This window comes from Dipodomys spectabilis, unplaced genomic scaffold, assembly GCF_019054845.1.
Source record: "Dipodomys spectabilis isolate Male_0828 unplaced genomic scaffold, ASM1905484v1 ptg000019l, whole genome shotgun sequence".
Classification (NCBI taxonomy): domain Eukaryota; kingdom Metazoa; phylum Chordata; class Mammalia; order Rodentia; family Heteromyidae; genus Dipodomys; species Dipodomys spectabilis.
Window position 1 is genome coordinate 17,511,703 of NW_024870696.1, and position 144,179 is coordinate 17,655,881.

Sequence of the window (144,179 nt, forward strand, 5' to 3'; positions counted from 1 at the left end):
ACAGGTAGTTCTCAGGAAAAAAAGCTAGTAAATAAATACATATAGGACATACAAATACAACTAGAGTAAGATTTGTTCTTATCCAGTAAGAATGGAAATCATCAAGACAACAAACAAATGCTAATGAGAATGCTGGGAAAAGGAACCTTTATATATTGTTGGTTGAAATCAGCATGGAAATTTTACACACACACAAAAACTGACTTACCTATCATCCTGTCATATCACTCTTAAGACATGTATCCAAAGGAGAGTAGCCCCAAAACAGCCAAAATACCTGCATACCCATGTTTACTGCAGCACTGTTCACAATATCCTAACTGTGGAGGTACCCTGAATGTCTAAAGTGTGTGTGTGTGTGTGTGTGTGTGTGTGTGTGTGTGTGTGTGTGTGTGTGTGTGTGTCTGTCTGCCTGCCTGTCTGTATGATTTCCAAAGTAGATGGAACTGGAGATCATCATATTGAGTTAGATAACCCAATATTAAAAATCCAAATATTGCATGCTCATGGTCATTTGTAAAGCACAGACTGAAAGGGAATAACGAGGAGGAGGAGGAGGAGAAGGAGGAGGAGGAGGAGGAGGAAGAAGAGGAGGAGGAGGAGGAGGAGGAGAAGGAGGAGGAGGAGGAGGAGGAGGAGGAGGAGGAAGAAAAGATAGTAATGGTAATCAAGCATGAATAAATAAGATGGACTGTCCAAGAGGAAATTTGTGGGAAGGGCAAGAGGAAAGGAGGGAATAATAAGAGTTTAAGAGTATTGATGGATGTTACATCTTATATATGTATACATGTATGAAGACAACATAATGAAAATTATTTGAGAAAGTAGGGAGAAGAATAGAAATGTTAATAGAGGTTAATTTGTTCAAAGTATACTGTGTGACATTGTGGAAATACCACAGGGAAAACCCTGCATACTACGAGTCTGCTAGTTCAAAAATAAAATAACAAAATTTTAGTTAAAAACAATTATAAAAGAAAATACACAGTTAGGAAACAAAAATGGATTACACAACCAAGAGAGATAAAAGAAAATGGAGAATGTACAAACAATAAAAGAATATAGGAGTAAGAAGAGCAAATATAGTGTAAAAGGCAGAATCATCAGAGGTAAAAACCGTAACTTGATGATGACTAATAAAAAATTTTAAAATTTAGATACATTATTCTCTACATACATTTTAATAAAATTACCAAATTAGTAGAATAAAATAGCTATTCAAAAGTGTGTGTGCATGTGTGTGTATGTGTATAAATGTGTGCATGTATGTATGTGATGCCTTTCTTTCTTGAAATTTCTGTAGTAAAATGTACTCATTATCTTGCCCATGTATGTGTAATCCCTCTGTACAGTATCTTCACAATAAAAAAATTTCTGTGGTGAAGAGAGGAAGCAAAATTATTCAACTAATTTTATCATGTGAACATAATGTTTATATCCAAACCTGTCAGGAACAAGTATGGCCAATCTTTTTCGTTGATACAAAAATTTTAAAATGTAAAAAGTGAAATAGTGCATATTAAAATTATGATCACAAAGCAGAATTTACTAATTTGCAGATTTAATTAAAACCAATAAACTATATGCAGAAAAAGCATTTGGTGCAAAGCTTTTGTAAAAAAAAAAACAAAAAACACCATTCAGCTTGAAAATAGAGGAACATCTTTAATTTATTCAGTTATGTCTATCTGGAAGCCATAACAAAATACTTTATAACATAAAGAAACTATAATTTTATTGTTAGGCTTAAGAAGCCCCATGTTCTGTGCATATTTTTGTGAAAAAACAAACATTTACACTAATACAAAAATATGGATCATTTACAGTTCTTATAAAGGTGTCTATCTTCATGGCCAGGCTATTTGTAATAGGAGTCAAACATTTAAAACATACCCTTGCTGAGTAGTTTAAAAAACATAAATTTATTCTCAGTTCAGGTCTTTCCCCTGAACTTGAGGATGTCAGTTTTCTTTGATGTCTTTATGTGGTCATTTCTCTGTGATTATTCCAATCCTGATATTTGTGTCCAAATTTGTCCTTTGTATTCATTTTAATTAACATCCTTGTTTTGATTTGTTCATTTTAACTTGTTTATCTTTTTAAAGGCCCTATGCCCAAATACAGTCACATTGTGAAGTTCTGGTTGCTGGACTCCAATACAGGAAATAGCAGCATTTTTTTTTTTAATAGTATTTTCTTTCTCTGTCATTTTATTTCTCCAGCAAATTAGCTACCAAGATCAGATATTCCAAGAATACTGAGCCTTATACATGCTGTTATAACCTCTGCTTAGTTTTCCTTTAGTTCACTTCCTCTCTTCATTCTCTCAGTTCAAATCAGACTGATAGATAATTTTGACCAGCTTAATCAAAATAGCATTTCTATCATTTAGCTTTGTTTCACAGTATGCCCCTACTTGACTTAAAGGTTTATGTATTTTGTCTTCCTCATTAACACATATGGCCCAAGAGGAAGAAGACTGGTATAGCAAGTACAGAGCTTGGCATAGTGGCTGAAAAAGCTATAATTTGTTGAATTAGGTGTTCAACAATTACCCATGAATGGCTTAATACCTCTTGAAGGACAGAGACCAGATCACTAATCCTTCTTTAAATTAATATTTAGTAACTGAATAGCATCTACCAAACCTATTAGCCCAGGAATAAAAAAAGTATTAAAAAGAATGAGGTGATAATATTTGGAAGGGAAAAAATTAAATTTAATAGGATATTAACAGATGGATCCAGCCATAGAACAAATTCGTGAAAAAGGGTAGAGGAACCCTCCTAAGTAATTGAAGAAAATAAAAATTAAACATTAGAAAAGTTAAGAGGCAGAAGAATAGGAATGAAAAACGCAAAATTCAAATAACAGTTATACCACAGGGAAAGATGACATAAAATGAGGAGAGCAAAGGTTCGTTTCTGAGAATAAAAGATAAAATAACCCAAATAGAAGCTGGGCATTGGTATATATTCCTATAACTTAGATTACCTTTAATAAATTACAGGGGTTGATGAATGTAATATCTGTCCAAACCCATATAAAAATGTCGATAATTTTTCTTCTTTTCATTATTTATGTTTTCTTCATGATCACCTATTATGTTCCTCTTGGTTCTTTATGCAACATATTTTCTGCAATGTATTTATGTAGTCAGTTTATAAACAACAGTAGCCAAGTAGTCAAGGAGAACAAGCTAATTTGAGAACAGCCCTTAGCTATCAACCAAGTTCATGTGCTAAACCACACCAAACTCAAATCTATAATAACCGGAGTGAGTCTTGAGTCAGGTATCTCCAGACCTTCTACAGAATAATAAAGCCCATCAACATGTTGATTTCGGTTTGTAAAACTGGCAGTTAAACTAAAGGAGGAGAAATCCTGTCCTTTTAAGAGGGTACTTCATTGCAAATTGTATAGGAACAAGAGAAAAGCAATACATTGGAACTGACACTAAAGATGCTAATACTTAATTGATCTCAGCATATCATTTCTTCAGAGTTTTTACTAACATTTAAATCCAGTGATTGAGGGTGAGAAAATATACATCTGAAGAAAAACGAAGTGTGATATTTTGTCTGTTATTATAGTTTATCTGATTTAATACTAAGATATGGTCTTGTATATATTATATATACCAAGATATGGTCTTCTATATATTTTATATTCATCAAATCAAGATGACTAAGCAATTCTTAGTCTTTGAACATAGGGTGGAGTGCCAACAGTGTTATTGCTTTGACCTATTTTTTCCAAACTGAAAATGAGATAATATCAATTTTTGTTCACTACAAATTGGCTAGTGCAAATGCAGCTGGTGAACTGGTTTATCAACTGATAGATTTCCAGTGTTCTTTATGGGAGGACTCATGGAATGAGAAACGAAATATCGGCTGTATCTGAATAAAGAAAATTAAACACATGAGAATTACTGTACTGATTTAGAAAAGCCAACATATTGTCAGAAGCATGCTTTAGTTGATATCACCCTCAAGGATTAGAAACATGCTCCTTATTTTCCAAGCTGATATAAATCTAACAAAAAATTGTTATGTTCAAATACTATTGATTCCTCTTCCTAAATGGTTTATACAGTCTCATGATTTAGGGCTACAGTAGCAGTCCCAATGTTTTGCAAGAGCATGCCTTTTATTTCAGGCTTTGCTTCTGGGGACATAGGCATGAATCCAGTAGAACTGGTTGGAAGACATCTGAACCATAGTTATCATACTCAGACTCACCCATTCTAATGATCACAGTGTCCTTATACACATTTATACACCATCTCTCTGTCCTACCATGGAACTTACAGTTGCTCAGATGAACAAACTCAAGTCTTTTAGACATTATTGGACATGAACACACTCATAAATGATAAATAGTACTAGATATATGTTGGGAATTAAAGGTAGTTCATAACCTGTCTCCCCACAAGAAAACTGAACCCTTTCCTCTTTTTCCACATAGGTCTAGCCTATACCTTCTTATTTTATGTTGCTGTTTCTTTTTGACTATGTTTTGCATTACGTTAAGGTCCATAATAATAGTATGAAAATAACCTTTAGGTAGTAGTAGGTAGTAGTGTGCTATTACCAGGAATTACATCACAATAAACAGAAAAACCATGGTTTAAAAAGGAAGGTGTCGTAATGTAAGCTACAATGCACTGATTCAAACATTTCTTGATTCTGCATCTATATATCTGTCTACCTACCTTAGTCCCAGATAACATAGTTATGCCAGTATGGGTGGTCAATTCCATGGAGTAGGAAGACTTGAAATTATCTGCTTTAGTTTCAATGTGTGATGACTTTTTTCCGTTCTCACCTTAACCTAACCCATGACAGCACTACTTGTTCTCATAGAATTCAGGAGACCTCATTTTGATATGACTTACGATCTTCAGGTAAATCAAAGTAAATCCTTTATATATTTTGCAGAATGTAAACATTATCACTGTACTTAAAACAAGTTAATTTTTTCTAGTAATTGTTGCTTTTTTCCTTTTTTATTAAAGCTGAGAAATTGAATAACTTGTCTTCCTTTACAGCCATACAGTGCAACTTACTATCATCCTTCATTGTTACAGTACTTCCAATTGCCCAGACCATATTTTACAACTGTCTTGACAAAAAATTATTCACAACAGACTGTTAAAAAAAAAGGTGCTTTAATAAAGAAAATTGTTTTTGGCGGTACTCAGAACTGAACTCAGGGCCACATGCCTTGCAGGTTGGCACTGTACCAGAGCCACATGTCTAACCTTTTTTGGCCCCAATAGATTTGAGATGGGGTTTCACTAGTCTATTATCCTGCTACCTGTGCTTCATGTTCTTGAGGATGGCAGCTGTGCACCACACTCTCCGCTATTCATACAGATGAGAGGCTTTTGAAAAATTTTTCTTGCATGGGTTAGCCTGAAACTTCGATCTCCCCATCTCTACTTCTCAAGCAGCTAGGTGGTGGCTTGAGCCACCAAAATTAGCTGAAAATTAACTTTGAAAAATGTAACTGACTCATAAGGATATCAGTGCTATTAATTTGTCATTCCTAAAAATGATTGTAATTTTATAAAAAGTTAATGGTAAAATTTCATCCAATGAACAAGTTGGGTAGGCTTTTTTTTTTTTTCAGTCCCAGAGTTTGCATTCAGGGTCTGGGTGCTTGCTGTTTACATGCTGTACTGATGTTCTACCACTTGAGCCACACTTCTGGTCTGGTGTTTTGCTAATTATGTTAGAAATAAGACATTTTCTGCGCTGGCTTTGAACAATTATTCTCTGGATCTCAGTCTCCTGAATAGCTAAGATTACAGAAATCTCTCACCAATTGTGGGAGTTACATTCCAGAGATTCCTGAGATAAGTGAAAATCCACAAAGTAGCAGTGTTATATTCATTTCATTATTTATATATAAGGTTTTATAAATCCTTCCTGCTCTCCTATAAACCTTTCCTACTTTCTTATTAATCTTAACATTTTTTTATATTTTTATATTGTTTTAAAATTTTAAGCAAAAAATTAAAATCATAACTACATAAATACCTATATATTGCATAAATCCTGCAATATAGCAAAAACTCTGCGATACAGTATTGAAGTGATACAATGAAGCCACAGAAAGTGAACCGCGATATAGTGAGGGACAACTGTACAGTATATGATTAGAATACTTTTTTATTGTTAAGGTGATGTACAGAAGGATATTACAGTTACATAAGTATGGTAATAAGTGTATTTCTTGCCAAACTTGTTATCCCCTATTCCTCCCCTGCAAAGTTGTACGGATCATTTCCAACATACTGTCTTGTGAGTATTGCTCTTGCATTTTAAAAAAGGATTTCTCTTCAATATGTGTAGAAGAATCATCTATCTCCCTCTGGTTTTAACAAATACATGGGAGCTTTTCACTTCACAATTTTCACTTCACATATTATTTTCTGTTAGATGCATTTTACACTAGGTTCAGAAAACTTCTATTTTTCCTTCCATTCACAGACAGAAAATAAACATTTCTCCTTTTTGTTGTCAGTTTAGCTTTTTAATAGCATGTTGGTTACTTCAGTTAAAAGGGCAACCACGTTAACAGGAGATAACTGTTCATTTAAGAGAGACAGGTAACCATCATGCAGGACAGGCAGAAAACCAGGTATGTTAGATAGACAAAACTTTTTAGTGAAGATTTTTTGGGGGCCCTGGTTATCAAAGGACAGAGTCAACTTTGGATGGGAAGCCTTATCTCACTAGATGACACCTCAGATACTTCTGAGCAGTTCAGTCTTATTAATTCCACCCTATTTTTGATCGATTTGAATTTTTCATGTCATTTTTGTGATTCACATGGTTAACATATTTTGTGATTCACAATGGAATTCCTTTATTTGGGCTTAAGTTTTTAATTTTACATTTCCTCCCATTAAAAAAAATATTCTCTTCTATTTCTCCTGAGTCATCTTGCCTGCTTTTTTCTCCTTATTCTCTATATATGTATTTAGCTATGTTTCCTCTTTTTTCTTCTGATTTCATAACAGATCATGCCAGTAGATACTAGGACTATATGTGTTATGCCAAAGTCGCAGGACCCCCCGCAAGAAGACCACCGAGAGTCAGACTCTACAGTTGTTTTATTAAATGGGCTGCAGCTCGGGCCTTGTCCTACACTCTGACACAGCGGAGCCTAGGAGAGCCCCGAGCTAAGGATCTGCAGGTCTTATAAGGGCACACAACCAGGTGGTTTAGTACCACGTGTTGCTCTGCTCTAAAATAAGCAACAAATGGTCACTGCCTCAAATACTCTAACCTTTCATATGTATTTATGTACTGTTTACACCCTAATCTGGTATAAAGGGAAATTCTGTTGCATCACATTTCCTTCACTTCCTTCTGCAAATTTAGATTTTACTGGTTAGGTTCCAAAGAGTTCATTTGAAGCACTGATGGCTTGTACCTAGATGTCACTGTTGGTTCCTACCAGCTTCTACCCCATCAATAAAAACAGAAGAGACTATATTACAAATTTTACACTCCCTACATTATTAACCAGTTTTTTTCAAGTGTTCGCCTACCAACACTTAGACTCTCAAGTTTGCTGATAAAAATTCATACTCACAGCCCCCACTTTAGGTTATGAATTTAGAATATTTGAAGGTGAAGTTATTTTTAATCGGCTCTCTGAACCTCTGGACCAATGTTTGAGAATTACAGGTATAGCCAAATGTTTATGAGGTTTGTGTATTCCTCAAAAGTTCATGTGCTAAAAACTTGGTCGTGATGGTGCCTAGCGGAAGGCAATGCCTAGTGTGTAGTGGCTAGAAAGGGATTAATGCTACTTTTATTCTTTGGTGGGATCGGGAGTTTTGATTAAGGGACTTGTGCTTGCGAGGTAGAGGCTCTGTCACTTGAGTATGATCTCAGCCCTCTTTGCTCTAGTTACTTTTCAGATAGGGTCTTGAGCTTTGCTCTCAGGACTGTCTTCAGACTGCAATTCTCCTACTTATGCCTCCTGAATAGCTGGGATAAAAAAAAAAAATGTGAGTCACAATACTTGTCCTATTTAAGATGGGGGGAAGTTGCTTCACTAACTTTTTTGCCCTGGTTGAACATTGTACCTTTTGATCTCTGCTTTTGAGATAAAAGGTGTATGCCACTGCTACTGGCCAAATGCTTTAAATGAAGAATTAGGATAGCTATTCTCTCAAGACTAGATTACTACAGAGAAAGGCCACCCCAAATGCTAGCCCCTTCAGTACTGGTGTATTTTCCTTGCCATTTCTCTATGATGTTTGGATGCTAATGTTGCTCTTACAAGACACCAAATACTTGTAGCAGCCCAATCTTGGACTTTCAGCCTCCAAAACTGGAATTACAAAATAAACTTTTATGAACTTGGACATTTTATGATTGCAACTCATACTATACTAAGATAACTCACCAAACAACAGGTCCTATTATAATTAACTATTGGTGATTGACATACTATCCTTCTACTTTCCAACATTTTTTCTGATATGAACTTTCTCTTGCAATCTTTTGTTTTCAGTAAGACTGGATATGCTCATTAAAAGTAGTTTCATCCCACACCCACTCAGCACAACCAAAACTAAACCACTCCCTGGATGTCTCCAATTCTGTCGTCATACTATTGTTCTCTAGAACTATGTTGGGAGTCATTCCTTTTATGTAGTGCTTCATCGCTTTTGAATAACATATTTGCCATTATGTCAAGAACCGTGATGAAAAAGACAGACATGGGTCATGCTCTTTAGGTCCTTAGAATCTTTTACAGTACTAACAGTATTGCTTCTTTGGTGATTTGCACGTTTTCTGATAGTGAATGCTAAGCTTTCTAGTTCTGTGCTAGAACTGTGTCAGATTCACATTAACCTGGGTCCTGACTTAGCTATTTTCTGATTGATGCCTTTCACTGACTTCAAATTACATGTATTGCTCACAACGAGGTGGAGTCGCTTAGGCATCTGCACAGCTGGATGATGTGACTCAGTCGGATGACATTCAAAACTGCTTCTCCGAGCTTTTCCATTCTTCCCGCGTCTCTGGCTTCCGACTCCATCATTCTCCATTCGGAAGCATCCGTCGTAGACCAGTCATTGGACCACACTGCCAGGCCCCTTAAATTAAGAGACGCTGGCCACTTCCCAGCCCAGCTCAGGAATGTGCGGGTTGACACGCATGCGCGCTACGACAGTTCCGCGCAAGCACCTCCCACTTACCCAGGAGGCCCAGGCGCTGGGAAACCCGGCAGCTTATGCAGCCTGGCGCGCGTTCTCGCAGTTTCCTCTCGCGCCACCTTCGCAGTCCTTCAAACACACCCTCTCTTCCTTCTGGTCAATTCCAGGCTTGCTTTCCTTGGGCTCCACTAAAGCCGCGGGTCCCCCGCTCCACACGACACAGCACAAAAGAACACAGCCGCGCAGCAGACGTCTCCGACGCCGCACGACCGCGGCGGAAGTCGCGTCGCCGCGCTGGTCCCGCCCCTTCCGCTCCGCGTGCGCGCGCACGGCCGGCCACGGCGCGCCCGGGTTGGCTGCGGCGGGACCGCGGCGGCGCGGGCGGCCTGGGCAGCGGCGGTGGCTTCCCCTCGGCGTTCTCACTTCCCTCCGCCCCCTCCCGTCGGACGCGGCCGGGTGGTTTCCTTAAGAAAAAAAACAACAAAAAACAAAACCCCCCTCAACTTTATTGTTCCTCAGCCCCCCTCCCGGCGCGCGCCGTCACGATGCACGGCGGCTGAGAGCGGAGGGGCGGCGGCGGCGGCGGCGGGTCGCGGTCCGCGGACCCGCTCCTCCGGGCCGGCCCGGCGCTCGGAGGAGGAGGAAGAGGCGGAGAGGGCATCACGATGTCCGGTAGTCGACCGACCGGGTCGGGCTCCGCCGGGACGAGCCCCGGCTCCTCGGCGGCCTCCTCGGTGACTTCCGCCTCCTCGTCCTTATCCTCGTCCCCGTCGCCCCCTTCCGTGGCGGCCTCGGCGGCGGCGCTGGTGTCCGGCGGAGGCGCCCAGGCCGCGGGCTCGGGCGGCCTCGGGGGTCCGGGGCGGCCTGTGCTGGTGGCGGCCGCCGTGTCGGGCAGCGGCGGCGGCGGCGGCAGCGGCGGCGGGGCGGTGTCCGCGGGCCTGTCGCGGCTCAGCTGCGGGGCCAGGCCCGGCGCCGGCGTAGGAGGCAGCGGCTCCGGCCTCGGCGGCGGCAGCGGCCGGAAGCGACCTCCGCTCGCCCCGCTCTGCAATGGGCTCATCAACTCCTACGAGGACAAAAGCAACGACTTCGTCTGGTGGGTGTACGCGACAGCCCTTGGGTCCCCAGCCCCGGCGGACTTGAAGGGCCGCAGGGCCCCGGGAGGGGTGATGGGTCGGCGCCCTCGGGGTCCTGCTCCAGCGGGGAGGGCGTCCGGGTGCGGAGTTACTGGGGCTCGTGGTGGGGGGGCCGTGGGGCCCCGGGACGGTGCGGATCCCGACGCCGCGCGGGGCAGGGGCGGGGGGGGGGGGATGCGAAGGATAAAAGCCCGTGTTGGGTCGTTGTTGGGGTGCAAAGGTTTAGGGAGGGTTAAAAGTCAAGGTGCGAAAGGAAAAAACACGGGGCAGAGAGGTTGGGTGGGTGGTGAGTTATTTAAACCGTGTAGTGAAGGAGGCACCGGCCAGACAGGAGGCGTTGCTCAGCCTAACGAAATTTGTAAAGGACTTGGCGGAGGGATGGAGGTGCTGGCCTGGGGAGTGTGGGTGTTTTAAGATGCAGTGCCCTTTCCCCATCACGGCTCTGTAGGTAAATACTTTCTTTCTTTTTTTTTTTTTTAACACATTTATTTCTTCCTATCATTTCCTTTTTACTCGCCCCCCCCCCTCTTTCTTTTCTTTCTCTTTAGATTGTATATTGTACGAAAAAGTTTGGTGTGTGTAAGATAACTTGGGTTAAATTCATCTTTTCTACTTTGAAGGGCAGGCCACTTTTACATCTGTTGAAGACAGTGCAGTCACAAAAGCTGTTTGCAAAGAGTTCCGCTCTTCCACCGGATAACTTGAAAGAGGGGACTTAGATTATTCAGTACTGTCCGAGTGTCAATCTGTGTACAGCATTACCGTACTGGAACTTCTGAAAGGAAGTGTTCGATCATATTTGTTTCCACCTATTGAGTGAAAGATGGAAGGAATTGTCTTGAAGAGAGTGTTTTATAATTTTCATTGGGGTTGAGATATGACTTGTAGGATTATGATAGAGTAATTGCCATTAATTAAGAAATGGTACAGTTTTGTGCCCTTCCTTTACCCAAAAGGCTTGAATGTTGACAAAATGTCAGTGAAGTAGGACCTTAGCTTGCACTGTCATTACTATGGAAGTCAATTCATTTCAGGGTTAAAGACGGTTTTTGTTACTCAATATGGAAGGGCTAGGAGTTGGAATTATTGGAAAGTTAGCGTTTATTTACACTTACAGTGTTAGTTCCTGAAGGAAACTGGTGATGTTTTTATTTCCAGTTTTCCTTAAATTATTCTGGATTCAGAATTATATTTTAGAGAACCTGGATTGTAATTGTGATTTTATAAATAATTTAAACAGTGTCTGATAAGAGCATTTGTACTTTCCCCCAATTAGTAGGGTCACATGATTAAGATAGAAACTAGTCAAAATGAGAGTTTGTAGTTTTGTTTTTTTTTTAAGCTACCTTCTGCATTTCAATTTTCAATGCACTTGAATAGAAAATGTGTCAACATTCACATCGGTCATTGAAATACTATAAACGTTGTGAAAAGAGAATTATCCATTTAAAAAATACCAGACATTCACTTTTTATAGTAGTAGCATTTTTTCGTTCCAACTACTTTAAAAATGTTACCTAACCTTGATGTATACTTATGGAAATATCTAATGAATTATTTCTGAAATTTTTCTGAATATTTCTTTAAAAATTTTATTGGTTCCTATTTGTTTATCTGATGAGGTTTAATATTCAAGAGAATTCATCAGTAAGAGTATATCCTGCTTCTCATGCCTTGTTTGTTTTTGACTAAACTCTTAGGATATGATGATGTGCATTAGGCAAAGCCCTAGAACCTTTTTCATTTCTAGTTGACCTCTGTGTGGTTGGTCATAGATGCCTAAGATCAGATTATGAACCAATTCAAATTATTCTATACAGTACTTTATATCTAAATGAGGTCCCAAGTTCTAATAGTTAATGGCAATTCCTTATTCATTGATTTACACTTTTGTGTGTGTGTGTGGTACTGGGATTTAAAATCAGAGCCTTGCACTTACTAGGCTGGAACTCTACTGCTGAGCCAAGCCTCCAAGCTTTTTTTTCCTGAGGGATTGTGGTGGCTGCGGTTATTTTAGGATAGGGTCTTGTTTTCCTGGCCGTGATCACTTCTTGTTGCTGGAACAAATGTGTGCCACCATGCACACTACCTTCCCTTCATACGAGTTGATCCAAAATTTCAGTCTCCATGTAGCCCTTGAAAGGTGGATGCCATTGTGCCCAGCTGTAAGTTGAGAAGTGGTCTCAACCTTTTCTGCCCAGACTGGCCTTGAACCTGGATTGTCTCAATTTTAGCTGCCCAAGTAGCTAGGATTACAGGCATGAGCCACTGGTGGACATTGATAACACATTTTAAGATATATTTATCCTTTTTAATCTTATCCTTAGAGCAGTTCGCATTTTATCTTATCCATTTTATCCTTAGAAATTAATTTATGAGAAATTAAATGGAATTTATTAATTTAATACTGATAAAATGCTATTCCTGCTAAGGCACAGAGAGGTTTAAGTAACTTCATTTCAGACTGGACAGCTAAAGGAGAGAATGGGAGTTTAGATTTCCAGTTTTTCAATGAAGTGCTTTAGTTATGTGCAACTGGAAGTTTCAATTCAAGTTACAGAATATATGTTTAAGTATGTGGTGGATTGGAGGGAAGCAGCAGTTTCAGTCATGAAATAATATGTATCTCTAATAGACATAGTAGAGTTAGAGGCTAAGGTAAGCAGTTCACACACACACACACACACACACACACACACACACACACATTCCTTAAGGATAGTTATTTAAGTAAAGTCACATGTAATGTCAGGAGCACACATTGACCTCCATAATGAAAGTAAAGGCTTTTATATTTTGCATTTAATTGTTTCATATAAAAGATGATACATCGAGTCACATATTATTTTAGCAGTGTTTTATAGATGGAGCTTTTATAGATAGCTTATAAATGGATTTATGGATTTATAATAGATAGCTTGCTGTTGGATACATCTTCAGTGTGCTAATGAAGTTTACATTTTTCTACTTTATTTTATATATTCTACCTAAACTATAAGTCTAAACTGTTTGGAAGATTGTTTCTAGCTTCACTCTTGTTTTAGTCTATAACGTAACTACAGTCTCTGTATTAGCTTTTCTAACTATCTGCAATGCACTCATCTCTGCAGAAAAAGTTGTTTTCCAAGTTAAAGCAGACAAATAGTTGCTAGTAAATAGTATGCTTCTTGTGGGAAGATTATCTTTAACACCATGTTGTTTTTTGTTTTTTTGGTAATTGAGTTTTGAACTCAGGGCTTTGTATTTGCTAGGCAGATGCTCTACCTCTGAGCCATACCTCCTGCTTCCAGCCTTTTAATTATATTGATAGAAAGTAGAATCTCCACTTAGATCCACCATTTCACAAATGTGTGGCTTCCTATTTATGTCAAATTAATAATAGATATTCTTTATCCTTGAGAAACTTATTGTTTAATGAGAACACTTTTAACTATGTAATTATGAGCATCAGTTAGTATCAGGACAAAATTATTACTACCATATCCTTTTATTAATACTATTACCTATGTTAGTCTATTGTGAATTCAGCTGTTGTCTCATAGTCTTCAACATAACACTTGATGAAACCTATTAATTACATTTAGCATTAAAGATAAAACCTAATGACCCTTTTTGGTACTGTGACTCTGCTTTTTAAGCTATTACAAAATGAAGTAGATCAGGGGATAGCATAGACCATCAGACATAACAATAAAGGATAGCTGATGAAACTTTTGATGTATGTATAGGATATGTGATGCGTTTCTTGACAAGTGTCAAGGTAAAGAAATGGGTCACTGAATTATGAAATGTAATTTTCCCTGTGATAAGAAAATAAGTGGAAAATTTAAGGGACATTTTAGAAAATTGTGAGCTTATAGGACTAAATGTTAAGTGTTGTTAAAACATTTAGTTGTTGAAATAAACTCTAGTGTCCATTACATTATTACGTTAATGTCATTCAAGAGCTTCCTTGAGCCTGTCAAGCTGAAACTTGATTTTTTAAAATACATAAGCCATTTGGATGGCAATGGTGAAGAATGTTCCTAGACTATATCAGATGTTGAAGCATCAACATCAGTGTTCATAGAAGGCTTAGGTGAATTAATTGGTGCTAAAAATGAAAGATATTTATAAAACAAGGTGTGAGAATATAAAGAAAACATGTTACTCTCAAAATGGTACTTGTTCTTGGGGTTTAGTGGCTCATGCTTGTAGTTGTAGCTCCTTAGTAGGCTGAGATCTGATGATCACAGTTCCAAGATAGCCCAAGCAGGACAATAAGAGACTTATCTCCAATTAAGCGTGCGTGTGCGCCCATGCACACACACACACACACACACACACACACACACACGCGCGCACACATGCGCTCCAGGAAGATGCTGCCTATGTTAATAGAAGTCAGTGTGAGCATATACAAAGAAAGAAAAGAATAAAAGTAGAAGGCAAAGATCAAGAGGACACATTACATCTGAAAATAGGTAAATAATTTTAAGAGGATTTTGTGTAATACACGCATACACGCGTAAGACAAAAACCCTTTTGTTTGCAGTTCCTGTAGTTCATTTCAGTATTATTTTATATGATCAGAGGCGAATAGTTAGTTCCTCCCTTTGTTATACATATATGAACAGAAAAAGATTGGCTAACAACCAGTGTTAAAACCCTTCCTGTCAAGGTGTAGAGGTTTTCTGAGGAAAAGGGTTGTGGCTAAAATAGTTAATTTGCGAAATACAAATCAAGAACATGCACAGAAAGTTATGTAGATTGCCTAAGTAATGTTGGTTCACTATTGGGAAGGATACAGAACTTTGTAAAGGCAGAGATAACTACTAATCAACAATTCTTTCATAATACTAATTCACAAGTACTTGTCACTTTATAGCCTAGAACCCAAGTTAACAGTCTTTTTATAACAGAGTATGTTTTATACTCTTGTTTTATAACTATGAAAACCACCAATTAATTCACCTAAGTCTTTTATTAACATCAGATATGGTCAGATGGACCATACTGAATCAATATAATATGTATCTGCAGAGAACATTCATTATCATTGCCATCTAAGTGGTATATGTATTTTTATTAAAAAAATAAAGTTTCAACTTGACAGACTCAAGGAAATTCTTGACTGATAGTAAATAATGTAATGAACTCTAAAGTTTACTTCAATAAATACTTTAACACCTCCCTAACATTTAGTCCTATAAGTTCACAATGATGTAAAATGTCCTTTGATGTTTCATAACTGATTCTATTAATTTTGGCATAACTTGGGGAGTCTATTTTCTTTCTTCCTAGTTTGTTTTGTGATAGTTACTCTCCTTTCCCAAATTTGCTTAGAGCACACAATCAAGGCCCAAGTAATCTAGTGCACTGGAATCTTTTGTCAGTATTAGTTCAAGAATGGGCATTTGGGTTTGGTAGAGATAATGAGACAAACTGAGCTTTAAAAATTACAAGTAACAGTTACTTAGGAGCTGTTCAGATACTCAAAACTGAAAAGTTCGTAAGTGCCAAATCTACACACAGTGCAGGTAGCTCATAATTGTAATCCTAGCTACACATGAGCTAGGACTTGAAGGGAGCTTGGGAAGAAAAAGTTGGCTAGACTTATCTGCGTTAGCCAGCAGTATGCCGTACTAGAGGCATGGCCTAAGTGGTGGAGAACCAGCTGTGAGCAAGTAAGCCATAGTGGGAATCTCTGAGTCAGGGTACTGGTACTGAAAAAAATAAAAATAAGGGCTAAGTATTATTGTTTTACATTACTTGATCTTCACAACTGTTACAACTCATAGAGTTCTCATTTTGTAAGTGAGGAAATGAAGTCCAGAAAGGTTATATAACTTGTCTTAGTTCACATGAATATAATGGTGGTACTAGCATCTCAGACATTTTTTTTGCTTTGACTTGTCATGGCTCTTGGACTCTTTCACCTCTTCAATTTGAATTATTTCTCATGGCCTATTTTCACAAATTTACTGCTCCTTAATTTTTGTGAACACATCAGAATAATTCTTGGTCTTAGATCATGTGTTTTTTTTTTTTGGATCCGGTCATGGGGCCTGAACTCTGGGCCTGGGCATTGTCCCTCAGCTCTTCAGCTCAAGGCTAGCACTCTAACACTTGAGCCACAGCACCACTTCTGGCTTTTTTTTTTTTTTTTTCCTGCTTATGTGGTGCTGAGGAATCGAACCCAGGGCCTCATGCATGCAAGGCAAGCGCTCTACCACTGAGCTACCTTCCCAGCCCCAGATCATGTGTTTTTTAAAGTGTTATTAATCACATTTTATTTTCTGTGTTTTAGCTGAAATTCTGTATCTTTTCGTGCATACTGTTATTTTTTCTACTAGATCCACTAATATTAATCATAGTTACTTTAAAATTTTTGGTCTTATAGTCTTACCATTTGATTTTGTGTTGAGTCTTGATTGCTTTATTCTTGGTAAGGGTTTATTTATGTTTGCTTTTGTGTTTATCTCATAGGAGGATTGTATGTAGATCTGTGTAGAGTAGGTAAATAATGTTTTTCCTAAATATATCCTATTTCTTCTGTTAAAGTGTTTATGTTTGGATTGAGTCAGGAGTTGGGCTGAGTTTGAATTTTTTTTCCTGTACCTGTTTCTCATAGACCATAAATTTCAAATTTTACTTGTGTTGTCTTGAGTTTAGGGTGCCCGAAAGCTTTTCCTTTATTGATCATGTTCTGTCTTTAGTTTTCAGTTTCACACCTCTAGTGAAGAAGGGTTCTGTCTATAATCTTTTCGCCTTTCTTGGAAGGGGAAAGGGTTATAACAGTAGTTGTTACTTGCCGATCCTTAGGTTGGTTTTTACTCATTGCTCGATTTGTTTGTTGTGGCATATGCCTTTAGTTTATTAATTTTGAGGAAGTTGCTACAGTCCATTCCAGCATTGTGAGACTTTTCAGTGATTGTCTGACCCACCGACTTATTTTATATTTCGGGTGATTTAAAAAGAAAACAGAACAACAGCAAAATATAGACTAGGTGGCTTTAAACAAAAGAATGGTTTCTCACAAGCTGAAAAGCCTGAAATACAGGCATTGACAGACACAGTGTCTGATGAGAGGCTGCTTCCTGACTTGTAGACAAATACTTTTATGCTGTATCCTTGTATGGCCCAGTTAGTGCAAGCTCTAATCATTTATTATAAGGACATTTATCATGTTGATTCTATCCACTTGACCTCCTCAGGTATATGGTACTATAAACTTTTTTATACCAAAGGTTTACTATATTCACAAGGATGATATAAACCATGTGTAAAGAGTTCACTTAAGAGGTAAAAAATAAAATCTTTTTTGGCTGGAAGTGTATCTCAAGTGATAGAGTGGGTACTTAGTAATCTCACACTTTTTTAAAAAAAGATTTTTTGTTTGTTAATTTACACAGAAATTGTACATACCTAGATGCAGTGTGACCTTTCTGTACCTGGGTACAATGTATAATGATTAGATCTGGACAATTTGACATATCTATCATCTCAGGCATTTATTATTTCTTTGTGGTGGAGACATTTAAAAATACTCCCTACTAACTCTTGAGGTATGTAATTAATTACTGTCACCTGTAGTTAGTTTGTTGTGATATGAAATGTTAAAAGTTACTTCTCCTATAAAGCAACACCTCTGCAACCATTGACTATCCTTTTTCCATTTTTCCCTTCTGTCATACTTAAGGGATCTGGTAATCACTTTTTTTGTTCTCTATTTCTTTGAGATCACCTTTTACCTTAAATATATAAGTGCATATATCTTTGTCTTTCTGCCCTGACATATTTCACTTAATATCTCTGCTTTTTCGTTTTTGCTGGATTGACATTTTTGTTCTTTTTATAGATTTCACTGTATATCTGTACTACTTTCTCATAAAATTCTGATAAGACAATATAGTAGTTTCTTTTTAAATGGTATAAAATGGTTCATCTTACTGATGACATCTAAGACCTTATTAAGTAGATTCTATTTCCCCTACTTTTATTAATCCCTTATTCCTATTTCCTTAGTTCTTCTCTTAGCCTTCTAGTTTGTTGTGATGTAAATGTAGATCTTTTAGATGCAGTGTAATATATATATTCCTGTAAAAAATATATGTGTGTGTGTGTGTGTGTGTGTGTGTGTGCGTGTGTATTCTTTGTATAAATCTTAAACTTACTATGCCATATTTTATTTTTGTTTCTACTTTTACCTAACTGAACATCAAGCCACATTATTTCAATCTTTGGCTCATTCCCTCTGATTGTTGGATGATACACCCAACATAATTTACTGTCCCATTCTACTTACAATGTATATCTAGGGTGTCTCTGATACAATACTATCATACACTGCTGTTCTGAGTATATTCATACACATTTACTGAGTGACAGTGTAATGTTTTTCTTGAATTTGTGTATGTATACACACATATGTACATGTATACTATAGATACACAATCTTACAAGTACACGTTCACACACATATATACTTATTTACATATAATCTCAGGAGTGAAATTATTGGATCATAATTACATAAATGTCACATATGTAATTCCATATGTTTAATAGAATGTCTCTGTATGAAGATTCTTAATTTCTCCCATTTTTGTCCCAAGTGTACTTGGTAGTACAGTTTTTTTTATAATTTAATGGTAGTAAAATGTTACTGCTTTAATTACCAGTTAGCATTTTTGAATTACTAGTGAGTTAAAATACTTTATATATATTTAAAAAGACAGTATGTTTTCTATTCATTAGCAGTATATAGTCTTTTCCCTTTGGGTTTTCTCACATGTTCAATTATAGAAATTGTGTGTGGTTTACAGAAGGAATATAGAGCGCTAGCATAGGCTTTAATGCATTAGTTGAGTTTTTCCCTTTTTTGGATGTTACCACTATATCAGGGGTCCTTAAGCAGTTTAGATACACAGTTGTCAACAAGGATGCAGAGAAAGGGAATCTTTGTATGTGTTGATGGAAGTACAAACTGTAGTACAGTCTTTATAAAATAATAATGTTTCCAATATGTAACTTCTTCAAAAGAATTTAATGAAAACTACCATATTAGCTAACAGTCCCACTTTTGAGCATTCTGAACCATGTATAGAATGAAAATATTCAGAAAGATAACTCTTTACTAACCCTACATAGACTTTCATTTTTTTATCATTCCCTAAACAATATGCAATGCCTGTTTACATAGTATTACATTGTATTAGGCATTTATAAGTCATCTGGGGAAGATTATACATATGTAGGAGGATGTACGTAGTTTGTATAAAACTTCTACACTTTTATACAGGGCCTCCTACCTTTTGTTGTAATTATGTTTAGTTGTACAAAGGCGTTTTCATTCAGCATGTCAGTTTGTGAGTGCAGTGATCAGTGTTTTCTCTTTCATCATTCTCATCTCTCCCAACCTGCTATATTTTATACAAGGAACTTGAGCATTTGCTGATTTTTGTATCTATGAATACTGCTGGAACCAGACATATATGGATATTAAGGGACAACTGTGTGTCCAAAAGAAGTTTTGAAATCAATATGTTTAATACGTATTTATGCTCTCATGTTCATTGGATATTGTTTATACTAGCTTAGAAACAGAATGAGTCTTGAGTGTCCATTGATGACTAAATGGATAAAAAAATGTGTTGTACCTAATAGAGTGTTATTTTTACTCTGTTTGCCAGCTATAACTAAATACCTGATAGTAGATAATTTTACTTCTCATTGGCCAATATTCTTCTTGGAAGTTTGATATCTAGTGGTAGTTCCAGTCTCTGTGTCCGAGCTAATGCATTAGTGAAGTGCTTTTACCAGAAAGTGGAAGAGCAAAAATAGTATTCTTACATGGCAGAAGAGCCAAAGAGGACACACTTAATTTTTTCAAGCTCTTTAGTAAGGATCCTGGTCCTTTCCTTGAGGATGATGCCTTCATGCTTTAATCACCTCCTAAAGGGCCCTACCTCTTTATTCTGTCACGTAAGAATTTAGCATAAAAATTTTGGGGGGATGCATTCAAACCATAAGCATTCAGCTTTACAAAAGAACCAAATCCTACCATTTACCACAACACAGATGAATCTGAAGTAGTTATGATATATTAAATAAACCAGATAGAAAAAGACAAAACGTTCGTGATTTTTTATGTGTGAAACAAAAAACTTTTTAAATTTGAAGTTGAGGGTAGTTGGGAATCTGTGACTCAAGCCTGTAATCCTAGCCTCTCAGGAAGCAGAGATCCAGAGGATTATAGTTTGAAGTCAGCTAGTTCAGAAAAGCCCAGGAGATTTCATCTCAAATTAACCATCAAAGTGCTGGATTGGCAATATGGCTCAAGTGGTAGAGAACTCTAGCAGTGAAAAAGAAAGCTAAATAGGTACCCGAGGCTCTGAGTTCAAACCTGGTACCAAATTACACATAAAGGAAAGGAAAAAAAAAAAGAGTACAACTATAGATCTATGGTTGCCAGAGGCTAGGAGAACTGGAAAGTGAAGGGATTGCCCAGAAGGTGCCAAATTTCAGGTTTGCTGAATGAATAAGCTTTAGAGATCTAATGTACAGCATGTTGACTAGTTAATACTATATATAGTACACTTAGAGTTGTCAGAGTAGATTTGAAATATTCTCACTACAAAAAGAATAAAAGTAAGTGAGGTTAGACATATGTTACTTACCTTGGATGTGGTAATCATTTCAATTATACACCTGTATCAAGTTCTATACCTTACGTATATCTTAAGTACGTAGTAGTCTTTTTGTTGTTGTTTTTTTTTTTGTGGGGGGGGGGTGGGGTGGGGGGGGTGTCTGGTCGTGGAGCCTGAACTCTGGGCCTGGGTGCTGTCCCTCAGCTCTTCAGCTCAAGGCTAGCACTCTACCACTTGAGCCATAGCGCCACTTCCGGCTTTTTTCTTTTGCTTATGTGGTGCTGAGGAATTGAACCCAGGGCCTCATGCATGCAAGGCAAGCGCTCTACCACTGAGCCACCTTCCCAGACTATATGTAGCAGTCTTTATTTGTTGATTGAAGATTACAGTAGAAAAAGTTTGGTAAGCCCACAAGAAGTTTTGGGGATCTTTATAAAGATTCAGGTATTTGTATATTTGGTTGAGTTACTACTTCCAGTTTGAAAAATATTGTCAGTTGTATGTGTGTGTATTGTGGGAAGAGGTCCCTAAATGGATTGTTTTTCTAAATGGATTGTTTTGTATGTTACATATTTCCCTGAATCTGCTTTGTGCATATTCTTTTCTTACGATTTTTTTTGGTTCTCATTTTTGTATTTCCTATGATACTTAATTTCTTTTTGGTGATTTTGCCATTCTTATCTTTTTTTATTGTATGTTCTAATTCTAACAGGAATGCCTTACAATTTGTGGCTTGTGTTGATAGAACACTTCCAGAATGTCCTAGTCTATTTAAGTTGGTAAAACATTAATTTTTTATAGTCCTGGAGGATGGCAATTTAAAGATCAAGGTATAGGTATTGTATCTACTGAAGACAATTTCTCATCCTCATTTGGACCTCATGATGGAAGGGGCGATCATATTCTCTTAGGCCTTTTCTATATTATTCTATAAATACTAATCTTACCCATCTAGTGACTTGGTACCAACTCTGCGATTTCTGGATCTGAGCTATTACAATTCCTTTCTTTGAAATTTTTCAACATTTCAGAGATATTTATTTGATCACTGTTAACTCCTGTCACATCTTTGTTCTAAATTCTCCATGGAATTACTTTTTTCTCACTATAAAAGCCAAGGTCCTCAACATTACTTTAAGTTATTGAAGTGGCTCTTACTATCCAACTAATCTCTTCTGTTCTCCCTCTTGCTTAATCTACTGGCTTTCTTGCTAATTTGGGGACGTGTCAGGTGTATTTTTTACCCCAGAACATTTTCACTTACGCTTTCTGCTGGATTATTATTCTCCTAGATTTCCACATAGTTGATTTCCTCCTTTCCTTGAAATATATACCCAAATGTCAACTTCTCATTGAGGGTTCCCCGATTATTCTGAACAAATCTGTTATTTTCCCCTATGTGGCCCACTGCAGCCATTGTGTGTGTGTGTGTGTGTGTGTGTGTGTGTGTGTGTGTGTGCGATTATTCTGAACAAATCTGTTATTTTCCCCTATGTGGCCCACTGCAGCCATTGTGTGTGTGTGTGTGTGTGTGTGTGTGTGTGTACTTACTGCCATCACACTGTTAAACTTTATACCCATATTGTAGGATAGTGTTTATGCTTAGAAATTTTTTCTTAAACAAGTAAATAAATTTTTATTTGCAATTTTTAAGTGTCACTACATCATGAGTAAAGATAGAATTTATCAGTAGCACAAAAGTTGATACTAGTTTAAGAAAATGAAATTATAATTTTCTTATGTAATGGAAATTTCAGAGGTTTGGTAATATGTATCTTGGCTTCCTGGCCATTGTATTTGTCTTTATTATCACAAGATGGCTTTTGTATCTCTAGAAACTTACTAGAATTTGAGCCTTTTGAATAGCTAGGATTATGGACATGAGCTACCAGCACCTGGCAATAGAATTTTCTTAAGGGCTATGGTGACTACATTACACTATAGAAAATGTAGGTTGAGTTAAAACGTTTGAACCACTAAAATTTACTCGTTGAATTTATAAAGTTTCATGGCCCTTTAACCAACATTCTTACAACATGCAGCTCTATAGAAATTTACTATTGCTACAAGATGTGAAGACTTCACTCTTAACTTGATGCAGAATTTAATTTCACTGATGTTACTAATTTCTAATTACCCTACTGAAAAAGGTAACAATTAATTTTGTTTTCTTTTTAGCCCCATCTGCTTTGATATGATTGAGGAAGCATACATGACAAAATGTGGCCACAGCTTTTGGTAAGATAATTTTATTTAGTAAAAAATCTTCTGACATTTTTAAGATAAAGATATTAGTATAACCATGGAGAAATTATGCTCTTTAAACAGATTTCATATTGTTTCTCTGATGTCTATAGAGATTTGATAGTTGATACTCACATTCTTACATAATTTTGGGGAAATAATTATGTTTACTATAGGTATATAAGATGAATTAACTGGTAACAGAATCTTTGCTATTATAGGAAACCAAGGGTACTGAGTAATTAAGACCATGAAGCATGAGTACTTTCTTTGTAGGGATACCTAGGGATACTAGGGAGGCCTGGTAAAGTGAACTGACAAAATGGAAAAAGGATGTATAGTTAAGTTCTATGTTCTCTTCTTGAAAACTTTGCTTGCTGTTAACTGTACTGTTGTCATCTATACACATCTCACATTATAATGTGTATATTTAAATTTTTTAATTGTAAAATAATAGAATTTATAGGTTTATCTATTTTGATAAATCATTAACATCAAGTATGTTCATTTGTTACATACTTTATCTCCAGAACTTTTGCATCTAGTAAAACAAACTGTGTATCAATTGAAAACACTCCAGCTTTTCTGTCTATTTTGACTTTTGATTATATAAAAAAACTCCAGATACCTTGTAAAAGTAGAAATATACAATGTTATCTTTTTCTGACTGACTTCACTTAGCACAGTGTCTTTTATGGTTACTTGTGTTGTAGTGTGGGTCAGATTTTGTTAGAAGGCTGAAAAATACTTCATTGTATGTATAAATTACACCTGTTTAGAAGGGATGGGAAGGGGAAACAAAGGAGGAGGCTACAATGCTTGTACTCACTTTCTTGCCCATGTAATTGTAACCCCTCTGTACAGTATTTTCACAATAAAAAAATAAATAAATAAATTACACCTGTTTATGCAGCCCTCCACAGATACCAAGATATCTTCTACCTTTGTCTCTTGTGAATGCTACTCTGAATATGCATATAAAAATACTTCTATACCCTGCTTTTTTTTTTTTTTTGCGGGGGGGGGGGGGGTTGTTCGTGGGTCTTGAACTCTAGGCTTGGGCTGGTCTCTGTTCCTCAGCTTTTCAGGTCAAGGCTAGTGCTCTACCACTTAAACCACATTGCCACTTCTGATTTTCTGATGGTTAATTGGAGCTAAGAGTCTCACAGAGTTTCTTGCCCGGGCTGGCTTTGAACCTCGATCCTCAGAATTCAGCCTCCTGAGTAGCTAGGATTAAAGGTGTGAGCCACTGGCACCCAGCTTATACCCTACTTTTAACTACTCAGTATATATAACTCAAAAGTGAAGTTGCTGGATCATAAAGAAATTTTGGTTTTTAATTTTTTCAGGTCCCAGTATACAGTGTTCCTTAGCTGTTTTATATATTATCACTGAAATAATAATTTTTTATATTCTCATTAACAGTATATAATTTCTCCACATCCATACCAACACTTGTTTCTTTTCATAGTAGTCATCAGACATGTCACATGTAATCTATTTTGAATTTTTTTTGCTTTTTTTAAACTTGTTGACTTCTTATGAAGGATATCTTAAAGTATACATGATTATAAAGGATTATCTTAAGGGACATAATGATTAATCAGATTCAGAAATACATAGGGTAAGGTATGTGGGACAAGGCATAGAATTTTCATAGCATCTCTAGGCATACCTCCCTCCCAACTCTCTCCATGTTAATTAGCATTCTGTGCTGTTTTTTTGAGGTTGTATAGACAATTCACTGAATTGCCACAGTTGATTAGATAGATCATAGGCCATTGGTGTACACTTCAGCCGCTTTTCCATTCCTGGAGGGTAGACTGAAAGTTCCAATGTTCTATCTGTGTGTTGATGTTACCTGTCAATCAGCTGTACTGAGCATACCTAGGAGCTCCCAGGCCTCAGTCATCTCATTTAACTTGTGCATTGCTTTGATTGGAGGTGATACTTGGTACTTGTAACTAGTCACCTTCCTAACTTACTTATCTGTAGTGTTAGCAGTTAGTGTAGTCTTACCATTTCTGTTGTGGAGTAATAATCATTATATTCTAATTCCCTTTGAAGTTGAGCTCATAATTGTATGTTGAAGTTGGATATAGCATCTTAGATGTAGCTTTCGTTTAGTCATGAAGGGTTTTAGGTGCTAACACTAGTCTTTAAGTCCCTTAATTTACTGAATGGTGCTTCAGTGATTCAGTCTAATATTGATTTAAATTTTTTAGCATAAAAAAGTTTACTTAGCCTGCATTATATTCTTTATTAAGCAGAATTAAAGCAGTGTATATTCTTGACTTAGAAAAGGAACTTTATACAGAGAAATATAATATAAAATATAAATATCATTCTTCAGTTTTCTATCCTCAGAAGTTATTACTGCTCAAGAATAGATTACCTATTTCTTCAAAATTCTTTTGTGTACCCAACTTGGGACTGGAAGTGAGGGCCTGGGCACTGTCCCTTAGCTTTTACCACTCAAGGCTGACACTCTGGCAGTTGAACCATCTGGCCTTTAGGTGATTAATTGGAGATAATAATCTCAAGGACTTTCCTATCTGACTGGTTTTGAACCTAGATGCTTAGAGCTCAGTCTCCTTAGTAACTAGAATCTCAAGCATAAGCCGTGTACCCAGTCATTTTTGTTAAAGCATTTTGTTAAAGCTTCTGAGTTTTTAAAGAAAAATTCCGTTTTATTCACATTTCCGTAATTATTTTCGGGTCTGTTAGCTAAGAAATTCTGGTTATATGAGTCTCAGTTTTAGGCTGATACATACATGCTCTTGTTCTTTTCAGGCTGATTGTTGAGCAGCCATATTTTCTCTTGTCCAAAAATTGATCTGGAATATTAGCATTTTTTTGGAAACCATATTTTTTATTTTGATTATTCTGGAGCTTTTTTAGTGGTACTGTGGTTTAGACTTTTCAACCTGGGGTATTACTGATGTATTAGGATAGATAATACTTGATTGTGAGTTATTGTCTTGTGAATTATAGTGTGTTTAGCAATGTCAGTGTCTTCTATTCAATGGAAACTCACTACTCCCTGTTGGGATAACTAAAAATATCTCCACATATTACCAGATGTTCCCTAGGGGACAAAATTGGTTGTAGTTGGGAGCTGTTTATTTAGAGCCAGCTCTTGAAGTAGCCACTACTTACGGTTCTAAAATTTATCTAACATTTGTCAAATCATTCAACTTTTCTACCACTGCCCTCTTTCTCCTCTGCTTTCTAGTCTTACCTTCATCCTTCTCCTTCCTTCTTCACTTTCTGTCCTTTCATAGATGCACAATTGTCCAAATACTAAACAGATTTTAAAGTGGAGTTTTAAATTTGTTCCTTTAACTTCCTTCAACTGACATGTTCATTTTGCTATTTAGAGAAAAGTTTTGGTCAGTTCAATAATCATTCTTTTCTTTTTGAAAAAAATTTATTTTATTGTAAAGATGTCCTACAGAGGGGTTAGAGTTACATGAGTAAAGCAATGAGTGCATTACTTGTCCATCATTGTTGCCTCTTCCCTTTGGTGTTCTCCCACTATCCTTCCCTCCCCCACCTCCCACACACCTCACCACCCCTCCACCCCATCCCACCCCTGCCTGAGGTTGAAAAGTTCATTTCCAATATACTGTCTTGTGGGTATAATTGTTGTAATGGATCATCTTGTGTCCTTGTTTCAGCGTTTTGTTATTCCCTTTCCTCTCCCCAAATTAGACAAATGTATATACAAGATGCAGACTACCAAAATCAAGTACAGTGAAAACAGGGGATATATCATAGGAGGAAGAACATACAAAGGAGACCAAAAAAAAAATCACATAGTACATTTAAAACAACAACAACAAGGAAAGACCTCATGTCCATATCTTGGTGTTCATTTCGTTTAACATCATCTTATATGGTCATATGAACATAATTTTTGAGCTTTTTCTGCTCATCTAATAAAATTATCCTAGACCTATATTAATTATTGCAAATGAGGGAAACCATGGGACCTAAATTTCTGCGGGTCTGGCTTATGTCACTTAATATAGTTTTTTCCAAGTCTTTCTATTTCCTCATAAATGGGGCAGTGTCATTCTTTCTGATGGAAGCATAGAATTCAAACACACACACACACACACATACACACACCCTCTCCCCCCCCACAATTTCTTGATCCACTCATCTACTGAGGGGCATCTACATTGGTTCCATATCTTAGCTATGGTGAATAATGCTGCAATAAACATAGTTGTACTGGTAGCTTTAGTATGGCCTTGTTTGTGCTGAAGGTTAAAGCTAGGGTCTTGTGAATATGAGGCAAAATACTCTGCCACATAGCTATATTTCTTGTCTGGAACTTGCTATTTTTGTTTTGTTATTGGGTAACATTCTAACACTTTTAAACAGAAGATATTTCTGACACCACAAATGTCTTCCTGCTTAACTGTCAGCCTCTCATTTTTAATAACCTTTGAAAATTCTCTCTATCATGATTTGTTGATTTTTTTTTTGGGTCCGGTCGTGGGGCCTGAACTCTGGGCCTGGGCGCTGTCCCTCAGCTCTTCAGCTCAAGGCTAGTGCTCTACCACTTGGGCCACAGCGCCACTTCCAGCTTTTTTTCTTTTTTTGCTTATGTGGTGCTGAGGAATTGAACCCAGGGCCTCAGGCATGCAAGGCAAGCGCTCTACCACTGAGCCACCTTCCCAGCCCCTTGTTGATTTTATTAAAAGGTTAATTCTTGTCATGTGTGAGTATTCCCCAGTATTCTCCTTTTCCTCTGAAGCAGATTGTAGATTTCTCCATATTGGGATTCTTAGTCTGTTGTATTTGTATATCTACACTATTCTCCCTAGCAAAAACAATGAAAGCTAAAACATTTAGTTTTTAATTTACTTAATTTATTTTCCTAGGTAGGAAATTTCCAGTCAGGTTTGGAAAGCATATTGTGATACCACAATAATTACAGCTTAGGCACACTTGCAAGAGGGAATGAAGTTATTTCTGAAACACTATGAAAGTCCTTTGTTTAGTAGGTAATTGAATATTACCGTGCTCTTTAAACCTCTGTGCTGTGCCAAATACCAATATTACTTGGAGTCTTTGTACCTTTATCCTGTTCACTTACGTTGAAAACATCAAGATGAGAAAGTAATTGATAACTAGAATAGTGAAACCTAATTAACATCAGATAAGGTACTTCATTGCTCAGGTAGAGGAGGGTAGTTTCAGTTAATAAAGCTGAAGTAATTTAAAATAATTTTGATTCAGAATAAAATGCATGCTTTCATTTTAGGGATGATCTTAATAATTTCTAGAATTTTTTTTTCCGAACGTCAGAGTAATGCATATTTAACTGCAGAAAATTTTTTCTGCACTTTTTCACTCCTGAAGGAAAGTGTTAACATTGTAGTAGTTGTCCTTTTTAGTTTATATATATCTGCAAATTCTTTTTAATGGATGGGATTATATTGTATATATTGTGTTGTGCGTGCACATGTTGTCATTTTGGTTCAGCAGGTTGGTATATTAATGTTTGTATCCCATGCCAATTCACATTTGTCTGTGTTTTGAACAATACATAAAAACATTTTTTTAGGGCTGGGAAGGTGGCTCAGTGGTAGAGCGCTTGCCTTGCATGCCTGAGGCCCTGGATTCGATTCCTCAGCACCATATAAGTAAAAAGAAAAAAGCTGGAAGTGGCGCTGTGGCTCAAGTGGTAGAGCGCTAGCCTTGAGCTGAAGAGCTGAGGGACAGCTCCCAGGCCCAGAGTTCAGGCCCCACGACTGGACCCAAAAAAAAAAATATTTTTTTAATTTTAAGGTAATACATAACTGTTCAAGGTTCAGTATTATAGAATTATGACATGAGAAATTTTCCTATAACCACATTTTCCAGTTATAACTATTATGTTATTCATCACATCATATATATTACAATATCATTCTTAATTGGCACTATAGTATTACATTGTTGATGTTTACAGATTTATTTAGTCATTTTCTTAGTATTTAAGTTTCTTCTATTTTAATTTACTATTTATAGACAAATCCGCATTGGTTCCTCTTCTAAATGAAAAAAATATATATAGATATATATAAAAACTTAAGACAAATTCCTAGAAATAAAACTCATTATGCTAAAGGTGTTGCAAAACCACAAGGTTATTCCTGCATCTTCCACAAGGTTATTCCTGCATCTTTCTTTCTATAAAAGAGCTAATGCTAGTTATATTTCCTTCAGTAGTATGTAAGATGGTTTATACCTATTTGTACTTGTTAACTACAACAGTATTTTCTCTTTTTTTTTTTTTTTTTACATAATCTGATTAGTATAAACTAATGGCTACTTTTGAATCTTTTTTTTTTTTTTGGTTGTTTGTGGGGTCTGAATCTGGGCCTGGGCTCTGTTCTTCAGCTCTTCAGCTCAAGGCTAGTGTTCTACTGCTTGAGCCACAGGGGCACTTTTGGCTTTTTCTGCTTACGTGGTGCTGAGGAATCGAACCCAGGGCCTCATGCATGCAAGACAAGCACTCTACCACTGAAGCCACCTTCCCAGCCCTCCCTTTTTTTTTTGTTGCCACTGAAGGTGATAATTTTCTGATATTTATGAACAAACTTTTGTCTTCATTTGAGTATTCTATTTTTCTTTCATTTTTGTTTCAGTGAGCTCTTTATGTATTAGAGTATTAACGCTCAAAGAACATGAATGATTTGTTTGCTTAATGAAAACCATAGGCATTTGTTTTTATGTTATTGTTATGTACTATATAATTTGCATAAGCTTTGAATTTAGAGTTAGTAGGTATTTTAAATTTTTACATTTAATATGTTCATTGATTTTATTTTGAAACAGTTTATATACTATTCATCCAATTAATACCCCATAAGTCTTGTGATATAAAGTATAAGTAAAAGAGATTGTTCGATTATTTATATTAAAAAATGAGTACAACATTTAGATTATTTTTTACTGGTTTGCTAATTTTTTTCATTGATTTAATTAAACTTGTTTTATTCTTTCCCTGCTAATAGCTACAAGTGTATTCATCAAAGTTTGGAGGACAATAATAGATGTCCCAAGTGTAACTATGTTGTGGACAATATTGACCATCTCTATCCTAATTTCTTGGGTGAGTCTGGTATTATTTTAATTTTCAAAAATAATTTTCCCCAGATAAGTGCTAGCCATAATTTATTCATAAACCTAGCTCATAGGTAAACAAGTTTTGCAGGTACTCACCAAAGAGCTTTTTATCTTCTTGGCATATAAAATAGACTTCATTTTTTTTCTACTACATGTCTCCATACATTATTTCAAATTCTTCTGTCTGCTTATGAAACAGAAATGAGAAGTAACAGAGAAAAAGGTTAATGGGGTAGGGAGCACAAGGTGGGTGAATATTGACTGGAGAAGGTAGAAAAAGCATTGGCTAGCACAATTACCAGATGGAGGAAGAGAGTATGAACTGGCGAACTAGTTTCTAAGTAAGAATTAGAGAAAGAAAGCATAGATATAATACAATTTTTTATCTAAAAATAAAAGAATTGGAAAAGGCACATTTGAGACTTTAACTGTAAATGCTTGGAATTAGTTTGTAGTCAGGTCAGTTGTGAATATCAGGAAACCCATAGATATAGCAAGGTTTGGTATTCCTTTAAATCTATCACTTGGAGACTGGAGCAGGAAGATCAAGAATTTGAAGCAAGCCTGGGCTACATATTAATGCTCTATCTCCAAACAAACAACAACTTGTTCCTATTGAATTACCTAAGGTATTGTCAGATACCACTATTGTCAGATACCTGTAGTATGTAGTATCTGACAAGATAGAAATACATATACATACATATAGAGAGAGAGAGAGAGAGCGCTAGCGCGCGAAAGAGGGGGGAAGAGAGAGGGAGAGATATATAAATTTAACTCTTCATTTAAAAGAGTATAAGAGTATAATGTTCAGAGTTACCATGTGGTGACTACTTGCATATAGATTTGGGCCTACCAGAAATACATTTTCCATAGTATTTTCTCTCAGTGTTGTACCCTCTTTCCTCCAGTGTACACATTCTTTCTGTTTTCCATTTCCCTTGGTCTTGAGACTTCTCTTTCCTTCTCCTATCTTCAGATTTAGTTGAGATGTTAATCTTCATAACTAAAGGGTATCTTTTTCTAACAATTCATAGCCAACTTCGATATAAAATTATATGCTAAACTTCAGTGGGAATGAGAATCTAAGGACTAATTACTCCACAGCAGAAATAGTAAGGCTAAACTAATATGCCAACACTGCAGATAAATGATTTATGATGATGAATAGTTACAAGTAGAAAGTGTATCCTCCAATCAAAAAATGCTCACTATAGCTGGTTGTCAGAGGAATCAAGCACATAAGTATAGCATTCAAACTTTCAGTCTACTCTCTGTGCTTAGGAAGGGAAGAGAGGCTGAGTTGTACACCAGTGGCCAGTGATCTATCAAATGTAGCAACTCAGTGAATCATCTGTAGAACTCCCAAAAGGCAGCATAGAAAGCTACTTGTTGATTAACCTGTAGAGGTGCTAGGAGGGAGGCATGGCTAGAAATGGTATGAAAATTTCATGCCCTCTCCCCCATAACTTTATGTATGTCTGTCAGCTTCTGGTTCATCATTGTATCCATTAAGGCAAGCTTTATAATCATCAAAAGTTTAAAAAAAAAAACAAAAATGGGGCTGGGAAGGTGGCTCAGTGGTAGAGCGCTTGCCTTGCATGCCTGAGGCCCTGGGTTCGATTCCTCAGCACCACATAAACATAAAGAAAAAAGCCAGAAAGTGGTGCTGTGGCTCAAGTGGAAGAGCGCTAAGCCTTGAGCTGAAGAGCTGAGGGACAGAGCCCAGGCCCAGAGTTCAGGCCCCATGACCGGACCCCCCCCCCCCCAAAAAAAAAACACCAAAAAATAATTCAAAATATACAGATTACATGTCTGTGATGTCTCATGACCTCTGTGAAAAGAAAACAAAAAGCAAGTGTTTGTATCACTGTGGAGAAATTATGTAGTTAGTGAGAATACAATAAGTAATATTGTTTTAGTGATAATAAAAAAATAAGTAAGGAATACAGAATGGTGGTTCCTGAAAAATTTAAGAACCACAATTTCTATATGATCCAACAATTATACTTTTGAATTATATATCCTGTGTAGTTGAAAATAGGGTCCAGAAAAGGTATTTTTATGTGCATTATCATAACAGTAGCATTCACAAGAGCTAAGAGGTGGAAGCTACCTTAATGTCTGTGGAGGGCCTAATGAATAAACAAATGTGTGTGCTTACAATTCTGATTCTTGTAATGTTCTCAGATGCCTCAGTCTTCTTCATCTCCTAATTTCGTTGGTAGTCTCACCTACAGTCAAAGCTTAGTCTATAGCTCCTCCAACTCTACCATCTCCTACCTATGGGTGTGTGTGTATGTTTCTGTTTCTCTTCTTTTGTCTATCTCACAGTTCTTCTCTATATGTAAAATTTATAATTAACATTTCTGCAGAATTGAATGAACCTCCTAGGCATTAATAAAAGGCAATGTATTCAGAGTTTTAAATCTGTTTAGGCTTAGGTGTGGTGGCACATGCCTCCAATCCTAGTGTCTAGGCTACATAGAGAGAACTTGTTTCCAAGGAAAAAAAATCCCTAAAAACCCAAACCAAACACACACACACACACACACACACACACACACACACACACACACACACACCAAATACACACACACACACACACACACACACACACACACACACACACACACACACACCAAATACCCTCTCCACACGCACACAACCACACACACTATACACACTACCTTCTCCAAGCCAAGCAAGTGTGTTTTTTAAAAAAGTAAATAGAATATGAAGCCCTCACTAATGTCAGTCATTGTCTTAAGAGCTTTATGAACATGGATTATTTAATCCTGTGGTAGTCCTTCAAGATACTGCTATTATTGTCCTTAGATGCGCAGACCTGAGGCCCAGACAATGTTGTGTGTATGACTTACATAAAGTTATACAGTAACTAAGTAATAAAGTTGGTATGTGGTATTTAGTAATGGTGGTTTGTGTATATACTTTTACTATTATTGTCTTGCCTCTAAAAAGAATTGGTGGAGTAGAACCTTTATCAGTAAAATGTATTCTTGGTACTAAGAAATGTTGATGAAAAGGTTGTAAGACTTCACAGAACTGTAACCAAAGTATAAACTATCCTTCAGGTTTGGATCTCACTTCTAAGAAATCATTATGGTTTCAAGTAAATACCTTGATGAAAATGTAAAAATTGCATGACATTTTTGGAATTATAAAATTAAGGTTTAATTGATGCTTACTGTATCCTCGTGTCTATGGATTGGTAAGCAGGGCAATGATGGAATCTTTAAATGCTTCAGTTTATAGTATACTAAGGAATCTATAGCTGATGCCTTCTCCTAGCAGCAAACCATTATTTAAACATAAAATAGCCAAAGTACATTGTGAGTTATAGCACAATTTGAAGGGTTTTCTCTTAAATGTGGAATTTTGATAGCATTTGCATATTTTCATTTGAATGTTGAATTCATTAGGTATAACTTGGATTTTTTTTTTTTTTAATCAATCGTGGGCCTTAAACTTGGATTTTTAAAAAGACTTCTTTGTTAATATTTTTATGTACCGAAGTAAACAATGATTTTTTAATGAAGAAATTGAGCAAAGTATACTAAAAGTTAATGTTCATTCCTCAGGAATTCCTACTACATCTTATAGGAGGATATAGTTTTTAAAGAAAAAATATTGTTTTCAGATACATGAAAAATCTGATCCAGTGATAAAAACTTTTGGAGCAAATCTTTTTTTTTTTTTTTTTTTTTTTTTTTGTCGGTCGTGGGGCTTGAACTCTGGGCCTGGGCGCTGTCCCTCAGCTCTTCAGCTCAAGACGAGTGCTCTACCACTTGAGCCACAGAGCCACTTCCGATAAAAACTTTTGAGAAATGTGCAGTTTAATTTATATATGAAATGTCAGTTAATACATTTTTTTTTTTTGCCTTTACTTTCTATAACTGTTTTGTAGTTTGACATGTAGCCTTAATATGCTCAGTTCACAGTATATTTGGCAAAAACCAATATTGCACTTGTTTTAGTCACAATTCTTATTTTCATGTTTGTTTATTCTCATTGTATTATCTTCTGTGAACTCTATATTTCTTTTTGGCTCTGATATGCCTGCATTCTTAGCCCCAATTATTCATTTACAAAGTCACTAGGACCCTGTATCTAATTAATTAATTTGTTTGTTTATTGTGCTGGTCTTGGTTGCTGTCCCTGAGCTGCTTTTGTTCAAGGCAAGCCCTATACCACTTGCCACAGTGCCACTTCTAGGTTTTCGGAGTAGTTTATTGGAGATAAAAGTCTCAGGGACTTTTCTGCCCAAGCTAGTTTCCAATCATAATCCTCAAATCTCAGCCTCCTGAGTAGCTAGGATTACAAGCATGAGCTACCAGTGCCCAGCTATATATTTATTCTAAATCACCTCATTTCTAATTGCTTTGTGGCTTTTAATACAGAACAGACAGACAGACTACAGAACAGACAGACAGACACACACACTTATACACCCTTTTGTGAATTCTTTTTTACTCCTCTTCTTAGTCTCTCTGGTCCTATTTGGCCCAATTTTTAAGTCACATTTATGTGAAGCCTACTTGTTAACATTTTGATTGATCCACAGGCTGTGTGTATTTGTAACCCTATATTTCAATGATACCTGGCCTTTATACAGTGTAAATCTGTTTCTGGTATAGTGCTGATTTTCACACTGTGTAATAACTGCTGCATTATATTTATCTGTCTTGCTAGTTTGAGTTGCTTGAGATCTTGGCTCCCTGGTATGACCTGAATATTTGCTTGTTTGTTTTTTTTTTCAAAATATTTGCAATTGCATGGTGGACAATAATAGATGGATGGCCTTTTTCCTAATTCAGTCTTTTTCTTATCTACCCTGAGTAAGGTCTTGAAATTCTCTATCCTAATGTTCTTTCCTCTCTAAATGAACACGTTATCCTTAAAGTAATGTCTTTAAAGTGCCTAATGTTGTTGAGTACTGTTTTCTTTTCGGTATTTTTTTTTTATTCCAATGCCAGTTTGTATACATTGGCTATAAAAACAACCAGAAACAAAAATCATTTATGCAGTATAAAAATGTATTGGTTTATAATAAAACAATTTCTACAATGTATTAATCCACTGGTTCAGCGATACTGCTAAGTTCTTTCTATCTTTCTGTTCTTCCATTTCCAGCCTATGCTTTGGTCCTTTGGCTAGTTATCCACAAGATGAAAAAATGGTTCTAAGTAGGTTGAGATGCCCTTATGAAGGTAGGGAAAGAATTTGACCCTTGTTTTAAAAAGCAACACCTCTCATTGGTAAAACTGAGACATAGAGCTGGTCATAGTAGAATATGCTGATTAATCCTGGAACTTGAAGTCTAGGAAAGAGGGTCACAAATTTGAGGCCAGCCTAATCTATATAACAAAACTCTGTCTGGTACAGGTGGCTCAAACCTATAATCTTAGCAACTCAAGAGGCCAAGATCAGGATTGTAGTTGGAAGCTAGCCTGGGCAGTAATGCTCATGAGACTCTTATCTCCAGAAAACTACAAAAAGAAAAGAAAAGGGAAAAAAAACCGCAAGTGGAGCTGTGGTTCAAGTGGTTAGAGCACTAGCCTTGAGCATAAAAGCTCAGGTGCAGCATTCAGTCCCTGAGTTCAAGCCAGCACCAAAAAAACCCAAAAAACTCATCAATCACTATTAGACTATGAATGAATAAATTGACCTAAGTTAGTCAAGAATCATATTGTGGGTTGTAGATATTTGAAAAAAAATTACATTACTAAAAAAAGATGAGATGGTTTATACAGATAATTCATAGTGTTTTCCATAATAGAACAAGAACAAACCAAAAGTCTTTAGTGCTTATCTTACAATAAGACACTCAAGTTACTTACGCTTGATAGCATGAAACTGTGTCACATAGTGAAGAATCCTCTAAAGAATTTGTATGTGGTAATAGAATTTGAAGTAGTAATAGGTACAAGAAAAGTGTTATAATTTGAAATAAAGCAAAAGCTAACACATTCTGCTTATTATCTTATTTTTATATATTATAAAGTTAAAATAGAATCTTAAACAGAATTTACAAGATCTATTTAACAGATAAGTGAATTTTATATTTCTTTATGTTTGTTTGTAGTGAATGAGCTCATTCTCAAACAAAAGCAAAGATTTGAGGAAAAGAGGTTCAAATTGGACCACTCAGTGAGTAGCACCGTATGTTTCAACTCTCATTACTATTTTTAATAATTTTTTTTGTTTAATATTGAGCTGATGTTAAAACTTACTGTTGATTTTCTTAAAGGATATTTGTTTGAAGTTCTATTCAGATAAATGAATTAACTGCATTGTCTGTTACAGTTTAATAGAGTACTTACTGTTTTAAAAGTTGGATATTATCATGTTGAGATAGTTTTTAATAATGACATTTGAAAGATTATAATGGCCAGGCTGAACAAAATGGGCAGGTATTTAGAATAAACTATTCATACAGCTTAACAGGATTGTCTTCAACTTATCAAGACAATTGAGCCTTAATTACAACTTTTTGAAGAGAAAGTTTAAAATGTATGGGTTGTAGACATTTGGAAAAAAAATTATGTTACCAAAAAAAAAGATGAGATGGTTAATACAGATAATTCATAGTATTTTCCATAATAGAACAAGAACAAAGCAAAAATCTTTAGTGCTTATCTTACAATAAGACACTCAAGTTAATAGTGAAATAGTTACTTATTCTGCAGAGAAATTATACTTTTCAAAATTCTGACTTAATATTTGCATTTAATGTCCCTTTTATAACTGCTAAATTCATTTGAGGGAGATATAATGTTTAAACTATAACTAGAAGGTGGTGAGGAGCTACTGATCATGGAGGATCAGGGTGGAACACACAGTGTATTTTTACTGTAAGTAATGCATATTGGAAGTAGTTGTTAAATATTTGTTTAAGAGTCTATAAAACATTCTTTTAAAACAGTTCCTATATTTCTTTTCATTTTCAGAATGGCCACAGGTGGCAGATATTTCAAGATTTGTTAGGAACTGACCAAGATAACCTTGATTTGGCTAATGTCAACCTCATGTTGGAGTTACTTGTGCAAAAGAAGAAACAACTGGAAGCAGTAAGTGGTAGCTTAACTTTAAAAAAAAAAAGTTTTAAATAGAGCTATTTATTGTAGTTAAATGCTTAAAATCATAGTGTCAGTAATTCATCTTTTTTTATTTGGCTAAAAAAGATAGGAAAAACTCATGAGGACAAGAGTCCTCATTTTCAAGGCTGGAGGATCACAAGTTGGAGATCAGCATGTGCTACATAGATCCCCATCTCAAGGGAAAAAAGGGAGAAAGCAAATTCCATATATAACATTTCCAATGGTCATTTGTTATTAACGTAAGTGCTAAAGAGAAAATAAAATTCCATCAACATATAAAACAATTACTGATATTTTCTTCTAATGATTTGTCTGTTGTTTCATCCCCTTTCCATTTGAGATTTGGAGGTGAAATAGATTTTTTTTTTTGGTTATCTCCAGTAGGCAAAAATCTTGGCAGGTGTTTCTTCAAAGCAGCAGCAATTCTATGGCTTAACTAAGAGCATATAAAAACATGATTATAAGTAGGTGCAAAATTTTATTTCTTTTATGTGAATAAATGTAAAAAAGTATGTATTAATCTGCAATTGAATATTTTATTTTATTTTTATTTATTTATTTTTTGGACCAGTCGTGGGGCCTGAACTCTGGGCCTGGGCACTGTCCCTCAGCTCTTCAGCTCAAGGCTAGCGCTCTACCACTTGAGCCACAGTGCCACTTCTGGCTTTTTTCTTTTTGCTTATGTGGTGCTGAGGAATCGAACCCAGGGCCTCAGGCGTGCAAGGCAAATGCTCCAACACTGAGCCACCTTCCCAGTCCTGCAATTGAATATTTTAAAAGCAACACACACTTTAAGCAAATATACATCCTGACTAGTTACTGACTTTTTAGGTTAAAAAATGGCTATTTCTTGTGATAGTAAGTGACTGAGTAGCTCACAAAACAGAAGGGATGAACTGAACAACCAAATTTTGAGAAGATTAGATGTGTGGCTTTTCTGAAATACTGCAAGCAAATGAGATTAGAAATTTGAATGTTGTTGAGAGCCTTTTATGCCAGTTGTGCTTTGTTTTCTGATATATTTTTATTATGTGACACTTTGTTATATATTTGTGAATTTTGGAGGGAGGGGGGAGGGGTCAGTTACAGGGCTTGAACTTTGGGCCTGAATGCTGTCCCTCAGCTCTTCAGCTCAAGGCTAGCACTCTACCACTTGAGCCACAGTGCCACTTCTGGTTTTCTGAGTGGTTTACTGGAGATAAGAGTCTCACAGACTTTCCTGTCTGGGCTGGTTTTGAACTGTGATACTCAGATCTCAGCCTCCTGAGTAGCTAAGATTACAGGTGTGAGCTATCAGCGTTTGGCTTATATTTGTGATTTTTGATAAAAGAAAAATTTCTTTTTCCAACTTAAGTTAAAAAAAAAAAATCTGTAGATTCTGATTAGCTTAGTCCTGACCTGGGGTCTCTCTAAATAGCATGAGAATCTTCCTAGAGAAAGGAATTCCTGAGGTTGATGTAATCAAGCTGGAAATTTCTCCTACACTTTTTTTTAACTAAGCATGCACTTTTCATTTTCAAGAGGAATTGAACCCAGGACCTCATGCATGCTAGGTAAACACTGTACACTTCTAATTATAGTTTTTATTTTATTTTATTTTTTTTTAGTATCTGTTATTTCAGGTGTTGTGTTGAAGGCTATGGAGAAGAATGTGCTGTGTGTGTGTATGTGTGTAGATAAACAGAACAAAAATCTTTTGAAAAGATTTCTTTGTGATAAATTAACCATATACTATTACCTTGACTTTTGAACTATAAATATTACAACAAAGGGAAAATAAAGAAAAAGGCTGGGATTAGGGATTTAGCATAGTGGAAAGGTGCTTGCCTGGCAAGTGCAAGGCCCTGAGTTTGGTCCTCCACATTCCCCACAGGACAAAACAAAGAAAAAAAAAAGGAAATGGCAGTCAAGATAATAGGAATATTTTGTAAGCATATGAACACAAAAGGCAATAAATTCAGGTTTCTGAAGGGTGGGGAGTGTCCTGTACATTAAGCCAACAGAAAGCTAGGTAGACCAGAAATTCCAGGATTGGTGACATCCAGAATTTCACGTAGTACAGGCTGAAGACAGAATTTGTTGAGAGACTGTTGAAAAAGTAGATGAAATCCATGATCCTTTCCTGTTTGGTTTAGTTGTTTCTCCCTCTTCTATCTCCCACCCAGTGGTAAACTAGAAGCTCTCTGTACTGATGTACAGCTGCATCTTTAAAGATATTGTAGACAAGTACTTTTCTGAAACTACATTCTTACGTACTCAGTGTAATTACTTCACTTTTTGACATTCCATTGTCTTCCTTCTTTGTGGCTTAGAATTGAAGAAACACAGTTATCTTAGTTTTAGATTGTAGATTTTTACTATTATTTTTCTCAAGAAGGAGCCAACTTGGGATCCTGTCATGGACTTTTTAGCTACAACTGTGTATTGCTTCTGTGAATTATAAGTGCACATAGGTTTTCATACTGTAGATTTTATTTTGACATATACATAACCTCTGTTTTCTTTTGGAAGCTCATAATAATATTTAGTTTTAATTTAACTTATCCAGGGTGATCCATTATGGGAATATTTTTATTACTATTGGTCAGCATTTAGATTTTAGCTGTATCAGTACTGAATTTAACATTGTTACACATATTTCATTGTTCTTGTATGTATATGGTTATGTGTCTATCTTTATTCATAGATATACACATATATGTGTATAAAATTAAACAGGGAAAGATACTGCATTTAGAGGACAAAAGAATGACAAGATATCTAACATTTGAAACAGTACAAGCCAAAAGACTGTGAAGTAAATTTCTTATTATAAGACAATCTAGAATTGTATATTCACATGGAAGTACTATGCAATACAAAGGTGAAATACTTTGTCAATGACACAAAAGAATTAATTCAGCAGCAGCAGAAATGCTCTAAAGAAGAAATGCACTAAATGCCTTAATTTAGGGTTTCCACTTTCATGTTTCTTGTTATTGAGATTATTTGAACTTCTGGATCTGTTAGTTTATAGTTGGTATTAGATTTAGAATTTTTGTGCCATATGCATACACTAGGATTTTTTAAGGTAATTGCTAGTAATAAGGTATGCATGTACATGTTTTAATTTTGTTAAATGTCAGCTATTGAAGAACATTAGTTTTCTTGATAGAGATGGTCAACATTTCTTCTCTGGTTTGGATCTTTCTAATTTTTTCTTGTTTGATGCTAACAAGTACATCTCTTTTTATGTGCCTTTATCACATTTCTGTGATTAGTACTGAAGTTGAAAGTTTCTTCACTTGGTTTTATGTTTGGTGAATTAGTTATTTGTGTTCTATTTCTATTTTCCTCAATTCTTTTACCTATTGATTTATGAAGTGGTGAGAGAGAGTAAGAATGAGAAGAATAAAGAAAATGAGTTTCTACTTTATCTTGGTGCCTTAGCTTACTTGGAATCCACTTCCTTCCTTTGTGTGGATCAGGTTTCTATCTTTTATTATTTTCATCTTCCTAAAGGACATTTAATACATTTCTTCTTTAGAGCATTTCTGCTGCTGCTGAATTAATTCTTTTGTGTCATTGACAAACTATTTCACCTTTGTGTTCCTTAGTACTTCTATGTGAATATAGAATTCTAGATTGTCTTATAAAAAGAAATTTACTTCACAGTCTTTTGGCTTCCACTGTTTCAAATGTTAGATCTCCTGTCATTCTTTTGTCCTATAAATGAAGTGTCTTACCTGTTTAATTTTATTATTAAATACCCTAATTTAGGGTTTCCTACTTAATGTTTCTTGTTATTGAGATTCTTTGAATTTTTGGATCTGTGAGTTTAGAGTTGGTATTAGATTTAGAATTTTTTCTGCCATTATATATTAAAATTTGTCTCCTTTTCTACACTTTGGAAACTAGCTACACACTATTAGGAGGTTGGAGTTGTTCTGTAGTTCACTGTTGAACAGTTCTAATATGTGTAGCTTGGTAGATTTTTCTATATGGTTTATTTTTGATAATTTCTACAACTATTTTCAAGTTTACTCCTCTTTTCTAACTTCCATATTTCTTATGCTTTATGTTTCTTACCCAACTTCAAGAACACGCATACCTTTTTTGTAAATGTTTTTATTCTCTTATCTGAGTTGTTTCTATAATGTTTTCATTTTCGATTTTTGAAACAGGGTCTTGCTATGTGGGCCAAGCTGGCCTTGAATTTGTCATCTTCCTGCCTTATCCTCCCAAGTACTAGGAGTGTTAAGAATGTACCAGGATGACTGGCTTCTGCGTCATTGCTTTATCTGTGTTTATAGATCAACTTTTTCTCTTTATGAGATGTATTTTCCTGCCTCATTGCATGCACATTGTTTTTTTATTGAAGGCTAGAAATTATATTGTTTCATGTTGTTCATTATTGCATGTTTTTGTATTTTCACACTTCTGAGTTTTGCTCAGGCATGCATTTAAATTACCTGGAAATAGTTTGAATTGTCTTTAAACTTGCTTGAAAAAAACTGTGTTTTTTTGTTGTTGTTGTTTGTTTATACTAATTTTGCCTGACTACTAATGCAGCCTTTCAGAGTATGCTAAATGATGCTTTTGTATTTCAAAGTTTTTTCACTGTGCCTATTAGGATATTTTGATCCTTTAAAAACTCATTTCATATGGTTGAGTTGATATTTTGTTGTTTAAGGTAACAACTTGAATCTAGTCCCTTTTACATCATTTTAGCCAAGAGCAGAATTTCAGTTTATGTTTTCAATTTTTGGAAATTGGTTGTAATTTTTATTTTAGTTCAGCATATAGTTTGTTTTGCTGAGTATTTTACTTAGTTTGAAAATACTGTAGTACTTTTTAAATATGTATATTTGATTAACATTCAAATCCCTTTTCTTTTGTTCTACCAGTTCTTGGTAGAGGTGTTAAAAGTATAATTTTTATTTGTTTTGTAATTTTTGATTTGTAATTATTAGTTTTTAAAATTTTTATTTTAAAAATTAACATAAAACTTGTGTATTTTTATGGGGTACCACGTGATATTTTGTTATATGTATACACTGTACTACTTATGCCATGTTTCTTAAACATTTAAGGTTTCTATGCAGTGAAAACACTTCCACTTTTGTTGAAATATACAGTAGATACATTGTCATCTGTAATCATTCTACTTTGCAACAATAACATGACTAATACTCTATTTAAGAATAAAGTCTAGTGTAAATAGAAACAATTCTTCCTCCAAGCACTTGGTGTCTTGTTAAGCAAGTCATTGTGAAGTTAACTGCACTTGGGGCATATGAATTCATGCTAATTAAATAGATAAGGACCAGGTTGTTCATGTATAATGAAATATGAAAAGGTCAGCTGTATAATCTGTTTACATACTTTGATGAGGCCACTTTTTTATACCTGGAAAAGCTAGCATTCATCATATCAGAAATATACTAAAGCATGGAATTGGTACAAGGATTAAATATATGTTTTACATATTTAATTGTATTTCTTTGACCAGATCCTTGGCTAGCTTTCTGAAATAGTAATACTTTTTGTAGTTTAGGGAGTAAAAATATTTATTGTAGAGAAGGTTGAGAAAATTTTTTTTTTGGGTCCGGTCATGGGGCCTGAACTCTGGGCCTGGGCGCTGTCCCTCAGCTCTTCAGCTCAAGGCTAGCGCTCTACCACTTGAGCTACAGCGCCACTTCCGGCTTTTTTCTTTTTGCTTATGTGGTGCTGAGGAATCGAACCCAGGGCCTCATGCATGCAAGGCAAGCGCTCTACTACTGAGCCACCTTCCCAGCCTGAGAAAATATTTTTTAAAACATTGGTTTATAAAACTTTGAGGCTAGTTTAATTTCAGATGGCAGACATACTCTCAAGACAAATATAAGGGATACTGAAAGTGGAGACAAAAATTGTTAATGTGTTAATTAATATGTTAATAAAATGTTAATGTTAAAATGTTAAATGTTAATGTTAAATGTTATAATATTAACATGTTAATAAAAATTGTTAATGGATTAATACGTTTTTTTCCTTTACACTTCTTTTTCTTAAGAAATTTCTTAAGTGAGAGAATTGGGCTAAATGTCCATTTTTTTGGAAGTTTTAACAATTCTAGGCAATATTTAAGGAATTTTTGGAATTCTCGTTTTAGTCATTGGTTTAATGACCTCATGAAGTTATTTCAGCTGAGTTTGATGGTGCACACTTATTAATCTAAGCTACTTTGTAGGCATAGGTATTATAGTCTAAGGCTATACAGACAAAAACACAACACTGTCTGTTAGATGACTTTAGGTAACAAAAAGGCCTAAGTTATGGCTCAAAGGAGTAAGGACTTTGCCTAGCCAATCTGAGGCTCTAGATTCAAAAAGAAAAAGATCAGAAGTTAATTTCCTGTTCAATTTCTTTTTAATGCTACTGGCAAACCACTTCCCATTTGCAATCATCTTTGTACTTTCTATGTCTTTTATATAATTTTCTTCATATTTTCGTATGAAATTATAGTTTTGTAAATTTGATATTTACCTACTTTCTTGTAGGTAGGTAGTTTCTCAATTTAATGATGTGATTATGTATGATTTATTTTGTCTTAAGTTGAAAATATTTAAGCCAAAATGTGGTTTTTAACACTTAACCTTCCCAATGCTTAGAAATATATATATATATATGTATGTATACACACACGCACGCGCACACACACACGCACGCGCACACACACACACACACGCACAGAAAGTTTGTTACTTAACCTTCTGATGAAATGGTTGACTGGGCCCTATGCCTCAGGATAGTAGGAAAAAAAATTGACATATTATTTCCATTGAATATAGTTTTCATTCTTTTGTGAAGGCAAAAAATTATAGAACCATCACAATCAGACCCATCATGGCACTGTGATTAAACTGCAACAGAAGATTTTGTGTGACGAGCTCCTGATCTAAGTTGTGGTTCCTTTTGATCATAACATTTTGAGAGTCTTTTCTTTCTGAAGCTGCATTCTGTTTTTCCTTTTTCCCCCTTCCATACTGGGGTTTGAACTCAGAGCCTCATTTACTAGGCAAATGCTCTTCCATGTGTTTGGTAAAGTTTTCAACCTTTTGTGTGTGGGGAGGGTTATTTTTTTTAGTTGGGTCTTGCTTTATTCTTGGGCTGGTCTAGCCTATGATCCTCTTGTTTGCCCTTTGTTGACATTTTGAGGTAATAGACATGTACTACCATCTCAGCTGTTCATTGTGATACAGTCTCTTGATTTGCTTCTCTTCCCTGGCTTGACCCAAATTATGATCTCATGATCTTCACTTGCCAAGTAGCCTGTATTACAGGAAGCAGCCACTGTGCCCACATTTCACAGTTGTATTTTCATCCTATTTGCATGTTCTACTTAAAGTATTCACACTTTTTATTTTGAAGATCGTTCAGATACTATTGTAAATTGAACAATATTACTTTATTGGCAGTCGTTGCAGGGTATATTCTGTTTTGTATAAAGATGAGGGCTTTGCTATATATTCTGTAGTTTGAAGTAATCATTATAGAGAAGTTCCAGTGATGTATAGTATCTAGGATGCTTTATTATTATTATTGGGATATAAGGCTCTTGTGAGTTTGTTCTCGGTGACAGTTTAACTCCCTTGTCAAATATGAGTCCAAGGCCCTCGGCAAAACAATTTGTTAGGACAGGAGAAACCTCAGTCTTCAGATGGCTTTCTTTTACAGATTTATTCAGTGTATCAAATACCAGGTGTATTGTGTTTTTTAACTGGAATATAATTAAATTAATACTCTCAGTTTATATTTTCCTTGAGGTAAAATTGTCATATGTTTTCCCTTTTGCCATTTAAAATGCAAAGATTCATTCCCACTGCCCAAAGGAATAGAGAACCTGTGGAATGAGTATGAAGGAGCTATGGGGTTTTTTTTAGTGATATTTTTCAAATTTTGGTGGGCTTATTCTCTGTCATCAGGGCCATTGTTAAGTATACAATTCTGAGATCTATTCTAGAGCAAGAAAATAAGAATTTCTAAAAGTTGACATGGTATCTGTTTTAATAGATGCTTCAGTTCTGTTGCACAGTAAATGGAATTTTTATTAGTTATTTATTTGTATATTTGTATGTATTTGTTCTATATGTTAGTTTTTGGACTACTCTGCTTGACTTTTTCCCCCATTTCAATCATTTAAGGGAAACTTGTTACTATATTTGTTTATAAACTCTTATTGTTCTGATTTTACACCTTTTTTTTCCCCCTGCAAGTATGGGGATTGAATTCATAGCTTCAGATTCTCCCTTAGCTTCTTTGCTTGTGGTGTGCTTTTACTTCACTCATACAGCTTCTTTTTTTTTCTTTTTTTTTTTTTTGGTTAATTGGAGATAGTAGTCTTGAAAATTTGTCTCCATTGAATTCCCTTCTAAATATGTATGAACTTAGGATAAATTCCAAGAAATGAACATCATGCTAAAGGAGATTTTTCCAGCATCATCTTGCCTTTTAAGAGGGTTGTATTAGTTACATTTCCTGCAATACTATGTTAGATGTTTATATCAAGGTAAACTCCTTGACTACAACAGTATTCTTTTTTCTAATCTGATTAGTAAAACCTAGTATATAATTTTGTTACTACCAAAGTAATTGCTTTTGAGAATTTTGATATTGAGAGATAAATCTTGTTTTTATGTTTGGATACTCAGTAAGTTTCAAGCATTGGTGGCTTACACCTTTAATCCTGCTACTCAGGAGGCTGTGATCTGACAATTTTGTTCCAAACCAGAAGGGGCAGGAAAGTCTATGAGACACTTATTTTGAGTTAACTACCAAAAAACTGGAAGTAGAGTTAGCCTTGAGCAAAAAAAGCTCAAGGACAGTACCCAGGCCCTGAGTTAAAGCACCAGGACCAACAATTATAAAAAATCAGGTCTGCCAGGCGCTGGTGGCTCATGCCTGTAATCCTAGCCACTCAGGAGGCTGAGATTTGAGGATCACGGTTCAAAGCCAGCCCGGGCAGAAAAGTCCATGAGACTCTTATCTCCAGTAAACCACTAGAAAACCAGAAGTGGTGCTGTGGCTCAAGTGGTAGAGCACTCGCCTTGAGCTGCAGAGCACAGGGACAGCGCCCACGCCCAGAGTTCAAGCCCCACGACCAACAACAACAACTAAAAAGTCAGGTCTCATAATTTTAACTTAGTTTCATCTAGTTTTAATTACTGATTTGTGATACATACTATCTTCCTATTTATATTAAAATCTTTTTTTATTTTCAAAGATTTAATTTTGACTAAAATATGTAGAAATATATTCTCATATTTATATGACTGATAACCAGAAAGTGTAAATTTATACTTCTAAAAAGTATAAATATCTATTAGTGCTAATTGCTACAGATGAAGTTGTTATGGTAAAACTGATTTTCATGTCTAGAAACTTTGTCTTGACTATGCTGTAAGTTTGATTGGGGAAACAAAACCATTTCCTATAAGTAGGTTTTCAATATGTAGAAAACCTGTGTCCTCTGTTTCTTAAATGCCAAATAGCATATAATATATTAAGTGGAAAAATTAGTGTAACTTAAATGTGTGCATAAAGTTATCTTTTACTGATTGTGTTGTGGTATTAACGAAGTTTTTGAGCTGAGTTATATTTCTAAAGAAAACAATTGCAATCTTTTTTGTAGGAATCACATGCAGCCCAACTACAGATCCTTATGGAATTCCTCAAGGTTGCGAGAAGAAATAAGAGAGAGGTATATTATTTTGTATGTTTTACATGATGTTTCATTTGTTCTTGTTCCTACTTTGTAAAACATTTGAAGTACAAAGTATTAAAATATTTTTTAAAACATTTATCTTTTCAGAGAATTTTCTCACATTTTAAGTTTGTTTTGTTGTTTTAACTTTACACAAGTTTTGGAAATTATTTCTTGATAGACCTGTTTATACTTGGAAGTAAAGTCATGGGGACTAACTGAAAGACAGTTTTATATTCATGGCTTTATAACTAGAAAGTTTAATACTTATAAAATTACTCAGTCCATTCACACCTGTACAAAATACAGGAAAATCTAATAAAATTATGTGATCTGAACATGCTAAAATAGTTCTGAAATCGTTTTATTTTTGATGCCATTACTGTGGTTTGAACTCAGGCCCTTATTCCTGCCTCTTAGCTTTTCTGCTCAACTGTTTGAGCCAAAGCTCTACTGGTTAATTGGAGCTAAGAATCTCATGCACAGCCTTTTCTGCCTGGACTAGTTTTGAACCAGGATCCTTTAGTCTTCTCCTGCTAATAGTTAGGATTATAACTTTAGCCACCAGTGTACATCCTTTTTTTTTTTTTTCTCTTAAAGAACTATCTAATTAGGATACCTCCACTCCTTAAGAAGATACATACGCATCTACTATACTTTGAGTTAACCTGTCTGAAAATAAAATATGTTTTTATTTTGATGATATAATCTGTGTACATTGCCAGAATTTTACATTGGCTTAGTGGGATAATTCTTCTTTTGATTATCCATTGTGTTTAAATTTTTCTGACTTTGTTCAGATTAGATTTGGATTATACTGATGTTAATAGACAAATATTTCTTAGGTGATTTGTGATTGTATTTTTCTTTTTTTAATGGAAGACGTCATTGCTTTTTTTAATTTTTAAATTTTATTGTAAAGGTAATATACAGAAGGATTATACGTAAGTCAGGAAATGGGTACCTTTCCATTTGAACAGTGTTACCCTCTCATTCTCCCTCAGTTTTTTCCCTCCCAACACCCCCCCCCCCCCAAAGTTGTATAGTTTATTTCCAACATAGCTTCTAGTATCACTGCTCAATTGGTTCACCCTTTGTTGTATGGTTTCTGTGCTTCCTCTTCCCCTCCCCAAATCAGATAAACTTATATACAAGATAAAGGGTACAGAAATCCAAAACAGTGACAAAAAGGAATAAACCAAAGAAAAAAAGGAAAGAAAAAATCAACAAATAATACAATAAAAAACCTCTTGTTTCCATTTCTTGGATGATTGTATTTTTCTCATCCTTCACTTTTGCTAAGTTAACAATTGTGATCTTAGTATGTAGGTGTCTGTTAGTACGAACATTATCTTCATTGTATGTTTAAGATGTACTTGTGTTATTTGGATTTTTTTTCCTGTTGAGGGGCATTACCAGGGTTTGAACTCAGGTCTTTGTACTCAGTCTGCTTGCTTACTTGCTCCTCTGGTACTTTACCACTTAAGCCACACCCCCAGTCCTCTTCAGGCTGGCTTTCAACCACCATCCTTTGGATTTAAGATTATAGGCTAGGATTATAAATTTGAGCTGTTGGCACCCAGCTGTGTTTTTGGTTATGTAGTAATTCTATTTTTGTCTTGGCAGGGGTTGAGGGGTGGGACATGAAATGATATCCAAACATTGATTTGTTTAAATATCTTATGGCATAGTACTCTTATTAAACTATACATGAGAATCCCCTGAGAATTCTGTTAAATGCAAATTCTTATTATGGTCTTTGGAGACAGATAGTATGGATATTAGCCAGCTGCAAGTGATGCAAAAACATTTGGTCCTTCGAGCACACTTTTGAATAACAAGGCTGAAAATTTTATAATGTATAGAAATTATTAATCTGATGTACACACTCAGCATTTGTGCTGTAGAAATAAGGAAAATCATACTTTTTCAAATTTATGTGTATCTCCCTTTTGAGAAAAATGTATGAAATTTATTTGTAATTATTTACTTTTTATTTCCATATTAGATTTTGAACTCATTGAGGATGAGATTTAGTGCAAAATAACATTCCAGATAAAGCATTACTAAATATATCAATAAAGTGAACTGCTCAAGCATAAACATATTTGAGGATTAAATAAAACAGATTTTGATTTAAAGTTCTACTTAGCCCCTGAGTGTTTCCCAGAATTAATCACTATGTCTTTTGGGGGCTACTGATGTTTGCAGCCAATACTTTGGACATAGTTTCAAGTGATAAAGGTCTGAGATGAGATGTTTTACTGTTAGTTATCAGGCTACCTGGCCACTGTTTCATAGATGCTAGCAGAAGACCTGAGATTAATGAGTTGAAGATACAGACTTCCTAAGTCTTAAATTATTTGGCAATGTCAGCTTTAATTTTTTTCTAGTCTCCCAAATTCCACAGGGGCACTGTGGAGATGAACCAAGATAGATGTTGTAGACCCACTGGGTTTGTATACAGCTGAAGAATGCTGAGCTTAGCAAAGAAACCCAGTCTCTTCAAGAGGAATCTGTTCAGACTTCAGGGACTGTTTATTGGTCAGAAGACAGATCTCCCCCGGATGTATTTACTATTTCTTTTGTTCCAGGCTGCTCTTTGTACCTATAATCTTCGAAGAAATAATTTATAATAAAAACTGTCAGCTGATGTGTGTGCAGCAATTGGAGGAATCAATAGAGAACTTTTTTCTCAACAATAACTTCCTCATAATTTTAATATGCCCTTTCCCTGTTGTGGCTGATATTTTTCCATAACACCTTTTATGATACTAGGTTGGATCCCATAGCTCTCTTTACTGTTTCTATATTTCTACTGTTAAATTTTTGGGTGAAATGCTGGAGAAGCTTTTGGCTTGATTTATCTTGAATCATATTCCGTTGGGCTATATTTTCTTATATTAGGTAACCAAGGAACAAACATACTCGTTCCAAGTACTTCTAAATATTGGATCCTCTAGTGACCACTGACTACATTGTCATGAATACATTTTGTTTTTCTTGTTCCTAATTTATTCATGATTGAGTGACTTACATTTCAGTTTAAGAAACTGGATTAACTTTTTACCTGCTTTCTTGACTAAACAGTATAACTTCCTTCACAATTGGAGTCTAGTATTGTAGTGTCTTATAAAATCAAAATATGTTGAAATCTCAAAATACACTGGATGTTTTCCCTTTTAGTGTACACAGAATGAAATGAGATGAGGACATTGGCATATTTAATCTTCAAAACTATATTTGTTAATCCTGTCTCTTGGAGTATAGTTTATTGTTGAATTTTATTCCAGTAATATATAGATTGAATTAGAAACAAACTACTACTTGGAATTTTTCCTGTGATTGTCCCTGAAAATTAACTTTGTGATTTTGTTTGTGATTCTAATTATGTTACTGTTTTAGACATACATAACACATGAGTTAAACATGATGTTCAGACTTAACATAGTTATTACTTCACTGTTGCATCTAGCTGTTAGGTCCTTTTAGGTGCTGGCTATTTACTTTTCAGTTTCAGTTTATCCCTACTCATTCTTTTCAGACTACTTAGAGAACAGAAAGTGCCTACTAGGCGTTTGCATTGTATATAGAACCAATTACTGTCAAACTTGAAGGCTTTAAACATCAACCATTTATTATCTTTAGTCAGGGAATATAATACAGAACAGCCAGGTTGCTTGGCTCCGTACTGTTGAAAAAGCTGCAATCAGTGTTGGCCATGGCACAACTGTCTCAATTTTGACTGATACAGTAACCTTTCTAAGCCTTATTGGCTTCTTTACACACAGTCAGCTTTCCTCAGAGGCGTAAAGACTGAGAAAAATAGATACCATTTGCTTTTTGTATCTTAATCTTTGATGTTTTATCTTAACATTTTTGTTGTTTTCTCATTGTTAGGAACAAATTATTAGTATAGTCCAAACATGAGGGTTCCACAAAGTATGTGAATACTAAAAGGTGGAGATCTTGGAAGATCATTTTAGATCTGCCTACCAAACCATTTAATAACTAAACGTGTTAATCTCCTTCTATAGTTAGTTTGGACATAAGGTCTTTGGATCCTAGTTAGAAGCCAAATGTTCAAATCTGTACCAGCATTTGAGTAAATTGCTTTATCTTCCTTTTGATTTAATTTTAGATAGACTTTTGGATGATTTTAGTATCTCTTTTTGAATAATTTTGGCTTTCTTTAGAATTTAAATTGGATTTTAAACTTTTATTTGAAATAAAATAGAAAACTTTATTAATCAAATTTATGGTTTAAAGTGGAGTTACTGTGCATGTAAACTAATATCTTGATGGAGCCGCAAAATATTTCTACAGCTCCTGAGGACATTTGCTTTTTCAGAGTACAGCCTTTTCACTTGTCCACTAATTTATCAATATCCATTTATTTACAGCAGTCAGTACCTTGCCTTTCTTTTTTTTTTTTTAAATTTTGTAAATAGTTACACAAGGGCGGTGCCATATAACAAAGCAGCTTATGGATTTGATGCATCTTGATCAGTGTCACCCTTTCACATTCTTACATCTATTTGACCCACTCTTTCCCTTACTATTCTTAATTTTTTTGTGTATACAAAATGACTGCATTCTTCCTCTCTCCATTTAGAGATTTCCATTCTTAAGGCATTGTATTTCTCATAGTTAAAGAAGCCTTAACTTATGAGCATAATGAAGATGAACTTTTGTTAGTGTTTTGCTACTTAAGTCTATATATAGGTCTATTTTTGGAGCTATATGTAAATGTGCCTGTGCACTATGTAATCATTTGTTTCTGTCTTTAGTTCAATGTTATGATACATCTGTATGGTTGTATATAATTATAATTGAGTTCTGTTGTATAGTGTTTGCTTAAATATTTCTCTATTTTTTTGTAAAAATACTTGTAGATGGGTATTTGGGTGGTTTTCAGTTTGTAATATTCAAAGCAACAATAGTATCTCCTATATATATATATATGTACATATATAGCTGAGTATATATTAGCATAGATACATACATGTATGGGGTGTATTTAGATGTCATAGGGCATATATATTTATATTGAACTGACAGTGCCAACATGTTTCCCTAAATAATGTTCCTTGTATTAAGTACTCCTCCTATATACTCTCTTAGTGTTTGTATTATACTTGTAAAAGTTTGTATCAGTATGGATTTTCCAGTTTAACTAAATGTGAAGTACATATTACTATTTTGGGGGGGGTTAAATTTCATTTTCATGGTAATAGGTTTAGTACTTGATACTATGTTTATTGGCCATTGGAGAATTTTTTTTAATATATGTTTTAAGATTTTGCAGGGATTTTTTATTCAGTGGGTTTTCCTTAGTTTGTATATTCTAGATATGAATTCTTTGTAAAATTGATCTTTCACAAATGCCTTTTCTTCTAATTAGGCTGCTCCTAACTTAATGGTATCCTTTAATGTACATAGAATTTTAACTTTAATAGACTCTAATTAATTGTTCTTTTTATAATGTCTTCTGAGTCAGATAAGAAATCTTCACCTATGATCATGATGATATTTTCCTATTCATATTTTTGTTTGAAAGTATTTTCTTATCTTTCACATTAAGTCCTATACCTGGAGACACGTTTTTGTGTATACTATGTAGGGAGTGATCTTTGTATATGGATACGCAGCTGTCTAAGCATTTTTAAGTCCATCCTTTTCTCTTTTGCTTTGAAGTTTGAACCTATCACATATCATGTGTCCCTATAGGCTCTTCTCTTCCACCATTCTGTTTGTGTATCCATTGGACAATACTATACTACAATAAATACTAGAATCTTTGTTGTACATGAAACTCTTGGCTATTCATGGCTATTTGCATTTCTATGTATATTTTTTTAATCAGTACATTTCCATGGTAAATCTGGTGAGATTTTTTTATTGGGATTGCTTTGACTCTAGATAAATTTGGGAGAATGTATCTTTACAATGTATCCTCTAATTCATAACATGATATTCTGTATGTGTATTTATAGGTCTTTTAAAATATCCAAAAATTTTGATACTTTTCAGGGTATCTTAATACATCTTTATTTGAGATTTAATCATTTTATGTTATTATTAATGATGTCTGTGTCTTTAATTTTAGTTTTCTTACTGTTGCTGGCAAATGGATATTGATTTGATTTTTACAAGTTGTTTTTCAAATAACCAGCAACTTGTTACACTCATCAGTTCTAATTTATTTGTAGATTCTTTTATGTTTTCTGTGTACACATCATAATCTGCAAAAATAACAGTTTAGTGTCTTTCTTTATGATCCTTATATCTTTATTTATTTTTCTTGTCTTACTCTGCTGGCTAGGACACCGGTACAATGATGAATAGAAGTGGTGATAGCTGGGCATCCTAGTCTTGATGCTGATCTCAAAGTGAAAGCATTCGACGTGTCACCATTAGGTATGATGTTTTCTGTAGGTTTTTTTTTTTAGCTATTTTTTTTTTAATCATTCATGGAAATTTCTATTTTTATTCCCAGTTTACTAAGAGAACTTTCCTTCATTACTAGGGGGGTTGAGTATTCTCCAAATTTTTTTGTGTATCTAAGACAATCATGATTTTTTTTCATTCTGTTAATGTGAATAATTATAGTTACATTGGTTTAACATTAGAAAGTTAATTAATCACCTGTGTAGTTTAAATGACCAGACATCCTGATTGTCTCATATCCCTAATCTCATATCTCCTCTTTTAGGTATCCCTGCCAGGATACTTAGTTCCCCTATTTGTATTCCTTGTGTAAACCAAACATACATTATATATTCTCTTCAGTATGGTTTGGATTATTAACATTTTGTTAGGATTTTTGCGTTTATGTTCATGAGTAAGACTGTGAGATTATTTTTTTCTAACACTAGTCTTACGGCAATTTACCATAAAGATGGCTGTTTTTCTCAAGTTGGGAAATGTATATTCTTCTATTTTTGGAAGACTGTAGTTTAGAATTAGTGTGTCAAATCAGTAAAGATCTTGTTGGAGAAGACATCTGGACATTTTGCTTTGTTTGTAGAAAGTTTTAGATTACAGATTGAGTTGAATAGTTACATGAATAGTTATTCAAGGTTTTGTTTCACTATCACTTTTTATTTTTAAAGAAATTCTTTCATAATAATTTCAAAACATTGGCATACGATTCATCTGAATAGAATCTGAAATGTTTATGTTCACAGGATTTCTAGTGATGTCTTATATTTCCAATATTGCTTTGTGTGTTTTCTCTTGATCAGTTCTTGCCAGGGATGTTTCTGTTTTCTGGGTTTAATCTTTTAATCTTACTCTGTTTCGTGTTTGTTTTCCATTTTATTAATTTATGTTGTTTATTATTTTCATCTCTTTAATTGATTTAATTTGTTATTTCCCATTTATTTAAATTTTCATATAATTGTGCAGATTACTTTTGTCATATAGCATATAGGCATATAATGCCTCCTTCCTTCCTCCTCCTTTTATTACAGTTTTTTCTTAAGCTTGTGTATTGTTTTTACTTGAACATGAGGATTTTTTTGTTATGCTTTTTTATGTTTTTTAATGGAATTACAATCAGAAAATTCTCTGAGTTCTCTTTTGTCAGATGTAATATTTTCTGTACCACCTGGTAGTTGGTTAGGTTTCGAAGTATTTGTGCTTGAAAAGAATGTTTTCTGCAGTTGCATGATGCAGTATAAAGTAGTTAAATGTATAGTGAGAATTTTCTACATCTTTACTGAGTCTTTGTCTTCTTGAATCAAATTCTGAATCATTTGAGAAGAGTTTATCACTAACAGTATATAGAAAATATTTCAATATACTGTTAGTCTCAGCCTTTTAATTGTGTATTTAGGCTTTGTATTTGATGTAACGGTTGTAACTTAAGCCTGCCCTTTTATTGTTTTTTTTCCCCCCTTTATTGTAGTTGTTCTGGGTGTTTTTCTGTTTTCTCCACACCTTTTTCAGAATATCATTTTGGTTCAACTAGTTGTTTTGAGTACTTATCTTTGAATACATTTTTAGTTGTTCGACTAGGTATTATATGGTGTGTAATGCTAGGTTTTACTGGTGTGAACATATGTTTTCATTTACTTTTAAATAAGCTATTTTATTTTTCCATCTCTTCTATTTATTCATTTATTTATATTTGGCTTTGCTTGATATGCATTTAAAAATTTCTATGGCAAGTTCAGTGAAGTCTCAAAATCAAATCTGCCATTAAGTATTTAGTATGACTATGTCTTTAGGGTGATACGAAAAAAGAAATGTTTGGCTTGCTGTAGTAGTTGGTTCTTGTTGTAGTTTGGTTAAGTGCTTTACTTGATTTAGTAGTAGCTCTTTCAGAATTAATGTACATTTGAGTTTTGTCATTCTCTTTTCTTTACCGGCTGTCTTTCCTGAAAGTGTAACTGCATATCCTTTCCTTTGGTCTGCAGTAATTAAATAGTTTATTCTAAGTTATATTAGTTTATATAAAATTAAATCCTGAGAGTTTAATACTTAGGCATATTTTTATCAAACCCAGTAGTGAAGGCGAAGTAAATGAGTTCCAAATATATGTACTTATACCAGAGCTAATATTAACAGTATGAGTAGTTAGGAATGTTGAACTATTCCATTTTTAAATTTTTATTCTAAGATGTTCTGAGAATGTTCTTTACTTTTAAAATTTAAATGTTCTTACAAAGTTTTTTGACTAATCCACTGTGAGTTCTTGCTATGGTGTCTTAGGACTATTTTCTTTGCTATTTGTATGTGTATGTCTGACTTCAAACACTATGGTAAGGCAAAGTATAGGACTTTGTCATTCTCAATTTCTGATTTTTCACAAAACATAAGTTAATCTTCATAGGCTTTTCTCTATATATCTACCATTCTTGGTAGGTTAATGTTGTTTACAGAGTAAATTTAGTCTTGTTCTTTTTTTCTGCTACTTTCAGCTAGCTGTCCTATTTATTTGTTCAGTTTAACAGCACTAAGATGTGTTTCATTGCTTTCTTAATAATGTATAGTTTCCTTCAGAATCTTGAAATGGAAATGCTTCAAAATGGAAATGCCTAAAACATGTGGGATTGTGGTTTAGGCATGCATTCAAGCAGAAAATAAGACCCCGTCTCAAAAATAACCTGTGCAGTAAAGGGCTAGAGGTGTGAATCAAGTGTTGAGTACCTATCTATCAAGCATAAGACCCTGAGTTCAAACCTAGTTCTGCCTCCCCCCAAAAAGCACTGAAGAATCTTGTAATAAAATCATCCATATGTTCTTTCAATAGAAACATCCATATGTTCTAAGATTATTTATGATTGTTTACAAACAACTCTCTTATCAGAGATACTTAAATACATCTTTGTATGTTGTGAAAATAATACATTTCACTGACATGAAGTATGGTTGAGGTGCAATAGGAAAGATCAAAAAGACAAAATAGCTTAAGTATGTTATAAAAGTCCATGAAAGGGTTCTGTTAGGATGGTTATATGGGTTGCGGGTATTAAATAGACTTGTTTCTCATAAAGAAGGGATTTTACAGCTTTCATGACAAATTTTTAGATTTTTATTTTAAATAATTAAATGAGGTAATGTGTTCTTTGTATATCTTATATTTTAAGTCACTTACTGCTATTGTTCATTTTTATGTTTTTATTATGAAGTCAATTCCTATTAAAATAAAAGTATAAAGATAAATCTATATTTACATTTTAACATTGGAACTTAAAGCTAATATTTTTTATGTGTATTAGTTCTTATCCACCAAACTTAACATCAGTGCTCAATGTTTAAAAAGAATTAATTTCCCAATTATGGAGTTCTTTGTGAATATGGACATGCCAGTGGTTTGGTTGAGAACATTTTCTGTCTCTTTCTTTAATCCATAGCAACTGGAACAGATCCAGAAGGAACTAAGTGTTTTGGAAGAAGATATTAAAAGAGTGGAAGTAAGAAATCAAGAATTTCTCACATCTCTGATAACTTTTTATTGTCATGAAAAATGTCACCTTTTCTTTAAGTTACTGCATTAGATTTATGGGATTGGTCTTGGTTATAAAGGAAGTACCAAATGTTAATTATAATTGATAGTGCATTTTTTGAAAATAAAGATTTTGAACATTTTTTGTTGATAAAATGTAATTTTAGTTTGTTTTCATGCTATTCTATTACCATAATTCTTGATTAAAATCAAGAAAAATTACGTAATCTTCTTTATTATATCAATTTAAATTAACTCCGACAAAATCCTCTATCCTTAGATTGAAGTGATTTATTATTACATTTTCTAAGTAAAATATTTTACATGCCGAGTGCAATACTGAGGTTAACAAAGATTTATAAAAATATGTTTTCAACATTATAGCAATTTTTAACTTACTGTTAGGTGAAGCCACTGCTTGTGGATAAATTTAGTTCATTGTATATGTGTATATAATTATTCACATGTTAAAATCGATTTTATTTTACTTTGTTTTGCGTGGGACCTGAGGCTTGAATCAGATCCTGGGTGCTGTCCCTGAGCTTTTTTGCTGAAGGCTAGCTTTCTACCTACCACTTGAGCCCAGTAGCATGTTACTACTAGCATCTGACAGCGCATGTTACACTGTTTTTACTGACAGACATTACATGTTAAGGAATAATGGTACAATATTTTGTGGACTGCCATGGGTCTGCCATACTTATCTATTTATATTGTTACTTCTAGCTACTTAGCTAGAAATAATTTTGCCTAATTATACATTTTTACTGTTAAATCTGCTGTTAATATTATTAAGAGACTGGGATAACTAGCTAGCTCATAGCTCATGTATTATGCTGTTCACCTTTCTAAGAATATTCACTTTTTCTGTATTTGCAGGCTTTATTTGTGGTATATGGTATTTATTAGAATTTACAGTTCCTTAACGTTATATACTATCAAAGTCTTGCCTCCTAAAATTTCAGTTTCTCTTTGCTTTTGCACTTTATGGAAAGGAATCTTTGAGAAATTTGAGTATTAAGACCAAAAGGACTGATAAATACTTGTGATTAGAAAGGAGTATAATAGATCTTTTTTTATTAGTGGAACTATTCTTTGGAATATCTACTGTAATTCAAAAAATTTGTTATTTCAGGAAATGAGTGGCGTATACTCTCCTGTCAGTGAAGATAGCACAGTGCCTCAATGTGAAGCCCCTTCTCCATCACACAGGTAAAAAGCTATGCTCTGGTGAATCTTTAGGACTTCAGTCACAGAAAAGCGCACATATGACACTAGCCCTGCAGACCCTTTTTATTAGAGCATATGAAACCCTTGAGAAACTACTTTTGGTTATGATCTAAAAATTATATATATATGGCACGTGCATTTTCTTTCATTTTAGGAATAGTATTTTCAGTTTACTATTGGATTAAAAAATTGAGTAAATTTTTTATGTTATGAATTAGACAGATGACATTCAAAATCTGAATTTGGAAACATGATACAGTAAAATTAGAAATAACTTGGCGTTTTTAGCCAAGTGCTGGTGCCTCACACTATAATCCTAGCTATTTAGGAAACTGATATCTTAGGATCCTGGTTTGAAGCCAAAAACAGGAGAAAAGGCGATGAGCCCTTATCTTCAATTTGCCACCTAAAAAACTGGAAGTCCAGCTGTGGCTCAAAGTGGTAGAGCACTAGCCTTGAGTAAAATAGCTCAGGGACAGTGCCCAGGCCCTGAGTTGAAGCCCTATGACTAAAAACAACAACAACAAAAAAAAAAAAAAATGGAGGGTTTTTTGGTATTCAGCTTATTATGTAGCCCAAACTTGCTTTGAACTTGGTGAGCCTCCAGTGTCAGCTTCCCAGATTCTGGCCTGTACCACCACAGATGTTCCTTTTCTATACCTCTTCTCCTTTTGTTTTTTTGAGATGGAAATCTTAATAAGTTGTCTAGCTTGACCTCAGACTTGAAATCCTTCTGTCACTAATTTAAGTCTTTCCTTCTATATAAGATCCCTAGATTTTAGAATAATTCTTAGCTTCATTTAGTGTTTATACACTATAATGAGTTAATACTATCCCTGTGAGACTAAAATTCTATGTCATGAATTATGTGCTAATTTATTTTATTTTTTTAATTATTTAGTTTTGTTGTTGTTGTTAAGCTGGAATTAAGTGTTTCACATTTTCACTTGCTTTTTCTGATCACTGTGTCACTAGGACCACATCTCTTCTTGGCTTTTTTTGCTGGTAGAATTGGACATAGAATGTTGCATACTTCCACTGTTTTTACTAAAATCCACAGACTTTTGAGCAGTTAGGATTCTAGACATAATCTGCCAGAATCCAATGTATTATAGTTTTTTGAGTTTTGAGTGTTCATGCTTGAAAAGTTCCAAGTAAGAGCTATTTTACATGAACTCACTTTTTAAAAAATTTATTACATTTAAAACAATGGTTCAATATCTTTTTTAGACAAAATTACATTAGGATAATGTGGATTATCAGGAACTCCAATAGTAGTTAGTATACGGGATTGCATTAACTTTCAGAAAGTTATTATGGATCTACTTTGGTGCAGCATGTGGAAAAGCAGTAAAAGGGATTTTTTAGTAAAGAAACATTCCTGAAAAGTTTAATATTTTGCATATGAACTATAGTGTATAGAATTCTCTGTGGTTACCTTAGCTAGTTTTCCTGTGTGTTTTACTTTGCTTAAAACATTTCTAATGACCAGATGTGTGGGAAATAGATAACTTTAAACCTAGTTTTTCTTTTCTGACATGAACTCTTAGATAACTGGGTTCTTGAGTGAGTATATAAAGGGAAGTGAAAATTTTCACATCGCCAACATTTCAGTAATAAATGATCATTCATTCTCATTGTCATATGCCTCTCTGTTTAAGGATTTTTATTTGTTGTACCCTGACGTTTGTTACTTAGTCTTATACTATTATATTTTTCCTTCTTTATTTTTCAGTAGTATAATTGATTCTACAGAATACAGCCAACCTCCAGGTTTCAGTGGCAGTTCTCAGGTAAATAAAATATTTAACGGTTTTAGCTGTGCCATGAGTATAATTACTGAAGTTGTAAATTAGTAACTTTTCAATAACCCAGCATTTATCACTAAGCCTTGAAAGTATGTTTGTGTGTGTATATGTGTGTGTGTCATAAGGCTTGAACTCGGGGCCTAGATGCTATCCCTGACTGAGCTTTTGTGCTAAGGCTAGTGCTTTCCCTCTTGAGCCACAGCTTCACTTCTGGTGTTTCGGTAATTCATTGGAGATAAGATTCTTATACCCAGGCTGACTTTGGACCATCAGCCTCAGATCTCAGCCTCCTGAGAAGCTAGGAATACAAGAGTGAGCCACCAGTGACCAGCAGCTTGGAAGTTCTTTAATTATACTCTCACAACAGACTAATTAGGCAAGACCATCTATCATTGATGAAGTGAAACAAAGCCAACATTACTCCATGAACTTGTTTAAGCATATGAAAAAACCAAAGTGACTATGCAAACATTTCAAAATGTTAAATACATACAAGTCTTGACTAATATATTACTGCTTCTTTTCCTATTATAATTTCAGCCTCACTCTAGTTTCCTGTCCTATTATTATTACTATTTTTTACTATTGTTTTTAATTCTTAGCAGTGTTAGGGCCATCACCAGCCCTTTTCTACTTCTACAAAAGATTTAGTGTACTTAGTCATCGATTAATCTCATATAACTGATTAATCTCATGTAACTGTTTCCAGAGGAAAGCCTATCCTTCTTGTGACACCTCTGTGTGTGTGTGTGTATGTGTGCGTGTGCATGTGTGTGCATACTACAACTACGAGAGCTTGAATGGCCTTGGCACTGTCCATTAGCTTTTTCTCTCAAGGCTGGCATTCTACTACTTGAGCCAGCTCCACTTCTGGCTTTTTGGTGGTTAATTTGAGATAAGCATCACAGACTTGCTGTTCAGGCTGGCTTTGAACTGTAATCTTAGCTATTAAGGAGACTGAGATAAAGATTGTGGTTGAAAGCCAACCTGGCAAGGAATGTCTATTAGTGAGACTCTTACCTTCAAAAACCAGAAATAGTGGTGTGGCTCAGATAGTAGAGCACTAGCTTAGTGTATAAAAAGCTAAGGTCTGTGAGTTCAAGCCCTCAAACTGACTGGTACAAAAAGAAAAATGTGGATAGTTAAGTCATTTATGTAACTTACAATTATCTGCATACTCTTGTCTGCACACCTGGATTTCTAGGTCATTGTAAGTGGTATGTAAAAACTTATGGTGAAACAGCTAGGGAATAACAAAAAAGTTTATACATCCTCAGTACACAGGTTTTCTATCTATAGTTGCAGAATCTGCTTATGTGAGGACAAACTGTATCTTGTGTTATCACATAATTGTAATTTACATAAAGCAAAAAAACTGTTAGAAACCAAAGAAAACGGCCAAGTGCCAATTGCTTATGCCTGTAATCCTAGCTGTTTAGAAGGCTGAGATCAGAGGATCATGATTCAAAGACAGCTCCAGCAACAGAAAGGCTGGGAGACTCTATTACGAATAAATCAAAATGCTGGGTTGGAGGTGTGGCTCAAGTAGTCAGATGACCAAGTAAACACAAGGCCTTGACCTTGAGCACAAAACAAAGCTAAAGAAATATACATGCACATGCAAGAAAATAATTTTGTAAAATTTATTAATTAATGTAATTTTAAGAGAGAAACTGGTATAAAGTGAAGTTAAAGACCGAGGAAATATAGCTAGTAAGAAGAAGAAGGTGAGATTTTTAAGCCAGGTGTTATAGCTTCAGAGCCTGTGCTTTTAAGTGTTTATTCATTCAACCATTAGACTTTTTTTGAGTATCTGGTATTTATGAAGATCTAAGGTAGGCTTTGAGAGGATACATAGAACAAAAACAAACTACTAATCTAATTTGAAAGACAGAAATGTAAAAAAAGAAAAGAAAAGTTCCATGGCATTTGAATTAAAAAGTAAGGAAGTAAGCCATTTGAATATCTTTGAGTAGAAATTGAAGGAGAGTGAATGGGTTAATAAGCCCTGATGTAGGGTCATGCCTGATATAGTCCAGTTTAACTGAGCAGAGTAAATATTTAGAGAAAAGTAGATAGGGTAAAAAGCATAACAGGTGTAACATATACACAACTTTTTGGCCATTGTAAACAAATTGGATTTTTTTAAGTTGAAAAAAGTACATATCTGTCCTTACATTTTTTTTAAATCAAAGAACACAAATTATTTAGTCTTTGGAGCAATTAGAAAACTAAGCTAATTCTAAAATAGGATAAATTATACCATTTTCATTGTATCAATTAAAATAGTAAATAAATACATAAATAAATAGAAACAAACTGATTCAATTTGGAAGATAGTAAACTAGGGACTTCTCAACCATTTTATAAGTTCTGATACAGATATTTCAAAAAAATGTCTTATAAGTGGTTGTACAAAAGGGTTTCAAGTCAACATATCAGTTTATGAGTACAATGCATCTTGATCAATTTCACTCTCTCACCTATCCGTCCCCTCAAGTTCCATTTTCACATGTGTACATTGAATAGTATGACTGTATTTGCCCATCCTTCCTCTGTCCGTCATCTGCCCTCTTCTGTTGACTTCATCCCTCCAGCTACACATTTCAGCTTCCTGGTATTCATTTTCTTAAGGTATAAGTTATTCAAAATAAAAACTCAAATAATAGAATTTAGGCACTTAGCACATGCCTGTAGTCTTAGCACTTGATAGGCAGAGATAGGAGGATAAACCAGGATGAATCCATCCTAGGCTGAATAGTGAGATCCTGTCTCAATTTACATATATATGTATATATATACATGTGCATGTAAATATATATACATATATATGTAAATATATACATATAAATGGAATTCATTTGTTTTTTGTTAACGTTGTTTGTATTTTTTGTTATTTACATATTTTTGTTATTATTGTTGGTTTGTCAGTTGTGGGGCTTGAACTGAGGGCTGGGCACTGTCCCTGGACTGTTTTTCTCAAGGCTAGAAATGTACCACTTTAAGGCACAGCTCCACTTCTGGGTTTTTGAGTTAATTGAGTTTTTCGTTAATTGGAGATGTGTCTCATGGAGACTTTCTGCCAAGATCCTCAGATCTCAGCCTCCAGAGTAGCTAGGGTTACAGGCTTGAGCCACTGGCACCCACCTGTTTTTTTGGTGTGTTTTTGTTGTTTTGTTTTTTTAAGAGCTCTATGCTGGGTACCAGGAATGTGGAACAGACACTAAATATATTTCATATATATAAATTACATGTAAAAATTAATAAAGAATAGTCAGAATTATACTAAAATTTATAGCATTAAATACCTTCTGTTGTTGACAGTGATGAAAAATGAACTAAGCATTCATGTCACTAATCTATAGTAAGATGTTAAATGTAGTTTGATAAGAGCCCATAGACAACATAAAATTAACTTTTCCTGATGCAGAATTGATTAGACTAATTAATAATGAAGATCTATACTAATAAAATAGCTCAAAGAAATAGGTGATTTTTGTAAAATATTAAAATAGATTAAGGCAATTTCAGATCAGTGTACAGAGAATTGCGCAACTGACTTTATTCTTCTGAGGTTAATGTGATAAGTGTGCAACTGCCCATTCAACTATTAGAATGTATTGTTGTAATGAAAGGAGCAAAATAAAATATTAAAATCTAATCAAAGCATAGTTAATGGCTTAACTTGTGGTAGAGGTGATCATATAGTATTTCAGGTGGGAAATGGATGAAAATTTAGTTTCCTGTTTTATCACTTAATGAAAGAAATGGCAATAGAAGTACAGAAATTTTTTTTAAAAACCTACATTTAGTAAAGTACCCCAAAATGTAAATTGGGAAAGATTTCATAAATATGAAATGGAATAGACTCTTCAAAATGTAACAGTAACAAAAACACCTTTGATATCAATTTTTAATCAAAGTTCTAGTTATGGTAAGAAATGGTGAAGGAGACATGGTCAAAGAGATAAAAATGCTGGATTTGATCTGCTTGGGTTTTTTTGTTGTTGGATTTCTGTTTATAAAGGCTATTTTACTTTTTCAACATTCTGTGTTTAGTTTGGAATGAATTAGATACATTGTGTAAATACTTTAGGCAGTTAATTTAAGAAGAAAAAACCTTGCCTAAAATTTGAATAGGGACACATTATGTGTGGTCTGTGGTGGAGAATAAGCTAAGCTCATGCACAGGGAGACATTCATATTCCTAATAAGAAAGCAAGAGGGAGAAGGAAAAAGAATCCTCTGGCAAAAAATTTAGGGGTTACTAGTGAACTAACTCATGTCCCTAACCCACTAGTCCAATAACACCAATCAGAACCAAACCATTAGAGTCCCTAGTCTTGTATTCAAACTATCAATGGAAGTATGACAAAGATCAGGAAGTGTTTTTCCTCCTTTTGTTTCTCTAAAGAATTCATATGATATTAGCATTCTTTCTTCATTGAATATTTGGCAGAATTCCCAAGTAAAACTATTTGATAATGGAGTTTTGTTGGTAGGAAAGCCTTATAGAAACTTTCTTCATAAAGACAAAGAATATTCACACCTTCAGTTTTAGTTTGTGGCATATTTGGTAAATTTTATTTTTCAAAGATTTTACGTAGTTCTACAAATTAGCTCATAATTTTTTATTTTCTTTTAATGAGATTCTTTTGTACACAGTCACTTAATACTTCTGACACAAGTATATATGATATTGTCCACAGTAGGAAATTCTATAACCTTCGAGGTACAAGATGTAAGCACAAGTGTATGGAGGTAGTTGGCTTTCAGAGCTTCTGTGTACTCTCTAGGTGTCTGTACACTCCCAAGAACTCAGTGTCTTTACCAAACCAGAAGTTCATCCATTTGTTCAGGAGTGGTAGAGCTGACCTTCCAGACCTCACCTTCCTGAAGGTTGATGGTACAGTTCCTACTCTAATCAGTTGGTCTTTTGCTGACCAGTACCTACCTCACTATAAGTCCCTTTATTGGAATTAATTTAGCATTGGATTTAATATTATTAACAAAAACTAAGAGCTTCAAGTTTTCACTCATTTTTATTCATGGCTGAATCATGGAATATGGCTATATAGGCTGGCTTCAGACTTGTGTCTCCAAAGTCTCATTGTCCTATTTAGTAGAATTACAGTCATGAGTATACTCAGCAAAATATTAGTCTCCATTCAACTTTTTTTGGGGCAGTACTGGAGTTTGAACTTGAGGCTTAGCACTTATGTTTAAATATTTGATTTTTTACACAAATTTATTTTATCTTCAAACAGTTGTACAAAAGTTTCAATTCAGTGTGTCAGTTTTTCTAGCTGATTTTACTGACCAGAAGTTCCTAAATTCTGTGACATAGAATTCGTCACTTTTTTATATAATTACTGCCCCTGCTCAAGATCAAAAACTTCCCAATAATAGTTTATCGTCAGTTTTTTTAATATCACATGTATACTTAAGAGGAATATAGTTTTTAATTAGTTGTAGCATTTTGTATGTATTTATTAAATTATACTTTCTATTTGACTAAATGTGTATTATTGGTATTCTTACCAGACACAGCTCTGGTTGGTTACAGCACAATAAGCCAGTTAGGTTTAAGAGACAAGTTGTTGTAGCCAAAGACCTGGCTGACCAAGAAGATGTAGAACTCAAGTCCTAAGTACATTTGACTGATTTAGGGATGGTTTTTGTAGGAGATGGATGATGACAGACTAATTGGGTACCTTTTCAGAGTATAGGTTTGTGGCCAAATGCTGCCTATCTAATCTTACTCTCCTAGGCATGAGATGCTTTTCTGTTGTGCAGGTGTATAGAACAGATACCATTATTTCTTCAGGTTATTCTTGTCACTAAATTGTTCAATTTCTGACATATTGCATAGTATACAGGCTAGAGGGGCTTTCTCAAGGCTATACTGCAGATAACCAAACTTAGATTTCACCTGATGGTTGTGTGAGATGACTAGTGCAGACTCCGGCTTCAGTGTTCAGCTTCACTACTACCATATGTTTTTGTCAGTGAAAATCGGTGAAATTCATCTCTCACAATATTGGTATACTTTTCAGTCTGGGAATTTCTACTTTATATATTTCTGAGGCAGTTTTATTATGAACAGAGAAGCAATTGTTGAATTAAACTTATTTCTATTCTGCACTGCTGTCTCCATCCTTACAATGTATTTTCATGTTCTCTCTTTTCTTCCTTTCCCTCCTTCAGCCTCCCCCACCTTTTTTTTTTCTCCCTCATGGTTTTCTTATGTGGAGAGTCTTGCTAGTAAGCTACATTGAACTTACACTTTTAAGATCCTCCTGCCTCATTTTCCCAAGTGATGGCATTACAGGTATATGTCACCATGCCTAACTTTGTTTTCTCTCTCTCCATCTCCTTTTACTTAGTGGCACTGGGTTTTAACTCAGAGCCTTAATACTTCCTAGGCAGTCATTTTACCTGTGAAGCCAACCCTTCAGCCCTTTTAGATCTAGTTACTTTTCACTTTTTTGCCTGGCCAGTCTGCATAGTGATCCTCCTATTTATATTTCATGCCATAGCTGGGATGACAGCCCTGTTCTGTTCAGTTAAGCTCTCACAAACATTTTGCATTGGCTGGCCTGGGACTCCAGTCCTCCCAATCTCAGATTCCCTAGAAGTTAGCATTATAGGTATGATCTACCATGCCTACACCTGACTTTTGTTTCTTCTTTTAGCTTAGTTTTCCTGCTGTTTTTTACATTAATTTCTAATTTTTTAGTATTTATCATGTTTTAAGTTTTTTGTCACACAGCATATGGGTATATTTTTAGAAATCCATTTTTTTACTGTTTTGCGAGTATCCCATTTACATTTGTTATTATTAATACTGATATTTTAACTGCTTTTTACACCTCCATTGTTTTTCTCATGTTTTAACTTCTTTTTTATCTCTCTCAACTATCCTGCTACTGGTTTTAAATGTATGTTTCTCTCTTATTTTCCTTCTAGTATTTATAATTGAAATTTATCCTCACTTACTATCCAAACAGAATATATGTTATTTAGTCTGTGAAAAACTTGTTTTCTATTTCACTTTTAAAAAGTGGGAAAATATGACCTGAGATCTGTAGCTTTTCACCATTTGGGATCAGTTTATTTTGATAATTTTTGAAAATATATTGTAGTCATTTGGGTATTCTATTAAAAGAAGAGTATGATTTGCTGTGAGTTATAAGTATCTTTTCTTATTATCACCATAGACAAAGAAACAGCCTTGGTATAACAGCACATTAGCCTCAAGACGAAAACGGCTCACTGCTCATTTTGAAGACTTAGAGCAGTGTTATTTTTCTACAAGGATGTCTCGTATATCAGGTACATGTTCAGGATTTCTCTTAAAATTTTTATCTCACAGTAATACTTCAGATATATTTCTAGGTTTTAATACTAGATTTACTGGAAATTCCTAGTTGTAAAGCAAAGTATATTTTTTTGCCATTCTATTAGAATACTTATTAGAGATCTACAAGAATATTGTTTTTAAGTAGCAGATTTTGGTTCACTGAGAATTCTTTATCTTGGTATAGTGAACTATATAAAGTTTAAACTGTCTAAAGTTTAGTTAGACAAATTAAGTTCTATTCAGTTGCCTCAACTTTTCAACATTAATAAGTGTTTAGCACTTTCCCTGTGCTGAAAATAAAGTAAAAATGAGCCGAGAACTATAATGCACGTCTGCAGTTATAGCACTTGAGGAAGTAGAGGACTGAGAGTTTCAGACCTGAGGTACATGGTAGAATTCTATCTTTAAAAAAAGAATAAAATTAAATAAATAAAACAATGAATTCTTACTCTCGAGTGTCACAAACATAGGCAAAATACAGCAGGTATGTATTGCATAAGTATGCAGTACTTATGGAAATTAGAAGAATACTGGGCCAAGCTGAAAAGTAGATGTAATGAACGACCTGGGGACTTAAGAGGAATTGCTTTTGTGCCAGGTTAGAATGAATAAACTGAAATTGCTAATTAGAAACTGTCAAAATAGCAAAGTAGATGAAATAAGAAATGAGACAACATGCAATTGATAGTATAGGATATTCTTTTTCTGATAGAAAAGAAATTCAATATTTTAGTAGTAAAGAAACATTAGTGTTGTGTAGACTTTGTGTATGGCAAGATGGTAGATGGTCTGAGAGGACTTGAAAATTAAACATAGACCTGCCTTCTCTTGGTCCCAAATCTGCACATGTGAAGCCTGACGAAAATCTCTGTTGTCTGGTTCAGTTTTCAGTGTTTAGTTTAAATGTCACTTGACAATAGGCCTGCCTGATAAAATGTAGCATGTTTGTGATTACTTGATTACTTGCTTGTTTCTAAGAACAGTGGAAGTGTTCTGTTTATCTTGCCAGTTCTCAGTGTCTTAAGAATACTAGTATTCTGATTCTCTGCTCTATCACTCAGTCTTATGACTGAGGACAAATCACTCTACAAGCTTTGGTATTCCCACCTTGTTCTAGTTTCGTTCCAATCAGTTATGTAAAGTGTGAATCAGTGACTTTTTTCTAAACGATAATGGCCAAATCCAACTTTCTTCCATTTTGTAACACTGCCATTTTCAGTATGTGGCCTACTTCCAAAGGTTTCAGTCTGTTGTGGCAGGGAGAACTTGGGTGGTAGCAGGGCAGCCAACATCTTGGTGGCCAGGAAACAAAGAGAATGCCTGAGGTGAAAACGTTTTTAGTGCTTTAGAAAAATAATAAAGCTCCTGTTTTCCTTTATTTAGCTGTTCTAGCATCTTTATCATCAGACCTAAACCTAGGATTTTTTTGTGTTTTTTTTAAACGAGGAATTTAATTGTTTTGCTGACATGCGTGCAATAAAACAAAATTGACACCATACAAGATAACTTGTAAACAATGTATATATAATGCAGTGCTTGGCACACCTTGGATGTTGTAACAGTTCAAATCAGTTATTGAACATCTTTTTTTAAATAAGTTCACCAAGGAAAAGTTTCTGGTACTTTATTGATTGTAAAAAATCTGGGCCTTGGTTTTACTCTTTGTCTGAACATGCTTATTTAATAATATTAGTATAAACACATGTAGCAGTTGTTTACATGCTTTGGGCAACTTGCCATAGAACTGATGTAGGATAATTCACTTAGCATTGTTTCTAGGAGAAAAACATGGAGCCCAGAATTTGTTTGCTAAGCATGATTTAGATTAATAGTAAACAGTTTTTATGCATGGCAAGTTGGTATTTACTGGCTGAAAATTGAGTCCCTTAGTGACTATGATAGTCTAAATATAAACTACTAAAAAGTTGTTAAGCTTTTGGTAGTCCAAGTCTTGTACTCTGACAGTCTTTTTGACTCTGTGTGTATGTGTGTGTGGGGCGGGGGTTGGGGGGGGGGGTGAGAGAGGGGGAAAGAGAGAGAGAGAATATCCACATGCGCTTGCAAAGCCAATACTGAGGCTTAAAATAGGATCTGGTGCTGTTGTTATCTTTGTTGCTCAAGGCTGGTACTCTACTATTTGAGCCACAGCTCCACTAATGGCTTTTTGGTAGTTAATTAGATATGAGTCTCACAAGACTTTCCTGCCCTGTCTGGCTTTGAAATGCCATCTTCAGATCTCAGCCTCATAAGTAGCTAGGAATACAGGAGTGCGGCACTGGTGCCGGCAAATTTTGAACTTTTAGTTGCAGTAATGATGTTGAAATAAAACAGACCAAATATTGTTTTAAATATATGGGAAAGAGTTTAGGATATATTATTAATGTTAACATTATTGATCATCTTTGTCACTAGTACCATAGGCATGCTGTGGATTACTAAAGGTGTTCCCTAGACGATAATTTTGTTGTATAGGATGATTGAATTATAATTAAAGAGACACATTAGATAGCTATTTCTTTGTGTAATCATGGTTGTTTTTTTAGTTAATGCATATCTTTCCTAGGTTTTAGGAATTTTACATAACAATATTTCTGCATATCAAGCCTTTTTTAATTCCTTTGACAGTAAAGACATTTTTTTTTTGTAAAGACAAATTTTTAACTTGTATATATCTGAGAATATAAGATGGTGAATGCTCTTTGTATATTTCCAGTAAGAATCCATCCATCTATTCCTACCCTCAGTTATTTCCATTTATGACAATGAGAAATTTTAAAGAAATTACTGCCTTGGAATATTAATTATAATTGGAAGACATTGTAAATGATAACACATTAGAGAAAGAAAAGAAACATTGAAAATACTTATACAAATTAATCTAAATTAGGAGAGGTGATATGTCAGTGTTCCATTTGTGGATGTTAGTTATAAAAGCACTAAGCAAACCAAAATCCTATGTTTTTATAACCAGATAAATGAAGACCAGTTGTTAGGCTTCCAAGTACTGAAATCATCCTTTTCCTGATTTTTTAATAATAGTTTCCGTTGAATGAGCTTGAGTTTAACTAGAGGTCTGCTTATTCTACAAAAGAATTATTGAATACACATTCTTGAATGCTTATGATTGCATACTTAGGAACTGATTTCAAAATATAAAAGAATAGAGTAGCATTAAAACAGCTTTTAAAGCAGTGCTTTGGTGGTTCATGCTTATAATCCTAGCTACTCAGAGGGCTGGGATCTGAGGATCCTAGCTTAAAACCAGCTCAGTCAGACAATTTGTGAGACTCTTATCTCCAGTTAATGAGCAAAAAGCTGAAAGTGGAGGAGTGACTCAAGTAGTAGATAGCATCAGCATTGAGTCAAAAAGCCACATAAATGTGTAAGACCCTGAGTTCAAGCCCCACAAACCAACCAAACAAAATGAACAATTTTAAATGGATTAAAATACCTTTCGCAGCATTAATTACATTAAAATCTTACCTGTAATAGAATTGCATATTAGAAAAGCAATTTACAATTACATGCAATGACTCCATGATAGTTAGCATTTTTCAGCAAATTATGTTTTATTTATAAATTGTTGAGTTTGCTGAGAATAATTTTTATAGAGGAGGAGCTTTATTTCAATATCATTGGGATGATTTTATATGTTAGATACAATATTTGTTTTGCTGCTTTTAGGATGAAAGCAGTACTAAATCTGTTCTCTTTAATGTAGGTTGTTAGATGAGTTTACTGACTTAGTGTTTTCGTTTTTAAATTTGTAAAACACATGAGAAACAGTTACTGTTAAGTGATACTTCTTTCATTCTAAATGTTAGATCTCTTCTGGTGTCAGTAATTTTTTTGCGGGGGAGAGGGGTATCCGGTCGTGGGGGCCTTTACTCTGGGCCTGGACACGTCCCTCAGCTCTTCAGCTCAAGGCTAGCACTCTACCACTTGAGCCACAGTGCCACTTACCGCTTTTTTTTTTCTGCTTATGTGGTGCTGAGGAATTGAACGTAGGGCCTCAAGCATGCAAGGCAAGCGCTCTACCACTGAGCCACCTTCCCAGCCCTGGTGTCAGTGAATTTTCTTAAAGATAACCTAATCTTCCATATCAGTTCCTTAAGGAATTAAGGGCAATCATGAACGCTTACACTAAAATGTCTATATGTATGCACATGAGAGTAGAATAGTGAAGATGTTATGAAGGGCAGTACTGAACAGATCTGTTTCAGATTGTCTCTTAAGAGGACAGAATACACGTCTTTTTCATTCTTTGGAAATAATCTTTTTTGGGTTGTTTTTTTTTTTGGGGGGGGGGGGTCCAGTCGTGGGGCCTGAACTCTGGGCCTGGGCGCTGTCCCTCAGCTCTTCAGCTCAAGGCTAACACTCTACCACTTGAGCCACAGCGCCACTTCCAGTTTTTTCTTTTTGCTTATGCTGAGGAATGGAACTCAGGGCCTCAGGCATGCAAGGCAACCGCTCTACCACTGAGCCACCTTCCCAGCCCTGGAAATGAAATTTTTAAATCCAGATTTCAAGCAGTTTTGAAATACTTGAGTAGTTTTTAGTTTGTTTGCTTTCACTGTGAGCCTGTCTTTCCATAGGAGAATAGGTAAGTTGTCAGTTACAAGCTGATTTTATTATTTAAATCTTGTATGATTTAGCTTTATTGTACTTAGGTAGACTTTACTCACATATTTGTATGATATTCCATTGAATGGAATTTCTGCTTTTCATAAGACGTTTGAATGAAACTTTTTTTGTACTTTGGGATAAATGTATGCTACTCATACTTTCTGTTCTGGAGACTCAGTCATTTATGCGTTGCTGTTTTCTGTTTTTTTCCAGTAAAAGAATTTAAGATACCATGATGGCATAACCAAAATTTTTAACTTTTTTTTAATCTATAATGTGTTATAAACTTTATTTTGGTCATAAGTAACTGTGAGGAAAGTCCTTGTTAAAACAATCTTTATAGTAATATGTGTCCAAAATACCTTTTCAAGCCTCCCTGTTGATGTGAGATTTTTGTTTTAATAAATGATAAATGATGAAGCTTGACCTAACACCTTTACTTAATCATTTTGAGGGAAATTTTATTTTCCTCAAGAAATTTTTGCTGGAAAAAAATAAAGAGGCTTCACAGTTTTGTTGTTATTGATGTGGATAGAATAGTATCTTTCAAAAAATCACTGACTTTTTTTTCATTTTGAATTGAAAGATACCTAACTTGAACATATTGTATAAAATATTTTAAAATAACTTTTAAAATTTAGAACATATTTAGCCTGTGGAAAATGTTCTTTCTTTACATTGTAGTACTGTTCATTTTGTTTTTTAATACAGATGACAGCCGAACTGCAAGCCAGTTGGATGAATTTCAGGAATGCCTGTCTAAGTTTACAAGATATAATTCAGTACGACCTTTGGCCACATTGTCATATGCTAGTGATCTCTATAATGGTTCCAGCATAGTTTCTAGGTAAGGGTAAAGTACTCTTCAATTTTTATTTTGTGACATTTTCTAGAAATTATTTGAATTTGAGAAGTAATTATAGCATATTGTTAAAAATGTAGGTTCTATAGTTAGATTGCCTGAAATTATTAGTATTGTTACCTTAGGCAAGTTTATGATTATCTCAAAGAATGATTAATTGTACCTATCTGTAGAGGGTTATAATTTGTTTTCTTGTACTATTTGTGTCTAGTTTTGATGATAGAATATCTCCTAAGTGTCCCTTCTCTTCTGTTTTCTGAACATTCTTACAGGATTGGTATAGTTCTTCCTTAAATACTATGTATGATATTTTAGTGAAGCTTTCCAGGAGACCTTTTTTTTTTTGAGTCAGGTGTGGGGCTTGAACTCTGAACCTGAGCGCTGTCCCTCAACTTTTCAGCAATTATCTTTAAGGGAGAAGTGATATCAATCAAGAGGTATTGTACTTACAAACTGATTTGTTGAATAGTAATCTTTTAAGAAATTTGCTAAAGTTACCAATTTTTTTGGCATACATGTTCATAATCGTCTTATATCTTTAGATTCTATGATGATGTTTCTTCCCTCTCTTGTTACTGATACTTTTACTTTTTTATTGAACAGTCTTGATTAGTACTTTATCAGTTTTATTGAGCAGTTTCTTGCTTTTGATAGTCTTGTATTTCTGTACTTTATGTTTCATTGACTTTTGCCATTTGTTACTTTGATTCTTCAGCATTCTTTAGTTTTAATTTTCCTTCTTTCTATTCTTCTGTCCATCCTGAATTTTGAAGTCTGGGCTTCATGCTTGGCAAATGCCTTATGTTATAAATATGCTTTCCAAGAACCATCAGAGTCACAATGATAAGTACAAAAAAAAATAAAGAATTGTCTGAGCAAGGCAAAATTTACTTCTGCAGAAGAGTACACCATCAGCCAAAAGTCTGGCAAGCAAGCACACAGAGCGGGCAGGCTCTCCTCCCATTTATCCCTAAAGCAGCAGGCAGGCCCTGCCTTTTTGCTCACATTGACTGAATTCAGGGTTACAAGCTGCTCATGATTGGTTAGTTTGAATAATGTAAAATGTATTTGCATAAGGTGATTCTGAAATAACAGTAACAGTACACAAGTAATCTCAAATTTTACCTACACCCTCTGCTAGTTCTTGAACAATCTGAGATGTAGCTTTAGTCCATCTTGAAAAGAAACTAGTTTAAGACAAAAACCTTGTATTTCAAAAGATCCTTCTTTATACCAAAATAGTCCTCTTTTCCTTAACAAGAGCCAAGCCACCTGGCCAAAGCAGGAGCTTTTAAATAACACATTTTGATAGAAAATTATTTTTCTCACACCTACCACTTGAGTCCCATACTCATTTGGCTAATCTTTTAAGGTAGAACTGAGATCACTGAGATGTTTGTGTGATCTTTTTTTACTCAGTTTACAAAGTATTTTTTGGTAAATTTGAAATTTAATAGATGTATTTTTATGAACAGTATTTTGCAATATATATCAGATTACTTTTTTTTTTTGTATGTGTGCTGGTTCTGGGAATTGAGCTCAGGGCCTAGCTGTCCCTGAGCATTTGAACTTTGATCCTCAGATCTCAGCCTCCTGAGTAACTAGGATTACAGACATGAGTCACTGGTACCTGGTACCATTTTTGTTGTTTTTCACCAGTGAATTGCTAAAACGTACTGCTAGTTATCACATATTTGGATTCTCCAGTGAGCTTTCTGTTAACGATTTACTATTTTTGTTTTCATATTTTAAAATTTTTAATGAAGGGATGAAACAAGAAATTGGAAGGTAAATTATTAAAAAACATAAAGTACATATAGTAGCGTTTCATAATAAACCTGATTTGTACAATTAATAAGTGCCATTAAAAGTTAAATCTTCAATGAAAATTTCTTACATACTTAAAATACTGGAAATAAAATAATTATCCCTCATCTGACCATTACTCAGATAAGCATTTATTAAAATTGTTATACTTCATTTATTCTTTTCATTCTTACTATTTACTTAAGAATTTTAAGACATATTTGCCATACTATATCACTTTACCTGTAGGAACTTAAGTATCTCCATTTCTTTTCTTCTGATTAATTTTTTATTATCTTTAAATAGTTGTATCAAGGGGTTTCCTTTCAACAAGTCAGTTTATGAGTACAGTCTATGTGTCACCCAGAATCACTATTACTTAAAATAATGGATACTATAAAATCATAGGACCATATCCCATATAAAAAGCATTAATCCCTTGGTTACATTAAATGCCTAGTCCATGTTCTGTATTCCTCATGAATAAATGTTAGGAAGGTATTTTTAAAATGACCGATCATCAATTTGACAAGTCCCATTTTATTTTAATTTGTTTGGTGCTAGGCTAGCCACTGAACTATACCTTTAGTTCTGGCAATTTTTTATTTTGCAAGGGTTCCGATCATGGGGCCTGAACTCTGGGCCTGGGCGCTGTCCCTCAGCTTTTCAGCTCAAGGCTAGCACTCTACCACTTGAGCCACAGCTCCACTTCTGGCTTTTTTTTTTCTGCTTATTTGGTACTGAGGAATCGAACCCAGGGCCTCATGCATGCAAGGCAAGCGCTCTATCACTGAGCCACCTTCCCAGCCCAGTTCTGGCAATTTTTAACTTACACAGTACTCATAAAGCTTAGGGTATTTTATTTCCCTTTGGCAAGAAGTAAACTTTTACATATATAAGTAGAATTTCTAAGCCATCAGCTGAAGAGTCCGTTGTATGAAATATCTTAATGTATTCTAACTGGTTAACTCAGTATTCAGTAAGATTCAATAGGATACTTAGTATGCAGCAATGTGAATTTTTCTTCTACGTTAAGATAATGAAGTTCATCAGCAAAGAAATGCAGTAAGGAGAGCCTGTGGCATAAACTTGTCACAGGAAAGATAGCTGTTCAGGCTATGCCTGCCATCTTAGGTCATTTTCAGCCATATCTTTTGTAAATTTTTCAAAAGAACTAGATGAGTAAAATTTGAAAATGCATTGGATTGTGGGGTTCATGCCTTTATATAATTGACAAAAATTAATTGACTACTTAGTGTTAGCTAAGCTTAATGTTATGCATCAACAGTCTAGATGTGATACTTATATTCAGGAAATCTAACAATCTTATTTTCATGCCTCTATGAAATAGTTTATGAAACAACTTAGCTTGGAGCATCAAATTGGCATTATACTTAAATTCTTAACTACTGTGGAAAATACTTAGCATATGTTAATAATGGCTTCAGAAATTAGTTTGAATGCAAAAGAGGAAAAATTACTAGCAAATGTTGTGTATAATTTTTACCTGCTTTGGATAAAATTGTCTATAATTATATGACTATACTCAAATTACACCATGTTAGAGCTCTCTAAACAATATTGATTAATGTCCTTAACCATTGTGAATTTTTTATCAATTAAAATAAAAACTTCCTATTAAGCATCATATTACTGGACCAACAACTCTATTTAGAAAATATAGGATTAGTCATCATACTCTTTTAATAAATAGTTTAGTCTTTTTGTATCATTTGTGAAAGCATTTAGGCTTGGCAAGAAATTTATATCAACAAACTACAGATTCTCAAGCTGAAGTCTACTGTATTTAGGAGACCTTAATGAGACTTTAGACTGAGACTATCACATACACACGCGAAGGTTAAATATTCAATTGAAATTTTACAATTAGACGTATCCTTAATTGTTTCACCTTGCAAGCTAACCTCCATTCTTTTTTCTCAATTACATTCAATTAACATTTCTAAATTAAAATTTTACGTTTTTTTTGTTTGTTTGGCAGCACAGATGAAAATTTGTAGATAGCACAGATGATGACTAACCAAAGAAATGAATAGATACTAAAACTTTCTAAATTCATTTTAAAGTTTTTAATTCCTGATAAAATAGGAAATATAATGGATTTCTTTCAGGACAAGGATTTTTAAAAAGACTCTTTTTGAGTTGGTGTACTACATACTTTATAGCATCATAATTTAAATATTTTTATTATTGTAGCATTGCATAGTCTACATCTTGTATTGCTCACTTACTACAAAGAAAATGAGAAAAAGACTGAACAGAAACTCAGGTTTCCACTTTTTCTTTCTTTGCTTGTTCAGGAACTCATAACATATCCATTATTCCACAAGGTGGCAGCCTTTGTTTACAATATCAAGAGTTAGGTACCGAGGTATGCAAGATTGATGGTTTGTCGTCAGGTTCATTCACTTGCTAACCAGATTATCCTCAGATAATAAGAACATGTAATTGAAAGGAAAGAAGACTCTGCACTCTTATTTGTATTTTGTCTTCTATTAGGTTTTCAGTAGCCCAACAGGGAGAACTGGTTTGAATTTAAACTTACTGAATCCTTACTAGTGATGATTGCTTTTTTCATGTGAACTTACATTCCTAAAGTGAACTTTACATTCAAAGTTTTCTATGGCAAAATTGTTACACATTCTCCTCCAGGAGATCCTTCTAACATTTTTGCTTCTGTTTGCTCAAATTGTTGAAATTGAACTATTTCCAGCATTTAGTAAATTGATGAGGAAAAAATGGCTGTTTCTTATCATTCGTTAATGCTAATCTAGTCACTACATTGGTTAGTATATGATCTTTAGCCATTATTTTAAATATTTATGTGAATTTACTAATATATTTAATTCTTACATGAACCTTATAGATTTCTATAATCCTGTTTTTCAGGTGAGCAAACAGAAGTAGAAAAAAAAGTGTCTATCAGCCTAGAGATAGTAACATAAACTGAGACTTGACTTCCTACACATTCTAAAACATGGTGCATTTTACTTGATCTGCTTTAATCTTGGGGAGAGTTTTAGGCAACGTTTTACTTTTAGATAGCCATAAATAATAAGTAATTCTTCTGATATTCACCATCTAAGTAGGTCTTAATAAATCTCACTGTTTTTGTAGTTTGAAACTATGCAAATTTAAGTGTTTTTATGTACCTACTAACAATATGTTGCTAAACATCAATTTGTAGTCATAGCTAATGGTAATCCAGATTTAGGGAACATTCTAAAATGCTTGTGAGATGTAAATTTTTATTTAACCAAATCCTCAAGTATATATTAACTTCATTTGTAGAGAACAGGTGTAATTTTAAGGACTACTTGTTGGCTTTCACTCATTGTCAGAACACATTTCTATTGTCTTAGTATTTGGGAATGAAATCTATGAATAGGAATGCAGAACAAAGGATTTCCTTTCGGAAATTTTCCTAGGATCCTTCTTTACTCCTGCCCTTCTCTAACTGCAAAATGGGGTCCAAATTTAGGGAATTATTCTCGCTGGGCAGGTGCTGTACTACTTGATTCATACCCTTAGCCTCATACTGCTTTCCTACCCTTTCCTTTTGCTTTAGTTGTTCAGATTGGTTCTCACACATTGGCCCTCCTCCTGTTGAAAAGATCACATAGAAAATATTATATATTATTAAAGTGTTACTCCTCCTGAGTGTGGAATCACAAACATTGGTCACCACTGGTTGGCTTACTGATTTAGATGGAGTCTTGATTGCACTGGAATGATCTCTACCTGCTTAAGTGTCGGGGATTACAGGCATGAGCCACTGTCCCCAGTTGCATGAGACTGTTAGCCACTGTTCTTTATATTTTCTTTTAATAAATTAAGTTTTAGTGTATAGAGATATTAATCCACCACCGTGCTTGTTAGTACTTGTTTTATAATTGCCAAGAGATATGACAGACTGTGAGAACACAACATTCACTGTTTGGGCATATTGGCAGTTCTGTATTGCTGTGCCACATTGTACTGGAAGTATACATTAATCAACTGTTCTGCATGGTCTGTTACCTCGCTGCTTAATCACTTGACTTCTGGCTCTTTTGACAGGAAATATAGGCAGTTTCCTGTAGCTAAATTATGTTTTTCGAGTGTTAAAATCAATCACTTTCTTTTAAACAGTTGAAATATTTCAAAATGTGAAAGTGAAATTTTAATCCATGCTTGAAGTAAATCTTTAGTAATGTTTTTGAAAGAAAAATTGTGTTCGGAAATTTAGAATGAATCTAGTGATACTGAAATTGAATTTATTATTTCAGTAATAAGCTAGTGGTTTTAATAATTATTGGTAGTATATCACCAAGTTAACTTTGGTATTGCAATAGCAAGATTTTTAACAATTCTTTAAAATTAATTGTGTAAGTAGATACATTTGTTATTTTTTTATTTTATTTTTTTTGGTTGGTTGTGGGACTTGAACTCTGGGCCTGGGCGCTGTCCCTCAGGTCTTCAGCTCAAGGCAAGCACTCTACCACTTCAGCCACAGCACCACTTTGGTTTTCTGGTGGTTTATTGGAGATAAGAGTCTCACAGGCTTGCCGGGCGCTGGTGGCTCACGCCTGTAATCCTAGCTACTCAGGAGGCTGAGATCTGAGGATCGCGGTTCAAAGCCAGCCCGGGCAGGAGAGACCGTGAGACTCCTATCTCCAATAAACCACCAGAAAACCGGAAGTGGCGCTGTAGCTCAAGTGGTAGAGCGCTCGCCTTGAGCTGAAGAGCTGAGGGACAGCGCCCAGGCCCAGAGTTCAAGCCCCACGACCGACCAAAAAAAAAAAAAAAAAGAGTCTCACGGGCTTTCCTGCCCAGGCTGGCTTTGAACCTTTATCCTCAGATCTCAGCCTCCTGAGTAGCCAGGATTACAGGCGTGACCCACCAGCCCCCAGTTAATTTGTTATTTTTTTAACCTTTGTTTTCTTCCAGTCTAGTCATTGTTAAACTTCTGTACATTTTTTGCATTATCAGTCTTAAATACCCTGTGAAATAGGAGATTTTTAGTTTTTGTTTTAGAAAGTGCTCTGCATCTAAAAACTTCAGTGTTCATTGAGTTATTCTATGATCTGTTTCTAGAGTCTAGTTATGTTTATATTTGGGAGTAACTAGGATTAAATTTGTCAGAAATAGGGATCACATGGCTCAGTATTTGAAAGCACTGAAAGCCTGAGTTATATTGATACAAGTACTTGTATTTTTTTAAATAAAAGCAGCATTTACCTTCCTTTCCCTTTTAATAAAAACTCACTACATATAATAATCTTTCTATTTTTGTTAGCTTTTATATTAAAATCTTTTCCTTTAATTTTAAAAGATTTCAAAACCTCAAGTTACTAATATTGGTATGTTTGCCTATTTCTCTCCCCCATGCAATGCCATCCATAGTCATATATATATATATGTATATATATATATATATATATATATATATGTATCTATGTAGAAAAGGCACATGCATACATAATTTTATTTTAGCTTAGGTGTAAGTGCTTTGATTTGTGATATAGCATATTAATTATTAGCATCAAGTCTGAAACCATTCTCCTTGATTTTTTAAATACCAGTTTGAACACTTACCAAGGTGGCTAATGTTGAGATTACATCACTTTAATACTCTTAGTGAGTTAATACACAAGTAGTTGGTGAATGACTAATGAATACTAGCTGATTTTACTATACTTTCAGTTGTAGATTAGAGAGAATTTTATGTGCTCTAGCATTGTAGCTAGACTCTAGAAAAGGGTGTGTAAATCAAATGGAAAGGCAATGTATATGTGGTTATTCATTTCAACTTACTTGCTTGGATCAGTCAAATTCTATTTGGTTATGTAATACTAACTTTGCTGAGGCTTCAAGTTAAGTTCTGCAAAGAAAATTAGGCTTTGTAACTTGCTTGGAGATAGGTTACTTTTGAGCATGGAATAAAATTTTATAAAGGTCACCAAGAAATGAATGAATTCTTTGTATCTCAAAAAGATGGAATTTTTCCCCCTCTTATACACATACAACTTGTGGTTTGAAGAATGTGTATTCAGAGAGACCATATTTATTGGAGGAATAAGAAAATAATTTGGAGATAAGTAATAAATATAGCTAATAGTAAATAAATAAAATATTTCAATTTTAATGTGAATTCTGTCCACATGTCATCATCTAGTTCTTCAAGCAATTCTGTTTGTTTACTAATTTATTAAAATACCAGTACATTCTGTGAAATCTTTCTGCAAAATTCTATTAACTAGACTTCATGAAAAGAAACAAATTGATCATTTCCTTTTGACTTATTTGTCATATCCAGCCATTATATCTTTTTCACTAAATTGTAATGTGGTTTCTGGGACTGAACTAAAATATATATTGGTATCTAGGAACAAAAGTATGTCTTGACACAAATGTAGATGTATTTTGACATGTCTTGATGACGTACTCAGAACATAGGGCTTCACATAATTTGAAGATAGTTTTTAGATTAAATCATGTTAGAAATAGAAAATAACAATCCTGAATGTTGTATTGTAAATTTCATAAAGGCTTTGTGAAGGCTGTTACATATGAACTGTGTACATTTTCTTTAGTATTGAATTTGATCGGGATTGTGACTATTTTGCAATTGCTGGGGTTACAAAAAAGATTAAAGTCTATGAGTACGGCACAGTCATCCAGGATGCAGTGGATATTCATTATCCTGAGAATGAAATGACCTGCAATTCCAAAATCAGGTATGTGTGTATAAAAGTTGGTAAGCATACTAGGGGAGATGTTTTTTTTGTACTTTTTTTTTGGTCGGTTGTGGGGCTTGAACTCTAGGCCTGGGTGCTGTCCTTCACCTCTTCAGCTCAAGGCTAGCGCTAGCTCTCTGTCACTTAAGCCACTTCTGGCTTTTTCTGCTTATGTGGTGCTGAGGAATTGAACCCAGGGTCTCATGCACACAAGGCAAGCACTCTACCACTAGGCACCTTCCCAGCCCCACTAGGGGAGATTATTTTACTTTCACATGAGACTCCTTAATCATTCATGGTGAATGATGTAAATTATACTGTGTACATGGAAAATAACTTACTGACAGAATATTTTCCCTATGCATTTAGAAAATATCTTTCTTACAGTTGCTTTTCCCCTGTGGGTGTTAGAGTGTATTGTTTTTATAGTTGACAAATGAAAGTCTTTCTTTCACTTAATTAAAAGTCTTTATTGGAAATGGCCGTTAGTTCAATGTTCAGCAAAAATTATTATAGCTTGTTGGTTACTGTCTGTAAGTCAAAGTATCTCCCATAGCATGCTCAAGTCTCTAAGGAATATAATTGTTTACATTGTTTTCATTTTTACAGAAAATTCTGCCTTTCATTCATAGCTAGTACTTAAGTTTCACTTATTTGGAATTATAAAGAATGCTTATCTAACCCAAAAACTGTTAAAAAGTACAGAAATTAGGTACTATAGCTATCCTCTCAAATATCAGTAAATCCTTTCATTTTTTTACCCACCTCTTTCCTCTTACCTTTTTATTCTCCCTAAAACAAAAAAGCTTGAAGCTATTCATGAACACTGATCTAAGGAAGCCATTTTCCAATAACTTTATTTACAACATTGCACATCTTCAAATTAGTCTCTGTATCTTTCATATCTTAGTAAATGACATAAATACAGGTTGAGCATCCTTTATCTCGAATATTTGAGACCAAAAGTGTTTTTAATTTGATTACTTTTATGTATATACTGATACTTCTAGGGGGTGGGACCCAAATCTAAGCACAGAATTCATTTATGTTTTACATATACCTTTTATAAGTAGTTTGAAGGTAGTTTTCTACATTATGTTTTCATAATTTGAGCTTTAAACAAAGTTTAATTTTATTGAACTGTCACCTGTCTTGTCATGTGATACCAATGCTCTGAAAGTTACACATTTTGAAACATTTCATATTTTTGAAACAAGTATTCTCAGTCTGTGGTATATGTTTATATAAATGTATTTTTATAATGTTGATAATATAGTAAATGTTATAGTCTCTCCATAATTTGTTTTGGCTTCTTCTTTTTCCTAAATGATTCATAAAAGTGAGTCTGCCCATTTATCAGTAGCGCTCATCATTGATATTCTACTATTATACCTAAGTAGAGAGAATAAACAAGTCTTAAATGTTTTGTAGTGTTTTAAATGCTTTAAGAGAGCTGTAGAGATCTCTTATAGAGACCATAATGGTTATACCTCTTTTATAAACTATGCTTTTAAAATATCCCCATAATACACTCTTCAGAATAGCTAGTTCATAACAAAGTAAGTCATACTGTGATGGAAATGTAGAGGGTCTAAATGTGCTAACTACTATCATGATACATAAAATTATACAATGCTTTATATATGATAAGTAAATTGCTGAAATTGTTCAACCCTGAAAGCTATAGGCTTGGGAGTGAAACTGTTAATATCAAGCACACCTAAACAGAGTTAGCCAATTTGTTTATACCAGTGTAAGAAGTACACTAACTTAGTCAGAGCCATAATTTTTAAGTGCACACTTGGAATTTGAGCATAGTTCTATTTTCCATGTTTAACTCTTGAATAATTTTTTTTCAGAAAGTCTAGTAAGTATATTTAAAAATACAGATGACCTTTCCCAATTACTGAAATTTGCAAGCTTTTCACACATTTGTCATATAGGAAATTTGTAGTTTTAATTGCATCCTGTTGTGAGTGAAGCTATATATGTACATATATATATTTTTAAAGATTTTTTTATTTTAGACTTATTTTGTTCTTCTGGACTTGAAAAGATCTCTCAGTATTAATGAAATTGTCTCTTTTCTGTAAGTTGCAAGTCTCCTTTGTCCCTTTTAAAAACATTCTTTATACAGTCATTTTTATTTTATGTAAATTTTAACTTTCTTTCAGCTGTATCAGTTGGAGCAGTTATCATAAAAACCTGTTAGCCAGCAGTGATTATGAAGGTACTGTCATCCTATGGGATGGATTCACAGGACAGAGATCAAAAGTGTATCAGGTAAATAAAGAGGCTAGTTAGGTAAGAATTGCATCTTTACTATTTTCATAACTAATGTCCTTTGATTAATAATTACAGATTGGAAATTACTGAAAAGGTTTTTTTCTTTTTTTTTGTTATTTGTCATGAGGCTTGGACTCAGGGCCTGGGAGCTGAGCTTTTCTGCCTACTGCCTAGTACTCTCCCACTTTGAGTCATAGCCGCATTTCCAGTTTTCTGGTGGTTAGTTGGAAATTAGAGTCTCACAGACTTTCCTACCTGTCTTGCTTTGAACCATGAGCCACTAGCACCTGACTTTGTATAATAACTATGTAATACAAAATGGTCTTCTGAAGGACTCTTCAGACTTATGTTTTTAGAATGTATTAAATAATTTACAAAAGTAGTAATTTAAGATAATGTGAAAAGGTTTATGGTTGTTTTAAATCTTTCTTTTTTAAAATCCCAGTCCTGTGCCTTGAAATCAGGGCCTGGGCGCTGTCTCTGAGCCTCTTTGTACTCAAAGCTAGCACTCTGCTACTTAAGCCACAGTGCCACTTCTGGCTTTTTCTAAGTAGTTTATTGGAAATAAAAGTCTCTTGGACTCTACTGCTTGGGCTAGCTTCACACTGAAATCCTCAGATCACAGCCTCAGGAGTCTCTAGTGCCCAGCAGCTTAGTTTGTTTTTACAGACTTCCATTCCCCAAGGAATAAATTGGTATCTCTTTTTTTCTGGATTTGAAGATTTGTATTCTTTCTGAGTCTTTGTCTTTCTTGTGCACCCAGGAACATGAGAAGAGGTGTTGGAGTGTTGACTTTAATTTGATGGATCCTAAACTTTTGGCTTCAGGTTCTGATGATGCAAAAGGTTTGTTTGTTTTTTTGTTTGTTACTCTTTCTGAACACTTTCCTTTTTTCCCAATTTTTTTGGCAGAAATTAAAGCATTTATTGAAACTCATAACAGTCTTTTGTGATTACTAATTATTCCAAAAATAACCTAAACCCACACATCAACTTTTCTTTCTGAATGAAGGAAAAATGAATATTTCGCATCTTTATGTAATATTTTCTCAATTTGTGCCACATGGTAATATGTAGAGTTGGTGCCATCTAAAAGCTATGTTCTCTACATATCATCAAGTGAATGTTTTGTCTCTTGAAGTAAATATTTAGAAATCTATTCTAATTTTATGGAAGTTTTTAGTATAGAGCCCCATAATATGCTTTGTAAATATTTCATGACAAAACTTCCATGAATCTTTTTGTCAGTTTAATTGACTTTTCTATTCTCTTATTTATTTATCTTTTTAAAAATTCATTTATCTTTATTATTGTTTTCTGCTTTTCTTTCTACCCTTTTTTGGTATTACTTTAACCATTTTTATGACAAGGATAGCATTGGAAGCTGTGTTTAGCATCATATTCTGCTTTCATAAGTGTTACAAAAGTAACAACATGTATTATGTTTTCCTTTTGGTACACATAAAATTCACCCTTTTGACTGTTAAGAATTGCTATTCAGTACATGATCATAGAAATACAAATATGGAAATATTTCTTCATGTTTTTGTTTTCAGTCCTTTTAGGTAATACTCATGTGAAATTTTATCATATGTTACTTTTATGATTAGTTTTTTGTGGAATTTCTATGATGTTCTCTATAGTCACAGTACCATTTTATATTCCTAAAAGTAATTCTTGTAATGCCTATATGTTCTATTTAGTCTTTACCTTTGTCAACCCTTGTTATTTCATTCCTTCCTTTTCTTTATTACTTATCGTTTACCTTTCCTCATTTAATCAAATTTGCAACCAGGATGGCAACTTGTGTCCTCAAAAATCTGCATATTATGCAATACCTACCCAACTATAGTCTTGTTTAAAAGTATGTGTTTCTTCTGATACCAGTATAAAAATCGCAGCTCATCTTTCTAGTTCTGTTTTCAGATTAGATCTGCTCTAGTAGGTCAGATTTTATAACATTAATTATGATAAGTTTCAGTATATTTTGTTGCAATAGCATAGATATTAAATACAAAAGTACAACTTTGGGCTGTGTGCCAGTAGCTCATGCCTGTAATCATAGCTCCTCAGAACGCTGAGACTTGAGGCTCACCATTCAAAGTCAGGCCAGGCAGGAAAGTCTATGAGACTCTTCTCCAGTTGACCATTAAGAACTGGAAATAGAGCTCTGGCTCAAATGGTCGATTGCCAGCCTTGAGCAAAAAAGGCTCAGAGAGATAGCACCCAGGCTCTTGCCCCAAGACTAACACCAAAAAGGAAGGGAGAGAGGGAGGGAAACAAAGCAAGCTTTGATAGTTAACTAAGCATTTATTAAATATATTACTTCAGGTATATATAACACATACTGTTAAATTTTTAAATCTTTGAAAGATATGATTGCATGTTAAGAACACCTTTAAAAGTAATTTAGGGACTGGGAAGGTAGCTCAGTGGTAGAGTGCTTGCCTTGCATGCATGAGGCCTTGGGTTCGATTCCTCAGCACCACATAAGCAAAAAGAAAAAAGCCTGAAGTGGCGCTGTGGCTCAAGTGGTAGAGCACTAGCCTTGAGCTGAAGAGCTAAGGGACAGCGCCCAGGGCAGAGTTCAGACCCCATGACCGGACCCAAAAAAAAAAAAAAGTAATTTAGGCGATGTTTTTGTTCTGATTTTTATTATGCATGCGAGAATGTACGATTTTATCAAAATATATGCATTTAAAGCATTTAAATATGCATTTAGAACTCCATGTTTATTGTTGGATTCTGATCTTTATGTCCCATAGGTCCTTATTTCTTTGCAAAATTGCTTATCTGTGTTAATTTTTTTCACATTGAAATTAAGCTCTCCTGTTTTCAAATAAGGTATTTCATTAACTAAGCATTTTGCTTCAACACTTTTCAGTACTAGAAAACCAAAATATATTGTTACCAAAAAAAATATCTGTGCTAAGATACTTTATAAATAGAAATCTCTACTAATGTTTTACTTTTATTGTTTTTCCTTTAGTGAAGCTATGGTCTACCAACCTAGACAATTCAGTGGCAAGCATTGAAGCAAAGGCTAATGTGTGCTGTGTGAAATTCAGTCCCTCCTCCAGATATCATCTGGCTTTTGGTTGTGCAGGTAAGAAATGAAAGCAGATAGTTTTTGATTGTCATCAAAAAATCTTTTCCTACCTGAACATTTTAATAGGAACAATCATCCCTGTATTCTTAAATTTTTATTTCATTGTAGGCCTCTAAATTCAAAATATACCGTCATAACTCATATAGTGGTATACCTTAATTATTATTTTGTAACGCATCTTTAATAAGTAAACATATGTTGATTATTGTCTTGTTAATCACAATTTTGTTTAAATAGCCTAAATGCATAGTCATTCATTCAACTAGTATTTATTGAGTGCTTACAATGCACAAAGTACTCACCTGGGGGCCATGAATAGGCCAGTTTCATTATATAGTACAGGCTGATATAGTACATAACTAACAAAAATAAAATTGAGTATTCTAATCATATAATTGTAAGTTCCTCTTTTTAATCTTTAGGTAGTTGTACAAAGGAGTTGCCATTTGACAGAGCAGTTTATGAATACAGTATAACTTAATCAGTGTCACCACTTACAACCTTCTCAGCTATCCCTCCCCTACCCGCCTCTTCCCTCACTCTTCTTAATTTTGTAGGATGTACATTATATTCTTGTCTTCATTCTCTCCCCTCTTCTTTCATCTACTCCTTTCCCCTTGACCAACCCTACACTCTTTGAGTACCCACTTTCTGGTGTTTTATTTTGCTGTCTTTGATTTTGGCTTTGTAAAGAATTACATACTTCTTGAGAGCTCACTTGAATCTATCATATTTCAGTTTTACATTTGTATATACTTGCATACCACTCAACGTATTTTACTTACAAGTTTGTAACCTAAGTCTGGCTTCCACATACAAGGGGAAACGTGTCCTTTTGCTGTCTAGACCAAATGGTTTTTCTTTTGTTCTTGTTGGTATTTTTAATGTACTATGTGATTTCTTTTTTATTTTTATTTATTTATTTATTTTTTGGTTGGTCGTGGAGCTTGAACTCTGGGCTTGGGCGCTGTCCCTGCACTCTTCAGCTCAAGACGAGCGCTCTACTGCTTGAGCCACAGCTCCACTTTCGGTTTTCTAGTGGTTTATTGGAGATAAGAGACTCACAGACTTTTTGGCTGGGCTGGCTTTGAACTGGAATCCTCAGATCTCAGCCTCCTGAGTAGCTAGGATTACAGGCGTGAGCCACCGGCGCCTGGCGTGATTTCTTTTTAATGTACTATGTGATTTGTTTTTTTTCCCCTATGGTTTGTACCCTGTTGTCACTAAGCATAATTTTTTCCAAGTCTTTTCATTTCTTCATAAATGCTATAGTATCATTCTTTCTAATGGATAAGTATTCCAATGTGTATTATGTGCCACAACTCCACATCCAGGTTTTGGTGGTTAATTGGAGATAAGAATTTTATGAATTTTGCTGCCCAGGCTGCCCTCTTAGTCCTCTGTCTTCCGAGTAGCTAGGATTACAGATGTGAGCCACCAGCACCTGGACAGGAAATAATGTTTATATCTCTGTTTATTTTATATTTAAATACCTTAAATATGTATGTGAAGATGTTTGTATATATACACTTGTAAACATTTACAACATTTAGCTATATAAAATATATCTTTGTCTTTAATAGTTGTGGGCAGAGCTTAATTAGATTCAAAAAATGAAATAAAAGAACAAATTATACTGACAAGGCCATTGAGACATATAACTAAGTAATCACACTTAGCACCATATTATAAGAAAAAAATTGATGTGATACAGTAGAAAGAACCATTATCTCTATAGTGTTTTTGACTAGTATAACTTCAGCAAAATAATAAACCCATTCTGACAAATTCAGATGTATCTGGGTTTTTGGGGGGTTTTGTTGTTGTTTGTGAAGAACAATGATATTGTTGCCAAAACAATGATATTGTTGATGTGTCATTGATTCTATTTTTAGATCTTACATCCTAATGATTTTTTTCATTCATTTTTACTCCTAAAGATTTTACAGTTAAATAGTTTTTATGGTTGAAGCTTACAAATGTTTGGGTATTGGAATATGAGTATATAGGGTAGGGTAAAGCAGTAGTGACACATGTATAAATTAGTAAGTCTAGAATAGAAAGTTATTCATTGTATTATTTTGTTGTTTTTGAAATTTTCCTTTTCTGTAACTTTAAATATTTTCAAATTAAAAGTTAGCTTGAAGCCAGGTGCCAGTGGTCACACCTGTAATCCTAGCTACTCAGGAGGCTGATATCTGAGGATCACGGTTCAAAACCAGCTGGGGAAGGAACATCCATGAGACTCTTATTTCCAATTAACCACCAGAAAACCTGAAGTGGCGCCATGGCTCAAGTGGTAGAGCTCTACCCTTGATCTGAAGAGCTGAGAGACAGCGCCTAAGCCCAAACAAAGTTCAAGACCCATAACCGACAAAAGAAGAAATAGGACAATACCCAAATATTTCCAAAGAGTATTTTTGAATGTCACAGCAATTCTTCAGAAGTATTTGTGAACACACATCCCTTAATAAAGGAAATTATTATAGGATTCTCCATTTTTATCATAGTGTTTAAAGTACTCCTACAAGTTTGAAATTGTAGACCATCTTCATATGCTTCTGTTCCTTTTTTTTTTTTTTTACCAGTCCTGGGACTTAAACTCAGGATGTGAGTGCTCTCCCTGAATTTTTTTGCTCAAAGCTAGTGCTCTGCCACTTGAGCCACAGTTGTTCTGGCTTGTTACTGGTTAATTGGTTGAGTCTTATGAATTTACCTGGTTGGGATGGCTTTGTACTGCAAGCATCAGAACTCAGCCTCCTTAGTAGCTAGGATTACAGGCATGAGCTAACAGCACCAAACAAGTATAACCTCATTCTAAATACATGCATAAAATCTAAAAAAATATTCAGCACTATGATGATATAAATAGGACTGGAAATAACTCACCACTTAGCAAAGTAAGCTGGTTCTGAGTACTTGATTAAGGGGATTTTGTTTTGCTATGTTTGGAGTTCATCATGCCTATAAAATTGTCTGCCATTTCTTTTGGAAGTTAATTACTCTTCATTTTTCTCTTTCTGCTTGTTAGAAATTTGACATTGTAAAACATTTGACAAAAACCACCAAAACCAGTTAGTTTTTCTTTCCATTTCTTCATTTACTACATTTTTTTTCATTCTGTTTTGTGTTAGATCACTGTGTCCACTACTATGATCTTCGTAACACTAAACAGCCAATCATGGTATTCAAGGGACACCGAAAAGCAGTCTCTTATGCAAAGTTTGTGAGTGGCGAGGAAATTGTCTCTGCGTGAGTATTACTCTCCTCTGACATGAGCTTCATATACAGCTCTGATGTCATTTACCATTTTATGAAATCACCGTAAACATAGAAAAACATAAGATTACATGTCCTTTTTCTGAAATAGTAGATTTTTGCATATTGTTCGACTAAAATGCATGTATATTCTGATCTGTATTATTCACTTTTATGTTATTTGTGAATAAAATCTTGTAAGCAAAGAAGCTAATTTTTAATGTGTCCCACTTATCTAATATTAGGTTTAATTGTATTTGAACTTCAAATTGTATTTCAGTAACTGTTTTTCCATAAGACAAGCAACATAGACTAGAATAAGTGCATTATTTGTTAAAGTCAAACAGTATGTTACATATCTAGTTTCACTATTATTTGTTGACTTTTATGCTATAACTCTTCTCTGATTTTGCACTAGGTTTTAAGTATATTTCAAAGAAAACTTTCTAAGTATGACTATACCTGACAGATGTCCTTTGAAAAACGTTCTGAACTAAAAAATCTTAAGTTTTTAGTTGCTCTTTTTAATTTTTTTTTAAGTAATAAGATGTCAGTGAGGTAAAAGAAATTTCACTTGTGAAAATATTGACAAACCTCTCCTAACATAGCCAGTCCCAAGCTTTGGGTTTACATTACCTTGTAAATAACTACTCCTGATTTTTTTCTTTTTTATATCTACCATTTCTTTTCAAGCTAAATGACCCATTTCCTTTATTACTTAGTTTTTTACTAGTCTCTCAGACTATTATGCCAGCACACTGTATTTGGTATCTCTTATCTACCTTCACACACTGGTTGCTCTAAATAAAAACTTGGTCATTTGAATTGAGTTACAAAAGAGGACAAGAAATAAAGTTAGAACTCTAAGGCAAGGTTATTTAGAAATTTAAATGAAGTAGTAACCAGTCAAAAAGTATCCCATCTTTAGGAATGAATAAAATCAACAACAAATAATTTAAATATTCAGATTTACGTATAGACTATTTTCTATTTCCGATTCATAAATGTATAATCAATTACTTTTACTTCCATTAGTTAATATATAAATATGTGTGTTCTTAGTTGAATTGAATCAATTGGAAATCTTAACTGATCTTAAAGTAGACCTAGAACATTTTTTTATCCATCTATTTCTTCCTTAGTTTTTATAAATCAGTGATTTTTTAAAGGATTTAGACCTTTGAAATAACCACAATAATATGAGTCAGTACCAATATTTTGGTACTGTAAACAGAGGAGTATTTAGTACAACATTGTTAAGCAAAATAAACTAAAGCGGTATTGTAAAATATGTAAAGCTAGCTTCCATAATCAGGTAGCAGGATCTTTGCTGCAGTGTTTGCTAGCTAGGGTACCCTGAAAATGTCTCTGACCTTTAACCTCAGCTTGTTAATCTCCAAAGTGGGGGTGCTGATCACTTACTGTACACCCAGTACTATCGGGACCATTTTTTTTGGCGGGGGTGGGGGGGTCCAGTCGTGAGCCTGAACTCTGGGCCTGGGTTCTGTCCCTTAGCTCTTCAGCTCAAGGCTAGCGCTCTACCACTTGATCCACAGCCCCACTTCCAGCTTTTTTTTTCTGCTTATGTGGTGCTGAGGAATCGAACCTAGTGCCTCATGCATGCAAGGCAAGCTCTCTACCACTGAGCCACCTTCTCAGCCCTCTGTCGGGACCATTTTAAATTAAATATTGCATTGTGTAGTAATCAATATGTTTCACATTTAACTGATGCAAAACTAAGACCAATTAGGAAACAGACTTAGACAATCTGGCTCCATAGTCTGTATTTTTAACCACAAAATTAGATCGCCTCTAGTAGTGGTGATGAGTTTCACACCATGGAAATTAAAATACATTCTTATTCTTTGTGTTTATTTCAGCTCAACAGACAGCCAGCTAAAACTGTGGAATGTAGGGAAACCATACTGTCTACGTTCCTTCAAGGGACATATCAATGAAAAAAATTTTGTAGGCCTTGCTTCCAATGGAGATTATATAGCTTGTGGTAAGTGAAACAATCTTTTTAGGGAAATTTTTAATATATCTGTAGCTATAATTATACATGATGGATAAATGATGTATAAAATCAGAAAGAATCAATAGGCATGACTACACAACAAAGGTTTTCCTCAGGTTGTGCTGGAAGAGCACTGGTCTCCATTTTGTTGACCACAAACTGTGAATACATAATAATTGCATTAAAAATATAAACATGTTTGTAGTTCTCCATAATGACATAATTTTTGTAGATATTATAGCTATTACGCAAAAAACAAATTACTAATTTTTGCTAATATTCCAAGAAGACATTTGTTTTAAGTTTAATATTTATTTTCTTTCTCTAGAGTTCTTTTCATTTAGCAATCCCTTTGTATAGCAATTTCTTTATTCTTGGGCTTTTATTATAGATAATTTATGGAAATTTCTACCAGAAATAGAAAAATCAAGGTAATAAACTTCACTTGTTTTTTTTTTTTGTTATTGTTGTTTTTTTGGGGGGTCTGGTCGTGCGGCCTGAACTCTGGGCCTGGGTGCTGTCCCTCAGCTCTTCAGCTCAAGGCTAGCACTCTACCACTTGAACCACAGCGCCACTTCCTGCTTTTTTTCTTTTTGCTTATGTGGTGCTGAGGAATTGAACCCAGGGCCTCAGGCATGGAAGGCAAGCGCTCTACAACTAAGCCATCTTCCCAGCCCCCCTTTCACTTGTTTTTATATGATGGCTTTTCTTTGGTAAATTCAGTTCTCTTTACATATATGAACCTAAACATCACTAAAGGAAATATGAAGCACTGTTATCCTACCCTGATTGACTGCTCAGAAATACAGTTCTATAAACTAATAGAGTAATTCTTAATTGGAAAATAGGAAATAAATTATGTAGCCTATTCAGATTTGCCTTTGAAGGTGCTACAACTTTCATTTTTTTTCTGTGTAGTATTCTTTCCAAAGTAATTAACAAATTTTAGACTTCTGTTGAGAATGATTATTATATAATGATTTTAAACTTAGATATCTACATTGTTACATTATTTAACATTGTTTGTCTCTTTAGTAAGCCATAGCTTTTTTGAATTGAATTCTTTTCACACCTAACTTCCAAATGATCTTTCAAGTTTGCTTTTAAGAGATTACTAGAATGTGAGCTAAAACTCTTGAGTGATAATTCCTATTTAAATACTTTATTCTGGCTGTGTGTGGTAGTGTGTATGTATAATTCCATTACTCATAAGACAAAGTAGGAGAGTTTGCAGAGTGTGAAGTCATCCTTAGTTTAATAGTGGTACTACCTCAAAAAATTTTTTTGATAATCATTCCATATTCTCCCATTCTAAATAATATTTTCATCGTTTATTTTCAGGAAGTGAGAACAACTCTCTCTATCTGTACTATAAAGGACTTTCTAAGACTTTGCTAACTTTTAAGTTTGATACAGTTAAAAGTGTTCTGGATAAAGACAGAAAAGAAGATGATACAAATGAATTTGTTAGTGCTGTGTGCTGGAGGGCACTACCAGATGGGGTAAGTTTCCCATTAGTTTTTTTGGTTTTGTTTGTGTGTGTCTGTGCTTTGTGTATACATGGAGTATTTAAATTTCAAGATATAAGTGGATGTGATTTCTTTTTTGCTTGGCACTATAGCACCAGAGAAAGCAAGAATGTTAAATAACAATTGAAATGTCACTAGTGAAAAAATGTCACGCTGACTAGTGCCTCTCCCATGTACCAGAGAATCTTGGGTACACAAATGTACATCTTTTCTTGAAGACTGAAAATTCCCCAGGGTTCTCTGTCTCATCTCTAAAAATCACATGCAGTATTTGCTCAGTAAGCATTTAGCTGAGATGAGATTTGGAGGGCAGGATGGCATTTGATTGAGGTGGTAGACTTAGTTTTAGAAATACATATATGTAAGAATATTTAAAGAATTTTCTTACAAGGATGTTACCATACTAGTTTAAAAAAACACACAGTTTTATTGGGCTTCACCTTTTATACATTTTTAATAGTTAACTTTTCTGTTACTTACATGAAGTAGTTATCTTATTCTCGATTAATGTAAACATGAGTTAATTATTAGTGACATCTTACTAGGGGGTATGACTGAACTGATAGGGGCCCTTAGTTCAACCCCTGGTACCAAAAGAAAAAAAGAAAAAAAAATACCAATGTTTATTTAAAGCTAAGGTGTGGCTCAAGTAGTAGGTGTTTGGTTGTACATCAGCATTGGAGGGAATTGGTTTTGGTGCTGGGAATTGAATCCCAGGCCTCACAGATGCTGTGCATTGCATTCTCCCATTGAGCTATAGTCCAGCCCTTAATTTTATTTTCAACACAGAAAGTTCTGACTAAATGTATAATTTGAAATATTTTCTTACTTGTTTTTCTAATTGTCAAATACAGTAAGTATACTAAAAAATAAAAATAATACAGGATATATAAAAATAAGCTTAAAAACAGAATTGCAGCAGCTCTGGATTACAGTTATCAGATATAACTTAAAAGTAACAGTGCTTACAAAATGAAAGACAGGATTGCAAAATTTATATCTGGTAGATTTGTTAGGAAGAAATGTGCATAGAAGTAAGCATGGAAAGACAAAAATGAGAAAATACAAAATAAAGAGTATCAAGTAAGGACAGTTAATATTTTCAATAAGATATCTAAAAGGAAAAAGAAAGCAGCAGTAAAGAAAATTAGAAGGGATTATTTTTAGAGTTGATGGAGGCAAATGTTCTGTAAGTCTTTGAACTGTGAAGAATGAAAGATATGAAATAGCGTGAATAAATACTAATGTTGACCCTGTCCTTGAGTAGACATAAGCCTGTCATAGGTTGCCTTCTCATGGCTCTGTTTCCTTGGAAGTATATTAAGAATATACAGTGATACTTGCAGGTTATATAATAAGTGCTACTTGCAAGTTATCTTTTAAATTTATTATAAAACCCTGTGGATAGTATGGCATGTGGCCTTTTTTCTGTGCACACAGTATAAGAGGGATAGGAAACCAAGATGCATTGTTGTATGTACTCTGTGGGTGAGTCAAAGAATATATTCAGGTGAGTTAAAATATAACAGGCTGAATTTTCAATCCTATATTCTTTTATAACTAAATTAGTGCTAGATTAAAACCACTTGCCTCTGAATCCACCAAGCCCAGATCAATCCTTGTTGGTGGAGAGACGTTCACATTTTCATATAACATAGTAAAACTGCTGAAAATATATAAAATACAAAGGATTTCTCCTTTTGAGCCATTTTTTTATTATTGAAAAAATTGAATATATTGATGTGGTACAGTGTCATGTTTTGCAATACATATTCACAGACGCATAGGTAATTGAATGAAACCAATTAACATTTACTTTTCTTCTTGTGAAAACACCTAAAATATCTTCTGTTAATAATTTTGAAATATGTGACTACAGTTACCCTGCTGTGCAAGCTATCTCAAAAACATAATCTTCATGACTTTATGACTAACATCTTTCTTTTCCATTTCCAGCCTTCTATGAATAAGACATTTTTAGATCACATGTAAAACTAAGATCATAGTATTTTTCTTCTGTATATGAGTTATTTCTGTGCTAATGTCCACTAAATTATGCTTAGAATCTGTTGTTGGTGTATTGTGTGTGTTTGTTGTCAGTTGACAGATAAATAGGTTGATTTTGTATCTTGATTCTTGTGACTTCCATACAATAAGTATAGAAGTGCAGCTGTCTTTTTGATGTAGTAATTTTAGTTCCTTATGTATCCAGAAGTAAGATTACTGGATCATAATGGCATTTACTTAGATTTAAATTGTTGTAAAGCTTCTACTATATTGTTTTCCTTGATGGCTATTCTAATTTATGTTCTCATCAATAACATTACAAGATTGTTCTGTTTTGTTTGTTTTTTCTCAAATTCTGACCAGTGCTGACATTTCATCTTTTTTATTATATAAATTCTAATAGAGGGCTGGGAAGGTCACTCAGTGGTAGAGTGCTTGCCTTACAAGAGGCCCTGGGTTCGATTCCTCAGCACCACATAAACAGAAAAGGCCAAAAGTGGCGCTGTGGCCCAAGTGGTAGGGCACTAGCCTTGAGCTGAAGAGCTGAGGGACAGTGTCCAGGCCCAGAATTCAAGCCCCACAACCGGCAAAAAAAAAAAAATTCTAATAGATACAGTATTTCATTGTGGTGTTACTTTGCATCTCTCTGATGCTGAACATTCTTTTCATATACCTATTTATCTATTTTTATATTTCTGCGTTTTTTAAATTTGTATTTTATTTATTTATTTTTAGTTGGTCATGGGGCTTGAACTCTGGGCCTGGGTACTGTCCCTGAGCTCTTCAGCTCAAGGCTAGTGCTCTACCACTTGAGCCACAGCACCAGTTCCCTATTTTTATATTTCTAATTCAGATCCTTTGCCATTTTTTAAATTAGGTAATTTACTTGCTGTTGAGTTGTTTTATGAGTGTTTGCTATGAGCTCTTTAACTATGTTGCAAACATCTTCATAAAATTCACAGGTTTTATCAATTCTGTTTCCTGTCATGCAGAAGCTTTTTAATTTGGTGCGGTACCATTTGTCCAATTTTGCTTTTGTCACCTTTGCTTTTGAGACCATATCCAGAAAGTCATTGCTTAGATCAATGTTGTGAAACTTCCATCATGATTTCTTAGTATTATAGGTCGGCTTTATGTTTATGTCTTTATTCTGTTTTGAATTAATTTTTGTGTGCCATGTAATCATCTGTGTAGAAGAGTCTGTTTTCATTTTTGTCCCTATTGATATCTAGTACCATTCATCAAAAAGGCAGAGAAAATATTATCTATTACACTGATAGCCAGTGTTACAGTAACACAATAGAATTGAGAAGATAATAAAACCAGATATGCAAAGTGTGAAGTAAAATACCTACCCAGCTAAAATTCTGTATCTAGTTAGTCTCTCAAGATAAAAGTGAAATAAACAGTTTTAGCAAAATGTTTTGAAGAATTTGCCATCATTTGGCCTATACTAAAGGAAACCTCAAAGGATAGTCTTAATTACAGAAGAAAAAGATCCCAGGTTCAGATCAGATTGTTGTTGTTGTTTGGGAACAGATGAATCATGCTACCACTGGGAGAAGTTTGTGTTGAAAATAACTAAGAAATCCAAATTGTTCTCAAGCATCTGTTAGAAAGAAGAATTGCAATTATGAATACCTAATGTTTAATTTTGCTGTTTCCTATCCCATTTTGGTAAATTAAAAAGTCAGTAAGATGTGTTCTTCTTTTCTCCTTCAATTAAAAAAATGTACTTAAAATATATTGACTTCCTACACTTACAAGTCAGTTCTTTTCCAGAATTCCCCAGTGAACACAAAATAAATGATAGCGATTTTTCTTTCTGATTCTTTTTTTTTACTTCCTTCCTCCTTTTTCATCAACTGCCATTCTTTTGTCTTTTTATCTTTCCTCTAGCTAGATGGTTAATAGCACTTTAGCAAATTTTTCTCACTATAAGAGTGTCAATCTGAATTAACTCTTGTCTGTCTTGTGAGTGGAAGCAAAGAATATTTTGAGCAAAAATCCCAATTTCCAGAAAAACAGACTTGCCTATCTCCTCCCAAGTGTCTAGACTAGAGAGAGATGGAAAAAGTAGAAAAGAGAGGTGAAAGACTGAGGCAGCCCTGTTAGTTTTTCTCTGAAGAAACTATATGAAATAAAATTTACCTTTAATGTCCACTACTGTGTGGAACAGCCTCAGTGAAAACATGTTACATTCAGTATTTTATGGTACATGTTGTAATGAAATCAACCAAATAGGATTTATACCATCTGCTAGGTGACATTTTAAATGTTTCCTTATTGTCATTTTAGTATATTTACTATAATTATTACATTTTAGATGGTTCTTACATTTATAAACACTGTTGTACATATGACTATTGCAAAACATAAATTTGACACAAATCTTAAAACTGCCTGCCCTTTTTGTTTTAGTTCTTTTTAAAGGAAGACAAATATTAATTTGAAAAGACATTCTAAATGTTTAGAAGTATCTGAAATACCTTGATATAGGAAGGGATTTGAAGATAGAGATGGAATCTTGTAGTCTTTTCTGCCCAGATTGGTTTCAAACTGAGATCCTCTAGATCTCAGCTTTCTGAAAGCTAGGTATTACAGGGCTGAGAGCACCTGCCTTCAATTACTTTTTATAAATAAACATTGCAGTTTGTCATCCCTTTGATTCTTTTCACTTTTGACATATTGACATCTTTGTTTCTTTCTGGCTTTATCACTCTTTTGTATTTGTCTAAGTCTAGAACCCCAAAATCATTTTTCTTATATTTTTCCTCTATTTACCAAATTGTAATAATGCTTTCTGTGAAGTTGCTCCTATTTTTTCTTCTAAATTCCTACTTTTCATCTTCCCATTCCTTTTGCTTCCTCATATCTAAAACTTATCCATTGCTTTATCTCTGTCACTGTGAATACATTTTTCTAAATTTAAAATTACACTTTACAAACAAAGGAGGAGTTAACAATGCTTGATAGGAAATGTACTCATTACCTTGCTCATGTAACTGTAACAGCATTTTTACAATAAACTTATTTTTAAAAATTACACTTTACACTAATAAAATGTAAAGTTTAAATCTTTAGTAGTGTAAAATACACTATTAACCTGTGTGTATTTAAAAGAACCCAGTATCTATTATATGAGAAGATAGAGGAGAAAAATTATTCAAAAGTAGCTCAAATTTCAAATTTACTAGTAAATATTCAGCTTTTTAAATGTATAATCATGTGAATTTTAAATGCCTTTCCCTTTTCTATTTCACACATCCTCTCTATTCCTGTTAACTTCACACTGTTCATACTTAAGCTTCATATCTAGTACTTAGGTGTTTTGTCTTGTTTTGATTTGTTTTTTGTGCCAGCCTGGAGCTTGAACTTAGGGCCTGGGTGCTGTCCCTGAGCTCTTTTACTCTACCCCTTAAGCCACAGTTCCACTTCTGGCTTTTGAGGAGTTAATTGGTGATAAAAGAATGTAATCAGACTTCTTTCCTTGGCTGGCTTTAAATCATGATCCTCAAATTTCAGCTTTCTGAGTAGCTAGGATTACAGCTATAAGCTCCTGGCCGTACACCAAGGATTCTGATGTAATACTACTGCCCAAGTTTATTTCTTCCCAGACCATCTACTCCATTAAGAAAGGAGTTGGTGTTGTTTTGTTTCATTTTGTTTTATTGTTGTTGTACTAGAGAAAGAATTTGGCCATGAGCTTGCTAGGCAAGCATTCTTGTTACTTAAACCACTGCCCTAGTCCTTTTGTGTTTGCTTTCCAGATAGGGTCTGGCCAGCCTAAGATTTCAGTCTTCTAAACCAGCACCTCACAAATAGGTGGAGTTATAAGTATGCATGCAGTACTGTAGGTGTGTAATGCCAATTAGCCTCCATTGACAAAGAAATTCCTGTTCCTGCTTCTAAATTTGTAATTGTCTCTTTACTCAAGATATATCAGTGTTGCCTTGTCCTTTTCTGATAAATTCTGTCACTCTTCCCCAATTGTCACTTTTTTGTTGTTGTTGTTGGTTGTGAGGCTTGGGCGCTGTCCCTGTGCTCTTCTGCTCAACGCAAACACTCTACCACTTGAGCCACAGCACCACTTGTGGTTTTCTAGTAGTTTATTGGAGATAAGAGTCTCACAGTTGGGCTGGGAAGGTGGCTCAGTGGTAGAGCACTTGCCTTGTATACGTGAGGCCCTGGGTTCGATTCCTCAGCACGACATAAGCAAAAAAAGAAAAAAGCCAGAAGTAGCGCTGTGGCTCAAGTGGTAGAGTGCTAGCCTTGAGCTGAAGAGCTGAGGGACAGCGCCCAGGCCCAGAGTTCAGGCCCCACGACCGGACCCCCTCTTCCCCTCCCAAAAAAAGAGTCTCATGAACTTTCCTGCCCAGGCTGGCTTTGAACCGCGATCCTCAGATCTTAGCCTCCTGAGTAGCTAGGATTATAGGAGAGCCACTGGCACCCAACTAGTCACTGTTTTTTTGTTTTCTTTTGTTTGGGTTTCTCTTTGGTTTCTGCAGCTGTTGATGTATCTATAGATTACACTTTATCAGCTGCCATTAAGATAGTTTACTTAATGTTTCATAAATGTATCATTTACATTTCTTCTACTTTGAACAAAAATACAAATACCCAACAGATAGCAAAGTAAGTACTACTTAGTTTTTTAGGAAGACGTAACAGAGTTAAGATTTTAAAATAGAAAAATAATCTCTCTCTCTCTCTTTTTGTTGTTGTTGGTCATGGGGCTTGAACTCTGGGCCTGGGTCTGTTTTTCAGCTCAAGGCTAACACTCTAGCCACTTGAGCCACAGTGCCACTTTCGGCATTTCTGTTTATATGGTGCTGAGGAATGAACCCAGGGCCTCCACCACTGAGCCACCTTCCTAGCCCAACAGAAAAATAATCTTAACCTGAAGTGTCTTTTACATAAAAAAAAAAAACTTTCATAAGATTATAAGTATGCTGACTAGAATGATGCACTAAATTGATTGTAATAATACAGTCATTACTTGAGATAACTACCTTTAATTGTGAAGAAATGTTGGTTGCTTTTGGTAAGAATAGATACCATTTCTTTGTTTGATGTCTACAATTAGCCAGTTACCTTTTTGTAAAGTGCCCTACAGAGAGGTGATTTCTTAAGTTCATGGTTGAAACCCCTCAACACCAGAGATTATAAGAGGAGAGCATGTAGACTTACAGGAGCTTCAGAAATCAAGCCTAAAGAATGAATAAACGTATATTTTCATGCTCAGAGCTGAATAGTTGAATAGTCATGGAGGAGTATAGTTTTTAAGGACCAAGGGATCTAATTGTAAACTAGAGGGAACATATCAAGGCCTGCTTGTATTCTTCTTTATATCCCTAAAGCTCCAGAACTAAGCACATTCCTTTCCTCCAGGTATAGGTGATCTGCTTCAGAGAGAAAGAATTGTTTATGGTCTGCTTAAGAGGTGAAGGGCAAGAGTCAAGAGAAGCCTATTTTCCAGATTTAGGGGTGGTTTGTACTAAATCCTATCTATTTTTCAAGTTTTATAAAGACTAAGTGCCAAAGATTATTTATAGTTGAAGAAATACAATCTTTAAAAAGATTAAACAGTTTGGTGGCGGAACAAAAATGCACATCCTTTTTTTTTTTAATTGTGAAAATACTGTACAGAGGGGTTACAATTACATGGGCAAGAAAATGAGTACATAAAAATACAGATCCTTGACTCTTAATTTTAACTAAATTGTTGCTTCTATTATGTTAGAAAGTAAATAATACAGAATTCTAGAAGTAGCTTTATCAGAGTAGTGTGGAAGATACTTGAAAATAACATCCTTAGGAGTTCTGTGTCCAAAGGTGTGAAATAGGGTCAAGGAAAAGGGGGTATAAAAATGAAGAGAAGAAATGGAGAGAATGTAGTCAAATATTCAATATATATCCTACAAAATTAAGAAAAGTGTGAGAAGGGATGGTAGAAGGAATGGATGAGAACATTGAAAAGGGTAATAATCAAGATGCAGTGTGTTCATAAACTGCTTTGTTCAATAGCAGCTTCTTTGTACAACTGGTTAAATAAAAATTTCAGTTCTTTGTTCAGAGAATCTTTTAAGTACCAATCATTTCTGAGCTCTTACCATAAGCAAGCATTTTTACAATTACATATGTGTATATAAATTTTTAAGTACATTGTTCTTAAGCTTTATTCAGTATAAGCTTTATTCAGTATATCTAGAAACCAGAAATGTTGACATATGATACAAATTGAAGGTGTCTGGAGATAAATTTCAATGCTGTGTAGCAAGTATAACTAAATTGATTGGGACTACTTGGTGCTAAGTGTTTGGAAAGCATTGGAAGGAAGGAAGTAGTATGTGTTCCTTTGTATCTCAACTCCTCCTTCTACCCCATATTATTTTTCCAACTTTTTTCCTTGGATGAAAAATCAGTTTGACATTATATGCTAAGTGTCTTTTTTAATGATTCCTTTTATTTGAATCCTGATTATTTAGCTTATTTGAATGCATTAATATGTATTTAAATGAGAATTCTATGTAGCTGGGAAATTGGAACATAAAACTCGATAGCAAAAGTAGTTTTAATAATAAAGCACACTAAAAATGGAAGCTGCAAGAACCATCTATGTGGACAAATGAGGAATACCCTTTGTCTGCAGATAGCAGCATCCTACATAAACATGGAGGTCTCTGTCTGACTTGGCACAGCTGGCTAAGTCTGATCGTTCCCCTCCGGACACTTGAAACTTTCACTGTAAATACTGCTTTCAACATTTTATTTAATATCTTTTTTGGTTAAATGTACAGAATTACTAAAGTAGATAGATAAAGCTATTTTATCATCTTAACTGGTTTTTGAGTTATGTCACCATTTCTGAAAATAGGTATGTTAACTTCATATTAAAGAAATTTAGCCAGTGAGCCCTGGTGGCTCACTTCTATAGTCCTAGCTAGTCAGGAGGCTGAGATCTAAGGATCATGGTTCGAAGCCATCCAAAGCAGAAAAGTTCCCATGAGACTCTTATCTCCAATAAACTACTCAAAAAAGCCAAAAATGGCACTTTGGCTCACATGGTAGAATGCTAGCCTCGAGCACAAAGAGACTCAGGGACAGTACCTAGGCCCTGAGTTCAAGCCCCAGGACTAGCAAAAAAAGAAATCCATAGCCAGGAAGTAGAAGGAATGCAGAAATATTTTTCTAAGGGGTCGTGTGGTTTTAGATATGATAGAGGTAGATTCCATGAAGTTTTGCTTTGAGCTGGTTTTCTCTTAATTTTTTTTCTCGTTTTGAGCCATGTAAGGGTAAGACCTGATAAACAGCCCCCACTAGCCTAAAATTACCTCTTACCTCAAACTCCTACCTTGCCTCTCAAATGCTGGAATTCCAGGAATATATTATGACAATGTGATAAAACCTTATGTACATTTAATATTTTTTCTAGTGCTAAGTAAGGATTGAACCCAGTACCTTGCAAATGCTGCTAAGCTGTATCATATGCCATCATAGCTCATGCCCATAATCCTAATTTCCTGGGTGTTGGAGATCAGAAGGATTGTGGTTTGAGGCAAGCCCAGGCAAAAAGTTGGATTTTTAAAAAATAGTTGGATAAATGTCAGGGCTATGTAGCAAGTACAATTACATTGATTTGGGGCTACTTGGTTCAGAGTTTGAAAAACATTGTAAGGAAAAAAGTGTGTATGTATCTACCTTTGTCTATTTTGTTCTCCTTCCTCACATAATCCTTGCAACTTTTTCTTGGCTGAAAAATCAAACTAGTTAGACATGATACAAAGCAGCATTGATGCATTTAATCATTCTTTGTAAGTTGTTTTCCACCCTGGTGATTCTTTAACTATGTGTATTAATTTTTTAATATTTTTATTATCCTTAAGTAGTTGTACAAAGGATTTGCCATTTAACAAAGTAGTTTGTGAATACAGTGCATCTTGATCAATGTCACCCCTTTTTACACTCTCTCATCTCTTCAAACTCATCTATTTCCTCACTTTTTTAATTTTGTAGGATACGCACTGGGTTTGTTTTTTTTTTACTGCATTCTCACCCCCTTCCTCTGTATATGAATTTTTAATGTTACAGAAATATCAATGAGACTGTTTTCTCTTTTAAGTTGATTGGATAGCTTTCTCATTGGATATCTGTACAGATTAGTCACATAGTCTATAAAGTTATCAAAGTAATATAATTAAAATTACATATAATTCAGAAGTATTTCTTATACCTGACAGTAAAATGAGATACAACTTCATTTATTGTCTATCTAACAAATATAATAATTCAAACTACACCTTTTCTTTTATAGAGTGCAGATAAGTCTGTTAACATTTCAATTTAAAGGGCAAGATCTCATTGATAGATTGTAGTTTGAGGTTTATTCTTTCTAAGACATATTTACACTCATTTTGCCATGTCAGTTTAGGAAAACCACATACCAAAAGAGGTCAGGGACAAAAAGAATCTATTCGGATTAGAAATAGCATTTATTTAGCTGAAGATTGTCTTAGATCCTTTGTTTAACTATCTTGTATGAGCTCCTACATGCCATCCATGCACAGCATAGGAAATAAACATTCTGGTCACATTAGGGGACTCTACTGGTGGCAGCAAACCTTGGCAAAAGTGAAGTGTAAACTCTGCGATCCAAAAGTAATACGACATCTCTCCATAAAATCACTTGACAAAGGAGAAAAATAATAGGATATAGGGAATTGACTCAAGAGCTGTGGAGGCTGAGAAGTTCCACATTAGACAGACAATAGAGGCTAGTAGGATGACTCTTTAAGTTGAAAGGCCTCAGAACCAGGAAAGCACATAGCGTACGTAACCTTCAGTCTGAGGCAGAAGGCCTAAGAACTTGGGTGTTAGCACTAATAGAAGTTGCAGAGCCCAAGAAAGAGAGCTAGTTTACTTTCTGCCTTTTTGTTCTGTGCAGTCTCCCAGGTGACTGACTAGGTGATGCTGAACCCACATTAAGGGCGTATCTTGCCCACGTCTTTCACCTACCACCAGTCTTTGAAATCACCCTTGCAGACACGACACTTTACCAGTACAGATAATTCTTAATTTAGTTGAGTTGACATCTAAAATTAACCTTCATTCTTTAACTGTCCTCAAGGCCAGGATAGGCTGTGTGTTAAAACTTTTGTCAAAGCCAGTTTCTAAAATCCTACTTACTCACAGACCTGTACAGAGGCCCTTTGTAATAAAAATTTGAACATGAGTTAGAGTTGCTTTTGAGATCAAGTAAACACATTATTACTAAATATTTTTTCATGTCATAACTTTTGGTTCTCTATGCCTCTTCCTTAAACTATTCATTATAACAACCTGGTTTTCCATTTAATTATTTCATCATTTGGGGCTACTTGGCTCTTTTTGAAGCTAGAAGCAATTTTACCTCACAGAACAATCAAATAAATATATATTAAATTATATATATAATTATATATTATTATATATTTATATTATATATAAATATATTTAATTATATACATAATTAATATATTTAATTCCAAGCCCATATGTATTTGTTTTGTTTGTTCATAACAGTAATTCTGTTGTCTCAATTTTATTAGCATTTGTCCATTTTTTAGTACATTTAGATCAAAATATTTTAAGCAACTTACCCATAATGATACAGTTTGGAGTTCCTATCTATATAAATCTGAAGACTTTATTTCACTCATTTGCTCTGCCTATATTTGTAACATTTATATTGTTCCACTTTTTGTTAATTAGATATAGAAAGAGACTTTCTTAACATAGTTGTGGCTTAGTTCATCCTGAAAGCCAATTACTAGCTGTCTGTGCATGCAGAAGTAAATTCTGTGAAGTTACTTTTCCTCTAAGAGAAGACTACAGACCTCTTTGTGAGCTAGGTGCTAGTGGCTCATGCCTGTTACCCCACCTGTCCAGGAAGCTGAGTCCAAAGGCAGCCTGATGAGAAATATGTCTGCTTCTTGAATTTAATGTGACACAGATTCCAGACCCATCTTCAGAGGTTATCTAGTTAAATGATCTTATTTAATATAAGCCTAAGTTTTTATGTTGTAAGGTAATACAAGTTGGATATCCCTAATCCAAAATTCCAACTCTGACACTGTATGTTTCTGAAGCAGAGGGTGCATTTCTCCATGGCTACAACATCTAGTGGTGAAAAGCTTCTTTCACCAATGAAAAGGATTCTTGGAAAATGTGGAGTCATTTCCATTCTTAAACAGCTACCAATCATTCCATGCTATTTGCAGCTTTGCTTCTTAGTATTGTTCATAAAAGAGTCATCGCTGGGTCCTCTAGTGGCAGTTCTAATATCCCACAGCTTTGGTTGTAAAGTTTTTGTTGGGAGAAATCTATATTGTAGCCTACAGTGTCTCTCTTTGCTGTTTTCTGTTTCTGTTTTCTGTTCTAGAAAGTCTGCTTTTGACGAGTTCAGGGTGAGTTATATTTCTTAAAGAGGCTCAAAATCCATGCCAACCATTTGCTAAATTTAGGTCACTAAAAGAGTAGGTAAATCTCAAGTTTATCTTCTTGGTCTCCTCATTTCATCTCCTCTCAATATGGAACACATGAAGTCACAGGAATCACCCATAATTCCCCCAAAAGAGGATACTGAAACTCTCTTAGTGAATTCTGTCACTGTTTTCAAGGACAACTGTGAATGTTTATTTAAGGAGAACCTTCAGCTGGGAAAAGATCAGCAGTGCCCAGGCCCACGTTTATTCCTTGAAACAACTAAAACCCTTGTTGCTATCACCACTAACTCCATCTAAGTATTCCAGTCCTACTAAAATTTTTGTGGTAACTGGAGAAATTATTTCTTCCCTCATATGCCAGTAGTAACAAGATGAGCTGTTTTCAGAAGTAGCTTTATAAAACCAAATGGAAAATTACAATAAAGAATATGTAAACTTGTAAAAATACAAAATTACTTATACCAGGGAATATCAAGGAAACTAGAACTTATACCTCAGATTGGCCGAAGTAACTTTCCCAGCATACAAGTCAAAATTTTTTCTTTCTTCTTCCCATCACTTAGTCATGAAGCCTGAAGAAAGTTCAGGAAGATCCTGGCCTTCATTGAAGTTTGACACCTTTTTCTGTTTCACATCGCTATAATTTGTATTTGGTCTTTCCTTCAGCCATCTAGACTCTGTGGCAGTCTTGAGTTTTTTTGCCTCCTTAGTGTCTATCTTGGAGAGCAAGCCTATAATGTTGCAGAGCCCAGCCATATACACTGTCACAGGAAGCATGCCCCAGCTCTTACTGCTTTCTGAGATTATCTGATAAGCTCATTCTTGGCTATTCCTTTTCCCTATCATTATTATTATTATTATTACATTCTGGGGGAAATGATATATGCAAAGACAACCTTCCCTTCTTTAAGATGAATATTCTGTACTGTTTCCCTAATTATAAATGTCTACCCAAAGGATATAAGCAGCATTTGCACTAATTATAATTACGATGTCATATCAAAAAATGAGTGAAGCGTTCTGAGGATGCAATTGCTTTGTTTTTCTAAGGCTATTCCTGTATTTTATTTCAGACTTTGTTTTTCTGAGCTTTATATCCCTTAGCAATCCTTTTTCCTTTCTTTTTTCTATGTGTTCAGAAATTTTCTGCTTCTAAAATTTGTATTAGGGGGCTGGGAAGGTGGCTCAGTGTTAGAGCACTTGCCTTGCATGCCTGAGGCCCTGGGTTCGATTCCTCAGCACCACATAAGCAAAAAGAAGCCAGAAGTGGTGCTGTGGCTCAAGTGGTAGAGTGCTAGCCTTGAGCTGAAGAGCTGAGAACAGCGCCCAGGCCCAGAGTTCAGGCCCCACGACCGGACCCAAAAAATAAATAAATAAATAAATGAAATAAAATTTGTATTAGAACTTAATCATTAAAAAAAAGGAGTTTTCCTTTAAACCTGACAAATAAATGCACATTGAAAGTTGGCTCTCCACTTCAGATTCCATTGGTATCTTAGGGTAAAGTTAAGAAAGAAGAGGAAATTATTCTCTTGAAGGTACCCTTCAGGAATTTTTTTTTTTCTGTACTTAAAAACTCTTGTTCTTTTCTAGGAGTCCAATGTGCTGATTGCTGCTAACAGTCAGGGTACAATTAAGGTAAGCCATTTCATACATCTCCATTTTAAACTCAGAACCTTTTTTAGACTATAACAGTATATTGAGTTTTGAAGTTCATTCCAAATTATGGGTCATTGCTTCCTTGGGTATGACTAGATTGAAGGAGAAAGTAATAGGTAGCTTGTAACTATGGAGAAGATGATAATGCTTATTGAGATTGTACAGGTGGTAGGTGGATTGATGGGTAGTCATAACAGATGAAGACTATTGAGCATTAACTGTGAGCCAAGCACTCTTAGCTTCCCTTCTACAAATTAACCTCCAAGGCATTCAGTAGTCAGGGTCCAAGACACAATGAGAGGTGCCTGTGCACTGCACTTAAATATGTTGTACTCTCATTTTACTCATCCTCATGTTTCTCTTCTTTTTCTTCTCTGACAAGTAGATTTTTTCCTGAATTCCTAAGGTGAATTAGGATAGAGAAAACATTTTAGTGTTACTTGAAAATTGATTGATCATAGGATTAAGCCACTGATGAAGTCCAGAAATGGAATGTTCTTTGGAACAGCCTCAGTTACAAACTCAAATACAATGTTTTCCAGACACTTTTATGTCTTCTAACAAGCGAAAATAAAATAAAAATTTTGTCAAATAATACTATTAGATATTTGTACCTGGACTATTAGATAAATAAAGCTAGGTGAAGCAGTGAAATTTTTCTAAACAACAGTATTTTGGTGGAGATTTTTAGTGCATAGGTTTCACTAGTATATGAACTGAGCATACCTACGTATTTTCCCTGGATTATGAGAAAGGCTTTTATTTTTTTAACCTTCCAGTGAACATTTATTTTTCTATGATTTTCCTCAGCTTATCAGAGGTAGGGAATACAATAGCCACCCAGAAAGTAAATCCAAACCAAATAAATTGTATGAGATGAAATGGACAAACTCTTCTAAGTATAAGAACTACAGTGATAGATAGTCACACTAATTCATATGGTAGTCTTGTTTTTTTAGGTAGCTAGTTTATCTCTTTGAGTAGCCCTTTCCAAAAAGAAACCAAAATAGCTTAAATGAAAACTAGACTTTTGAGATGAATATGATGGCATAATGATCAGCACTCAGGAGGTTGTAATCCCAGCACTTGAGAGGATCGCTAGTTAGAAGACATCGTATACAAATCTAAGATTTTGTTTTGCAGTATGAATCTCTATTTATTAACTAACCTGTTTGTCAAATACAAAGACCAAGGTCATTATGGAAGCAAAGGTATAAGTCAAACCTTAGCAGTACGAGAACAGAAAGATAGTACCTTTAATTCTATGCTACCTGGAATTACAGTCTAAATGTAAATAATTCTTTTTGTCAGTGTCTCATAATTACCTTCATGTTCCCTGTCCTTTCTTAGCCGTTTGCTTTCCTCTTATTTTTAATAACAAAATAGTAGCACTAACAAAATATCATACCAGATGGTTGACGTTGAAAATGAAAGAAGCAAGGGAAAAAGATGTACACATTAATCATTAGTATTTGATAAGTGTTTGTTTGAGCCAACTAATTTTTGTCAGTAGGAGAAATAAGTAGATTAAAATTGGCAACAGTAATATTTTAAATTTTCTGAAAAGAAAATAGATACAAATATTCCAAATATATTATTTTTATGCTATGCCATCAGCCATCAATTCATTTATCCATGTTCCATGTTATTTATCTTGAAAGCTTACTAATTAACTGTGGTGATAACTAATCTGAAAGAGTTCATGCAGTGCTTGAATTGAAAGTAAGAAAGGATTAATGTCCAATACCTTCACCTTCTTGAGCATTCCTCCAGTTGGTAAATATTCTTTATTTGCTTCCCATTGATAAACATATTAGAGATTCACTGTACTCTATTTTTAAAACTATTATATAATACTCATCCTGTTTTTCCCTCCATTTAGGTGCTAGAATTGGTATGAAGGGTTTACTGAAGACATCTTGTGCTCGGTCTTGCTGAAAAACAACCGCAGCTGTGACAGTGAGAGAAGAAACAGAAATGTCGTGTGATGTCATCTGGGCTTTAGATTTCTTTCGAATACCTTTTTCCATTTTTTCCTCCTTTATGACCTTTGGGACATTGGGAATACCCAGCGAACTCTCCACCATCAATATAACTCCATGGACTTTGCTGCTGTTGGTGGTGTGGTTATCTAATTTTTGTGATAGGGAAATAAATTCTTTTGAATAAAAATAAATAACAAAAAATAATAAAAATTTATTGAGCCACAATAAGCTGCTAAAATTTTTGTCAAATGTGAGGATATAAACTTTCAAGAGGTAGCATACATTAATTTTATAAAAACTTACCTGTGAACAACTGTGAAATACTGTAGGCTGGTACTAACCCCCCAACACCTCTGGATCCGGACCTAGACTTAAATTTTTGACCAAGTGAAGCTAGTTCTAACTGCCATATATGTACTGATAACGTACACATAATGTACCGATCCTTGCTCCAACGAGGATAGCACTAACAACTGACAGATAGGGCTACCTTGTCAGTTACTAGTGCTATCCTCGTTGGAGCAAGGATCGGTACATTGTTTTCTAAAAAAAATCAGATAAGTAGTTCAGCCTTTGCGGGCCAGATGGTCTCTTGATACAACTAACTACTCAGCAGCCAGTAAAGCAGGAAAGCTGCCACACATAGAATGGGAACAAATGCTCAGAAAATAGATGGAATTGTAAAATTTTGCCTACAGATCATGATTTGTTAGCCCATTTATTTTTAAGTAATTTTCAAATTGTAAAAAATTAAGATTAGCAGGCTGGGAAGGTGGCTCAGTGGTAGAGCGCTTGCCTTGCATGCATGAGGCCCTGGGTTCGATTCCTCAGCACCATATAAGCAAAAAGAAAAAATGCTGGAAGTGGCGCTGTGGCTCAAGTGGTAGAGCGCTAGCCTTGAGCTGAAGAGCTGAGGGACAGTGCCCAGGCCCAGAGTTCAGGCCCCACGACTGGACCCAAAAATTTTTTTTAAAAATTAATATTAGCAAACCAAACACATGTCATATAGAGCTACTTTAAAATCTGAGAGCACTTTTCAGCAAAAGATAGTAAAATTATACTCCACACATTTTATTAAAAAATACAAAACAAAACTGGGCTATGCATGGTGGCTCCTGTCTGTAATCCACCTAGTTGAGAGCCTGAGATCAGGACAATTACAGTTTGAGCCTAGTTCAGGCAATAAGTTAATAAGGATTCCTCTTTCTTTTTTGTGTATGTTGATCCTAGGACTTGAACTCAGGGTCTGGGTACTTTTCCCTGTACTTTTGTGTTCAAGGCTGGCACTTCCACCACAACGCCATGTGCAGCCTTTTTGGTTTTTAATTGGAGATGAGAATTTTCAGACTTTCCTGCCCAGGCTGGCAGAACTGTGATCCTCTGATCTCAGCCTCTGGAGTAGGATTACAGGAGTGAGCCACAAGTCCCAGCAAGGAAACCTTATTTTAACAAGCAGGGGTAGTGCGATGCACCTGTTACCCCCACCTGATGACAGTTTAAGCTGGCCCTTGGTAAAACAGGATTCTCCTCAAAAAGCAAAAGAACATAGTAGAGCTGCCTGCCACACTCAAATAAAAACAAGGAGCTGAAGACAATTTAATGAAGATGTTTTGCATAATGTAATCAATATCACAAATGTATCCCTCAATTTGAAATTACTAACACCAGCCACAGGTTCACATTGGTTTACCTGAATATCAGAAAATTAGCAATACATGTACTTTCTATTAAGTAACCTCCTGCAGAGTCTGGAGAAATATGCCATAATCAAGCACATTAATATGTATGCAAGAAAGCATATGAATGGTGTTCACATTGTATGAGTTCCAAGTAAGTTCATTTCAAACATTAGATGAATTTCTTTTTCAGATAAGCTTTCACTTTTGACCAAGGCCACATAGATGGCAACTTTACCTCCACATTAACTATAATAGACACAAAACACCAAACACAGTTTGTATGTTGAGATGGAAGTCTTCCCATATTTTTTTCCTGGGTGGTCACAAACCTCCTTCCTCTCAATCTCCGCCTCCCCAGTAGCTGAAATTATAGGTATGCAATAATAAATATTTGAACTCAATTGTATGTTTTATTTCAGGCTGCCTTCATTGTAAATTGATGTTAGTTCCCTTAGCTTCTTTGGAAGGGTGCATTTAGATGCATTTGGTTATCAAAGCATGCAGCTTTTTAATTAAGACTTTCCTTTAAAGCATTTTCAAATTATTTCTTGGAAAAAGTTAAAAAAAAAAAAACTAAACTGGGCATCTGTGGCTTCCTATTTTCCAACTACTCAGGAAGCTGAGAGCTGAGGATTGTGGCTCAAAGCCAGCCCAGGCAGGTCTATGTTTAATTCACCCGGAAAAAAACAAACAAACAAAAAAAAAAACGGGAGTGGATCTGTGGCTATGTGGGTAGAACACTAGCCTTGAGGAAAAAACAGGAACAGCACCCAGGGCATGAGTTCAAACCCCAGGGCCAACACACACACACACACACACACACACAAAAGTATTAGTCTTTGGTAAGACATCCTTACCAAACTCTTATAAAAACTGCATACTAGTTAAATAATGATTATAGATCATACACATTTTAACACCAAAAATACTTACTCAATATAGGTAGACAAGGTATATTTCAACTATTTTGTGGCTTTTTAGGGGTTCTCACAAAGCTTGTCTTGTACCCAATGAATAGGAATCATCACAGACTTGAGTACTTTACAAAATTCTCAAGATTGAGTTCCTAAGTATTAAGATTTATGAGACTAAGCTGCAATTTCTGAAAGATGAGTGGTACTGGACTGGTACTGGACTGGTACTGGGCTGTTGGAATTACAGGATGCAGTTGAAGTAGAGTGGAGCCTACTAAGGCCTGGTTGAGAATTCTCATTCTGTTACAAGGTTAAGAGGGAAAGGCAGTAATAGCAAAATGTGATTTGTGGAGAATGGATGAAGATGAGTCCCATCAGGAAGAGGTGATCAGTTAAGATAATGTTTGCACTTAAGTTGATAGCATTGTCCATCCCAAAAGCCTGTTTCAATCTTAATGTATATCTTGGAAGATACCTTGTAAATTTGAAGTCATTGTTTTAAGAATAGACCTCAACAAGGTTATTTCTCCGTGGTTATACAATCCCCAGCCAGCAGTAAGTGATTTGGAAATAATAGCCACAATGCTTATGAGCTTTTTTTTGTGTGGGGGGGGCTGGGGGGTCACCAGTTCTCTAAGCAAAGCAATTATTATATAAATGTAACTTGGATCAACTACTTATCCTGAGCTTATTAAATTATATATGATAGTAAGACCTTGCAGTTCCACAGAACTGTTACCTATCAGTTCTCACATGGTTTCTGGTTAATGTGTTTGATACTACTGGACTCTGGACTTCTAGAAATACTTGTTGAGCTCCCATTCTGTATGAAAACTTGTAATACTAGAGAGAAAAATAAATATGCTCCCTGCCCTCAAGATCTTGTCCAGTGGGAGAGACAGGTAAGTACACTGAGTAACCATGGCAGACATAAACCTTAGGTGTACATTGGGATAACAGAGATTATGTTGAAAGATTTAGCTGAGATGTTATCTTCAAAAGCAAGTAAGAAACTATAAGAAGGGAACATTTTAGAGAAACAAGGAATGAATGAGTAGCTCCAATGGCCAAGATGGATAAATGAACAACAAAGTAATAATGGATTACCATCCAAAGTATACATGTATGTGCGCATTTTAAAATCATGAAGCCATACTGCTGGAAATAAATTATTGGATAGATAAGAAAAGACACATTTTCCAAGCAGAGTTCCTGATTTATTTATGTAAACATTCCACTTTCATGGGGATAAAGCATAACCCCACTGAAATGTAGGCTGCCCCTGGTGCCTTCTTCCAAAACCTAGAAAGTGTACGGTGAGAAAAAAAAAAACTACGATGCAGAAACTTCACAGATATCACTTTGCCAATATTGAAGGTAATGCATGTCGATGTTAAATACTGTTGATAGAATGGAATGAAAATGATACTTTATGGGTTTTTTTGTTTTAAAAGGTAATTGAATAACCCCAGCCTAAATGAGGAAAGCAGACAAATCCCTCTTAGGAGACTTGCTCCTAAATACTTGGTCAGTATTCAAAAAATGCTGTTAGCAGAGCCATCGAAAATGAAGTCTGAGTAAAGCAAAGGCCTAAGTATATATGATTATATGTTCTGTGTGCCCTGGAAGATATTCTGAAGCAGAAAAAGGGTATTATATAAAAATGAAGGAATCCCAAATAAAGTGTAAGTGGCAATCTTGGTTTAAAATTTTTAATAAGTGTAACATAGTTACTTGTTAATAGAGGAAGTTAGGTTTAAGGTATAAGGGGTTTTTACTTTTAAATTTTCTGTAAATCTAAAACAGTCCAAAAAAGAAGTTGATCAAAAACTTAGAATTTTTAAAAAAGTAAACGGTGTGAGGGTCAGAATATGCAAAAACAAACGGTACCGGACAGATCAATGTATAACCATAGTACACAAAATTTACAGCCATTCAAATGATTTAGTCATGCAGATAAGTACCTGCCGTTAATTACTGCTACATGAAAGCATTACATCTCAAGAAGACTCAAGAAGTCTTTCCATTGTGTCTGGTTTTAATTCATCCTCCTTCCTCTGTGAGTCATTTCTTCTTTCATAGTTTCAGAAGGAAACACTATGGTACCCCAAATCTGGAAAATCCTGAGGATAATCTTTTGAGATAGTCATAAATTCTAAATTGAAATTACCAAAGTTAACCAACTGTAGGCAATATTGGCGATCTGTTTGAACTGACTTTCGCCCTAGTGCCAAAGCTTATCTGTGGCCAAGGGTTTAGGAACATGAGGAAGAACCACAGAAAATCTTCAATGGAAAGAGCTAGGGCAAAAACAATTGTATATGCAGAATGTAAATAGTGTTAATAGGTGTGAACATCTGATAACTCAGTCCACACTTTCAGTAGAAGTCTACAATGGACATGGGCAGTTGTTCAGAGGGAAGAGAGAGTCACTAGCCACTTCTGTGTGAGCCTCATTCAGCAAAAATTACGTGGTAGTGTTGGTCAGGGGTCAGCATACTCTTCCTGCAAAAGGCCGGGTAAATATGGGAGGCTCGTGTTGGCCATAAAATCTCCATCACAGCTACGTAAGTCTGCACTGTAGCTTGTGAAAGCAGTCCTAGACAAAATGTAAACAAATGTAGTTGGGTCCCTGTAACACCACAAAATTAAGCTTCATTAAATTCTCGTGTTACAATTGTTTTTATTTTCAACTATCATGAGCCATCAGGGATGTAGGAGACAGAAGCTGGATTTGACTTGCAGGCCATAGTTTGCTGAGCCATATTCTAGGTGCTGCCCATGCCGGCAAGGGTGGGAAAGAACAATTCAGTCTTCCCAGCTTGTGTTCATTCCTTTGAGCAAAAGCATTTCTGCACAATAGCATTTCTTTTCCATAATGGTATGACTAGCATAGGAATATGGACAGCCATTTGGATGACACACTACCTAACTAAAAACTTGATTTTGCAGAGTTACATAGTGGCCACAAGCAGTGCTGATATCACTGGTGTGTGTGATTTCAGAGAGAGAACCAGGGCACGTTTTCCCTGCTTAAGCATGACAGGTAGTGAGACAATTTGCACATTTTGTTATTGCGGTGGGCTGTGAAGGTCTCCATCTTTGCCCAGGAACAAGCCTCAGAGTTGGGGGGAGGGGGAAAGAGGAGGTTGTTTTCATTCAATACACTGAAAAATTGTTAAATATGGACAAACAAAGGATATTTTGCAAAACTGATTTCTTCCTTCCCTTCCCTTCTCCTTGCTCTTTTCCTTTTTCTTCATCTTCCTTTCCCTCTCCTCTTTTCCCTTTCTTTTCCATTCTTGCTCTTGCACTATTGAAATATAAAAAGCTCCTTAGGTTCCTTGCGCTTACATGAAGACATGGAACCTGATGCTTCTTCAGAATGACTGAAATGTTTCCCATCTGAAGGCCGTGATCTGATGAGCCTGTGTGCCATAAGAAATTGCTTACTTGTACTTCCCAAATTCTGTATGGTCTCTCCCAGGGAGAATTTCTGGAGATTTCTCAGTTCCCTTAGGGAAAGGTAGTCTTCTAGTTTTATAACCGGTTGTCTGTTGAATTCCAACGCTTTCCTGTACAGTTTCAGTCATATGACTTCTCTAGAAAGACCTTAGGCATTCCTGAAAATTAAAAGGCACTCCTGAGCACAGAGGGCAACATTAGCATATGTGTATTAAAACTTTAATCATGCTAACTTTTCCCATTATCAAGAAATTTTAAAAGAGTTTAAAATATAAAAGTTACTTTTAAAAGTGAGAGGCTAAAGGAAAATTAACTTCTGGAAATTTCAGCAGGTCTATAAAATGTCTTTATTCCGTCTGTTCTCTGAACATGGTATCTGCCATTTTCCATGTGAGCTGATCTACCAAAGGCCACTGTCACAGCTTCAATAAAAGCCAGCATTGGTAAATGCCTGGCAAACTCCTTTTCCAACCACATGCCTAATGCATTGGTTCACTTGAGAATTAGAACGATTGGCTGTAAGCCAAAAAGCAGTGTCACGTGAATATAAAAGTTGTATCTGACTGGTGATGTAAAGACAAAATTTCTGTCTTTACTATCCCATAGCAGACTGCCCATGCTGTCTTCACATACTGGATTAATAGTATTTTATCTACTTATTACTAAAGCTTGGGTTATTAATAATAATGCTGTATTCTATTGCATGCTGAATTAATTTCCTTCAGATACATACCCAAGAGTGGTATGGTCAGATCATATTGAAGTTCTATGTTTAATTTTTCAATAATCTTTCAAACTAGTTTCCATGGTGATTGCACAATTTACATTTCTACCAACAGTGGAAATACTCTGTTTGGGAGAAAGTTCCATGGGCAGCTGAAAAGAATGTGTACTTCTATGTGTAATAGAATATGCTTTAAGTCTCTGTAAAGTGTATTTCCTCACTAGTGGTGTTTTGTTCTGAGATACCCTTGCTGATCCTTTTTGAGTATAGATGTTTTATGTATTGATGAGAATAGATGCTGAGGTCAATGTTTATTTTATGAAATCAGAGGCATCAAAAATCAGTGCATATATCTTTAGAATGTTCCTACCTTTGTGATAGAATATTGCTTTATTAACATGCAGTGACTCTCTTTACCTTTCTGACTAGTATTTTCTAGAAATCTGCTCAGTCTGATATGATTATAGCTACTCCCACTTGCTTTCAACTTCCTATTTCTTGATATGTCTTTCTTTTCATTTTGATAAACATTATTTTATATGAACAGAGGCACAGAGGCATTGTGCCTTTGTGTTCCTCCCTCATGAGTGTGCTCCTTTGCTCTCATTGTGTGTGAATGCTCAGAGTCCTGGTAGTTGATCGTGTCTGTATGTTTTAGCTCTAGCTTCCACATATGAGAGAAAACATCTGATTTTACATGCACGATGGGCTTTCTGAGTGTGGCTTACCTCACTTCACATGATTTGTAAGGTCCATCCATTTCCCTGCAAATGACATAATATTATTCTTTCTAATAGCTGTGTAAAATTCCATTGTGTATAAGAACTACATTTATTTAGATCCACTCATCTATTGTAGGGCATTAGGCTATTTCCATAACTTGGCTAGTGTGAGTAGTTCAGCAGAGAACATGAGTGGGCAGGTGTATCCTGGCTTGCAATGTTCTGGGTAGATGCCCAGGAATGGTATGGTCATAGGGAAGATCTATGTTTAGCTTGTTGAGGAAGCTCCAGACTGCTGTCCAAAGTGGCTGTACTAGTTTACATCCTCACTAACAGTGTAATAGGTTTCCTTTTCCCCCACATCTCTGTCGACATTTGTTGTTGTTCAAATCCACAGTGTTGGCCAATCTAGCAGGGGTGAGATCAAAGTTGTCTTGGTTTGCATTTCCTTTATGGCCAGGGATGTTGAACATTTCCTCATTTGTTTCCTTGCCATGCTTATCTCTTCTGAGAAGTCTCTCCTTAGCACTCTTGCCCATTTAGTGATTGGTTTATTAGCTTTGAGAGGGGTTGATTTCTTGAACTCCTGGATATTAGGCCTTTGACAGATGTATTGCTGAAGATCTGCCAGTCTGTTGGCTGTCTTTCTAGTTTAGCAATGATGTGCTTTGCTAGTTTATCTTGATGCAATCCCATTTGTCAAGTCTCTTGTCTTCTGTGCTCCTGGGAATCTTTTAGCCTATTCTCTCTTGCAGTAATTTCAAAATTTCCAGTCTGATGTTGAGGTCTTTGATCCATTTCGTATTGATATTAATGCATAGTGACAAACAGGGATCCACTTTTGTTTTCTGCATATGGATGTCCAGTTTTCTAAACACCAATTATTGAAGAAGATATCTTCTTGATAAGGGAGCTCAAATATCAGATGACTGTAAATATATTGTTTTATTTTAGGGTCCTCTAGTCTGTTCCACTGATCTTCATGTCAATTTTTGTGCCAATATCAAGCTGTTTTTGTTATCACAGTTCTGTAGTAGAGTTTGAGGTCTGGGGTCAAGATATCACCAGCATTGCTTTTTTCTTCTTCTTCTTGAATTGCTTTAGCTGTTTGAGGTCTTCCACAGTTCCCTATGAATTTTTGGACTGTTTTCTCTATCTCAGTAAAGAACTTCATTGGGATTTTGATGGGGATTGCACTAAATTTGAAGATCATTTTTGGCGGTCTGGCCATTTTCACAGTATTAATTCTATGCATTAATGAACATGAAAGGTCTTTCTATTTCTTGATGTCATCTTTGATTTCTTTATTCAAATTTTTATAGTTTCCTCTATAAAGTTTTTCTTTTTGCCTCTTTGGTTTAGATGCTATTGCAAATGGAGTTGTTTTCCTGATTTCCCTCTCTGCTTGTAAAGTTTGGTATACAGAAAGGTTACTGATTTTTTTGTGGGCTAATTTTGTATCCCACTACTTTGCCAAAGTTGTTGTTAAGCTCTTAAGAGCTTGAGAATGGAGTCTTTCAGCTATACGATCATGTCATCTGCAAATGATTTTGTCTTTCCCTCAGTGAATCCATTTTATGTCTTTTTCTGCCTTATTGTTCTTGCTAGGGATTCCAGAAGAGGAGTAGAGAGAGTTTATAGCCTTGCCTTGTTCCTGATTTTAGATGAACTGGTTTTCATTTTTTAGATTTTCTCTGTTCAGTATGATGTTGACTGCTGGTCTGTCATATAGAGCCTTAATTATTTTGAGGTATGTTTCTTCTATTCCTAGCTTCTTCAGAGATTTCACATTATGTTGGATTGTGTTGAAGGCTTTTTCTTCATCTGTTGAGATGCACATGTGGTTCTTGTCTTTGGTTCTGTAAATGTGATGTATCACAGTTATTGATTTATGTACATTAAACCAGCTTTGCATCTCTGGGATAAAACTTACTTGATCATAATGTATGATTTTTTATTATTACTTGCTGAATTCTGTGGGCTAGTATTTTATTGAAGAGCTTTTCATCTGTGTTCATCAGAGAGATTGGTCTATAGTTTTTTTTTGTTGGATGGCTTAGGGATGAGTGTTTTGCTGGCTTCATAAAATTAGTTTGGAGTTGATCCTTCTTTTTCTATTTTATGGAAAAGTGTGAGGAGTTTATCAGTGTTAGTTCAAGTAAAGAAGTCTTATAGAATTCAGACCTGGGCTTTTCCTTGTTGGAAGACTTCTTATTATTTCCTCAGTCTCATTGCAGGTTATGGGCCTGTTTGAGTGGTTTGTATCTTCTTGGTTCAACTTGGGCAGTTTATATGTCTCAAGGAATTTATCCATTTCTACTAATTTTCCATCTTCATTGAGTATAGGTTTTGAAAGTAGCTCTTCATAATCTATTTTCTTGGATGTTTGTTATGATGATTCTCTTGGCATCTCTAATAGTGTTGATTTGTGTCTCTTCTCTCCTTTTCTTCATCAATTTAGGTAGTGGTCTGTCAATTTTACTGATTTTTTTTCAAAGAATCAGCTTTTTGTTTTATTTTTTTTCTTTTCTTTTGAAAGCTTTTGTTTTAGTGATTTTATTATATTTCAGTCTCTAGTTCATTTATTTCTGCCTAAATCTTTACTATATCTCTCTATCTGCTAGTTTGTGGTTTGCTTTATTCTTGTTTATCTAGCAGCTGTAAGTAGTTACTTCAGCCATTTGTTTTCTTTATGTGCACAGTTAGAGCTATGAACTTTCCTCTCAACACAGCCTTTGCTGTATCCCAGTGGTTCCAGTATGTTTTAATTTTCACTGAGTTGTAAGAACTTTTTGATTTCATCCTTTATTTCTTTAGTGACCCACCTAGTGTTCAACAGTGTGCTGTTCAGTCTCCATGTTTTCGAGTCTTTTCTGTAGTAACTTTTGCTGTTGGGATAGAGATTAATTCCATGTGATCAAATAGAATGAAAGGGTTACCTCAATCCTTTTCCATTTGCTCAAGCTTGTTGAGTATCCTAGGATATGATCAATTTAGGAGAAGGTTCCATGGACTGCTAATAGAAATATGAACTGTGTGGTTATTGGGTGAAATATGCCACCCGTGTCACACATAGGGATACACGTGTATTTTGGAGGACCAGCGCATGCCTGACCCCTGCTTTAAAGAGCCGCCAAGTCTGTTCCTGGCATTAGAGGACCCACTGAGACCATTAGGCCTCATCACGTGCACTCTGGCATTAGGACACTGGCTGCACCTGTCCTGGGGCTGGAGGACCCTGACAGACTTTTGTCTAAGTTTCCTCATGGAGTCACTTGGTCTCTGAAAATGCTGTTCCTGGTGCATTCTGCTGTGGCTGCCATATCCAGCTCTGAGATTCCGTTTCTGGATCACAAGTGTGTTGTGTGCTGATGAGGTTGAGTTGCTTGGAGGGCGGTGAAAGGGGGAAAAAGGAGGGGGGAGAGGAAAAAGAAAATAAATTGGGATAGCTCTCTGGCTGGAGCCTGTGGCTGCCACGCGGCTGCACTGGGTACCTGTTCCAGTCTCTCTGTGTTTGTTCCCTCTTTTGTGGATATTTAAATTGGAATCTTCTGTGGCTCTGGGTTCAAGCCCCACAACTGACCAACACACACACACACACACACACACACACACACACACACACACACACACACACACACAGAGCTGAGCTTTGGCAACAGGTCTGTAGAAACAGACTGGAGGGTATGGAGGTCACAGATATCCACAGTTAGGAAAGCCCAGTAATACCAACACTCAGATATGAAGCACTCAGCAAATGGCTCAAGATTGACTGCTTGAAGTCAACTGCTGAACTCTGTATGTCAGTGACTTGTGCTTGGTGATTCTGTCTCTGCCTTTTCTAGTAGAACTTGGTAGATCATTTAGTCTGCAGCTTCCTTGGAAAACGCCCACTTTCTATCTGGTAACAGGTCAGTGAAAGTTGTTGGTAGGTGCTGTTACTGAGGATTCATCTTTATTATGTTTTCCTAATCCTCCTGTGACCCTATGTGAGATGAGAGAGAGAGAGAGAGAGACAGACAGACAGACAGACAGACAGAGACAGAGAGAGAGACAGAGACAGAGACAGAGATAGAGATAGAGACAGAGAGACAGAGTTGTTAGAGTTGCTGGGCAAGCTAATGGCTACTGTTATTCTGTGTTCCATCAGGAGGCATTGAAGTAGAGTTTCCTGAAAAAAGTACCTGAATAGTTCCAGATACTTTCTAGAAATCTAAGGGTATGATAAAAACTCAGTCACACACTATGCTGTGGAAGAACAGATCACTAACTTGCCCTGGGTCCTAGGGAATAATGATGCTGCTTAACTTTCAGATATAGGACTAATAAAAACAGCTTACAAGAAAGATAAGGATTAGCCTGTGTAAAACAACATCCTTTGTCAAGAGCTCAATTAAAAGAGATAAGACTGATTATAAAAGAATTAGGAAGATAAGGGATAATTTACAAGGGACATTCACCCTGTCATATTACCATACTTCCAGTAAAGAAAGAAGGTATACTTCAAAAAGATCTACAGATCATTGTGCAGTATTGTAGAAATATGTCAATTTGTCGTTCTAATCACTCCTGTAGTTACTAACACTGCAGCTATTCTCATTCAGAATCTCCCTGCAGTTTATGTTCTGCTTTTTTTTTCCCCTTTCACCTATAGGAGATGAGTCTAAATTTTTGTTTGCTTTTACTCATAAAAGAGATTGATCTTTGTAGCACAGAATCCCTCAAGAGCGTTGAGACCCTTTCCAACTATTTTCTCTAATTATTTAGAGGAAATTTGCCCATGTGTGGTCATACAACACATAGCCATGATTTGCTGGTAGCCTCAAAAACTAAAAAAGAATGCAGAACAGATGACTCAAGCCTAGCAAGCACAAAGCCCTGAGTTCACCCCATATCACCCCGAAACAAACAAAAGACAGATGCTTGGGCTTTACTGTAATTCCTTGCTTTTCCAAGGTCACAAAGCCTCATTAGACAAACTGCAGTATTGCCAAGTTGTGGCAGAATATTAGAGCTTCTCACTATGAGCTGAAGGCTATGAAGTGTGGCAATCGAGGAGCCCATCAATTTTACACATAAAAGGAATACTTCAAAAGAACATTGCAGACAATTTGGGGGAGTAGAGTATAATACATTGGATCCCAGCTTTTGCAGAGTGTTCAGAACCTCTGACCATCTCTGATAAGCAATTGTGTAACTCTGGACCTTCTGGTTTCTGAAGAAGCATTTGAATAGCTAAAATTGCTGCTGTGTCACAGAGCTTTGGGAATTGCAGGTTTTCCCACTTACTTTTCTATGAAAATCAAAGTGGAGTTTTGGCTTATAGTTGGGAAGTACTTCTCAGATCTCTGTTTCAGATGCCATAATGCATAGAGTATGTTGGGTACGTAGAACTAAAGCCAATACAGCATGGCTTTAGTTTGGGTAGGTACTAAGGTTTGAATCAAAGCCTTAAACTCTCTCTGCTTGCTTGCTCAGTTCACAGGCTACCATGAAACCCCCAACTATAGCTGGCCTTTTTGGTAGCTATTTTAGAGATGCAAGCTTATCTGCCTGGGCTAGCCTCTGATTTCAATCTTCCAGATCTCAGCCTGAGTAAATAGGATTACAAGTGTGAGCCATAGGTGCCCAGCTAGCATAGTACGGAATTCTTATTGGAAAGACACACACTTTTTGAGTCACCTGTACCTCTATGAGATGACTCTAAATTTTTGTATGGTTTTACTTACAAAAGAGTTAGATATTTGTAGCAAAGAATTCCTCAAAAGTTTTGAAATTCCCCTGCTATTTTTGGTAGTCACTAGGAAAATGTGCCCCAGGCTCTAACCTAATTTGACAGGTTGCTGGTAATCTGAGCACCGAGGAAGCTGAGGCTGGAGGATTGTGAGTTTGAGATCAGCCAGAGCTACGTAGTGAGACCCTGTCTCAAAAAGTGGGAGTGAGAGGGGTGGGCAGTGGGGGTGATGAAAGTATTATAAAAGAGGCTAAATTTAGCTTCACGATGGAAGTTAACTAACATAAATTTCTATTTACTTGCGTGGTTAGTCATATGTCCTGGATAAAATTGCTTAAACAAAAAAACATTTTTAAAGACTCCAGGCTCCTTATAACTATTGCAACAATGAAGTCACTAAAAGCATGAAAAAGAGATGTGCTGTCTGATAGCAGAATTCTTCTCAGGTAGATCCCAAAGTAAGGCCAGGAAGTTCTTCCTGACCAACTTTACCAGGGGGTTCATTTGTTTTCCTAAAATGAATGAATATGGAAGATGATATTTTTTTTCTAAGTGGTGTGTGTGTGTGTGTGAGAGAGAGAGAGAGAGAGAAAGAGAGAGAGAGAGAGAGATACCTTTTCTCCCTTCAGAAGCAATGGGAAAGGCCCTCACTCTTGCAGATACCAGAGGACAGCATTTTATTTCCATAGCTGCCCAGAAATTATGCAAATATTTGCAGATTCTTAAAAGCCCCAGTGTTCTGGACAAGTAGAGCAATAAATCAAACTCACAAAAAAACTAAACCCTCCTTGGGTAAGATCCAGCAGTTGCCTGCATTAGGTTTAGCCAAGTCTTAACCACTAGCCTTATTAAAAATTACAATGAGAATTGAGGTTACATAGCTCTGCAGCAGAGCACTTTCACAGTAAGTGTAAATCCCTGAGTTCAATCCCCAGTTCCACAGTAATTAAATAAATAAGCTGAAAATAAAATTAGAAACCTCTCTGAAAGCAAACACAACATTCTCCTTAAACTTATGTCTGAGAGGCCATGGATTTGGGTCTGAGGGCACATCTGCCTAAATTAACTGAATTCATTCAAAAAACTCTGTTGAGTATTTCAAAGACTTCTCATCTCCCAGAAACCATGAGTCTTAAACTTGTACATCATAAAGATCTGGAAGGAGTAGCCAGAGGAAGTAAGCTATACCTCCCAAATGTAACACTTCAAATACATGAAAGTGTTCTGGAGGAAAGAAGGCTGTGAAGGTATTAAAGAGGAGTCCTTTCAGAGTGCTGTAGATGACGCACATGGCTGGGATCATGGTTCCTGGGGGAAGCCAGACTATGGAAGGACTGGACCGGATGTGGTGGTTCCCACAAAGGACCTGGAACAAATGTTCACAGTAACTGATCAGCAGGAAACCGAACCAAAAAGAAACATCCCCAAACATGTCCTGCTCTTCCCCTGGGATGCTTGACAGTTGCGAGAGTTACCTTGAGCATCATGTTCAGGAGGAAACAGTGCTGTCTGTGAAATTTCTCTTCCTTTCTGAATGCCAGGGGTGGTTCCCCAAACCTCGCGTTTCTGGCGAATTCTAAACGATGTTCCCAGTATTGACTTGTTCTGAGCTTACAAGTTTAACAATATGATTTCTGTAGCTAGAACAAGTAGAAACCTTGTCCCTAGAACTTCCTGACAATCGCAAAATAAGAGTAATTACTACACATCTAGGTACTCAAGCGCTAAGATTCATAACAAAAACGTTAACTGGTTGAACTAGAAGGATGATGTAGAAGAGGAAAGCACTTAATTACTAGAAAAATAAACTGCAGAAGACAGGCGCATAATCATTCCATTCACATCAAGATGCAGCTTCTTCCAGTTCCACCAGAGATGGATAAATAAAGCAAACGCCCTCCTGTTACAATTGAAGGTTATTTCCCCCAAGGCAAATATTATACTGAATTTCTAAATCCATCATATTGTAGTTCTGGTAATTGCTTTATTTGCGTGTTACTATGGACTTGCTGGATATTTAGGTGACTGCATTTGCTCAGACAAAGGCACAAACTATAATGAAAATAATTAGAAGTTTGTAATGTTATTTTATGGTAACAGGAGAAGGTGACGGTGAGGGCAAATACAAATGGAAAAGGAGAGGCTTAGCCTCTCTCTGTTGAAAAGACTTCCCTTCTCTCCTTTCAGAATGTCTTTGTCTTTCTGAATGCATATAAATCCTCCTAATGACTACATAAACCTCTTGCCAGCCCTTAACAGAGCAGTGTTTCCTCAAGGGATGGGAAGCAAACATTTTGAGAGATGGTGTTCTTCTCTACCAGGTCTCTGGAAGGCTAAGAGCCAGTAACAGTTTCAATCTGAAGACTGGTGTGTTAAAGGTTTGGTTAGCAGTTAATGGGCCATTGAGAATACTGAAGATTCTAATGGCCTTATTGGAAGGTGATGGAAAAAGGAAATGAGGCCCCATTGGAGGAGGCAGGTCACTGGAAATATATACCTTGTTTCTTCCTCCCTACTTCCTGGCTGCCATGAGATGAACATCCTCCTCTACTACACACTCTTGCTACCAAGATATTGTGTCTCACCTCTGGCCCAAAGCAGCAGATCTAGCTGACCTAGGATTGGAACCACTGAAACTGTGAGCCAAAATTAATCTTTTATCTTTTAAAATTGTTTCTCTTAAATTGTCATTGCACGGTGACCCCACCCACATCCCCCCAAAACTGACAAACTCAGAGCATAACTTCCATAGGCACACTGGTTCAACTCGCAAAACAACCTTCTGTCTTAAGAGATATTTTGAGACTGTTTCTTTGTGGCTCGGTTTATTGCTGATCAGGTTGTTAAACCTGTAAAAACACAGGAGGTGTATTACTTCCTCTGGATTAAAGTTAACACAGGTGGTCACCTTAATTACCAAGACCACATTAGAACCAACTCTATGGGAAAAGATGATGCCAAGTTCTCTCTCTTGAGGATAAGTTTTGGAGTACTTGAAGATATGGATGTTAGGGGTTGTGTCTACCTAACTATGTGGAGAAATTAGATCTTTTTTGTCTTTGCAACCTCTTAGCAGATTGCCTGAGATGTGCACTGAATCCTCGTTTAATTGTTATTCAACCATAAAAGTTCTTTTTCTTTTTACTACCTTTGCAGAGGATTTCTGTGTTGGGGGAAGATTCTGTTTTTATTTGCATTGCCCTAGTATTTCCTCAAGCAACCTGTCCTACCCTGTCACTTTCTCTTAAATGTTCTCCTGAGAAGAATGTAAATTGTCCAAATTAATTAATCAAGTCTCTCTATGCTATGATCTCATTCCCACCTCCCTACCTCAACACACTGCCATACAGCTAGACATTCAACAGTACTGCCAAAGCCCGGCTTTGAGAAGAAGGCTGGGATGTCTCTGTTTTCCCTCCTTTGTTCAGAGAGATTTGGGCAGCAACTTCCCTTCATCTTCCATGGGAGGCACCTTCCATCTTATGCAGGACAAGTCCCCCAACGCTTCCATAGTGGTCAATGACAGGCTTCCTGTGCCTCCTCTGAGAGCTACTACAGATCCAATATCATTTGCCTTTAGCGTTATCCTTCTGTGAGGCTGGATGTGTGCAGAAGTGTGATAGCAGTTTTGACAGTGAAGCTTTGCCATGGGTGTGTATGTGTGCCTGTGTGCCTGTGTGTGTGTGGTGGGGGTAGGTGTGGGTGTATGCACGCACACTTCTCTTAGGAACGTTTTTCCATAGGTCATTTAGAGGAAAGGGATATGACCACTCAGTTTTCCTCCCTGGCACAGCTTTGCCTCATCCTTCTCAGTTTGTTCAACATGCTTGCTTTCTCACCTTGATTTTGAAAATCATAAAAGAGGCATGAAAGCCCCCTCTCTCTAACATACGAGCATCTAGAACTCAGCTCTGACATAATGGGTGCCCAAACATGTGTTCATGCAATTCAGATTCCAGCTCTACTGCAGCCTTCCAATCTCTTCTTGATATACCTACCCTCAACTCTGTGAGGGCAGCATTCGGGATGCTACAGCACACTCTTCTGCCTCTACTCTGCACTGTCTCAGAAGCAGAGCAACTGGCACACAGGTTTTTACAAACCCTGTCCCCTTCCCTCCACCTTCTCCCCACCACCTCTTCATGCTCTCTCTCTTTCTCTTTCTCTGTCTCACTGTGTCTGTCTTTTTCTCTCTTTCTCTCTATCTCACTGTGTCTCTCTGTCTCTGTCTCTGTCTTTCTCTCTTTCTCTCTGTCTGTCTCTGTCTCTCTCTCTTTCTCTCTCTCTCTGACCTTGCAGCACCCTGCTCTTCAGAGGGAAAGTGAGAGATGACCAGTGTCACAGCCCAAAGCACATAAATATTTATAGCCTGGGTTATTTATAGGGCAGACAAGCCCTGCAGCTCTGTTTTAACTTCTCTGGGTGTGGTATGTCGCAGTCTCAGCTGACTTCACACTTCTGAGAGGGTCAGGGCAGGTCGCCACAGTCTACGTGTAAGACTGACCATCATGGGATCCAAATGCTGGCTTCAGGAGGCTGATTCATCTGAGGAGAAGCTGGGCATGTCCTGGCTCTCCCGAGGGAAAGAAAGGGGAAAGTGTTATGTAGATAGAGGTTAAAAAGTGTGGCTGTAACACGTGACAGAAAACACGTGACCTATGATAGAGCTTCTTGTTCTCACAGTGCCTCAACCTCCTGCTCAATTGCTTCTTCTTCCCATAATACCTAGGTATCAGCTTAACCAATGAAAAGAGCAGGAGTGGCTCATGGGAAAGCCATCAAACAACGCCAAAAAGCCAAGGGGAGATTTGGGAGGAGTTCCATAATATAAAACTGACCTCCAGGAGGACTCCATTGGACTCCTCTTTGGGATCCCTCTGAATGGAGAATCTCCCTATTTACAAGGTTTTCTTTTCACTTTCAAATAAACTTTGTCTTTAAACACTCTCCAGCCTTTTCATTCTTTAATGAGCAGGGGAAATGAACCCATACCCCGAGATGTCATCAGAGCTAATCACCAGCTCCTACCCATAACCATAATTTAATCCACTCCAGCAATCAGAATGCATGCACTGCTCTTCCACAAACCCCTGGATGTGGCTCCTTAGCAGAAGAATTTTCAGCTTAAAGAACAGATAGTTGCTTTGCAGAGGCTTTCAAAAACATTTGGACTGATTTAGGAAAGTAAATAATACTGCTTTCCTTCTTTTCCTTTTGTTCAAGCATTCTGAAGCTCAGAGGGACAGGAGAAGAACAGTAAGGGAGAGACCCCAAAGAAACCTCCAGAACACCACACCCTACTCTTGACAGAGGTAAGACTTTGAATTTACATAATCATTAATATTTACTGGGCTTACCTGTATGTTGAACATTGTGCTGAATACAGTACATGCATTATTTTATTCCCCAAACAACAATAACAAAAACCCATCAATAAAGTCGATATGTTTAATGTATGAGGCTAATTAAGTTGCACAGTGTAACTGGATTGTGTTCAGCCCTTTGGATGTGCAGTAAACTATAATATAAAAAGCTCTGTGACGTACTTGTTGTTAAACTTTAAAGAAAGAAACCATTTGATCCCTGAGTCTAAATTTGTAACCATTGGGCACTAGGAAGTGATTATAACAATTTCTCCTACACAGAATTGTCCAGCAGGGACATCAGCATCCTGCCAACCACCCTTTCCCAAGAAAGCTGGTTAAATGAGGTAGGTCCTGTTGGGCCTTCTTGCTCCCATGCCTTGTGCCTCAATCAGTACTTTGAGGGCAGAGAGTCTTCTGAATTTTTCACACCACAAACACAGCTGGACCCTCCAGGTTCCACTTTCAGAAAGCACTGAAAAATCCCTAGCCCTTGTTAGGAATGTACACTTTATGAATACATTAAAAAGAAAAAAGTTCATCCTATGGACACCCTCACCTGTTAGCTTTCCTAGGAATACCCTGAAACTAACTTCACACATAGCTAGCAAGCAACTGATGCTGAGGAAAGGATCCATTCCCACGGAATTGATAGGAATGGGATTGAGCCAGATATTCTGGATTTATTCGAGAGGCTTTGTTAGGAAGGGAGGATCTGCCTGATGAGGAAAGCAGATACTTCAAGAGACCCTCCTCTCTAGAAATCTCCACCTGTATGCTGAAACTCTCATCCTGATGTGAGGCTATGTGGATGGGTCCTGGGGGGACTGAACAGGTCAAGCAGGGAGGCTTCTCCATGGAATTAGTACTCAAGGGGCAGAGCACTGGCCTGGTACGTATGAGGCCCTGAGTTCAACACTCAAATAAATGAATAAATGTATGTGAGAGCAGCTTGCTGTCTTTTTACCTGAGGACATAATTGGGAGTTGGTTGTTTGCAACCCAGTAGACAATTCTCACCTGAACATGTTCACCTGTACATCCTGATGTCAGACTTGCAGTCTCCAGGACTGAGGCAGAAATGTTTGTTGTTTAAGCCATCCTAGTTCTGTAAGGCTGTATGGCAGCCCAAACTGACCAAGACCTCCATCCCTCCTTGTATGTTCTGAGGAGGCTCCAGCTGCCTACCTCATGACCCTCCTACCAGAGCCCTGAGCTAGAAGGTCCTATCAGATGGAAGGACATTTAGCCTTCCTCCTGGACAAAGCTTGTGATACAGCTGCCTCCCCCGCCACTTCTACTTACAGCAAGCAAATTCTTAGTAACTACTTTTGCTACAAAGCAGTGACTGACTCTTTACTAGTCCCACAAAGTAAGTAAGAGAAGCATAAATGCTTGATATCATTGCCTTTATTTTGCATCTGTGGCCTTTGTTTTAAAACGTTTAGATCAGACTCCTGTTTAACTCAGCACACAGGCATGCATATTACTCTAGAAGTATCTGTCTTACAACTGATGATACCTAACCCATCTCCTCCCTTATGACTGAGCAGCTGACTGTCACCTTTTACAATGTTTGGTTCCAGGCTCCAAAAGGCACTGGAAAGTCTCCAGTCCTTGTCCTCACCCTGGATTCCATGAACAGCAGAGCCCTGCAGACAGAGCGCCCCATGATGAGAGCATCTACAAGAAGGACCAACCATCTCCCTGGACCCCACTTTCTCCTCAGTTAAACAGCACAACGGCAGGCCAACTTGCACAACCAGAACTGAGATCATAATCAACCAGGTCACTCTCTGGCCAATGCAGATTAATTATGCACGCCTCTCATCCTAATTTCTCCTCTACATAAGCCTGAAGCTCATGTCAATACCCCACAGATGGGCTAAAATGCCTACTTTTTATCTTCCCCAATTGGTCATTGTCTCATGATTGCTTAGTTTGTTCTCTTTGAGGTGAGTGGCCAGATGTGACCCCCCAGAACTGGGTGTAGGACTCTGATTCCATTCTCCCCCAGTTCTGAGAAGCACTGTGGAGCTATGGTTGGGGTCAGGATCTTAGTGTACAGCCAGGCCTGAGCAGGGTTTGACTTTCTCTACAGCAAACATGTTAACTATAGGAAATATTTCTTAATTTTACAAGCTGTTGCTTAAAAGGATACTTTAACTGTTGTTAGTTGCTATTCATTTGTGACACAGCCCACAAATTCAACCCCTCACAACTTGCCTAAGAAAAGATGCTACAATGAACTGGGCCTGGAAGACAGACAAGATACTACAGAGCTGCATTCAGGTTTTGAGCGGTAACATTCCATCAGTAGGTGCTGCTTACCAGAAGAGAATAGATACAGTGCCACCCTGGAGTGTGGAGTCCATTGGGAGGTTCTAAAACCATCAATTAACTAGTAACAAAAACATGTAGGGATGCGTAAAATCAAATCATAAATCTTGGATCGAAACACTTTCATTTGGTGGCTCTAGATGGTAGACTACTTGGGGGTAGAAATGAGGGTGGTAGGGGGTCAAAGTGTCTCCTCTCCACGCTGAGGTTTCATAATGGAGTCTGTCAAATAAATGGACACTAGTCAGGCTGACAGGAAGGAAAGTTGTTAAAGCTGATTATGAGCATGGAGCCATCCTTTGAAAGACAAGTAAATAGTCAAAGGTCTGTGAGGGCAGGGACATAGGCAACTTATGTGCAAATATATTATTTCTGAGAGGGGTTGGGAAGGTGGCTCAGTGGTAGAGCGCTTGCCTTGCATGCCTGAGGCCCTGGGTTCGATTCCTCAGCACCACATAAGCAAAAAGAAAAAAGCCGGAAGTGGCGCTGTGGCTCAAGTGGTAGAGCGCTAGCCTTGAGCTGAAGAGCTGAGGGACAGCGCCCAGGCCCAGAGTTCAGGCCCCACGACCGGACCCCCCAAAAAAATTGTTTCTGGGAAAGATGAACACACCCCTGGAAGATCAGGTGGCCTGTGACCAAGTCTCTCCTCTCCTGTGATAGAATTAGCCTTCCTGGTGAGGTGACCTCCAGGTGGGGTTCCTAACATTGGAGTTCTCTTTGGAGGCCCCAGTTCTGGACTGGTCAGGGAAGTCCAGAGAGCCTCTTCCATGGTAGCTGCTTTCCAGGTACCCTCAGGTTGTAGTGAGTAGCAAATAAACAGCATTTGGAGGGGATTCATTTCCTGAGCTCCATCAGGGTCGCCATACCCCATGATCTAGCCGTTTACCTCACATAGGACCTGGCTTATGTGTGTACTGCTGCCTCCAATTCATAATCAGGTAGAACGGTTCCTGGGTGGCTGGAACAGAGATGCTCAAGGTAAAATGGGCTGAGTAGCCTGCTTTCCCTTGTGTCTGGAAGGGCTGAGGGGACCCTGCAGATATAGGCGACGGCAGCTATTGTGGGTTGAAGCATTGGCCGACCGCCTCTTCCAGGGATTAGGGTTTGCCTGGCTCAGCACTGAACACTAACACCGTTCAGTGTGAGGCAGACCCAGGTTCGACCTCTTCATCCTCCCGCCTGCTTTCCTGCTATTCCTGGATTCATATCTTTATTTCTTGAAGGCTGTGAAAGATATTCTGACAAAGTAAAAAAAAGTATGTATTTGATCTTCCCCATTGGTTTCTGGCACAGAGCTCCTAAAAATCCTTGGAGTATTCTAAGTGATTTTTCTTGTTATTCATAACCAGCCTCTTTCTCTCCTAGAGCAGTAAAAGTTAAATTAATCCTTTTAAGAAAGCACATGCATCCATCATCCCTCTTTCTTTTTAAGCGATGAGTTACAGTCTCCTTAGATGAATAATAGATCCCAAACTAGAAAATGTGGTGGGGAATTAATTCATTGACCAGAAAATAATGTTCAGGATTACGGGGGAAAAAAAAGCAGATGATCATACCCCGAAGCCCGGCATCTTCTCATTGGTGAGAAAGGGAAGCCACCCTGAGGTCTCCATGTCTGGATTAGAGGTTAGATGGCTGACCGCCAGTATAGGGAAATCTTCAATCAGATTCCCCATCTTAGTCCAGAAGGTATAAATGTAACCAGGATGAGGACCACCATTGCTCTCGCTCATCAGGGTGGGAGGTGCGCTGCTTTCTCTATTTCTTCTTCTTGTTTTGCTCTGTGTTGCCAAATAAACCTTTTCCAAACCTCAAAATAAAATAAAATGAGCTTATGCTATTGAGGTAACTCTTGGCACATGGGAACTGGTTACCAGGGAAACGAGTCATGTGATTAGTTTCTCCCACCTTCAGGAAGGAGGGAGGGGCTTGAGGTCGAACACAGCCATCAATAGCCAGTGCCCTTACTCAATACTGCCCACATCATGGCACTTCTGTGACAATGCCGACGAAGGGAATTCAGGATCTCAGGACTGGTGAAGGCCAAGAAGTAGCTTCATCCAACTTTATGGAAGAGACCTTATGTAGCACATCATCTGTCTGTTCGTCTGCCACCTTAATCCCGCAGTAATAATTGAACTGTTGTCCTAAATTCTGTGAGCCACTGAAGCAAGTGATCAAATCTGAGGTGGGGCAGGTGCCGAGTCGGCAGCGTGCAGAGGGGGACTGGCGATTCTCATCCTGGCTAGATTTCATGCTGTTTGTCTTCAGTTGTCTCTCTCCACCCAGCACCCCTACCTCTGCCTTTCCATCTGCAACCCCATGAGGACATGTATCCACCTGGACAAAGCCCGTAGCTTTGCTCCTTGATCCAGAGTGAATATTCCAATGAAGATCAGTCCAGCGGGATTGCAGAAGCAACGGGCCTTGCCTTAGGGGTGGCCTTAGAGATAAGGTATGGGTAAAGTGTGAGGAGGGGGGGGGAAAAGGGGTTTGTGACACCACGATCATACCAAAGCACACCTGAGCAGAGCATGGCTTGACTCATTCCAGGAGACGAAGCAATTCCTGTGTAAATGTGCCTTCTAATGGCAGCATACCAGATGTTCCCGGCAACAGACAGCACCAGCAGCTGGTTAATGCACCATCAGCACTTTGGATAGAAATGTATCTGTGTTTGTATGAGTAAGTGTACAGTTCACAGTTGTATGTGACATTGGAGCGGGAGAGTTGCCTGCTGCACAGCCCATCTGGCAGCTGCGGCACTACATATACACTGTGCTGTGTCTCTTCAGCCTAGGCTCTGGTCCCTCATGGCCAGGTCATGAGCAGCCTTTGGCCGTCTGGCTCTGCCGTTCTGATGTGTCATCTTGGTTCTCTGTGTCTTGGGTCCCTCATCTGCAGTGTAGAGGGAGGGATGGCACCGACAATATGGCTTATCATTAGCACCAAAGGAGTGTGGTTACACATCTGCACACCCAGGACTGCACCCGGCCTTAGACCCACAGAGCCCAAATGCTAGCTGCCAAGAGCTGTTAGTGTCTCTGTGGTCTAAGGCATTTGTTGTCCTGAGGGATACCCGCTTTTGTGCATGTATGGACATTGTCTATAGGATTTGGAAAATGCAGATGATGGCTTTGTGGGGACCTAGATTAGAAATGGATGTCCTGGGGCGGGGATGTTGACAGATGTAACAAAGGAAATCACCAACCATCCAGTTAAAAGTTGAATGTCAGGTAAATAGCAAATAAGTGGTGGTATATGTGTATTTCGTGCCCCATTTGGAACATACATAGCTAGGATTTTAAATATTATTTATTGAAATTCCAATTTCACCCAAAGCCCTGTACCTAACCCTAAGAACCCTCCTGGGAGGCATTTCTCAGGGCTATGCCCTCTCTGCTGGCAGCCAGACTCTCTGAGTAGAGGAACACACAGGAATCAGGATATAAAACCAAAGGCCCATTCTAGAGACTTTTAATCCAGCTTGCGCTGGCCTTAGGCCTTGCTGGGGTTTATCACTGACTGAAGGATGGAGCAGGTAGAATGAAGGTTATGTGGATCTGAAGCCTGGAGGAGTGGGGGTGAGGGAAGACTCAAGGACATCAGAAGCCTGAATAGTTCCCACTCATACTTCCCTGGATGTGTGCAGACTTCACCAGTACAGAACCATTTCTCCGTCTGCTGGAGCCTTTGGTAATGTGGCATCACTCCGAAGGGCTCCACTAAGCTGCTATTCACACTCTGACAAGCTCTGTGAGTAGCAAGGGTGGTGAAGTGGCGTCTCAGAGACTTGGGGTTATGGTGCCTGAGTTTGAATTTCAGCTCTATTCATGACATTTTCTCCTCCTCTGTATCAGTCAGCCTTCAGAAACGGCTCAGAGGCAAAGGCAATGTGCCCTAGTGCCAGACTGAACGAAGTGAAGAGATTATGGTTAATGCCAGTGATGTGAGAGAGAAAAAGAGAGAGAGACAGCGAGAGAGGGTGGAAGAAGGAGGAGGAGGAGGAAGAGGAAAAGGAGAGGGAGGAGGAGAAGAAAGGAAGGGAGGAACAAAGGAAGGAAGGGAAGGAGGAAGGAAGAAAGAAGAAAGGAGGAGGAAGGCTTCCTCAGAATGGATTGGGGTCAGAGTGAAGATTGTAAACTACCTGATTAAAGCAAATTGGAATGAGAACAAGAACCCAGAAGGACATTCTTGTTTCTGCTGGAAGATTCCTTAGCCCCATAAGTGATGCAACTTGAAGTGACAATGAGAACAGTAAGATGGATAGGTCAGTAATAAACAGCATAGATGAACAATAGCAATGTATACGGAGTGCTCTGGGCCTGGCACTGCTTGCTCCTACCTTACACAAATGTGAATTCACTGACTCCTCACAGTGTCTGCGGGACCAGCAAAAGATCTTTGATGTTTTGGAGAGATCCTGGATCAGAGGATCTGGGGTCCCTCAAGCTGGAGCAGATAGAGACTGGAACTTTGAATTCAAATCCATTTTAAGAAGAAAAAGAAGAAGAAATGTGGTATATGGCTTGGCAACTGAAATCTAAACTCCCTGGATATACCCATTAGGGATCATTTGTTTCTCCGACTCCCCTTTGCCCCAATCAGACATGACTAAGGCAACAGAAAGCTCAAGGATCAGACTGCTGCTGGACTCGTGCTTGACACGCATAGCTCTTGTCATTCAGCAGAGCATTCTGGGGGAGGCTGGGCCCTGGGAGAAGGTGGCTGGCAGAGTCTTTTAAGTGGAATCCCCAATCGCTAAGCAGCCCCGACTCCAGAAGGCCCTGACTAATCTGTGTGCAGTACCATATATGGCCACTAGGGGCAGTGTCAGCCTTCGGTTGGCAGGGCCAACCCTAGGCTAGGGTGGCTTGAGGATTCAGATACAGATGCTGTGTGTGGGTCTTGGCACAAACACAGGCTGTTGAGTCTGATGACTAGTCAGATTTGGGAGATGCTAATCCAGGTCCACACAGTTTAGGCTTCCTGCTATCCCTCCCAAGTCCCAGGCCCCAGCATTGTAGGTTATTCTGCCCCAGCTGCTTCTCTTGATCCAGAGGCCCACCAACCCCTCCTGTCACCCCCTTACTTTCTCCCTGCTGCAACCCCTTTCCTCAGTACCCTTCCCCCAGAGGTCCCCCATGAGTCCCCTCTTCTTGCCTTCTGCCATCTGTGCAGCCCTGTCCCCACTGCGCAAGGCTCCCAGACTCTGCTTCTCTTGTTCCTGGACACATCTGTCTGCCCATGCAGCCAAGCCTGAACCTGCCCCTCCCAGCGGCCTGGTGAAGAAAGGTGCAGACATCTCACCCATCTCCTCCCCAGCGGGGACAGCTCCTCTTTGAGGCACATTGAAGCTAAAAGGTAATACCCAAGGGAAAGTGAAGCACATGCTAGTCTCACTGCACACGTGCTTTTAAAGAGTTACCCTGACAGGCATTTCGTGGCCATCGGAGGGTGTGTGCTGCTGTATGTGCTGCAGTACTTTTGAAAATAGACTGCCCTTTTCCCGCATGTCTCTGCCCAGTCTTCCTACTTGCCTTGGGATGGTAGCACCGCACCGTACCCGTGGCTCGAGTCCAAATTCCCGTCTCCCAGCTGCTACAAGCCGCCTGCACTGCCCAGCCTTCTGCTCCTCTCCATTAGTGACCCAAGCCCGCGTGCCTGGCATGTTTGTCCAATGTCTGCTCTGCTTCTGCCCCTGTGCCCTTAGCCAAATGGCATGCCTGCTACCTCCGTCCCTTTATGACTCTGTTAAAACAAAAAAAAAACCCAGCTATTCATAACTCTGTAAAAAAAAAAAATCAACAGCAGAGAAAAACAACCCAGCTACTGTTCATTCCCTGTTAGACCACTCTGCTGATCTTTTGTGGAGCCAGATGTTAAGCTACCACAGGCCAGTGCTGGGTGGGCATTTGACATACACAATCCCAAGCATTCCAGAAGCCCACACTAGATGGTCAGACGTAGCTCCACATTACAGATGAGGGAAAGGCTAAGCAAGTTATCCAAGAGCACACAGCAATTCCAGGACAGAGAGTCAGTAGCTGGGATCAGGTCTGGGTAACTACAATAGCTTTGATTAACTTATTATCCTACATTGCAACAACAACAAAAAAGTGATCTGGCTCTCTATAATTGCTTGGACCTCAGTGTCATGGAGTTGCAAAACTTGCCAATGTTTTACTTCTCTAGCCCAAACTTTGAGGTATGCCTCTCCTCCCTTTTGATGGTTGAGACCTGCCTTTGTAACCTGCTGTGCAGAATGAACAGCTGGTGCACAGACAAAAAAAATGTCACCAGACACAGGGAGGCTAGGGGACTGGAACTGAGAGCCAGAAAGTCAGAGCACACTGGGAAAGGTCTAGCTTCTGTTTTGCTCCGTCCCTCTGCAGCTTTTCTTCCCACCTCTCAGGAGTCCCCTTCCCTCCCTCCCCCCAGGGTGGTACCCGCCCCCAGCCCTCACTGTTCCAACCCCTCCTCTCCAGCCTGTCCTGACCATTCCAGCCTGCGACAATCACGCGCTCCCCTGAACTTGTCTGCAATTACAATTTCAATAATTCATTTGGCAATTAATCATACCCTGCCTTGTGACATCTCCCCTCTTCTGTGCGGAGCTGTTATTTCGCAGCGCAATTGTTTAACTTCCCATGAACAGCATATGCTGTCTGGTGAGGCTAGGAGGGGTTTTCGTTGTCTTTGCTTGCAGTCTGTCAAGCAAGAGGAGCATTGAGGATGGGACCAGAGGAGGGGCCGTGGAGGACACAGTGGAGGAGGAGCAGGGAGCAGCCCAGAGGAGCAGGGATCAGGCGCGCTCTGACAGCTTCTTAGAGAGCTGGGCAGCCTCTGCTTCTGCGGCTGCCTCCTGATTTCCCAGTTATGAAACAGCTCTGGATACAAACTGTCTCGGGAATTTTCCATGCATTTATGCAGTCTCCTCGGCTGAATTCCACTTCCTGTGGACAAGGAACAGGCATGGAGCTGTTGGAGGAGGTGGTGAGCTTTGAAACCAGACACTGAACGTCCCAGATCTCACTCTCAGCTCTGCACGTAGAAGCTGAAAAGTCTGGCTCAGTCACTTCACTGCCTCCAGCCTCAGTTTCCCTACTTTTAAAGTAGGAGAAACATACCTATCTCCTGGGATGGTTATGAAACACGCACAGAAATTAGCTAAATACCTGGCAGATAGCAACCCCTTTCATCTTCGTCGTAGAATTTTTTTGAATTATATCCATGTCCCTGGCAGGATTCAGGGAATTGAGGAACAGACGAAGTGGGATGAGGTTCTGGGGAAAACACCAAAGAAACTAGCGTGAGGCTGTGTTTTACACCTGTGAGTTATCGAGGCCCAGGTGAGGATGGTTGGAAGGAGAGCGAGCAGAAACGGCCTGAACAGGGACTCCAGGACTTAGGCTTGACATGGCAGTGCTGCTGGTCCTGGGGAAGGTCCTAACCTCTCGGAAGTCCAAGATTAGTGCATCTACTTGAGATGAACTTGACCTGGGAGGAAAGGGCACCCACAAAGCTCATGAAGGTGTGGGGGAAGGGCCAATACAAGAAATCAGGCTGAAGGGAGTTTATTTCACTCCCAGTACTTTGTAAAAGCTGGGCCCTCCCACAGCTCAGAAAGACCATTTCGACATCTTTGAAGCCTGGGAAGAGCCCTCACTCCTGTGGAGCAATGGGTGTGCAAGCCGACCAGGAAGAAGCAGGTCTTGTCTCCGTCCAGCATGCTGTCACAGTCCATGGCCCAGCTTCGGAGTGACTGTCTCTCCCTTGTAAGTCAATCAGGATCCAGAGTACAGTGCCATTTCCTTCCTCCCCCAGTGCAATGCTCTGGCCAGACAAGCAGACAAAGACCCATGTCACTCTCTAGATGCTGGCTAGGGGGGTAGGTGGGAGCTCTGGAAAGGGGAAGGTTAGATGAGCCAATGGCTGAAGGGGAGAGGAGGTTAGAGGAAGAGGCCCACTGGCCAAGACCCATGTCACTCACAAGATGCTGGCCAGGGGGGGTAGGTGGGAGCTCTGGAAAAGGTTAGATGAGCCAATGGCTGAAGGGGAGAGGAGGTTAGAGGAAGAGGCCCACTGGTGATGGCATGGCCTTGGAGTACTCTTGTTCAAGCACTCAAGCACCGAGAAGGGCTGGGAGTAATGTGACAGACCAAGAGCTCTGGCTTCTGTCCTCCCTCGTCCCCCCTTCCACTGCCTGTTGGTTGTGGAACTTGGACTCAGGGTCTGGGCACAGTCTCTGAGCTCTTTTGCTCAAGGCGGTGCTCTACTACTTTGAGCCACAGCTCCACTTTTGATTTTTAGGTAATTTTGATAATTAGACATGGGTCTCATGGATTTTCCTACCCGGGCCGGCTTTGAACCTCGATCTTGGCTCTTTAGGATTATAGGGGTGAGCCACTGGTGCTCAGCTAGCCCTCTATTCTTTTGCAAACCAGTAGGACAACTAGTATCCTCACAAGATTGCAGAACACTTGAGATGTGACCTTCCTGAGACACGTTGCGTGTGTAAAACGCACACTAGATCTCAGAGGCATGAACTAACGGAAGACACAGTATCTCATTAGTAATTTTTATACTGCTGACAAGTTGACGTAGTTGGGATATGTTAGAGTAAATGAAACATGCTATTACAGTCACTTTGACCTGCTTAATTTTCTTTCTGCTTCCTAAAAACTTCTCCGTGACATGTGGAGCTCAGGTGGGTGTTTTTGTGTGTGTGCCCTGAGGCAGGGTCCCTTCGATTCTTTTTTTTTTTATTTTTTTCTCAAAGCCAGCATTTTAAAGGTTAATTGGAGATAAGAGTTTCAGGGCTTCCCTGCTTGGGAAGCCCTGACTTCAGACCTTGATCCTTAGTTATCACAGCCTCATCCAACCAGCCTCCTGGCCTTCTTGTTGCTCCTGAGCATAGCAGCATTCCCACCTCCTACCTCAGGACCTCTGCGCATGCCTATAAATCTTTCTGGACTTCTCTTACTGCAGATACCGGCAGTCCTTGCTTCCTTTGCCACTGTACCCTGCCCCAGGACTCCTTATCCTGTGTCTTGTCTTCATTTTTCTTCCTAGAGGCGTTCTAGTAGATCATCTAACTTATTTACCCCTCTCCTGATACATCGTCCACTCCTCATAATGTTCAAGAACTGTGTCTGGTATCTGATTTGGGGGACAATGTCTAGAGCATATACAAGACTTTCAGAAAAGCTTTGATGAATGAACAAATCTGTGCACAGCGTCGGCAGGGCTACCTTTACCCCCACGCTCAGCCTGCTGGGTGGGGGCTGGAGACCCCGAGTCCCAGGCGTGTCCCCGGAGGGGCCGGCTCATTCTTTCTCATAAAAACACATCTCTTCCTTCCCAGCACAATCTGGTTAAGGTCAGTACAAGCCCTCGAGGCTGCTGCATGGTGCCCTGCCCTTGACTGAGCCTGACAATCCGGCGGCCGGGGATGGCCTCTGGTCTCAGTGGGAACACGGAGCCCGCATCTTCCTGGTCCTCACCCTTCTCCATGTGGAGAAGTTCAGGAAGCCCAGACAGAGGGATGAGGAGCTGCCACCCTCAGGCAGGTGAGGAATCAATACATTGGGACCATCGGTGTTGTTATTAGACCTTCTAAGAAGACGCAGACTCCCAGAACAAAGAAAACAGTGCTTCAAGGGGAGAGAAGGGAGGGGGGGGAGGGGAGAGCGTGGGAGGGAAGGGAGAGAGAGAGAGAGAGAGAGAGAGAGAGAGAGAGAAACATAAACATAGCCACCAGTGATCTACTCACATACCCCTTCCCCATCTCATCATGAAAACACATTCCAAACAGGTTGCAGGTCTGTCCTTGGGAGGATGTCTGCAATGTATATATCTCCCTGAAATGTGAGCTGTCATATCTCTCAGGAAATGGCTCTGCTTGAACAGACTTTCTTGGGCTTTCATTTCAGGCATGTTGAAAACCGAAACTGTGTAACACAAAGCCAACTAGAACTGATGACAATTGTCGGTGAAACCCTTTTCCTAGTCTCCAGCCCCTCCCCACCCACCGCCCACCCTCCCCGGACACTACAGGGTCTAAGAGGGTTTCTCAAACCTGCGGGCACACCTCCCCTCAGATGTGGTAGGAGAATCCAAACAGCTCCCAGTTCTTATTCCTGGCCTCAGACTTCTTGTCTGTGGCTGAGATAAAGGCACACAGGGCTAGAAGAGGTCAAGCTGACTGTGGGGATGAGGAGGAAGTCTTTGAGGATCCTTTACTTCCTGAGTTGTTTCTCTCTGGTTTCTAGAACAATGAGCAGAGGGGCTTGAATCAAGGCTGGTGAACAGAGAGGAGAGGCATGAAGTAAAGAAGATGGGGGAGGGGACCGGCTTATCCCCAGAGGTCTTCCTGGGGCAGATGCTAAAATACCTTAGGAAACCTTACCTAGGATTTCACAAATATGATGATACCCTTACCCCATCCTTCAGAAGGGAAGCCACACCCTGGAGCAGAAATAACTTGCTTAGAATTAGGACACAGAATTAGGTCTGTGTCCCCTGATCCTGTTCCCATGTGTGAATTAAAGGTCATCAGACATACTTGGACTCTAGGTCCCCTTTATCCACCAATTAATTGGCTGTGTGGCTTTAGGGAAATCACCTCACATCTCACTGAAAACAAGGTGGGATGTTGGTGAGGGGGGGGGGGGGAGGACTAGAGGACTCCAGTAAGGAGGCTTTATGATAGGGTAGATTGTTATCATCAACGCATCCCCTAAATTGGGTGCTGGTGAGATCTGGAGGATTAAAGGTTGAAGCCAGCCAGGGAGAAATGTCTGTGAGACTCCATCTATCTCCAAGTAAGCATCAGAACATGGGCCTGGAACCCTGATTCAAGTGGTAGCCACCATCTGAAGGAGCAAGAAAGGAGCCCGGTACTGGCAAAGAAAAATGGAAATTAAGAGGATCCCCTAAAGAAAGATTGGCGCCTCCTGGTCCATTGACAACAAGGCTTGATGACAGGACCCTTACTTTGACCCATTAGATGTCATTGCATGGTTATGCTATTGCTTATCCCCACCAGATGGCGCTGTGTTGGTTCTGGAATGAAGAAGATGTGGGAATGAGCTCTGCGACCACCATGAATAGGAATAGAAGAAGTGCCCCTTGTAAGCCTTAAAGACCCGGGTCATTTGTTACCCACCCTGCGCTGAACCTAGATTGCATGAGATAGTGATTGTGTGAGAAAAGGAGACAATGCCCTAAGGAAAGACTGTGGCTGATCATCCCTGGGTAAACTAAGGAGCGCCTGAGATTGAGTGTAGTGAGTCACCCAGGGTAATGATCAGAGACGTAAAGGAATGGCAGGCCAAGGGAGGGTGCTGACTCCGAAAGGAACACTGTGGCAAGAGGGTTGTAGTCAGCAAATCACACAGAAGCACAGAGAAGAGCGAGGGCAAGGGAGGGGAGAGGTCAGTGCCCACGAAGATGTCACAAACTCCTTCTTTTGCTTCTTAAAATTACGGGGTGGGGGTGGGGAGGAAGAAGAACTCTTGGGGATCACTCAGGACCGTCTTGTCTGACAGGGAAGGGACTGCGGATGACAGAGATTCGATGCCTCACGGAAGTCGCACCGCAGGACAAGAGTCAGAGTTGAGACTTGCTGAATGCTCATTTTGGCTTCAACTTTCTGTTTCCCTTTCGTGGTTAACAGCGAAGCCTTTCCTCCGAGAAGGGCAAGCTGTTTGACTTGAAGCGCAGCGAGCAGCGTGAGAGCTAGAACTTGGCATTGGACTTGTAGAACCTCCTGGGGAAGGCGAGCAGACTGTGATGGTCAGGTTGTAAGAAGACAGATCAGGAGGAAGGCAGCCAGCACTCAGGGCGCAAACAAGCCCAAGGATTTAGCAAGAGGTATGGCTTTACTGGGAAGAAAATGTGCTTGTCTTGTTCTTGAAGTCCTGGCTGTCTTACCTACTTACCACCAGACTTGATCTCACACCAGTCTGTGACACAAACATTCTGATTCTCCTTTCATAGAAGAGTCAGCTGAAGTTCAGGGAAGTTTGCCATGATCTTGCTGCTTAGAAGTGGCAGAACTAGCATCTGATTCTTGTGTCAAGGTAATCTGACAGTTCCTGCTAGGGAATGAAGGGTGAGAGAAGGTAGGAGCAGACAAAGCTAGAAGAAATAATAGGTAAAATGCAGGACACCTAACCCACCACGGCCTTGATTCCAAATGGCGGTCAGAGCTCAACTAATGTCTTCAAGGTAAGGGTCTGGGAAGCTACCAGGAAGGGCTCAACCCCATAGCCAGATCTCCCTGGGCTCCCTATTGGTCAGAGTCTCCCCTGGGGTGCTCCCACCCAATAATGCCCAGCCAGCCAAGGAATCAATCAATAAATAAAGGCTACTTGGAAAGATCCGTGCAGATTCCTACTTCTCTGGGACCATCTGCTTGGGACAAACCCTAGAGGACAGACGCTCCCATCCAGGAGTTCAGGTGGCAGGGAGAAACTGGATGGAGGGAAGATACCACAGGATCCAGTTTGGGCTCACATGCACACTCATGGCTGGGAATTTCCTCCTCACTAACAAACAATCATTAGTTTTTCTCTGGCCAAATGGAAGCTGGCCTGAGAGAGAGAGCGAGGGAGGAGTGGGGGGAGGGAGAGAGAGAGAGAGAAATAATAGCAGCTTATTGACAGACAGGGAGAGCTTAATAAGCCCCAGACCAATGAGGATCTGAGATGGATATGGATGAAGGCTGAGCAATCAATGATTGGAACCCAGGCTCCAGCGGCTCTATGCCAGCATCTGGGCTGTGGGGAGGAATGGCCTCACACACCCAAATTCCAAGGGGGAAGGAACGTATTTGCAATTGTGGGAAAACACAGTAGATAATCAAAAACGCAGCACTTCAGAGCTTGGGCTTATAAGTTATGCTCCTGTTTTTCTTCTATGCAGAGAAAATATAGCAATTTCCCCGCCCCCTCAGAATGGAAAGCAAGCATCCCAAAAGTAGTCTCCCTCACCCATTCGTGTGCATGTATAGCCAGAGTAAAACAGACAGAAGGAAGCTTTCCCCTGATCCTGTTAAACTCAGAGGCCTTAAACCCCTTGGTTCCAAGAATTTATCCCAAAGGAGGGATAAGCCAGCACTGCACTGCAAGCCCAAGCACGGAATGACACCACAGCAAGAAGGGACCGAGGAGGCCAAGCTGCTGTGCCTAGATCCACGGGGTCCCGAGGGTTCAGCAACACCTCTGACATGGTAGGCAAAATCTTGTGTGTGTGAGAGTTTTCAGAGGGGACAATTAAGCACCAGGACTTTGTCAGACCCCTCCTGTTTCTGGTTGTGGGAGTGGAGGCTCCTGCCCGT

The 144,179-nt window shown here is 36.8% G+C and overlaps 1 protein-coding gene and 1 non-coding gene across 4 annotated transcripts; both read left to right on the forward strand.

Moving 5' to 3' along the window:
* The first annotated feature begins 9,565 nt into the window (after positions 1-9,565).
* On the forward strand, positions 9,566-110,119 carry Cop1 (COP1 E3 ubiquitin ligase). Of its 3 annotated transcripts, none has more exons than XM_042674415.1 (20): positions 9,566-10,283; positions 23,133-23,192; positions 30,215-30,312; positions 36,433-36,509; positions 37,298-37,417; positions 47,100-47,168; positions 57,035-57,094; positions 58,262-58,338; positions 60,092-60,149; positions 67,385-67,499; positions 72,865-73,000; positions 81,418-81,561; positions 83,736-83,844; positions 84,611-84,692; positions 86,836-86,952; positions 90,090-90,207; positions 92,094-92,218; positions 93,572-93,732; positions 107,844-107,888; positions 109,792-110,119. In XM_042674415.1, the coding sequence occupies exons 1-20, from the start codon at positions 9,856-9,858 to the stop codon at positions 109,807-109,809; spliced, it is 2,217 nt and encodes a 738-aa protein (XP_042530349.1). In that variant the 5' UTR covers positions 9,566-9,855; the 3' UTR covers positions 109,810-110,119. The 3 variants fall into 3 exon arrangements, with proteins under 3 accessions (XP_042530349.1, XP_042530350.1, XP_042530351.1); XM_042674416.1 differs by having other exon boundaries at positions 36,433-36,497; XM_042674417.1 differs by lacking the exons at positions 9,566-10,283; positions 30,215-30,312 and having other exon boundaries at positions 23,174-23,192; positions 109,792-110,084.
* LOC122104034 lies at positions 102,362-102,500 on the forward strand. The gene has a single exon (XR_006146867.1).
* Positions 110,120-144,179: the final 34,060 nt, after the last annotated feature.

Excerpts from the sequence above, each read along its gene's own strand:
- Cop1 (XM_042674415.1), top strand. The coding sequence starts at position 9,856 with ATGTCCGGTAGTCGACCGACCGGGTCGGGCTCCGCCGGGACGAGCCCC. Across the intron at positions 30,313-36,432 it reads TCTCTATCCTAATTTCTTGG|TGAATGAGCTCATTCTCAAA; the intron begins GTGAGTCTGGTA and ends GTTTGTTTGTAG. Across the intron at positions 73,001-81,417 it reads GGTTCCAGCATAGTTTCTAG|TATTGAATTTGATCGGGATT; the intron begins GTAAGGGTAAAG and ends CATTTTCTTTAG.